This window comes from Arvicanthis niloticus, chromosome 4 (assembly GCF_011762505.2).
Source record: "Arvicanthis niloticus isolate mArvNil1 chromosome 4, mArvNil1.pat.X, whole genome shotgun sequence".
Classification (NCBI taxonomy): Eukaryota; Metazoa; Chordata; class Mammalia; order Rodentia; family Muridae; genus Arvicanthis; species Arvicanthis niloticus.
This window is the reverse complement of record NC_047661.1, coordinates 25574367-25693945: the sequence shown is the minus strand read 5'-3', so window position 1 is coordinate 25693945 and position 119579 is coordinate 25574367. Positions and strand designations below refer to the sequence as shown.

Sequence of the window (119579 nt, the reverse complement as noted above, 5' to 3'; positions counted from 1 at the left end):
CCTGATTCTACCCCACAGACAACGAAATGCTTCTTGAGTAAAACATACACTTAACATTTCGCCACCTTTTTCACTTTTTACTTTTTCACTGGGTATTGATGTTTTCAAACTAGGTGTCGTTGTAGCACAAGTTGGATCTCGAGGCTAGCCGTGAGCTTTTCTTTTCTGCTTGCTTTTGAGACAGCGTACCACTCTAGTCCAGGCTGCCCTGAAAACATCGACTTAGACCAGTCTGGTTCTGAACTGAAAGGAATGCGCCTGCCTCAGCCTTTCAAATGTTGGGATGACGCCGGGTGGTGGTGGCGCACGCCTTTAATCCCAGCACTTGGGAGGCAGAGGCAGGTGGATTTCTGAGTTCGAGGCTAGCCTGGTCTACAGAGTGAGTTCCAGAACAGCCAGGGCTACACAGAGAAACCCTGTCTCGAAAAACCAAAAAAAAAAAAAAAAAAAAAAAAAAAAGTTGGGATAAGTTGGGATGACTACAGCACCTTTTTTTTTGCCTTTTTTTTTTTTTTTTTGTATGATTCTTCTAGAGTCCCTAGGGCTGGTATTAAAGCATAAGGACCACACCCAGTTAGCTTTGTACATTCAATCTCCGTCTAGATTTCTTTTTTTAGATCTGCCTGCCTCTGCCTCCCAAATGCTGTGATTAAAGAAGTGCACTGGCTCACCCAGCACGGATTATTCTATTTTTAATTACAGGAATGCAAGTACGTGTGTGCATTTGTATGCACAAGTGTGCAGGTGTCCTGGATCACCAGAGATATTGGATCTTCCTTGAGCTGGAGATACAGGCTGGTATTGGGAAGCCAGAGTGGCGAGCGCTTGTAATCTTCAAGCCATCTCCTCCGCCCTTTAGCTTTGAACAATTGACAGAGTGAAAAAAAGAAATACAGAGGAGAGGACATGACTGCTCCTAGGTGGAGGAGTCCAGAGTGGACATGACAAGACTGAGACTGAGCTGGGGCATGTGGAGAGAAGGGGATGGGATGGAAGAGGGGAAAGAAAGGGACAAACTTCATCAGCAAGGAGGCCAAAGGTACAAAAGGGACATGCAACCAAAATGGCTGCATATATAGGGAGGGGGGGAAGGCTGAGGCAGCCTGGAGGATCCTGTAACTAGTTAGGACTGAAAGCCAACAGGAGAACCTAGCTGCCAGGTCCCCTTTGATATGTTAAATAGGCACCTCAGCCATTTGCCCCAGGGTTTGAGATTTAATGTGGCTCTTGACTCCACCTCCCAAGTGCTGGGTTTAAAGGAGGTGCGCCACCACTCCCACTTTATTACCCAGGCCTTAATCTGGGGAAATAGCACTTAATGACAGCTTAACTAGATTCCCAATATTTCTTCCCAGTTATGAGTAGTAACATAGTACAGATACATTTTGGTAAGCCTAGCAAGGCCTTTCTTTTTAGCATTGAAATTTGATCTGAGGTGATACTGGCCGCACATGCTTCTGGTTACTGAAGTTGTATTCTGCAAGGTCATCATAGAGCTATTCCTACCGGTGGAAAGGTTGTCTCCAACTCCAGCCACCTCACGCCATCCCCAGCGATGTTAAATAGTGTACTCATCACCGTATACATTATATCGGCTATAAACAGTGAGGCTTTGCTGGTTTTCTACACAGAAATCTCCAGGTTACCTGACCCTAAGCAACCTCCTGTAACTGGCTGCCAGTCAATGAGGACTACGCTTCCATCTGTACAAAACAAAACTTTGGTTTTTGAGACAGCGTTTCTTTGTGTAGCCCTGTCCTGTAACTAGCTCTGTAGATTAAGCTGTCCTCAGACTGACGGAGATCCCCCTGCCTCTGCCACCTGAATGCTGGGAGTAAAGGAGCGCACCACCACTGCCTGGCTGCTAGCTGTTTTTGTAATCAGTTTTTGTTTTTGTTTTTTTCCAAGACCTGTTGGGAAATATTTAATTCTTGTATAGAATTGTGCCAACAAATACCAGTTAGTGGGATTCTGAACACATTGTATATATATATTTTTTTTTACCTTAGCTTATTGAAATACAAGAGTGAGCCTGGAGCAAAAGGAAATATGATAGTGTCTCTCTAAAATTCCATTTACTTGTGATGTTGTGGATATTTTTATATCCGTGTGTGTGTGTGTGTGTGTGTGTGTGTGTGTGTACACATGGGTACATGTATATGAAGGTCAGAGGAAGACTTCAGGGAGCATTCACCCATTTCTATTTATTATTTTGATGTAAATTCTCTTACTAGCTGGAACTCACCAACAAGGCTAGGCCAGCTGACCAGTGAGACTAAACCCCACCAGTGGGACCATGTTTGCTCTTTCTTTTTCTTTTTTTTTTTGGGGGGGGTATCAAACTCAAATCCTCACAAGTACTTTACTGACTGAGCTCTCACCTCAGTTCTGTGTTGTGTTTAAATGTCACAGACTTCTCAATTAAAAAAAAAAAAAGTTTCAGCTGGGTGTGACACACACACCTTTGATCCTAACACTTGGGAAGCAGAGGCAGGCAGATGTCTGTGTTTGAGGCCAGCCTTGTCTACAAAGTGAGTTCTAAGACAATCGGGACTATACAGAGAAACCCTGTCTGGAACAACTCTCTTCCCCCCCAAAAGAGAAAGACACACAGACTCCTTAAGTCAAGGTGAAGGGTGATGAAACAATGTTTCTAGGAATAGTATTGGCTTTGCCAGGAGAGAACTGAGCGCAGCTGTGGTCTCAGGACTCCAGAAAACAGTGGCAGGGTTTAAAGCCTTTATTGTAGTGCTTTGTTACTACTTGGCAGGAGTTGAGGTCTATTATCTATCTTTAAAGTACTTAGAACTCCTGCTTCCTCCTCCTGCTGTTGCTGCTGCTCCTCCTCTTCCTCCTCCTCCTTCTCTTCCCCCTCATCCTCCTTTTTTTTTTTTTTTTTTTTTTTTTTTTTTTTTTTTTTTTTTTTTTTTTTTTTCTCAAGATAGGGTTTCTCTGTGAGGCTCTGGCTGTTCTGGAACTCTGAAGACTAGCTTCGAAGTTAGAGATACCCTGCCTCTTGCTAGGAGGCTTGTGCCACTGCTGCCTGGCTATAACCCCTTCTTGTAAAGAGCCTCAATCTTTTTGTTGCTGTTCACTCTAGCCTTTTTCTGTTCATTTCATGTTTTGTTTTTGACGAGCAAGCAAGAAAACGTTTATTAAGTAGAGTAATATCTCCCTAAGTTGTCCTGTGTTTTATTTAGTTGCTTTGTATTTTTTGTTTGGTTTGTTTATTGTGATGGAGTCACATTAGGTAGCCCAATCTGCCCTGGAATTTGCTATGTAGCCTAGACTGACTTCAAATTTAAAATCTACCTGACTTAGCCTCCCAAGTTCTTCCTGGAGCTGTAAACATGTGCCACCCAACTTGGCAGTCCTCCTTCTCCTGACCTTGTACAAGAGAAGTCTAACCTCCCTAGATAGTAGCAGTGTGCAGTCTTGCCCTCTAGTATCTGCATATTCAAAAGGTCTGAAGATAGGGAAGTTCACAGTCCTCATTCCCCATGGCAGATTACCAAAGGTTATCAACAGATTTTTCTCTATACCTGTTCTTCTGTATGTCTTATCTTTGCCCTTTTAGCCACAGAGATAATAACCAGCAACCTTCAGAGTACTGTACTAGCTAGCCCCCGATTCTCTGAAGATAGTCCATGTCTCTGTAAATGGTCCTTTTAACAACTTCAAATTATGAACTTTGAGTATTCCTTCTGTTACCAGCATCCTAGCTGAGCCAGTTTGCCATTGCTAACCTCCATTTTGTTTCTTGACTTTTCCTTTACAGCTGGAATATAGCTTATATCAGATTCTTCCTGGTACAAAACCATGGAGGAGTCAGGCAAGGCGTCAGGCACTTGAAATCTCAGCTACTCAGTGGTGTGGGAGGATCACTTAAACTCAGGATTATGAGACCAGCATGGACAAATAGGGAGATAGATCTCTGTGTCCGGGGTGCCAAGTAAGCACTTTGCCATTTGTGCCCAATTTTTCTACTCAGAATAAATGAGTCCCTAGTCAACAATCTGTGAATAATTTGTCTTTGAATAGGGATTATCTGTCCCAGCCTAGAGGAACAAGTTATTTGGTTCGAAACTCTACTATGAAGTAAAATGGGTAGAGGATGAAGGAATGAGCTCTCCTATGAGTGTGAGAGGAAGCTTCCTAGCAAACAGCTCTCCTTCTTTGAGACAATCTCAGGAAAACCAGGCCGGCATTGAATTCTTTAAATACCTGGGGAAAGCTATGAACTCCTAATCATCTTGCCTGTAGTTCCCAAGTACTGGAATTACAGGCCTGTGTCACCACACTCAGTTAAAATCCTTTGGTGGAAGCCGGGCGGTAGTGGCGCACGCCTTTAATCCCAGCACTTGGGGGGCAGAGGCAGGCAGATTTCTGAGTTCAAGGCCAGCCTGGTCTATGGAGTGAGTTCCAGGACAGCCAGGGCTACACGGAGAAACCCTGTCTCGAAAAACCAAAAAAAAAAAAAAAACCTTGGTGAATGGCAACCACCTTCTAGTCCTTACAAGTTAAGAGACATGGTTGCCATTCCTTTCCCTCCTTCACCTTCCATACTAGTTCTGTTTGAGCCAAAGTTATCTTGTAAGTTTTAATTACTATGCCTAAGAGATCTGTCTTAGTTAGGGTTTTACTGCTGTCAACAGACACTATGACCAATGCAGGTCTTATAAAGGACAACATTTAATTGGGGCTGGCTTACAGGTTCAAAGGTTCAGTCCATTATCATCAAGGCCTGATCATGGCAGCATCCAGGCAGGCATGGTGCAGGTGGAGCTGAGAGTTCTGGCTTCCAGGCAGTTAGGAAGAGGGTCTTATTTCCCACACCCACAATGACACACCTACTCCAACAGGGCCATACCAGCCAAGCATACACACACACACACACATACACACACATACACACACACACACACACACACACACACACACACACACACAATCATAAGATCCAGAAAACAAAATATCTCTTATCCTGTAAATCCTTTGCCCAAGGACAGATAATTCCTGGAATGCTGGAGGCTATTGTTTATGGAACATAACAAGTTTGTTTGACCCAGCTATACCAGATATGCTTGATCACATGTAGGCAGGAGGTTATATAGGAAGGAAATACATCAGGGTGTCTGCCTGTCTCTGACTGGACACCCATCAAGTCCAGTCAGAGACAGGCAGACACCCTGATGTAATAAGGCAATATGGTGTCCTTATGGGTTGCCTTTTTAAGTAGTTTCTGGGCACCCAGGAATGGACTTGATCAGAGTCCATCATCCTGGCTAATATTTAGTTAAAGCTTGCTTCAAATTTGGCTTAAAATTGTGTAGTGGTTTTATTCTTGCCTGGTGAGATTAACAGTTCCTTCATCAACAAGAAGCAACAGCCAGCATCTTGTGTTCATCAGTGTTCCCGGCTCTTACTAATCCTACCAATTACTGGATCTTTTTACTGCTTCCTCCACACTGGATCACCCTTTCATAATCCTGCCACTGCCTGTTAATGGCTCTCCGCTTTCACTAAGGCTCATTTCATATTGTGAGGACTAGATGAGATAAATATAACATGTAGCAGGCATATTAAATTACTTGAGATTACTCCCTTAATGTAATGGGAATTAAAATCTGGAGAACATAAGGTTGTCTCTTGAGAATGGTCCTTTGGGCCTTGAGAAGTTATAAAACATAAAATCATTCTTAGACAACCTTGATGACTGGATTGTTCAAATAAGCCTTTGGAAGAAAAGTCCTGCTTAGAGTTTGCTACCAACCCTTCAGATGATTGAACCTGTTCTCTTCTCCAATCCCCCCGACTCTTTCAGGACATGTTTGCTTCTGTGAGAATATAAAAGGACCTCTACTATTACCAGGTTACCAAAAACCCAAGGTTCATGGTGTTTTCCTGGGTGCTAGAGATATTTCAATGACTTGCATTAAATAGAATTTGTGTTGAAGACCTACAAATCCAAGAAGAATATAAAATGGAACTCAAAAGATTTTTTTAACTTTCTGCAAAATAGCCACTTTTAAGGTAAGTGATCTTTTAAAAAAAAACAAAATATGGTGAATCATCCTTGCTTCCAAGTGCAGAAGTGTAGGCCTTCAGCCTTATCTATTAAAAAGGGTCCAGTACTATTTGCTATTCTCTCTAACCTACGAGACAGGGTCAGTGCTGATGCACATATTAGGCTATCTATCCCTGCATAATCACTGACAGAAAAAGCACCTTTACAGCTGGCAGTCTAGCACTAGGAGGTTGAGATAGGGGAAGTGTGTGCTTCAGGCCAATCTGGGTTACACAGTGAATCCTGTCTGGACAAGAGAAAGAGACCCTGTTTCAAAAACAAAACAAACAATAAACAAAACAAGGGTAAAGAGTTGCCTTAGTGATTAGGAACGCTTGTTACAGTGTTAGCACATACCTTTAATCCCAGCACTGGGGTGGCAAAGGCAGGCAGATCTCTGTGTTGGAGGCCTGAGTGAGTTCCAGAACAGCCAGGACTACACAAAGAAACCTTTTCAAGACAACAAAGACAGTCTTACTGTTTAGCTAAAGCTGGCCTTAAACTTGAAATTTTCTTGTTTCTACTTGACAGTAAAGGTACAAAAGAACTCTCCAAGCTTAAGTAGCTTTCAGTAGAACAATCTTACTGAAATAGGAATTTAGTATCCCAGAAGCTGTGTGTCTGGGCTTGAACTTCCAGTCTGTAATGGCAGAGCTAGAATTGATGGCTGTCTCTCTCCTTTCCATACTATTTGGTGTCTTCCTATCCCTCTGTCAAGTTTTTTGAAACAGGGTTGCATAACCCTAGATGTCTTGAACTATTGGTACTCCCACCACATCTGTGATGGTTTGTATATGCTTGGCCCAGGGATTGGCACTATTAGGAGGTGTGGCCTTATTGGAGTAGGTGTGACCTTGTTGGAGTAGGTGTGTCACTACGGGCATAGGCTTTAAGACCCTCATCCTAGCTGCCTGGAAGCCAGCCTTATTTTTGCAGCCTTCAGATGAAGATGTAGAACTCTCAGCTCCTCCGGCACCCTGCCTGCCTGGATGCTGCCATGCTCCCGCCTGGATGATAATGGACAGAAATTCTGAACCTGTAAGACAGCTCCAATTAAATGTTGTCCTTATAAGAGTTGCCTTGGTCATGGTGTCTGTTCACAGTTGTAAAACTACTAACTAAAACAACATCCCAAGTATTTTTTTTTCTTACAAACACAATTTTGGGTACTGGAAAGAAGGCTAGGCTGTTCAGAATGCTCACTACTCTTGCAGAGGACCAGAACTTGGTTCTCCACACCTATAGCAGATAGCTCACAACTACCTGGACACCCTGTTCTGACTTCCACTGGCACCTTAGATGCACATATACACATAAAGACACACATGCATAAAATAAGTCTTTAAAAATAATAATGTATAGGGCTGGAGAGAGAGTTCAGCAGTTAAGAACACTTGTTGCTCTTGCAGAGGACCTGGGTTTACTTTCCAGCGCACACATAGTGGTTCACAAATGTCTGTAACTACAGATCCAAGGGATCTATCTAATGTCCTCTTCTGAACTCTTTGGACACCAGGCACAAATGTGGTGCACATATAACATGCAGGGCAAAATACTTGTATACATAAAAAAATCTAAATTAAAAAAACTTTCAATAATATTTAATCTTTTAACAATATTCTAATAACTAGTAAGTCCAGAAAAGTAGACCCTTTTCTCTTTTCCCATTCTGAAGGAACCAATTTTATTTTTTAAGTTTATGGATATGGCTGTTTTACCTGCTTGAATGTATGTGTACATGTATGTATAGGCACTATGTGTCCACAGAGGGCATCAGATTCCCTGGAACAGGAATTATGAATGGTTGTAAGCCACCATGTGGATGCTGGGAATTGAACCTGGGTCCTTTATAAAAGCAATTGCTCTTAACTTCTGAACCATCTCTCCAGCCTAAAGGAACAAGTATTAATTGTTTTGAGTTAGGTTCTTCTTGTATATCCCAGGCTGACTCAAATTGATGAACCTCTTGTCTGTCTCATCGATCAGGGTTGATATTACATGAACCACTCACCCACCATTTCAGACTCTCTGGTGGCCTAATCTAGCTTACTATTAATTTCCCTATAGAGAAGGGTATGTATGGGTGAAATCTAGAGTTGAATCCATTTTTACATTTAAATTAATTAATTTTATTTATCATTTTGGGTGTGTGCGAGAAACATGTTTGTGGGTGTGCATGTGCCATATAGCACACGTGTAGATCCATGGACGACTTGAGGAGTCAGCTCTCTCCTTCTACCTTTATATGAATTCCAGAGATTAAACTCAGGTAGTCAGGTTTGCATGGCAAGCATGGTTACCTGCTGAGCCATTTTGAAGGCCCTTCCATGCTTGTTTGTGACACTTTGATCACACATTAGGTAGTTGTAGTTGTGCAGATATCTGGGTCTTCTATTCCATTGGACTATGTATTTCTGTGAAATGCTTTGCTGTTTTTGTTACTATCTCTGTAGTATACCATGAAGTGAGATTATAAGGTTTTACCTTATTGCTCTTTTTGCATACAATTACTTTGGCTACTGGGAGTGTTTTGTGAGTCCATATGGATTTTAGGATTTTTTTCTAATTCTATTCAAGATATTGGAATTTTTGTAGGAATTATGCTAAATCTGTAGCTTATAGATGCCTTTTTACTTTCTTAATTAGATTTATTCTTAGGTTTCATTTTTTTAATGAAAATATGAGTAGACTATATTTTCTTCTGGTTTCATTGTCAGAAAGTTCATTATTTATGAAAGAAAGGCTTTTCATTTAATGTGTGTGTGTGTGTGTGTGTGTGTGTATGCAGAGGCCAAAAGAGGATGTCAAGTCTTTAGCACACTCTGAATTATTCCTTTGAGTTTCCCACTAAAGAACCTGCTGGTGGCCAGCAAGCTCCAAAGAATTCCTGTCTTTTCTGCATCTAGTGCTAGAATTACAGGTATGTGCACAGCTGCAGCCAGCTTTTAACATGGTTGTTGGCATAGAAACCTGGGTCTGCGTGGTTGCACAGAAAGCATTCTAACCCATTGAGCCATCTCTCTAGCCCTTGAATGTAATTTTTGGTATGTAATGAAATGTGCTAACATTAGGAAGATCTACCATAACCCTGTGACCTACAAAGTCATTGATGGGAAAATGAGGAAAGGCTTATGACTTTCTTTTTTTGATGTAAATATTTTTGCCTTTATTATATTAATTTATTATTATTTTGTAATGCTGGGATCAAACTCAGAGCCTCACAAATGCTACCACTCTACCACTGAACTATGACTCTACCCCAACTTTTTATTATTGAATAGCCTTTGAGTGGGAGTAGCTGTATTACTGGATAGCTGCTTCCATCCCAAGGAGATGATGCATAGAAATGTAGAGATATTTGACAGAAAACATGTGAGGACTACATGGGTTACCTGGCTTGGGCACTGGCATACCATGACCCTGGCCAAATCCTGTTCACACCCTACAGCATAAACTAAGACTAGCTTTCTCCCCCCCTCAACACCGCCTCCACTCCTTTGGTGGGTACTGAACCCAGGCCTTGAACATGCTAGAAAAGCACTCTAAAGATGAAAAGAGGTATATTTTATGACATGTGAAAAATCATATGAAGTTCAAATTTCAGTTCCTCCTTTAAAAAAAAAAAAGATTTAAAATTTTCTTATTTTATGTACATTGATTGGTGTTTTCTCTGCATATATGTATGCGTGAGGATGACGGATACCCTGGAACTGGAGTTAGTTACAGACAGTTATGAACTCCATATGTGTTGTGGTAAGTACCAGACCCAAATAAGACTGGTCAAAGAAAACACAACTCAATAATTATGAATATATTCTGCAAGTCTAGCTTGGCCAGATTCACCACTTTACTACTCTATTCTCCAGCTATGAGACACTTATAACTTGAGGGTTTTCCAGACCCTGTGTCTGTCCTTCCACCTCCTGCTCCTCTGTTGTCCTTTGTAATCTTCTCTTCTCTCCCTGCTTTCTTCCCACCAACCTTTATTTCTCCACCTCCCCTTCTGCTCAATCACTGGCTCCAGCCTTTATTTTACAAATTAAGATGGGCAGAAGGTTCTAGAATTCACCTGTGTACTGATTCACTCCTCCTCCGCAGCCCTTCCCAGGAAAGGGGAATCAACATCAATCCAAGGCCAAGGCTATCCACAACACATATGGTGCTGAGAACTGAAGCTGGGTTCTCTGAACAGCATACTGTTTGTAACCTCTCAGACATCTCTCCAGCTCTCAGTCCCTTAAGTAAAACATTGCTGGAGCACAGCCATGTTTACTCACTTTTTTGTTGTTGTTTGTTTTGTTTTTTGAGACAGGGTTTCTCTGTGTAGCCCTGGCTGTCCTGGAACTTCACTCTGTAGACCAGGCTGGCCTCGAACTCAGAAATCCGCCTGCCTCTGCCTCCCAAGTGCTGGGATTAAAGGCGTGGGCCACCACCACCCGGCTCACTTCTGTTTTCTATGACTGCATTATTATGTACTAATTCAGTAGTCACAAGAAAATCGTGTGTGGTACTGTCATCACTTTATGTTATCATGACAAGTATGGAGAGCAATCAAGTGTAATTTTATAAACATACCACAAAGGGTCCAATATCATGAAGATCTCTGTGAGTAGAGGCCAACCAAGTTCCAGGCCAGGCAGAGCTATATAGTAAAATGAAATCATTTACCTTGGGATTTCATCAGATTATCAGGCACTAGCTATCCCTGCAGACATTCTCAGAGCAAAACTATGCAAGATGTCCTGGTGGAACAGCCTTGACACAGGAATATTTGCAAAAGATTTTGATGATAGGGAACAAAATTTTGAACACAATAAATTATCTCCTTTGGGAAAAAATTTGACTCTCAGTTCAGCATGGTGTACATCCCTTTAAGTTCCAAAGCTGTTGAGGCAGAAGCAGAGAGGCAAGGACAGAGGCAGAGGCAGGTAGATCTATGAGTTCAGGACCAGCCTGGTTTACATAGTGAGTTTCAGATTGGACAGGGCTCCATAGTGAATCATACCTTCTCTCAAAAGAGAATTATTAATGATTTTTTTGAGACAGTTTCTCTGTGTAGTCCTAACTCTCCTGAGTTCACTCTGTACACCAGGCTGCATACAACTCAGAGACCCACCTGCCTCTGCCTTCTGGGATAAAGGCATGTACATGCATGCAGATGCATATACACACCAATGGTACAGATATGGAGTCAGCCCAGCTGACTTTGAACTTTAGGTCCTCCTGCCTCAACTTATCCAGTGTTGGGATTACAGATCTAAGCAACCATATCCACTTTCAGTCCTTGGCAGCCTTTGTCCAGGATCCCATTCCTCCTAGCCAAAGGGAATCCTTGGTTAACTGACACCTTCAAGTTTTGTTTGCAATATGTTTACTATCTCTAATGTAATCACATCCGAGTTAAACACTGAGAGTCATGTGTCATGTGCTTCTTCTCCTGGCATCACATGGTGCAAAGCTGGCTCTGAAGAGATATTGATACTGTGTTAGAGCCTTCTTTACTGATTTCTGCCTTACCATATGGGTACCATATCTTAGAACAAACAAAATTAGCTCAAGTTTGGACACATGAATCAAATGGAACATGCTTCTGGTAGTTGGAATGATACCTCTTTGCAAAGAAAAAACACAAAGCAAATAATTTCTAAAATAGATTTTTATTAGGAAATATAAAATTTGGAAAATATTTTAAAAATTGTTATATTGTTAATATTATAATAGAGAAAGCACCAAATTAAAATACATTGATAAAATGATCTAATTACAACATTGGTAAATCATGAAGTCTAACTAAAAAACTACATCTTCAGGGTCTTTAGGGCTGAGTTGGAAACATAGAATAGCAGTTACATATAAGAATGCCCACTCTCACCGGGCGGTGGAGGTGCACGCCTTTGATCCCAGCACTTGGGAGGCAGAGGCAGGCGGATTTCTGAGTTCGAGGCCAGCCTGATCTACAAAGTGAGTTCGAGGACAGCCAGGACTACATAGAGAAACCCTGTCTTGAAAAACCAAATAAAATTGGGTCAGACTGGCCTATTGTTAGCTCCCTGCAACTCTGCTCCAAATGAATCTGTAGTATTATAGACCTAATCCACAAAGTGGCAGGAAAATAGCAGGCAGGACTTCTTTGAGAATATATTAATTAACATGTAATTAACATGTGCAATGTGTGTGTGTGTGTGTGTGTGTGTGTGTGTGTGTGTGTGTGTGTGTGTGTGTTGGGGATGGCAAAGTTTAGGGTGGGGGGCTGGAGAGTTCAATATAGGAGGCAGAGTGTAGAAACCAGGCAGGAGCTTAGGGATGGTGGGAGAATATGGTGGCCAGGTTCCATTTGATATGTTAGATGGGCATTTCAGCCATTTGTCCCAAGAGGTTGAAAATTTATGGTACTTAAGCTGCCATTTTGCAGAGTGGGTTTGAAGAAATGTGAGAAAGGGCATTTTCTTCTCTGAATTAATCAGTTTAGGCAGTTTTGTGAATGCTGTCTTGAAACAGCTACTTAAAAGAGGAAAATAAACTTTCATGTGACAGGTAGTCTTGATTGGTCTGGAATATATGATGTAGACTAAGCAGGCCTGAACTTTGTGGTTGATTGATCCTCTGCTTCACAAATGCAGGAATTTCAGGCATGTACTGCCAGTAACACCCAGTATAAGCCCTAGTTGTCCTGAAACTCCTTTGTAGACCAGGTTGGCCCTGAACTCTGCCTCCCAGTGCTAGGATTAAAAGGGGAGGTGTGCCACCACTCCTACCTCTACACCCAGTTTTTTTTTTGTTTGTTTGTTTGTTTTGTGGTTTTGTTTTGAAGACAGAGTTTCTCTGTGTAGCACTGGCTGTCCTGGAACCCATTCTGTAGACCAGGCTGGCCTCCAATTCAGAGATCACCTGCCTTTGCTGGGATTAAAGGCATGCACCACTACCACCACCATGGCCAGGTTTTACTCTTAAGGAATATTTTGTACTTGTAGTCAAAAAAAGTTCAAGTCTGAAAATAACAAAATTGCTGTAACTCTAATAGCCCTACATGTTACTTGAAAGTAGTGTCCAAGGGGCTGGAGAGATGGCTCAGTGGGCAAGAGCACTGACTGTTCTTCCAGAGGTCAATTCCTAGTACCCACATGGTGGCTCACAACTATAATGGGATCTAATGCCCTCTTTTGATATGTCTGAAGACAGCAACAGTGTACTCAGATATATAAAATAAATAAACCTTAAAAAAAAAGTAATGTTCAAGAAGCTACTACTCTATTATCAGTGTCTTCATAGTAAAATGTTTAAATAGCTGTTAGAAACTTTAGTGACAGAGACATTAGAGTGCCACAGCAACTTTTTAGAAACTGAAGGCATGTTACAATCCACATATCCTCACTAGACCAGCAAGACCTAATTTAAATTTAAGGACAATATAGATTTCAAAGTAAACATTTACCTTTTAAGCATTTTAGCTCAGAGCAGTTTAACATTAGCACCAAATATCTATCCATATAAATTCTATTTAAAAAGTTAGCAGTGTGCAGAACCTCAAGTTTTTCTGTACAATGGTTTAATTTCATATGTAGCTTTTAAATTCTGAATTAAGAGGTCAAAGCTGTTAATTCTGTCTGCAAGCAACTGAAGAACAGGTGTATAAAAAATATCTGACAACCCACCATCTAGTACAAAGTTCTTTTATTATTTGCATTTTTCAACATAAAACTCTCTTAAGTAGAGAAAACATGTACAAACCCCATTTCCTAAACACCTCCAGCTTTTCTTTTTGTTTGGCAGTGCTGGGGACTGGCCTCAGAGTCTACAAAGGCTGGGCAAGCATGGTCCCAACCCTGGCTCTTCAAGAGATCTGCTTGCCTATGTCTCCTACCTGCTAGGATTAAAAACATGAGCTACCATGCCAGGCATATTTTTTGAGACAGTCTTATGTAGCTCAGGCTGGTCTCAAATTTGCTATGAAAAAGAACGACTGGACTCCTGTCTCTGAGGTGCTGGGATTACAAGTGCACTACCACATAGGGTGCATGCAGCTTGACACTCAGGATGTTTCATAATTCAAAGCTAACACTGATTTAATATCTTAGGTATTCCTATGGCAATAAATTACCTGAACTTGAAAACTAGATTATAAACCCACTACACAGACAAAAAGGATAGACACGGGTTTTTTAAAATCAAGTTAATAACAAAACTGCCATAGAACAGTATACAATACATGTGATGTTACAATCTCAGTTTCAACAATTCTATTAAAAACCAATAGCTTCTATGTATTCTGAATCAATAAATTATTCACAATTAAAATGTTCATAAATAGTAACAATAGATGTTATATAAGTATATGATGTTATATAAGGTATATGAGATTTTTATAAGATTTACAAATACCTCAGGATTGTATGATTCAAGTACTGTTTTTACATTACTGAGACGTATCTACAGTTGGTAACTGACCCGTAACACTGGCAATACAGACTAATTTGGCAACAATCAGGCATGTAGTGCTGTCTGCTTGTTTTTCACATCATCACAGGGTGAACTCTTTTAGCAGGAAATAGAATGTTATACAATACATCGATCCAATTAGTTAGCATATTTGTGAAGGAAACGTTCAAAGGCATCGTAGATGGCTTGTCTAAAATGAAATGTAAAGAATCAGTCATTAACAAATATGGGGAAGGAAAGATAAGTATTATATTTCTAAAACTATCTCTGGCTAAAACTATCTGATCAAATGTGCTTCTGATATACTACATCCTTCATTCTCTAGAGGACAAAATAAGAGGACAATAAAGGAAAAAATACCTTAATGTAAGACATAAAGAATTATGTAGCCGGGTGGCGGTGGCACACGCCTTTAATCCCAGCACTTGGGAGGCAGAGGCAGGCGGATTTCTGAGTTCAAGGCCAGCCTGGTCTACAGAGTGAGTATCAGGACAGCCAGGGCTACACAGAGAAACCCTGTCTCGAAAACCCAAAAAAAAAAAAAAAAAAAAAAAAAAAAAGAGAATTATATATTTTTGTTTTATGTTCTAGTCCACTTACTTCCTTATATTTGGAATATAGTTGGAATAAGAAATATATGGAGGCCATATATTTCTTAAGGCAAAAAAATATCCCCCAATCAAGCAACAAACAAATATCTGGCTAGACAAATCATCTTACCTGAAGAGTCCTTGTTTAAAAAGATAAGCACTGATATGACCCCCTTCTAGATATCGGATTTCACAACCAGGCCAAATTTCTTGTAAGCTTCGAACTCCTGTTCGTGGAATATAGGCGTCCTCTTTGGCTTGGACCACTATAATGAGGCTTGGGTCAACTGGAACTAAGTATAGGATTTTGATGCATTAAAAAGTTGTTTGATTTTTGAATAAATACCTAAAATCATATTCCCAAAGAAAATGTACCATACCTGAGTCTGTAATCCTACCTACTTGGGAAGCCACAAGTTCAAGACCAATCTGAACAACTTAGACCCTGCCTCAGACCCTGGGGTGATGGCTTAGTAAAGTGCTTGTAACACAAGCATGGACACATGGATTTAGGTCCCCAGAACCCATGTTAAAAAGCTGAGCATAGGGCTTCACTTATATTCTCAGCCCTGGGGAAGTATTGACACTGGCCAAGGCAGTCTACTGGAATTATTAAGCTCTACTAGGGTGGAGAGTGACTGCAGAAGACACTTGTGTTGACTTCTGGTTTCCACGTGTAGGTGTACATACAGATCAACATACACACACAAAAAGAAAAAAAACAATATACCACTGTACCACAATATTCATCTAATAAAATAATTTAAAAAATTTTTCATATAATCTAGACTGGCCTCAAATTCACTTTGTAGCCAAGAGGATAGCCTCGACCTTCTGTGTGCTAGTGCTAAGATTACAGGCATTACCACCATTCCCCGTTTATGCACTGCTGGGGATTGAACCCAGACACTGTGCAAGCTATATCCCTAGCCCTAAGGTGAATATCCTAAAGATAGATAAAGAAACAAGAAAACAAACACAAGATTGCTGGAGAGATGACTCAAATGGTTGAGAGCACTGGCTGCTATTCCTGAGGACCTGCGTTCAATTCCAAGCTCCTACATAGTGGCTAACAATTGTTTGTAACTCCAGTTTCAGGGGATCTGACACCCTCTTCTGGCCTCCGTGGCACCAGGAATGTTTGTGATATATAGACATGTATGCAGGCAAAATACCCATCTATACATGAAGTGTATATAACGAATATTTATATACTCCAGATGTTCCCAGTTTCCTAGGCAATTAATACCTGAGAAGTTTGCTACGTGAGTGCATTCATCCATGACTCCTTTCATGAATATTAAAGATTCTTTTTGAAGATTGCTTCTTCTTTGTTCTTTGCTGAGCAGGTGAAATGACTGAGGGTTGTAACTTGCAAACCAACTTTTGTTAGTTGAGAGTGTTTGATTCAAACATTCCATCTTAGCTGTATCTTGCAACAGCTGTCCTTTTGAAGTATCACTGACAGATGTTTTACCAGAATTATGGCATTCGGCATGCTTTGGGGATACAACTTGGTCTGTCATATCTAAATTTAAAGTTCTGGAGACCAGATTCAGGTTAGTCAGCTTGTCTGCCTTGCTAGGGAAGTGTTTCATAAACTCGTGTCCCATTTTGAAAGAATCTGTCTGAATAGATGATAAGAAAAGCCATTTAATATATTTTAAAACTTTATGAAACATTTTAAAAACAGAAAAGGTAAAAAGTATCAGTAAGTAAAATATGGCACGGCGCAAAATAAAATAGCCTAGTCTTAGAAATTAATGAGCAGCTAGGGGTGGTGACACATACCTATGATTACAGCATTTAGGCTGAGGCAGGAGAACAGGGTGTACTAGGCTAGCCTGGGCTACCTAGTGAGAACCTGTCATAGAAAACCACCATGGCTGCCACCACCATCACTGCCACCACACACAGAGAGTAATAGAGGTATTTTTTTGTTCTCTTTTGTTCTTGCATAGGGTCCTACTACATAGGCTCCCTTCCATTCTTGATCCTCCTGCTTAAGCTTCCTAAGGTGTTGAGATCACAGGCATAGGCCACCACTTCTAGCTCTAAAGTCCCTCTCCTTTTAAGGCACACAGATGAACAATCTCATATGAATAAACCATGTATAAAGGGAAAATATGTATTCTGCTTATTATAAAAGGTTTCCCACAGTCACATTTAAAGATGGAAACAAACTGGTGATGGATAAGAGGATGTATGAAAGTGGAAGTGGTAATTATTGTTCAACAGGTAGGTTTTTACTTTGGGAAGATGAAAAGATTTTGAGATGGATGGTAGTGATGGCTCACAACTGTGAGTGTGCTCACTTCAATGACCAGGACCAGCAAAATGATTAAAATAACATTTTTTAAATGGTAAATTTCATGTAGGTAAACTTGCTGTCATCCTTACAGGGAGGGCCAAAGGAAAACCAGATGACAAATTTGAAGAGGATAAAGATAAATGGCACATTTCTGTTGAATGTTTCCTAATAAAGTCAAAGTTGCCAGGCAGTGTTGGTGCACTCCTTTAATCCCAGCACCGAGGAGGCGGAAGCAGGCAGATCTCTGAGTCTGAGGCCAGTTTGGTCTAAAGAGTTCCAGGACAGCTAGGGCTACACAGAAAAATGCTGTCTCAAAGATGCAAACCAAACAGTCAAAGCTACCTGCATCAGGTTTTACTGCCAAAAATTTCAAAATGCAGCTATAATCTGTTTTAATTCTAGACTTTCTGAAAGTTTTATGGGCATATCTGTACTATAATGTACATTTAAGCATAAGAAATAACTACTTGAAATCCTTTCTTTGCGATAGACTAACAATTAAAAAAATACAAAAAAATTCCCTGTGAAAGTTGCAAAAGTAAGTAGATTCAAAATTTATTGACTTATAAATACAACATAATTTAAATGAAAATAACATATACATAAAGACAGATCAAAAGAACAAATGACATCCTTGCAAGATTGCCTTGTAACTTAAGACAAATGGCCAATCAATTTTAAAATTTTATTTTGGAGACACACACTTGCTGGCCTAAAGCTTACTATGTCAAGCAGGCTAGCATCAAATAGATCCGCCTGCCTCTGCCTCCTAGTTCTGGGGTTGAAGATGTATACTGCCGGTAATTCCTGGCTCATATCACTTTTATTGAGAACTAGAATGAAGTAATTTTTAAAAGTATAATAGGAAAAAAATGAGCTGAATACATAAAGAAAATGTGGCATATTAAATTTTGTTTATCTGTAAATAGTTATGACATTTATAGAAAAATTGAAGGAACTAGAGATGATTTAGCAGAATTAGCTAGACTCAGGAAGACAAATACTGCATACTCTCTCTCTCTGTCTCTCTCTGTCTCTCTCTGTCTCTCTCTGTCTCTCTCTGTCTCTCTCTGTCTCTCTCTCTCTCTCTCTCTCTCTCTCTCTCACACACACACACATACACACACACACACACACACACACACACACACACAAACAAACAAAAACCAAAAGGAACAAAGACACATGAAAAGAGATAAGGCTAGGCAAGGCAGGGAGCAAATAGCAACACAAAGTATTATAACATGTATGAAAACATCACAATGAAATCCACTTATTTGTACAGTAGTAAAAATTATTATTTTTGTTTTTTTGAGACAGTGTTTCTCTATAAAACCCTGGCTGTACTAGAATTCATTGTGTAGACTTGTCTGGCCTCAGACTCAGGGACCTGCCTCTGCCTCCTGGTGCTGGGATTGAAGGTGTGTGCTCCTACATTTGGCTCACAAAAAAAATTATTAAAAAAAAATCCAAGATACACAAAGAACTCTCTCTCTCTCTCTCTCTCTCTCTCTCTCTCTCTCTCTCTCTCTCTCTCTCTCTCACACACACACACACACACACACACACACAAATGTTTGTGTATGTTAAAGAAATATAAAGCACATGGTCTTAGGCTTATAAACATATGGTCAACGTCACCAATAATGAGATAAGGCTATTCCAATTTTAGGGTCAGTTGGGTTTACTAGGCTCCCAAACCTCAGCACAGCTAACACCTTGTTAGAGCACCATTTTTACCTTAAAACTCAGCACACAGGGCCAAATACCTGCCAAAATGAACTGATAGGACACTTAAGAGTTCAAGCTCAGTAAACTAAGTACCCTGGAAGCTGCTACCCAAAAAAATTATTTTCTTTATATAACTTAATATATAGTCAACTTTTACTTCAATGTTACATGAACATTACAATACTCCAGCTGGGCATGGTGGCCCACACCTTTAATCCCAGCAGTTGGAAGAGAGAGGCAGCCAGATATCTGTGAGTTTCAGATCAGTTTGGTCTACAGACTGAGTTACAGAACCTATCTCAAAAAACAAAAGATCAAACCAAAACTTACCCCACAGTATTCAAGCATATGAATAATTTCTTCTTCATAAACGGTCTGTGTATAATACTGCTTTTCCAGTTCCCGCCAATTAATTGATTTACTCAATACACCCTGAAATAAAGAAAAAATCATGACATGGCTAGCTCAGTACTTTATTATTATTATTAATTGCTATATAAGAGTTAGTGCAATTGGGCTTGAGATTATTCACCTTTTGAAAGGCCTGTTTATACGAAGTGGAATCTGGGAATTTGATCAATAAGTAGCATTTACACTGATATAAAACTTTCCCTAAATGCTAAGAGTGGGCCATTGGAGTCATATTGTTTGTACACGTCTGTGCTCTGCTTACCACTGCAGTTCCTTCTGACTTCTGATACACTGGAGACAGGCATCTAACTCACTGACTACAGACTCTCAGCTCTGCCAGGCTCAGTGAAGAGCAGCATTTCACTATCTGTAACAATTGACAGCATGGTTTATTAAGCATAAACCATGAGATTCCACTCAGCAAGGGCCCTTGGAAGCCTGTATCAGGTTTGCCTCATGTGCTTTTTCCTTTTATTGATTTTTCTGTCATATCCTTTTGCTAAAGTTAGGCCACGTGTGTGTGTGTGTTCTGTTATTCCTTCTTGAAGTCACTAAACCTAGGGGTGACCCTAATATAACTATATTTAAGTCCATGTTATCAAGTATCAACCACAATCCAATTACCGTAGTGAAGACCCCAGACGCTGTGGACCAAGACAGGCATGGAATCAATGGCATGGGCTTGGGCCAGTTGGACACTGCTAAGGAGGCCATCTGTTAATTAGATAACAAAGTTTACAGAGTTTCTGCTCTTTAATGTGAAAAATACAAACTACTGAAAAGTACTTTGTATGGTGGAAAGTGGGTAAGACATGAACACAAGGGCTGTAACATAGAATGCCTCTATATTATAGATTCAACAACATATACATTTCCTTTTAGAAAACAAAAAACTAAAAAGCTTTATTTCAAAGTTTTAGAGGTAGCCTTGCTGTGTTCACAGACTGCTGCTGCTTCACATGTGTGCTAATCCCCCTCAGACTCTCAAGTTCTGGGATTACAAGCATGCACTTGCCACACCTGGCTTTGAGGAACATTTTAGATTTAAGTTTTTATAATTCAAATGATCATCTATAGCAAACTACACATACATTTTAAGTACATAAATCACACACACAAAATGCAAATGACAAACGTTACATAATCAATCAGAGCACACTGCAGGTACTAACTTCACTAAGTGTTTCATGGGGAACGAAGTGCAGCAAGCCATTAGGGTGTAGTACCATGGACATGTACTGAAAGTCAACACAATTTACAGGTGAAGTTGGGATTCAAAAATGGGTTTTGTGGGAAATTGTAAAGTTGTCTCCTTAACTAGGTGATGCACTAGAGACATTGGTGCCTGACCTTGCTAGAGCCCCGTGAAACAAGCTAGTGCATTCTGAGCAGGAGAAAGCAAAGACCAGACTCTAGCATTCAAGTAAAACAGAAAGGAGAAACTTAAAAGAAACCAGGCTAGGATGAGGATCAATGTCTCACTTAGCCCTCATCAGAGAGGCTTCTTGAAATAGTTGAGAACAGAGACCCACAACTGGACAATGGGAGTTGGAGGGGCATGGATCTCTGAGTCCAAGGGCAGCTGATCTACAGATTGAGTTCCAGGGTAGGTAGGGCTACAGAGCAACCTTGTCTCAACCTTGTCAGAAAAAAAAGGGGGTGAGGGGACTTTGGAGCACTCAGCCTTACATGGCATGTTTTCTTCTACCCTCTCCTCAATACTCAGGAGCCTGTGCAAAGGAAGAGGAATCAAAGAGGGGCTGGAAAGATTAAGAGCCAGAGGTAGTGGATGACTCTAGAGAAACAGTGTCTTCTAGACACACAGAACTGATAACATGAGCTCACAGAGACAGAAAGCATGAACAGGTTCAAACCAGATTGGCTGCCAGCCCTGAGAGGGAGAGGTTGAGGGGGATGGATGGGTGGGAGTGGTGTCCCCACCCCTAACCAACGGCTGACTACAATTGGTACCCACTTAAAAAGGAAACAAAGGAGTCTTCTCCAACTGAGTCTCACTGAGCATATTAACCACAGTTCAGGTAGGTCTCATACTCAGGAATAGATGGCCAACACAAAACAAACTCAATGGCAATTTTTGTAGACTTTTCATCTCACTCAGCTTTGTTTGGGCATTTTTGTTTCTTTTTGTTTTGTCTTATTGGCCATAAGACAATTGGTCCTTTGTTTCCAATTTTGTGGGTTTTTTTTTTTTTTTGGGGGGGGGAGGTGTGCATATTTCTTGTTTTTATTTGGTTTCATTTGTTTGTTTGTTTGTTGAGACAGGGATTCCTCTGTGTAGCTAGCCTTGGCTGTCCTGTCTTGGAACTCACTCTGTAGACCAGGCTGGCCTTGAACTCAGAAATCCTCCTGCCTCTGCTTCCTGGACTGCTGGTACCAAAGGTGTATGCCACCACTGCTAGATACTACCTAGCTTTTTGTTTCTTTCTTTTTTTTTTTTTTTTTTTGGTTTTTCAAGACAGGGGTTCTCTGTGTAGCCCTGGCTGTCCTAGAACTCACTCTGTAGACCAGGCTGGCCTCGAACTCAGAAATCCACCTGCATCTGCCTCCCAAGTGCCAGGATTAAAGGCGTGCGCCAACACCGCCTGGCGTAGTCAACTTTTAATAAAACATAAAATCCAAAATCTGAGCTATACCTGAAGTTGTACAATATACGCGTGTCTACATAGATTACACGAGATAATATTACTTCCTACTTTCACCAACATTAAATTCACGCTTCAAGTACAATTAAAATGACTCCTATTTATAAACATGATGGTAATGAAATAAAAGCTGCAAAGACTCACATGTCCTCCCATAGATATTCCAGTCATCCCAAGAGGTCCATAACCTTCCCTCTCCAGCCAGTGCAAGAGAGCTGCAGACTCAAGAATGAGAGCGCCTCCCATCACAAACAGGTCAGACACATTTTTTAAACTGGATCTTCTAGCCTCACAAAACAAAATAGAAAATAATTTATTTCATACATTTACATTTTTAAAAATTTATGTATTTATTTAAAGATCTATTTATTTTATTTATGAGTGCTCTATCTGCACATACAGATGAATATCAGAAGAGGACATCAGAATTCATTATCAATGGTTGTAAACTACCACTTGGTTGCTGGGAATTAAACTCAGGGCCTCTGGAAGAGCAGCTAGTGCTCTTAACTGCTGAGCCATCTCTCCAGCCCAAAATTTATCTTATGTGTATTGGTGTTTTGTCTGCATCCTCACCTGTGTGAGGATGTCAGACCTTGGAGTTACAGACAGTTATAAGCTACCATGTAGGTGCCAGGATTTGAACCTGGATTCTCTGGAAAAGTAGTCAGTGCTCTTAATTGCCGAGCCATTTCTCCAGCCCCTAAAGTTTATTCATTTTTTTTTTTTTTTAAGACAAGGTTTCTCTGTGTAGCCCCAGCTGTCCTAGAACTCACTTTGTAAACCAGGCTGGCCTTGAACTAGAGATCTGCTTGCCTCTGCCTCCTAAATGCTGGGATTAAAGGCATAAACCATCATGCCTGGCTAACATTTACATTTTTAATAAAGCTGGGCTATTCCTTTAATCCCAGCAGAGATTTGGTAGGATTAAAATCCTACCAAAAGGATTTGGGAGGCAGAGGTTGAGGCAGGTGGATCTCTGAGTTTGAGGCTAGCCTGGTCTACAAAATGAGTTCCAGGACAGCCAGGGCTATACAAAGAAACCCTGTCTCAAACAACTCCTCTTCCCCCTAACTCTTCTCCCCTCCCCCCGCAAAAAACCTAAGAAAGTGTTATGTATGGGTGTCTACTGGTCCATGTGCACATATATACACATCACAATATGTGTAGAAGTTAGAGGACAACTCTGTGGGTAGAATTAGTTTTTTCCACATTTATGTCGTTTCCACAAATTAAACTTAGGTTGTCAGGCTTGTGCAACAATTTTTTTTTTTAAACCAGTTTAGCCATTTTCACTGGCCCACAATTACATTTTATTTTATTTTTTTCTCCTGAGAGGAATGTAGCTTGGGCTAGCAGAGAATTCATATGTAGCTCTGAAATGTGAGATCTTCCTGCCTCTGCCTCCTAAGTGCTGAAATTTCAGATATGTGCTACCATGCCTGACTACAAAAACATGCTTTAATCGATTAGTTTATTTTTGAGACTGGGCCTTGCCATGCATACCAGACTGTCCTCAAATTCTTAGTGCTGGGATTACAGGTATGTAACAGGAAACCTGACTAAATTAATTTAAATCAAAACAAACATACCTGGAATTTTCTATTATTAATTTTCTGATACAAGGTCTATTATAACTCAGGATGACTGAACTTCTGACCCAGTAACCTTTGCTTTACAGGTGCTGCTGGCATTACAGGAAGGCTACTGTGCCCTCCATCAGGGGAGTTCTCATAAAGAGAAGCCTGCTTTCTGCAACTAGAGGCTTGGTAGATAGCAGATGTTAAACTGTGGGTGGCTGAAGTTCTGATTCCAAACTGGTCTCTTATCACAGAATTAATTTAAGAGGCACCAACTGAATAATCATTAAGTGAATTTGTGTACATTTTGACAAGATGTCATTGGAATGCTGAAGCAGGAGCAGGATTTAGGCCAGCCTGGGCTCCACAGTGAAACCGTTTAAGTAACACTAACAAGAACAAACTGTATGCTCTCCTTTTATCAAAATTGATCACATTCTATTTGAAAAGACCCCTTTCTTTGTTTTCTGTTCTTAAGCTAGTTTTTATATCTCATTACAAAATTAATTTTAGTCTTGCAGGGATTCTGAGGTTCTGCTCCATGTTGTTCCTTGGCTCTTTTCATAGAATATACTAGTGTGAGGTTCTGAGACAAGGGATGTTTATGGTGGACCTGTTTTCTTTTGTAATCTTTGTTTACTTACTTGGATGAAAACAGACTTTTAAGATGACTTTTTAAAGGATAGAAGCAGGACAAGATGGTTCATGGTTGTAATCCCATCACGTGGGAGGTTCACGTAGGCCAGTGTGGACAACTGAGTGAGGAATCTCATTCAGTTCCCATCTCCCTGGCCACAACCAAAGCAAGCAAGAGCAGTAGACTGATTTAAAGATGTAAACTGCAAGCCATTTGTACTCCTGTTGAATGCCCTGATGAAAAAAAGCCAACAAACTGGACCATCATCACTACTGGTTTTCAGGACTGTGGATCAAATGCTGACTCCAGCTCCATCTGCACCAGTACATTTCTTGAGTACATAATATAAGAAACAATGGTGGTTTTTGTTTGTTAGTTTGTCTTTTGATACAAGGTTTCTCTGTGTAACCTTGGCTGCCTATGAACTCAGAGATCCACCTGCCTCTGTCTCCTGATTTCTGGGATTAAAAGCATTAAACACCCAATAGGATGAATGTTTTTTATCCCTGTTCTATGAAGGAGGTAAGTGGAACTAAAGAGGCCAGGTTATAGAATTAGTAAATGACAAGTTATCATTCCAACCTCAGTCTGATTTTACTAATTCAGATTGCTTCTTGTTAGTCTAAATAAATTCATTCATTCATATTCTCTCTCTCTCTCTCTCTCTCTCTCTCTCTCTCTCTCTCTGACATGGTTTCTTTACATACCTTTTTCTGTCCTGAAACTAGCTCTGTAGGCCAGGCTGGCCACAGAGATCTGTCTGCCTCTGCTTCCTGAGTGATAGGATTAAAGGAGTGTGCCACCACTCCCCGGCAAACTCTGGTTTTTAAGCAATTTATAGATAAGGGAAAAATAGCACCTATATTTGATCACAGGGTTTGGCGCCAGACTGGAAATTCTTGAACTATCTAGCATGGACTTTAACTTTCACATTGTTTCACAGAGTTTGTCCTAACTTAGTCCTCACAGTAAACAAGGAATCCTGGGCACTGATTCAAAGCATATACTTCCTTCTGGAAAAACTGCTCCAACCTTCCTGTAATGGTCTTCAAAAGGCCATTCCACTGTTCTGTCAAGCCAGCTACTTGGGGATGGCAAGGAACACAATGAGTGGGTTCCATGATCACTGGCCCACTGTCACACTATGAAGTGAGTTCCTTGGTCAGATGCAATGCTGTGTGGAATACCATGATTGAATACGACATTGTCTAAGGAACAGATGGTAGTTATGTGCCCCAATATGGTATCATTCTCCTGGGTGACCAGCCAGCAACCTGTTGGTAGATTGACTACATTGGTCTTTCCTTCATGAAAAGGGCAAGGACTTTGTCCTTATTTGAATACTGTTGGGATTAAACAAATGAGACTTATCCTAAGTACTGCCATTTTGTTTTCAGACTCTATTTTGATCATAAGGTGAAATTAAGTTTAAGTTCCCAGGCTGTAGGGGAGCTTTCCAGATAGGTAGCTAACTTCCTCCTTATTCTTCTTTTGTTCCCAAAAACATGACTGTTCCTGAATGTGAAAGAACAAATGATTCTAATGGAAAATTGTAATCCTAGCACTTGGGAAACAGAGGCACACAGATCTGTCAGTAAGACGTCAGCCTGGACAGTCAAGGGGCTATACAGAGAAATGCTGTCTCAGAAAAACAAACAAAAAGAATCTAAATCTATATTCTTACTAAGTTTTACAAGTCAACTAAGGAAATGGTTAACTGAATACAACCAAAAATTTGTCCTAGAGATTGCAAAAATGAAGACAATGAAGGTGATATATACTTACACTTGGTCCTTGGGCTTCCTGCAGCCATTTAGGAAGATGGGTCAAAGAGAAAGTTTTAAAATAATTAAATATACTCATCTCAGAACACATTATTTAAGCAAAGCAGTTAAATTTGAATACAATACCCAAGTAACTACTCTCTTGTTACTTCAAAAGTTGCTTACAAGTCCTTACATTTTCAACTTAACTAGTTTTTAAAATTTACATAGTTTTACTGGGATATAATCACAAACCAAATAATTCACTTATTTGAAGTGTATAAATTAATACACTCAGTATACTTACAAGGTGGTACAATCTTCAATTTAGTTATAAAATAAAATTTATTGATATAATTTACATATCTAATTTAGAAATCTAGGAAATATAGAAAAACATTCAAACTACTTTCTATGTAGACATAGACTCTAACATTTTAAAAAATTATCCAGTATGGTTTTTTTTTTTAAGTTTTTGTTTTTCCATTCCACATGTTACATCATGCTTTCATACATGATTCTAAAGTTTTACTTAAACATAGAAAATAGTTAATATTTTGTAGTGAATATTTAATATTCTGTATAACTAAGAAATTATTCCCACTTGTAAGTGAGAAAACAGATATAAGGTAAGTGGCGGGGCTGTAGAGACGGCTCCGCCTTTAAGACCACTGTCTGCTCTTCCAGAAGTCTTGAGTTCAATTCCCAGCAACCACATGGTGGCTCACAACCATCTGTAATGGGATTTGATACTCTCTTCTGGTGTGTCTGAAGAGAGTAATAGTGTACTCACATACTAAATAAATCTAAAAAAAAAAAAAAAAAAGGTAAGGGGCAGGTCTGAGGTCTCAAGTGCAGAAGCAGTAAACAGCACAAGCATCTGTGCCCTCCAGCATCACGAGCCAGGCTACTCGGGAGTTTCTGTACAGTGCACATTTCTCTCTGATGACTTATATAAGTAATGCTACATAAGCATATTTCCAAGTGTGTTTTTGTTTTGTACTAAGTTCTTAGAATAAGTTTGCCAGGCTGAAAAAAAAATCACTGTCAAGAGATCCATGAGTTTACCTTTTTCCCTTATTTTCTCCTGTGTGGTGGAAGAGATTGAATCTGGGAACTCATATAAGCTAGGCCACTCTATCACTGGGCCACTTCTTTGCCCAGATCTGAGATGGCTCTGTATGAGTGTGTGTGTGTGTGACCTCAGACCAGCCTTATATCTGTTTTCTCACTTGTAAGTGGGAATTATTTCTTAGGTTATACAGAATATTAAATACTCAATACAAAATATTAACCATTTTTTAAAGTTTAACTAAAAGTTTAGAATCATGCATGAAAGCATTTATGATGTAAAAACAGGACATTAAACCATGTTGTCTCAGTGGTAGATCAAATACAGAAGGTCCTGGGTAAATCCCTGGCCCCAAAAGCAACTCAACCGTATGTCTCTGCTTTCCTAGTACTACTGGGGTTTTAGACAATTTCATGGGGTTCTGCAGACCTGAACCCAGGCTCTCAGATTCTGTGTGCAGGTACTTTACAGATTGACCTATTTCCCAGGCAGGTATGAGAAGTTTTAAGATACTGAGCTGAACTGACTTTTCAGTCATTTGTAGTATGTTTCTCTTTCACAGTAGCTTTCCTAATATTGTGCTTATTACTTAAGAAACATTGTGAAGTGTTGAACTGTATATTTCTTTTATTAGCAGAAATGTGCATCAGTTTCTTTTTTGTGTGTGAATAATCTGACATCATCTGAAAATTCAGTGTTGTTCTAAACCTCTACCTTTACTATAAATGCATTTCATTTCTTTAATAGCAAAAGTTTGACTTACTAAGTATAACATAAGAACCTTAAGAAATAGAAGTACAATTTATCATTATTATGAATAGGATTAAAATATTTATGTTAGTCTCACTATACATCTAATGCAGGCTCTAATTCACAACCTTTCTGCTTCAACCTTCTGAGCACCTGGGGTTACAGGAATTTACCACTGTACATGGCACACTTTTTTACTTTTTTTTTTCTTTTCTTTTCTTTTTTGAGATAGAGTAATTGTGGTTGTTTTGGAAATTGCTATGCCTCAAATTCACCTAGAAACTCCTGGGATAAAAGGCATGCACCAACTATTATTCTTAATTTATTTTTTCTTTTGTTTTGAGCCAGGATTTCTTGTAGCTTAGGTTGGCCTCAAACTGACTATGCATCCAAAGCTGGCCTTGAACTCTACTTTCATTACATTTCTTTTTAAAAGGCATAAACAAACTTTTCTTCTTTTTCATTCTTGCTTTTTAATAATTTTCTGAACTGATAACTCGATTTAACTAGTTTTGAAAAGTTAGTTACCATGGGGGCTGGCGAGATGGCTCAGTGGTTGAGAGCACCGGATGTTCTTCTTTTGAAGAGTAAATATATAAACAAAGAGAGAAAGAAATGTTTGAAGTATCACAAAAGGATATAATAAGGGTTTTCTAGCAACAACGAAGCCATTCTGGCCTCCTTAATCATAGGACGAGCCATAAGCATTCTGCGTCTCCAGTAATGCTGTAGAAAGAAGAGATGACATGTTAGGAATACTATAGACAAGTGCTGAGGGGAAGTGCTAAGAATTTTCTAGGTTTGAAGTCCTATGATGTCACAAGTCTTACGTGATCTCCTGTTCCAGCCAGATGAATGCACACAGGTCTATATCTGTTGTTCCATTCCTTAGGCACGATAAACTGGAACCTATATAAAAAAAAAAAGTTATTTTTTAAAAAGAAAATTAGCTACAAACTATACACACATATATCCATGTATATGTTTTTAATTATTTATGTTTAATTAATTCATGGAGAAGGTTTTGTCGGGCTGGAGAGATGGCTCAGTGGTTAAGAGCACTGGCTGCTTGCTCTTCTGGAGAAGGTCTTGTCATTATATAACTTAGGCTGGACTGAACTTACTATATAGGTAAGGCTGGCCTCAAACTTGTGGCCCTCCTACCTTAACATCCTGAGTACAGGGATTACAGGTGTGACTCATGCCCAGCTCTAAACTCTCATATGAAAAGCCATCATAATTAAGCTCTCTCTCTAGAAGGATGGACCATCGGATTTACATTTACTAACATTTATTTGTTTGTGTGTATATATGTATGTGTGGGTGGTGTGCCCAGGTGCAGGTCAGAGAACAACTTGTAGAAGTTCTTTTCCTCCACCACAGGAGTCCTAGAAATTGAACTCTGTCAGTCTTAACAAAGTGTCTCTATCTACTCAGCTATCTTACTGGCCTATATTTTAACTATCTGAAATAAACACTTAGAATTTTGACATTCAATTTGTAACTATGTGTCCAAAAGCTACAATATTATTATAAACCTAATTCTCTTAGGAGGAAAAAACATGAAAGCAGGAGGAAGACTTAGAAAGATTAGGGATTTGGTGAGACGGAGAAGGGAATGAGAATACTGAGAATAGAATGTTCCAAAGAATACTATATTCATGAATGAAACTATAAAAGAATTTTAAAAAATTAAACAGGGAAATTACCTATGATACCACAGATGGAGAAGAAACAACAAACAGCAGGTGTGTCAAACTTTTAGTATGTTTTGGACATAGATTTATTTCATGTGGCAGGATGTTACTGTCAGACAAAACTAGATGACTATTCTCTATAGAAACTGAACAGTGGGGTTGGGAATACAGTTAAGAAAGTACATAAACCAAGGAAAGCACCTGCTTGCCATGAGCAAGATTCTAGGTTCAATCCCAAGTTCCACAAAAAGTATATTTACATAATATAGACATATATACACATACATAAATATACATATATTTGTACACCCCTGCACACATACACTTTTTATAAAAGAAACTGGAGAGATAGAGCAGCAGTTAAAAGAACTTCCTGCTTTTCCAGAAGACCTGAGCTCAGTCCCAGCAAGCATACACATCAGATTGGGTAGATAGCTCACAAACACCAGGAACTCCATGACACCATGAATTTGATAAGATAAATTAGAACAAAAGCATAAAACACACACACACACACACACACACACAGAGACACACACGGTGACTGTCCTTGAACTCAATAAGCTACACTTGCCTCTGCCTCCCAAGTACTGGGATTAAAGGAATGCACTACAACCAGCCAACAAAATGATTTTTAAAATTCCATTAAGACAGTTGTATGACTTGGTAATTACAACAATTATTAAATTACATGCTTAAAATGAGTAGCTCATATATACATATATGAAATGTATCCATATCTGTATCCATATGTATGTATATATGTATACATATGCACACCCATATATCTTCAATCATGATAATTGAGCTATACAAATTCTGGAGTTACTGTAGTAGCCAAATAGACAAGAGATGTAAACAAGCACTATGACCTTATTTTTACCCATAAAGATCTGGGATGTAGATCAGTTGGTGGAGACTTGCCTCACTTGCAAAAGGCCCTGGGTTCAATCTCCAGCAAAACATAAAACTGGCCTTAGTACATTCCTGTAGGAAGCTGTGGTCAGCGGTGATATATGCACCATTCCAAGATGGCGCGGGCATCTTGTCCTCCCAGTAGTAAACAATTAACTGCGCAGGTGCAAAAAGGCAAAAGTGCGCCAAAAGTCACTGCCCATCCCGGGGTGTATTATGGGTAATGAGTGAACAGCCAATCAGAAGTGAATAAGTCACTCTAGGGTGTATTTAAGCTGTGCCTCTTCCTGTCTTTGGCCCTTCCACAGTCTTTCCGCTTCTGCTTATACAAGAAGTAAAGCCTCGTTTGTAGTAACTACCCGAATTCCGTCTCTCGTGTCTCTTCCGAGGGCGAAGGAGACACAAGAGGCGCGCGGAACAACTGGAGTCGAAACCCGAGAGTTTCAAGGCGATGAGGAGGCCCCCAAGTTTTGGGGCGGGTTAAAAGACTACAGGATCGAGGTACACCTCTGGAAGGTATGCCTGGGGTAGAAACCTTCGTTGCGAGCAGATATTCACCCATTGCCTCTGCTACAGTAGTTGGCCTCTTGCTTGTGTTTTCGCTGTTAGCTTATTTATGTTGTGAGGATTCAGCCGGCAGCACAGCTATTAGGGCAAGTCAAGAGGTTGCAAGAGAGGTCCGCTCTAGGCTATCAGAACCAGAGCGTGTTAGCCGGCATCAGGCCAAAGGGCCTGGGAGTCAGGCCAAAGAGCCTGGGGAGATAGAGTACTCAAAAGGAACAAGGGCTACTGCAGAGCTCATTAAGCTTATGGAACCTTCACCGGTGGTTGGAGAGAGAGTGGAGGACAAAAGGATCCTCCTTTATGACAGAATCTTTGGGGAACCAGAGCAAGGAATGCCAGTGATAGAAAAGATGATCTTTGAAAATGCCACAGCTGAATGCCGTACAGCCATTGTCCTTCGTAAGAACAAGAGGCTACAAGATTGGCTGAGGGCCTGCTGTGGCCCGGGGTGGGAAGCTGTTTGTGCTTATTCCACAGGTGAAAACAATTCAATTTGGGTCCCTACTTGGCTGGTGCAGATTGTGAAGAATGAAGCTAGGTTGCAAGATGACGACTCTGATTCTCCTGATACTGATGTTCGATTTGGGGATAAGTATACCACTATGGGCCATAGTTAGATCTTGGCCTGTTCCCAGGCCAGTACATTCAAATGCTGAAGTACTGCCTATTGTTTACAGCTATTGAGTGTTACTTGGTTGCCCTGTCCTCAGGGGCACTGGCCAGCAGCCTGAGTTATACAATGCTACAAGTTTTCCATTAAATTTTACACTTTGTTTTGTGGCAGCAAAACTTTACAGCATAATGGTAATCTACTTGGTGTTGATTTGAGAAAAAATAGAATGCCTACATCATTAAAGATTGGTTTTTTGATTTGCCTATGTTTATAGAGAAAAGATACAACACGTATCTTTTAAGGTTTACAGTTTAAATTTAAGGTTTAAAGTTAAGGTCAAAATCACACAATTCAGGACTAGCCAAGCCTCAGAGAACAGGCTGGAGGGAGGTTACATTTACATTTGAATTAAGACAATGCAGACTGAGCTACAGAAGCCCAGGTGCTAACATCCCTTTTGTTCTGAGTCTTTAGACCAGATCCTAGAAATGTGCTTACTGGAATTCGGAATTCGTCTCTTGTCTTCATTGTTTCTTGTGAGAAGAGGGATAAATCTAAAAACCAAAGACTTTATAACAGTCTGTGGGCGAAAAGTTATGATTATGCTGGAGAAATTAGAATTGTGTCTGCTTCCCTCCATGAGTATAGCTGTACCTGCTGATAAAATATGGTTCAAATTGTTCTAATTAATTCCTTTATATTCAAAGTTGTTAAAAATGAGATGGTTTGGATTCCTCTAATGTATGTAACAATTATTAGAGAATAAGGTTGGCTTTTATCTGATATATTCATTGGACTAAAAAAGATTGGTTATTAAATTAATCCAAAATAAAGTTCAAATTTAAGATTTATACAGCCTAACTTGCCTACTCCAGCTGCCATTTCAATAAATGCTTATAGAATTTTATAGATATAAAAGATGTTTTTTATACCATCCCTTTACATTTCTGGTAAAGGTGAAAGGTTTACAGGCAGTAAATTTATTCATAATTTTTAAGAGCCCATGAAGTGATATTTGTTAGAAATAATTGCTTCAGAAAATGGTTAATTGTTTTACATTTTATATATATAAATATTGTTGCTGCTTTAATACAAAAAATTAAGAGGTTAAATCTTTTGGTGTGTATTATTCATTGTGTGATACTTTATTAGTGGATTTCTCTAAAAAAGTTTTTTCTGCAATCCATTGCTCCAATATAACAAGCTTTAAAAATTTTTAGAGTACTTGTTACTCCAAAAAAGGGTTCAAAGACAGTGTCTTTCAATATTTGAGACAAGTTGGGGCTAGAGAAATGGCTCAGCCGTTAAAGGCTAGACTTTTAAAATATAAAGGCTGAACTCCCAGCAACCACATGGTGGCTCACAACCATTTGTGGTGGGGATCTAACGCCATCTTCTGACTTGTGAGTGTACATACAAAAAGAAAATGGTTTACTTTTAATCTTGATTTGCTCTTAGTGATTTTTAAAAGTTGTTAAGATATATTATTTGGCTAAAACCTCATCTTAAGCTTACCATAGGAGAATTTAAACCTCTGTTTGATGTTTTCAAAGGGATGCAAGTCCTAAATTAAATCATATGTGTATTTTCTTGGGTTTACCCTGCTTCAACACAATTAAATTATGTGTTGTAGCCACTGTTTAGAATGTTTAAAAGGGTGTATCTGCCTTTGTCTTGTTGAATGGTGTGCTTCATGAAGTGCAGAATGTTTTGGCTACACGATCTAATATCTCTAGCCATTTGAATAACATTAAAATTAATAAGGTGTTTAGGAATGCATCTACACAACCGGTGTCGGTGTGTGTGGACCCTCCATTTTTCTTTATGTTATCCAACTTTCAGAATAATTCTGATATCTTGGATTATAAGAATGTTACATGCCTTTTGGCACAATGCTGGAATGGATCACTAGACCTAGCCATGGTTAATCAAGTTACAGCAGCTACTGTTGTTAATCAAATCTCAGAAAAGACTTCTGAGGCTTTGACCATTTTACAGAAAGTGGATGCATATCAGGCATCCTGTTGGTCAATCAGAGAGTTGATTTGCTCCAAGCCCATGTAGAGCAGTTCACGGATGTGGTTCAAATAAGCTGCGTGTCAGCAACCCCACATCCAGGTATTACACCTCTGAGATTTGTGAATGATACATTTATTCAAAGCCATAATGTTTCTGCTTATTTAAAAGGAAATTGGACTAGGAAGTTGGACCAGGTGCAACAGCAATTGCAGATCTGGATCTTGAGCCTTGATGGAGTGTGGATGGACCCTGTTACCCCTGGCGATTTTACTTCTTGAATTTCTTCTGTCTTTTCCTTCTTTCTTAAAGGGTGGGGATAGGCCTGTTTGATGCAGCCCTATGTTGTGGATTAGTGTTCATGTATGGTTGGTCTATAAGCTCAGAGCCCAACAAAAACGTGACAAGGTCGCTAGCGCCCAAGCACGCGCAGCCTTGAGCAAGGATCTCCCCCTGAAATTTGACTATCTAGGCTAAGAAAGTAGCCGATGACTGAGACCCTCAGTCGATGCACCCCAAGGGTTCAGCCCATTGCACTGGGTCGATGAGAGGCCTAAGTCCAGCCAGCCCTTGCCTAAATAACTGTGGTACCTGAATAGTAGGTTGACAGCCCTTGCACTCCTGAGAGCTATACTCCATTGCATAGGGACGGGTGTCAATTCCTCTTTACATCCCCTTAGCCCTTGCACCCAGAGGACTTGTTTCCATTGCACCTGGTAGGGTAAGGGAGAATCTTCGGGCTGTAAGCTCTTGATCGCTTATTCCCCCAAGATGGAGTTTGCTTGATCAGGCTTGAGTTCAAATCTTGATTGGTGCTGCGCTTAACAGACAAAAGGCTGTTCCATATTAATAATTTAAACAGGGGGAGATGTAGGAAGCTGTGGTCAGCGGTGATATATGCACCATTCCAAGATGGCGCGGGCATCTTGTCCTCCCAGTAGTAAACAATTAACTGCGCAGGTGCAAAAAGGCAAAAGTGCGCCAAAAGTCACTGCCCATCCCGGGGTGTATTATGGGTAATGAGTGAACAGCCAATCAGAAGTGAATAAGTCACTCTAGGGTGTATTTAAGCTGTGCCTCTTCCTGTCTTTGGCCCTTCCGCAGTCTTTCCGCTTCTGCTTATACAAGAAGTAAAGCCTCGTTTGTAGTAACTACCCGAATTCCGTCTCTCGTGTCTCTTCCGCGGGCGAAGGAGACACAAGAGGTGCACGGAACACATTCCTGTAATCTCAACACTCAGGATTTAGAGGCAGGAGGATTAGAAGTCCAAAGCTATAGCAAGTTTGAGGCCAGCCTGGGTGGGATAGGTGAAACTATCTTTAAAAAAAAAAGCCAGGTGTGGTATTCATTCAATTGTGATCTCAATCTCAATGCTCGGGAAGAACTGGCTTGCTGCCTGCTAGTCTAGTCTAATCTGTGAGCTCACTTGAGATCCTATTTTAAGAAAAAAGGTAGATAATTCCTGCAAAACAACATAGGAGCTTGACCTACAGCTACCAACTACCTTCATGTGGATCCACATACATAACCCTCCATCAATACACACACACACACACACGATGAGTTAAGCTGAAAAATTATAATGTCCTAGAAGTTTGATGAGATGGTCGCAGCAGGTGGAAGTGCTTGCTCTCAAGCCAGATTGGTGCACTTGAGTTCTGCATCCCACATTGTAAGAGAGAACCATCATCTTCACGTTTTCATCTTACCTCTACATGTATACACATCCATTCACAAATATTTTTTTAAAAGAGCCCTAGAAGAATAGGATAGAAAGCTTTTTATTTGTTCTACTCTTTTTAAATTTAAAACATATTTTGGATTATGCTTTACTCCACTTACTTGTTTGCTTGTTTAAAATCTGGTCTCACTATGTAGCCTAGGTTGGACTGGAGCTTGTCATCCTCTTTCCTCTAACTCCAGAGTTTTGGGATTTAAGTCAGTGCAGTAGTGCATGCTCGTAACCCTAGTTCTTAAAAGAGACAGGAGGATGACAAGTTCAAAGCTAGCCTGGTCCACAGAGTAAGTTTTACACTGTTGAGGCCCACACTCTGCCTCAACATTTTGGAGCTAACATATTTGCCTTTGAAATAACACTTTAAAACTCAAAAGTACTACTTTCAGCTAATAGTAGCCTTTTCAGCTAGTCATTAAGAAAAGCAGTGACCCATGGGTAGCAATGTTAAAGTCAAACAACTCACTGAGATTTAAAGACAATATTTACAGGTTACTGGCATAAAGTGTCTTACTCTCAACTAGGGTGTGTGTGTGTGTGTGTGTGTGTTAATTATAATGGCATGTGCAGAGATGAAGTGTGAAAACAGACATGAGTACAAAGGTATAAGACAAAAGAAGTCAAGTAAAAGGAAGTCGTAGTAAGAAGTGGTGGAGACGGGCATTGTGCCACTGGGTCTAGAATCTCATAATTTGGAAAGCTAAGGCAGGAAGACCAGGAGTTCAAGTCTAGCCTGAGCTATATATGGAGACTTTATCTCATGGAAAAAATCAAAACAACCACAAAAAAAAAAAAAATCAGAAAAGGAAAAAAAAGAGATAAAAGAGTCCTTCTGTGAGGCTACAGATGCAATGTTCTAAGTACACGAATTAACCGACCACACATTTAGTTGCTACTGCCCTTCTTTCTGCCCTATCACTTCATACACTTATGAAACTTAGGATATGGAAAGTTATTGTGTTTATATTCTATTATATAACTGCAAAAGGCCATATAACTTAGTATTTATAAAAGCTCAGCACTTGCCGGGCGGTGGTGGTGCACGCCTTTAATCCCAGAGCTTGGGAGGCAGAGGCAGGAGGATTTCTGAGTTCAAGGCCAGCCTGGTCTACCAAGTGAGTTCCAGGACAGCCAAGGCTACACAGAGAAACCCTGCCCCGAAAAACAAAACAAAACAAAACAAAACAAAACAAAAAAAAAAAAAAAAAAAGCTCAGCACTTGGAATTCCACCTACACCATTTCTAGATTTAAGACCTTACACAAGTCACTTAATTTTTCTGTATCTCAGTTTCCTCATCTGTAAAGTAAGATAATAATGCTACATATTAAATGAGATGGTAAATTTTTTTTCTTTTCAGAAAATCATTTCTCCTGATATAGTCAGTGTGCCCAGCACCTCTTTGGACACACTATGTCTGATACGTGAACAAATAAGCAGGAACACATACATATACACTAAAATAATTTCATAAAGGAAGAAATAAAATAAAACATATTAATTTAGTTAGACATGGTATTTCCTGGTTGTTGTTTGTTCTTGAAACAGGGTCTTTCTGTGTAATCTTGGCTAGTCTAGAAGTCACTATACAGACCAGGCTGGCCTCTCCTCTTGAGTATTAAAGGTGTGAGACACTACATCTGGACCCAGTGGTGTTTTGAAAGTTAACAGGAAAGCTTAGGAGGGAAGCCCTACCTTCTGTCATGTGAAATGAGTAGTGATTTTTCCTTTGCCTTAAAACTCTTTCTGATCCTGCATGATCCTTTGGAAAATGAAGCTTTAAACCTGTCATTGCACTGTCTGATTTCCTGAGTGGGCTTAAGCAATTAGGCAGGAGGGTGCTGAAGTAGCAGCGCGTGGCTTTGGTGAGGCATTCCACATGCTTTTATGAAGGACTCCCTGCACAGAGAAATAGATGTGACACGTCCTTCTCCTTCCCTCTAGTAACAGCTTCCCTTCAACAGCATCTTCTCTTCATTACTGCCAGCCTTTTCAGCCAGTCATTAAGAAAAGAAGTCATCATGGGCAGCAATGTCAAAGTCAAACTACTCACTGAGATTTGAAGGCATGACTCTAATAGCATAGCCCCGTGCAGTAAACACATAGGGAGACTGGCAGAATCATCTATCCCCCGTGTTTCATGAAGAGCACTAGCTCCTGCAGAGTTTCTATAGGCTAGGAGAATGTTCACACTATTACTTTTCACCTTGCTACAATGAGTAGAAGATTGGTAGGTAGCACATTAGTAATGTAAGAATGGCTTAAAAACATGTTTACATTAAAGACCACATATGAATTCATATTTATTATTGTTAAAACCATCAGAATAAAGATATGCTATTAATCTTCTTAATGTGTTTTACTGCCATTCATTAAGATTTACTTTAAAATAATATAAAACATGGCTGGAGAGTTGGCTCAACGGTTAGTAACACTTGTTGCTTTTGCAGAGGACCCAGGTTCAATTCCCAGCACCTACATGGTAGCTCGAAACCATCCATAATGCTAGTTTCAAGGGATGTGCCTCTCTTCTAAGTTCTGCATATTCATGGTACACACACATGCAGGCAAAGCACTCATGCATATAAATATACACACACACAAACACACATATGTATATGAGACAGTATTTTTAATATCTAATTGTATACATGGTAACTCTAGGTTATAGGCACATGCCTATAATGCAGAACTTGGGAGGCAGGATCACAAGTTCAAAGCCAGTCTCAACTACAAAGTGAGGTTTTATTTGTTTTGTTGTTAGACAGGCTGACCTATCTCTCCAGTGATGGGATTAAAAGTTTAGGTCACGGTGTCTGAGACAAAGATGGTAATTGTGGTTTTTAAGATTTTTTTTTTTTTAAATTTTATGTGTATATCTGTGCATGTGTGCTTGGTTCTCTTGGAGAGCAACAGAAGACACCAGATGCTCAGGTAGATCTCTGAATTTGAGGCCAGCCTGGTATACAACATGGGTTCCAAGACAGCTAGGGCTATACAGAGAAAGCCTGTTTCCAAAAAAACAAAAAGAAAACAGAGGCAAAAAATAGAGGATGTCTCAAACAAAGCAAAACAAAACTAAAAACAAACAAAAATCCCCCAACAAATCCAGAAATTCCATGAAAATAGACAGGTAAAAAAATATATGGAAGGATGTTAGGTTGCTTAAATGAACAAAATATGCCGTTTAAGTGCCTTGAAAATTTAGGAAATTATGGTAGAGCCACAGAAGGGAATACCTATCAGCTATTAACACAATGACAGGCTACCTTCATTGATTAGTTAGGCTAAAATAAAAATAAACAGTCTTATATGTGAATACCAAGGAAAAAAGATGATGACAGATGTAACATAGCAATGATCACTTTATGTAGCAATTATTAATACTTTTCTCTTATTTTATTATTCCTTAATACAATGATATAAGTTACTATGCCCACCCTGTCCCCAAGCAGATCAGTAAAGAACAGAAAACCGAACATCAATGTGCATCATTTGGGAATTTCTACTCATCAAAATAAATGATGCTTTAAGATTATAGCACTGCAAGCCAGCACCTAGGAGGCTAGGGCAAGAGGCTCGACAGTTTTGAAGCTAGCCTGGAACATCTAGTGACTGTATCTCTAGAACTTTTTTTTTTTTTTTTTTTTTTTTTTTTTTTTTTTTTTTTTTTAGTTTTTTAGTTTTTCAAGACAGGGTTTCTCTGTGTAGCCCAGACTGAGTTCCAGGATAGCCAGGGCTACACAGAGACACTCTGCAGACCAGGCTGTCAAGCACTCTTTAAAAACAAATAATAAATGCTATTGCAGAGTTAAATTTGGTTATTTCCCTATTACTGTTCTTTTTATCAATAAGAAAGAACTTCCTTGCCAGGCAATGGTGGCGCACGCCTTTAATCCCAGCACTTGGGAGGCAGAGGCAGGTGGATTTCTGAGTTCGAGGCCAGCCTGGTCTACAGAGTGAGTTCCAGGACAGCCAGGGCTACACAGAGAAACCCTGTATCGAAAAACCAAAAAAGAAAGAAAGAAAGAACTTCCTTAACTCATAATAAATGTTGAAATGATATTATTTCTTAGACTGAATTTCTCCTTCCTTCAAGCCATGTTAAGCACGTCCTTTAACCACGTTTCCCCTTTTCTTTAAGCTAATACCTTTACAATTGTTTCGCTAAGGCTGAGAAGCTACAAGAGGACACAGATCCAGGGAGTACAAGTATAGTATGTAGAAACAGCAATTCCTTTACCATATATTCCATTAATAGATAGTCTAAAGAACTACATGTTTATTTAGCTCTTTTATAGTCATTGAATACAATTTTCGTTCCTCCTGTCATTTAGCCCTTTTAACAGCCATGTGGGATAAAGTGTTATCATCTTTATTTTACAGTATATGGTTCAGAGAAATACCTGGCCCTAAGGTCACTGGATTAATAAGTAGTAGAGCCAGGGTTCAGTTCAGATCTGTTTAATGCCAAAGTCCTTGGTTTTTGCTTTATTTATACAACACTACTTGCATTTTATTTTAATTTTATTAAAAGAAAAAAATTAAACCAAAACCTAATACCAAAAACCAAATCAAACAAACAAACAGACAGGTCTGAGAAAACAGGTAAGGAGTTCAGAACACTGGCTGCTCTTCTAAAGGACCCAAGTTCAATTCTCAGAACCCACATAGTGAGACACAGATATCTATAACTCCAGTCCCAGATCTGGCACATTCTTTTGGCCTCCTGAGTACCAGCACATACATGATGCAGACATACCTGCAGATAAAATATCTACACATATAAAATAAATAAATAAATAAGTGAATAAAATTTAAAATAATAATTATCTTAGAGCAAGAAAAAAAAACTGACTACTATAAGTAAATACCATAGGTTCCGTTTTGTTCTGTTTTTCTTTTTTTGGCTTTTGAGACAGGATTTTTCTGCGTATCCTTGGCTACCCTAGAGCCCCACCATCATAGAAATTTAAAAATGAAATTTTAGTGTGTGTGTGTGTGTGTGTGTGTGTGTGTGTGTGTGCACATGAGGAAATCAGAGGACAGCTTGTGGGAATTCTATCCTTCTATCATTCAAGTCCTGGAAATTGTCAGCAGGTATGGTCTTTACCCAGTAAGCTATCTCACTACCTCTCAAAGTGAAAATTTAAAAGGCAAACTCTACTTAGAAATGAGCAGAGCTGGCATATGACTAAAATTCTTCGGAAACATTTCTATGTGACTGTGCATGTCTGAACTTATATGAAAATGGTGTTGACTTCTTAAGCTTTCACCTCATCTTGACATCAGTAACTACAATCAGTCTCCTAGTGTGAACATTTAGGGTATTATTCACATACTGCACGCATAAGCAGTACTTACATGCACTCAAGGATCTTTGAACAGTGCTGCCAGACACAACTCACTCAGCTTGCTTGCCAAGCAGACCCTTACCTTGCAATAACAGATTCAACTGGCATGATACCAGGCACATAATGGGCCATGGGAGAGACAAAGTGTCCATCTAGGATCCTACAGTCTGATTGTTCTTCAACCTAGAAGAAAAGAAAACAGAGGTGTACACACAGTAGACTAAGATACAGGTCTATCATGGACGTCTTTTCTGATAAAATTCTACCCCACCAATCACTAATATTCTCTTATTTCTTGCACCTGAGCATCATTTTTACCTACAACAACTGAGCTACATCCTCAGAACCAAAACTTTTTCATTGCTTACTATGTTTCCTTTTTGCCCCATTTTTTAACCAAAAGATAACTTTTATTCAAGACTATCTATAGTTTCATATTTATTTAATAACTATGTAACTGAAATATTTCAAGCTTTGTCTTTCAAACTCCTTCATTCATATTTACCTAACAGGGAATATCCATTGTGCCTTTTTAAAGACAGCTTCATAAATACTTGTTTTCCTTCTATGCTATAGTATAGTTGGGAAATAATAAATTTAATTCACACACTGGCAGGCAAAAATCTCAAAATAAAATACAAGTTAAAAGAATTCAGTACCATTCAACAGGGCTAGGAGTACAGCTTAGTACAGAGCATGTGGCAAGTGGGTAGACCCTGTATTCAACTCTAGGTACCACAAAAACAAAAAACAATCAAAAGCATTCAACTATATAAAAGCAATTAAAAGTACAATTTGGAAGCAGCAATAATTTGGTGCCATCTAAGCTACTATCAAGTATTCAGAGTGGTTTGATATCACCTTCATTATGTGATATCATATTGATGCATTATGTAAGGACAAAGGGGATTTTTTTCCCCTGTAGTAAAGGGAATTTGTAAGCACCTGTGGTAACACATGTTTAGAATCACTTCAGTTTTGAAGCTGAGGCAGGAGGCTCAGGAGTTCAAAGCTAGCTTGGGTTACATAGCAAGACCTGTCTCAAAAAAAAAAAAAAAAAAAAAAAAAAAAAAAAGCAACAATAAAAAAGGCAATCTGCTAATATCCAACACCTAAGCTTACTTCTCAAAAAAATTATTTTTTAGTATAAAAAATCCTATTTCAAGTCAAAGGTTAAAATTAAAATAGCAGAAAGGTATCACATATTTTCACTATAATAAAACAAAAAACAACCAAACAAAACAAAAAACCATCCATGTCAGTGGTTTCAGGTGTTCAAATTCAGTATTTTGTATCTGTGAATTAGGATTAGTAAACTGTTTTTCTTCCATACAGCAGGCATTCTATCAATGATCTATATATGCCTTGGCCCCACCATTAAAAAAAAATAGGGGCCTGGAGAGATGGCTCAGTGGTTAAAAGCACACAGTGCTCTTCCTGAGGACCTGAATTTGAGGCCTAGCACCCACATTAGGTGGCTTACAAAGGTCTGTAACCCCAGCTCCAGGGGAATCTCACACCTCTGACCTCTGTGGGCACTCGCATTCATGTGTAAATACAACCCCTACACATACACACAATTAAAAATAATAAAAAATAAATCTTAAAAAAAAAAAACCCAAAAACCATGATGGGTGTTTGGGGCATGCTTTAATCTCACAGGTGGATCTCTGAGACTGAAGCCAGCCTGGTCTACAGAGTAAACTCCAGGATAGCCAGGGCTATACAGAGACACTCTGACAAAAACCAAAACACCCTTCCGGTCTGGGACGGAGCACTGAACAGATCCCTGGTGGCAGCTCTGCCCCAATCTTACAGAACCCAGAGGAAGCAGGCCTCCCAGGAGCTCTAACCTGGGCAGTATCTTAGGTAAGCAGACAGCAATGCCTAACCTAAACAGGGAGTAACTGGGACCCACTAGGATCCAGGAAGTCACTCCTAGCCCAGAGCACTGGTTCCTTTGGGTCTGGGCCCAAGCACTGAAAAACCAAAACACCAAAAACCAAACAAACAAGAAAAAAAATGAAACAAACAAATCAACAAAACTAACAAACCAACAAAACAAACAAACAAACAAAAAATCCCAGCAGGAGCTGGAGAGGTTCAGGGTTAAGTGGTGCGCTAGCTGCTCTTCCAGAGGACACAGGTTCAAGGAGCTCACAACTGTCTGTGATCCAGTTACATGTGATTTCATTCCCTCTCACAGATTTACAAGCAGGCAAAACGCCAGTGCACATAAACAAATAAAACAAGACACTTCACCCAAAAAAACCCCAATTAACTAACCAATACCAAACACAAACCATAAACAAAACCGATTGTGCAAAGTATCTATTTAATAAGCGCCCCCATCAAAAGATTAAAATGCTATTTTTACCACCCATTGTGCCACCAAGCTTTGCTTATCAGATTCCAATCAGCCTATATATTTTTGCATCAGTAGAATACTATGTCAGTACAGGTTTGTAACACTCATTTCTCTCTCTCTCTCTCTTTTTGTTTTTCGAGACAGGGTTTCTCTGTGTAGCCCTGGCTGTCCTGGAACTCACTCTGTAGACCAGGCAGGCCTCGTACATTAATCTCTTTGTCATTCTTCCTTTTCAGAGTATCCCTGATCTGATTGTACCTTCCTGTATTTTCCCAAAATAGAGATGCCTACGCATCTTTTGTCTTCATGTGTGTGTATGCACCTCAGACTTGCCTGAATTCACTGTATAGTCAAGGATGTTTTTCAACTTCTAATCCTTTGCCTCCACTTCTAGAATTACAGATGTGTGCCACCACCACAGGTTTAATGCAATGCTGGGTGTTAAACCTCAGGCTTTATGTAAATTAGGCAAACACCATATCCACAGATCTATATTCTCAGCTCCCCAAATTCTACACTGATTAATTGGCTGAGATAAGTACAAGTGCTGGTGAGAATCTGATCAAATTGGGACTCTTGTACAATGCTGGTGGGGATATAAAATGGTGCAGATATTCTATGAAATAGTCTGGGGTTTTGCTAGGTTAGATATAGAGCTACCATATGAACCAACAATAAACTCACAGATATAGTAAACAGAACTACTTCATATAGAATGTTCATGTAACATTTATACTTGAATGTCCACAGTACTTTATTCATAATAGCCCCCAAATAGTAGAAGCAACTCAAATGTCTATGAATTTATAAGTAGATAAGAAATTATATGGTTACAGAAAAGGTTACTGATGAATGGTAAAACATGGACAAGCCTTATAAACATACTAAGAGGGGCAAGAGAGGGCAAATGCACTTGTGGTACCAGATTGGCACCCCAACTTCAATTCCCAGAACTTACGTAAAGGTGGAAGGATAGAACCATGTCTACAATGTTGTCCTCTAATCTCTTATTTGACATGCGTGAGATGCCATGTGTGCCCACCCAGATGGACCATGTACACAACATAATAATGAAAATTAATAAACTGAAAAATACTTTCTAAGCCAAATACCAGAGATCACATACTGCATAATTCTATTTATAAGGAATGTCCTAAATATGAGACTCCATAGATACAGAAAGCAAATTAGTAACCGTCAGCAAGTGGGGATAGAAGCTGTGGGAAATCATAGCTAGAGTGATAATGTGTCTTTGGGTCAATGAAAATGTTATGGAGTAAAATGGTTTTAAAAAAGTGATAGCTAGGACTTCCGGTCTGGACCTGAGCACTAAGTGGGATGACCAACGGCAGCTCTGCACCCAACCTCACAAAACCTAGATGAAACGGGGATACCAGGAGCTCTAACCCAGGCAGTATCTAAGGTAAGGATTCAGCAATGCACTCCCCAAACAGGGAGTAACCGGGACACACAGGGACCCAGGAATTCACTCCTGGCCAGGAGCACTGGTACCTTCCAGTCTGGGCCTGAGCGCTCAGCAGATCCCTGGAGATAGCTCTGCACCCAATCTCACAGAACCCAGAGGAAACGGGGTTTTCAGGGGTTCTCTAACCTGGGCAGTGTCTTGGGTAAGGAGGCAGCAACACTCACACCAAATAGAAAGAAACTGAGACTCACTGGGACCCAGGAATTCACTCCTGGGCCAGAGTACCGGTTCCTTCCTGTTTGGGCCCGAGCACAGAGCAGATCCCAGGAGACAGCTCTGTACCCAAACTCCCAAAACCCAGAGGTGGCAGGGCGCCCAGGAGTTCTAACCTGGGCAGTATCTCAGGTCAGGAGACAGCAATATTCTACCCAAACAGGGAGTAACCAGGACCCGCAGGGACCCAGGAATTCACTCCTGGCCTAGAGCACTGGTTCCTTCCTGTTTCCGCCTGAGCACTGAGCAGAGCTTGGAACTCAGCTCTACCCCAGCAGCAACACTCATCCCAAACAGTTCTGACACAACCAAGATAATAGGAAAAACAAGGCTCCTGTCAGAGACAGCTCAGGTAGCACCAAGGAGATCCAGATGGGGAAAGGCAAGCGCAAGAACACAAGCATCAGCAACCAAGGGTACTCGGCTTCATCAGAACCTAGTTCTCCCACATTAGAAAGTCCTGAATTCCCCATATCACCAGGAAAGCAAGAGTCAGATCTAAAATCACTTCTAATGACGATGATAGAGAACTTTAAGAAGAACATAGATAACACCCTCAAAGAAATTGAGGAGAACACAGATAAACAGGTGAAAGCCCTTAAGGAGGAAACACAAAAAACCCTTAAAGAATTACAAGAGAACACAACCAAACAGGTGAAGGAATTGAACAAAACTATCCAGGACATAAAAATGGAAGTAGAGACAATCAAGAAATTACAAAGGGAGACTACCAGGGATATAGAAAACCTGGGAAAGAAATCAGGAGTCATAGATGCAAGCATCACCAATAGAATACAAGAGATAGAAGAGAGAATCTCTGGTGCAGAAGATACCATAGGAAATATTAACTCAACTGTCAAAGAAAATACAAAATGCAAAAAATTCTTAACACAAAACATCCAGGAAATTCAGGACACAATGAGAAGACCAAACCTATTATCCTTAGGTTTGGATGAGAGTGAAGATTCCCAACTTAAAAGGCCAATAAATATCTTCAACAAAATTATAGAAGAAAACTTCCCTAATCTAAAGAATGAATTGTCCATAATCATACAAGAAGCCTACAGAACGCCAAATAGACTAGACCAGAAAAGAAAAACCTCCCGTCACATAATAATCAAAACACAAAATGCACAAAACAAAGAAAGAATTTTAAAAGCAGTAAGGGAAAAAGGCCAAGTAACATATAAAAGTAGACCTATCAGAATTACACCAGACTTCTCACCAGAGACTCTAAAAGCTAGAAGCTCCTGGACAGATGTCATACAGACCCTAAGAGAACATAAATGCCAGCCCAGGATACTATACCCAGCAAAACTCTCGATTACCATAGATGGAGAAACTAAGATATTTCATGACAAAACCAAATTTACACAATATCTTTCCACAAACCCAGCATTACAAAGAATAATAGCAGGAAAGCTCCAATACAAGGAGGGAAATTATACCCCAGAAAGAGCAAGAAAGTAAGCCTCTTCCAACAAACCCAAAAGAAGATAGCCACACAAACAATGCCTCCACTGTTAACAAAAATAACAGGAAGCAACAATCACTGTTCCTTAATATCTCTTAACATCAATGGACTCAATTCCCCAATAAAAAGACATAGGTTAACGGGCTGGATACGCAAACAGGACCCAGCATTTTGCTGCATACAGGAAACCCACCTCAGTGATAAAGACAGACACTACCTTAGAGTAAAAGGCTGGAAAACAATTTTTCAAGCAAATGGTCCTAAGAAACAAGCTGGAGTAGCCATTCTAATATCGAATAAAATCAACTTTCAACTTAAAGCTATCAAAAAAGATAAGAAAGGACATTTCATACTCGTTAAAGGAAAAGTCAACCAACATGAACTCTCAATACTGAACATCTATGCGCCAAATACAAGAGCACCCACTTTCATAAAAGAAACCTTACTAAAGCTCAAAGCACACATTGCACCTTACACAATAATAGTGGGAGACTTCAACACCCCACTCTCAGCAATGGACAGATCAAGGAAACAGAAACTAAACAGCGATATAGTGAAACTAATAGAAGTTATGAACCAAATGGACTTAACAGACATTTATAGAACATTTTACCATAAAACAAAAGAATATACCTTTTTTTCGGCACCTCATGGTACCTTCTCCAAAATAGACCATATAATTGTTCACAAAACAGGCCTCAACAGATATAAAAAAATCGAAATAATCCCCTGCATCCTATCAGATCACCATGGTCTAAGGCTGGTTTACAATAATGACAAAGTCAAGGGAAAGCCCACACTCACATGGAAATTGAACAATACTTTACTCAATGATAATGTGGTCAGGGAAGAAATAAGGAAAGAAATTAAAGACTTTTTAAAATTTAATGAAAATGAAGACACATCATACCAAAACCTACGGGACACAATGAAAGCAGTGCTAAGAGGAAAACTCATAGCTCTAAGTGCTTACAAAAAGAAACTGGAGAGGGCATACGCGAGCAGTTTGACAGCACACCTGAAAGCTCTAGAACAAAAAGAAGCAAATACACCCAAGGGAGTTGACGGGAGGAAATAATTAAACTCATGGCTGAAATCAACCAAATAGAAACAAAAAGGACTATACAAAGAATCAATAAAACCAGGAGCTGGTTCTTTGAGAAAATCAACAAGATAGATAAACCCTTAGCCAGACTAATCAGAGGGCAGAGAGACAGTATTCAAATTAATAAAATCAGAACTGAAAAGGGGAACATAACAACAGAACCCAAGGAAATCCAAAAAATCATCAGATCCTACTACAAAGGCCTATACTCAACAAAATTGGATAATCTGGATGAAATGGACAATTTTCTAGACAAGTATCAGTTACCAATGTTAAATCAGGAGGAGATAAACCATCTAAACAATCCCATAACCCTGAAAGAAATAGAAGCCGTTATTAAAAGTCTACCCACCAAAAAAAGTCCAGGACCAGATGGTTTCAGTGCAGAATTCTATCAGACCTTCAAGGAAGACCTAATACCAATTCTTTTCAAACTATTCCACAAAGTAGAAACAGAAGGAACACTACCCAATTCATTCTATGAAGCCACAATCACGCTCATACCTAAACCTCACAAAGACCCAACAAAGAAAGAGAACTTCAGACCAATCTCCCTAATGAATATTGATGCAAAAATAATAAAATTCTCGAGAACAGAATCCAAGAACACATTAAAACAATTATCCATCATGATCAAGTAGGCTTTATTCCAGGAATGCAGGGTTGATTCAATATATGGAAGTCCATCAATGTAATCCACTATATTAATAAACTCAAAGAAAAAAACCACATGATCATCCCACTAGATGCTGAGAAAGCATTTGACAAAATTCAACATCCCTTCATGATAAATGTTTTGGAAAGATCAGGAATTCAAGGTCCATATCTAAACATTGTGAAAGCAATATACAGAAAACCAGTAGCCAACATCAAACTAAATGGAGAGAAACTTGAAGCAATTCCACTAAATTCATGGACTAGACAAGGCTGCCCACTCTCCCCCTACCTATTTCAGTAGCCTTCCTCTATTCAAAAGATAAACTGGCTGAGAAAGAAATTATGGAAGTGACGCCCTTCACTATAGTCACAAATAATATAAAATACCTTGGTGTGAATCTAACCAAGCAAGTAAAAGACCTGTATGACAAAAACTTCAAGCCCCTGAAGAAAGAAATCAAAGAAGATCTCAGAAGATGGAAAGACCTCCCATGCTCATGGACTGGCAGGATTAATATAGTAAAAATGGCCATCTTGCCAAAAGCAATCTACAGATTTAATGCAATCCCCATCAAAATTCCTATTCAATTCTTCAAAGAGATAGAAAGAGCAATTCTAAAATTTAGTTGGAATAACAAAAAACCCAGGATAGCGAAAGCTACTCTCAACAATAAAAGAACTTCTGGGGGAATTACCATCCCTGATTTCAAGCTATACTACAGAGCAATAGTGTTAAAAACTGCATGGTATTGGAACAGAGACAGGCAGGAAGATCAATGGAATAGAATTGAAGACCCAGAAATGAACCCACACACCTATGGTCACTTGATCTTCGACAAAGGAGCTAAAACCATCCAGTGGAAAAAAAGACAGCATTTTCAACAAATGGTGCTGGCTCAACTGGAGGTCAACATGTAGAAGAATGCAAATTGATCCATATTTATCTCCTTGTACAAAGCACAACTCCAAGTGGAGCAAGGACCTCCACATAAAACCAGCTACACTGAAACTAATAGAAGCGAAAATGGGGAAAAGCCTCAAACACATGGGCATAGGGGACAAGTTCCTGAATGGCTTGCATTCTAAGATCAAGAATTGACAAATGGGACCTCATAAAACTGCAAAGCTTCTGTAAAGCAAAGGACACCGTCAATAGGACAAAGCGGCAACCAACAGAGTGGGAAAAGATCATTACCAATCCTACAACTGATAGAGGGCTAATATCCAAGGTATACAAAGAACTGAAGAAATTAGACTCTAGACTATCAAATAACCCTATTAAAAAATGGGGTACAGAGCTGAAGAAAGAATTCTCAACTGAGGAATCTCAAATGGTTGAGAAGTGCCTAAAGAAGTGTTCAACATCCCTAGTTATCAGGGAAATACAAATGAAAACAACACTGAGATTCCACCTCACACCAGTCAGAATGGCTAAGATTGAAAACACAGGTGACAGCAGATGCTGGCGAGGATGTGGAGAAAGAGGAACACTCCTCCATTGTTGGTGGGATTGTAAGCTGGTACAACCACTATGGAAATCAGTCTGGCAGTACCTCAGAAAATTGAACATAGTATTACCTGAGGATCCAGCTATACCCCAAAATACCTGGGCATATATGCAAAAGATGTTTCAACATACAACAGGGACACATGCTCCACTATGTTCATAGCAGCCTTATTTATAATAGCCAGAAGCTAGAAAGACCCCAGATGTCCTTCAACAGAGGAATGGATACAGAAAATGTGGTATATTTATACAATGGAGTACTACTCAGCTATTAAAAACAATGAGTTCATGAAATTCTTAGGCAAATGGATGGAGCTTGAGAATATCATCCTGAGTGAGGTAACCCAATCACAAAAGAACATACATGGCATGCACTAACTGATAAGTGGATATTAGCCCAAAAGCTCACAATACCTAAGACACAATGCATAGACACATGTGGGTGCTTTGGTTTTAGTTTATAAGGAGTAGCAAAATACTCAACCAGAGCTCCCAGGGGCTAAACCTCCAGCCTGAGAACAGAAAGGGAGGGACTCATGGCTCCACTTGTATAGGTAACTGAGGGTGGCCTCATTAGGCAACAGTGGAAGTGGAGGGCCATGGTCCCCGAAAGTTTGGATTCCTAGTGTTGGGGATGTGAGAGCAGGGAGGCGGGATTGGGAGAATGATGGGAGCACACCCTCATAAAAATTGGAAGAGGGGGTATGAGGTAAAGGGTTTTGGGGGAGAAAGGAAGAGGAGATAACAATGAAAGGTAAATAACATAAAATATCTGATTAAAAAAATAACAGATAATGGGTCTGGCAAAAAAAAAAAAAAAAAAGATAGTTTATTTACTTCAAACGATTTTCAAAACTTTCCAGGAGATGCTCATTGGTTAAGATCTTAGTTTAAGCTCTTCACAAAAGAATTTATGTCTCTGTTTAATATTCTTAAGAGAGATGCAAATCTTAATTTCCCTCAACAATTAATTGACAAAAGAGGAGTTATTTTACAAAAAGGTAGAAGAAGCTCTCACTAATTGATATATTATATATTGATATATTATATAGATTAATTAATTGTTGGCTGTGTCCTTTGATCAAAGAGATTATTAATAAAGAACTATATTTCTTTAAATAGTGTCTTTATGACTCTCTGGGGTGGAAGGAGCAAGCCTTGTTTACTCTTAACTTTCTAAAACTGAAAGCTTACGGCAAATATGCCGTTGATTGCCTTTGGCATTGCTGAGACCAATAAAAACTATGCCACAACTATGTGGAAGGACCCTCTTATCCTTAAATGGAATGGCTAGGACCCAGTTCCTATATCGGGCCGAGAACTGATATGACTGTTTGATACCATAAAAGGCACAACTAAATGGCCGCCAAAAAGATTAATGAATTAAATAGATACCTCCACAAAACCAGGCCCAATTATAAATAAAATGATTAACAATTGACATCCAGGGAAGAGAAATTTCCCTGAGAATTCCTTTCTTTTTTCTCTTCCAGGTAAAAATTAATTGCTCGTGATGTCTGCTATTAGGAGTTCTAATCCTGATGCTGGCCTCTGAACTTATACTACTCAGACCTCCGATAGGCCTTTGACAAGGACATCAAACAGCTATAGATTGACATCACTAATCTGAAGAAATCCCTCGTTTCGCTGTCTGATGTGATTCCCCAAAATTGCAAATGACTTTATTGGACCTGATTTTCTCTTTTACAGTAGAAAAGACTGTGTACAGCTCTAGACTGTGTACAGCCCTTAAAGAAGAATGCTGCTTTTACATAGACAAAACAGGGATGATTAAAGAGAGCATGAAAAGGTCAGAGAAGGTCTTGAGAAAAGACAGAGACAGAAAGAGAAAAATGAGAGCTGGTACAAGAATTGGTCTTCAACCTCTCCATGATTGTTAACCCTACTTCCTTCCATCTTGGGATAATTAATTGGGTTATTTTTGCTTATTTCCTTTGGTCCCAGGGCCTTAAATAGGCTAACTTTGTGAAACAACAGATAGATAATCTGATAGCAAAATCTATTCAGATATATTATCATATGTTAACTATGGAGGACCACGAGACTCTAGATGAGGATGTTACTCTACCTAGGGTGTTCCCAAGTCCCATCTCCACCCAACCTAAAAGAGGGGACTTCTGCCCCTAGACCAAGCAGAGAGGGGCTACCCAGAACCCCCTCTGTCTGGCGATCTGAATTCTTGCTTAGGCTTCGAGGCTAAGCACTGCAAGGGAATATAAATAAAAGTTAAACATATGTTTCTGGGTTCCCCCAGGGGCAAGTCTGACTGCATAGGGGTTGATGTCAAAAGTATTCCCCTCTCCAGGAAAAAGACATCGGGACAGGTATGGCCCTCATGCCTCACTGAACAACAGGAGGACTGGAGCCATTACAAGGTCCCCTTTAATTACTGAAGGTCAGGCGTCTATCCCCACCTTGGTAAGATTAGAATCACCACAGCCCTTCTATACTTGGAGAAGGGAGGAGATGTCAGGGGCAGCCCTGCTTATACACTGAAGGCCTAAAATCAGCCATAAGCCTAAAATCAGCAATAGGCCTGACTTACCTGCCTGCTAACAAAAAGTCTTGGGTCTTCATGGAAAAACACTGAAATAGAGGACTATAAACTATTGTAAACAGGCAGCTTTTGTAGAAATCTACCAGCCTGAGTAGTCATAGACCTTGTAAATAGGCAGCCTTTGCCAGATAGTACCAAATTAGATAAGGACAAGTGAATCATAGGCAGAGTCATAGTGACCTGACCCCTGAACCTTCACCCAGCTGATACCCTGTTCTGAAAGATATCTGTACTCCCCCTGAACACCTATGCTCCTGTGTCATCCCCTTCCCCACATCTTGCATTTTTGTGTTTATAGCCCCCATGTTAAAAAGTAAAAATTATGATTTAAAAAAAAAAAAAAAAACATAGTGTACCCCTGGTTCCGCTGACTTAGCTCCTGACAATCTATTTTCTTGTTCTCAGAAATACTTTGAATTATAAAATGTTATCGTGGTTTTTGTTAGCATGCTGAGTAAAATAATTTTTTATTGATCTCATTTTAAACTTCAAAGTTTGTAGTGAATTAAAATGTCCTTTAACATAATTATGGGTCATATTTGTTTTCATATTGTAAAATGCTAGTTAATCTGTTGGACATTTTAAAAAACTGGATTCCTTTTTGAGAATTTCATATATGAACACTGTATTTGCATAGTTTTCCCCTTTCTCTCCTTCCTCCCACTTTTCCCAACCCCCCCATGCTTTTTAAATGCATTTTATTATTTAATTATTGTTTACATATGTATACATGTATGAATATATATGTTTATACAAATATTGATAAATAAAGTGATAAAAAAAGTGATAGCTAATGTTTATATACTTAGGCAAGAAATTTAAAACATTCCATTGTATAATTTATATAATTTAAAATGTTAAAGCCTGAGGGTGGGTGTGTGTCCTCAAATTGTTAAGGGTATCATCTGTGGCTGTGCAGAAACAGGATCAGGAGGTAGAGACTAGCAGAGATGAAAGAAGACTTGATCTGTACTTGGCACACTCTGCTTATTTAAAAGCCTCTATTCTTGGTCTGGTTGGTTACTTGTGCATGTATTTCTTTACTGTGTGTTTGGGTGTTTGTCCACCTAAGTATGTGAGCATGCTTACCCATGTATGTGTGGTGACCAGAAGTCATCACAGGTTGTCTTCCTCTATTGCTCTTCTGGTGTTTTGTTTTGTTTTGTTTTTTTGAGCCAGAATCTTTCTAGGAAGCCCTAGCTATCCTAAACTCCTTATGCAGAATGGCTGGTTTTGAACTCACAGGGATCTGGCTGTTTCTGACTCCTTACTGTTCAGATTAAAGATAGTTCCTCTCATGCCAGGCTGCTCTATTTTTTGCAATGAAGCCTCTCACTGAACCTGGAGCTTGCAGTCTCTACTAGATCAGCAGGCCCCAAGATTCCTCTGTCCTTGTTTCTCCAGTGCTAGTGTTAAAGGTACCCACTTCTCTAGTTGGCCTGTATGTGGATCCTGGGAATCTGGACCCAGGTCCTCATGCTTGTGCAATGAGCATGTCCATACTGGGCCATCTCCTCAGCCTATAAAACCCTACTCCTTTTTTTCTTTTTTTTTTGTTTTTTGAGATAGGGTCTCTCTGTTGAAGTCTTAGCTGCCCTCACAGACATCCTACTGCTTCTGCCTCCCAGGAGACACACCTAGCTAAAAGCATACATATATGTACATACAAACACATACACACATGCACATGTATATTTAAAAGTGTACATATGTGTACACATATATATGTTCATATATGTGTGTATATATGGTATATATAGGTACATATATATGTGTATGTGCATATATATTTATGTGCATATATATGTGTGTATGTGTGTTGTTTTTTGGTTTCTTGAGGCAGTGTTTCTCACAGAGATCTGCCTGCCTTTGGCTCCTGAATGCTGAGATCAAAGGCATATGCTACTACCACCTGGCCCAAAGACCTATAATTTTTAAAAGAAAAAAAAATAAAAGGCCATCTTTTTATAAACAGAATATTTTATAAAGAGAAAAATATTCACCAAAATCATAAAGAAATTCTTAAAATCTAGACCAAATGTAACATTCTAGCTGTGGAAAAGGTTTTTCTGGTTGTCTGGGTTTTTCTGAGGTTTTTTGGGGGGGAAAAACTTTTGATGAAGGAAATCTAAATATATCCAGTATATTCAATATGTAAAAGATGCAAGTTATATTTACTTCAGCTGAAGGTCAGGGATGGATTGTGAAAATCACCCATCTAGTTCCCCTCTATAATATTTCAAAGTGCTCAATTATAGGAACTTACATTTTACATAAAAGCAGCTGATTGCTTAGGAAACAAAACGATTTCAAACATATTCTTGTCTCCCTAAGTCCAGAGTACCTTCTAGCCTTCTCTGAGCACTGTGTTCTATCACAGCTCCCTGGTACTGCCTAAGAGCTGCTTTTGCAAATATGAGTAATGTGCTCATCCTCCAAGTAGATTGCTTTCTTTTAATACTTACTAGTCTTCTTTAATATTCTTCTTTAATGTTGAATAATTGAACCCTCAGGAGCCTAAGGATACAAAATGAAACTCAGAAAAACACAGCCTAAATACTATGAATTCAGGCAAATGCTAAACATATTCCCGACTACTTACGAATAAAACTAAAATGTGGTTGGGACAGAACAGCACTCTTGAAATATGCATCCATGCTACAGTGCACTGTCTGAGAATGACTGTTGTACTTCAATACTTGGTCCTTGCATACCTTATCGATGTGTACCGGATAGTCACTTGAAACCAGGTTCTGGCACCTTTCTCGATTTCCAATCATCTTTCTGAATTCAAAGAGTCTGTTAGGAGACATTTTTTTTTTAAACAAAAAAATAAACCTTTTATGTTAGCTATTAGACCTACTATGTTATGAGTGATGTACAGTGATTAAAATTAGCAAATTCAATTAAGAGGACTTGTTCAATTTTTTTATCATTGATAGAAAAGGATACTTTTTTGTCTCTCTTTTATAGGAACTGGAAAACTTCTCTTAAAAATATGAGAAACAAAATTGTTTAGAATAAACACATTTAAGATTCAGAATGAAATGGGTCAATCCTGAAAATAATTTTTCTTAGGTCCAGGTTTTGCCATTAGCTCCAGTGTATTCCAGTTTCACAGTCATTGAAAATTCAAGTTACCTAAGAAAATCAATGCCTGGAAACCACACACTACTTCAATCAGTGTAGTAATGAATGATGCTAAAAAACTAGTTTGCGCCCAAGTCATGATGCTATATGCTAAAGTATACAAAAATAACTAGGAGGAAAAAAGAAAAACATTTTATGAAGTTCAATGTTTAATTTCATCAATAAATCACTCTAGATTTGAAGCTATATTATAACTAAAATAAAAATTTAAATGTGTATTAAAACAAGAAATTAAAAATACGTATTCAAGGGCTGAAGGGATGGTTTAGTAACTAAGAGCACTTTTTGCTCTTGCAGAAGACCCAGGTTGGTTCCCAGCACCGAAGTGGTGATTCACAATCATTCACAACTCCAGTTCCAGGGGATCCTATTACCCCTCTGACCTCCACAAGCACAAGGCACACAGGTAGTACACAAACACTTCACATGCAGGCAAGTACTCATACGCATAAATAAACAGCCAAGCATTCATGAAATACACACACACACACACACACACACACACACACACGCACATGCACGCACGCATGCACACACGTGCACACACACACACAAAAACTACCTTTTGAGATCTTCTGGCCTTCCCCATCCTCTGATGAAAAGTTTTGTGAGGAGAAGTCTCCGGTATAAAATATCTAACTTGCTTACACCCATGAGTGCCAAACAGCATCTAGAAGTAAAATTTAAAATTACATTAAAATATTTTTACTTGCCATCAAGGCAGCAGGTCAACTTTCTAACCATTTATTTGAATACCAGGCAAAATTAAAGATGGAAGAGTAAATCACTAAATCTGTCCCTGTAAAAATATAGTAGGAGATTTAGAAGAACTGGGATAGAAAGTAGAGAAATAAAGAGCTTAAAGCCTTAATAAACAATAAATTCTTTATCTTAAGTACAGGGACTGCCTTAAGTACCTAGTCTGTTAGAAAGCAAGATTAAGGAATGATAACCACATAGTACTGTAGTATTAGCCAGGCACTATTTAATTTACAACACAACTACATGTTCTTATTTAAGCTATACAAGGACTCTTGAAAAAAGATTATCTGAGTTATACAGAGAAAACTGAGGCACAGAGAAAAAGAGTTATTTATCTTAGGTCATATCGCTAGTAGGGGAGAGAACCAAACTTCAACTTCAGGAATAACAAAATGCTCAAGATCTAGCAGGTTCACCATACTCTTTTTAACTGTGAACACACATAACTAGTGCTTCTTATTGGATACTATTTAGTTCTCAAATATTTCTTTTTCTTTTTCCTTTTTTTCCTTTTTACTTTTTTCAAGACAGGGTTTCTCTGTGCAGCCCTAGCTGTCCTGGAATTCACTCTGCAGACTGACCAGGCTGGCCTCAAATTCAGAGATTCACCTGCTTCTGCCTCCTGAGTACTGAGATTAAATGTGTGTGCCACCATCGCCCAACTTATTTCTCAAATATTTCTAAGAAAATATCTAGCTCAACCTTTCCCAATTACAAGGTGTAGTTCTGGGCTTGAGATATAGCTGAGGCAGAATTCTTGCTTAACAGGCATGAAATCCCAGGTTCAAACCCCAATACTATAAAAATGAAAGATACAGTTCAGATATATATGGATAAAACATGATTCAGATTAAAGTTTAACTGTACAAATATATGAAATATGAAAAACTACATTTCTATCAATTAACTTTAATACTTATTTCTTCAAAAATTTTGAGTGACTTTTACCTAGCCTTTGCTTTTTGATATATTAAAAAGTTCAATTTAATGTTTTTCTTCCTTAGGGGAAGGGTCTCAAGCAGTACAGTCTGGTCTTCAACTTACTATGTAACTGAAGTTACCCTGAACTCCTGATCCTCTATCTCTGCCTCCCAAGCTCTGGGTTATAGGAATGAACCACTACACCCAGCTTTGCTTTGTTCTGTTCTAATATCTAGCTCTGTAGTCCAAGGCTGTTGGTAGCTCAGGGTTAGCTTCAAATTTTTGGCATTCCTTTTGCTTAAGCTCTCCAAATGTTAGAATTTCAGGTATGCAACATTCCTGGATGCCTTCAAGTTTTTCTTTATATAGTATACAGTGTAACCCACAATCAACTGGACTGGCACTTTACCTTCTTCATAGGATTGGACCAGCAAAGCAAGCTGTTCACACTGTTACACAATTCTCATAACCAGGAATATTTACTAGATACTGTTACCCCTTAGGTTAGCACAAAAACTATCAAGCCCACAGCTGTGCATTAAGCCTACTTCTACCCACATCTTTCCAGTGATAGCCTGAGGTGTATAGTTGCAGTTGTCTGAACCACAATCTTACAATCAGAATTACTTTTGTGAAGACCTCATTAGTCAAGCAAACATAACACTGCTGGCAGCAAGCAAGCTGTTGTAACTAATGAATTTTTGTTTCAAAACAACCTATCTGTACTTCCTTTTGCCTTAAAAGTTTTCATTTGTAACTTGATATGCCATGTTTGGTTAATAGAGAGGAAGGCATGACCCGGGACAGACAGACTACATTCGGGATATAATATGTGAGAGAAGAACAAATTTAACAAGTTTTCACTTGTCTCAGTCTCCTTAGTTGTATCTATCACAGTACACTCATCTGGGTTGTAATCACCTGTATAATCCCAAATAAACACACATCTTTAAAGAGTGTCTCTGTTGTAAAACAGAAAGAAGCAACACTTCTAATGTGAAATTGTTCATTTGTATTTCCTGTAAAATGCTTCCAGCTAGTTGTATTAAACAGACATTCATGGTAATACCTTGAACTTCGCTTTGGAAAATCTGGGTTGTACTTAAAAATCTCATTTAAGTATTCAGTTGAAATCCATTTTCTTTTGCAAAATCCACCAAATCTTCCAACCACTATTTATAATATATTTTGCTTTCCCAGTCTTATGAACACAGACAACTGGGTCAATTTTAGCATTCTTAGGACACTCAAGTACTTGATAAAGGCCAAGGTGGCTTTGTGACGCAGCTGGAGCTGGGAGAAAGCTGAGGCGCGCGCGCGAGCTCTACCAGCCCTCTTCCGCCGCGGCCGTGGGAATGGACACATCTGCCCACGTGCGGAAAGCCAGCAGGCCATGACAACGAACACCACCACCACCACAACCGCAACCGTGGCACGATCAGTCTCCTCCTTTACTGACCCTCATCGCTTCTCCTCTCACAGCCACCTTACAACGATGGCCTCGGCCAGTCAAGGGCACTTTGATGCTTATGAGGCACTGGATCTTACAGAATTTGCCAAAAAACAGCCTTGGTGGCGCAAGCTTTTCGGGCAGGAAAGTCGGTCTTCAGGTGAAAAGTACAGCGTGGCAACCCAGCTCCTTATTGGAGGCGTCACTGGCTGGTGCACTGGCTTCATATTCCAGAAGGTTGGAAAGCTGGCTGCCACAGCAGTGGGAGGGGGCTTTTTTCTCCTCCAGCTTGCAAACCATACTGGTTACATAAAAGTTGACTGGAGTCGAGTAGAGAAAGACATGAAAAAAGCTAAGGAGCAGCTGACGATTCGGAAGAGCGCCCAAATACCAACTGAAGTCAAGAGCAAAGCTGAGGAGGTGGTGTGCTTTGTAAAGAAGAATGTTTTAGTAACTGGAGGATTTTTTGGAGGCTTTCTGCTCGGTATGGCATCCTAAGGGGTATCGCTTCACTTCCACTGTTCACCAGCCTCAACACTCCATCGTAGGAAAATCCAGACTCTTCCTCTTCAGGCCCTCCTCTCTGTTGTAAATCTGAACCGTTTCCACAGCCATCTTGCCCATGCAAATTTACACAGGCCCTCCCATGGGCTTGACAAGCAAAGGGGGAAGCATGCTCTCCATCTGGAGGCCAACAAGAATGGTCCTTTTCCTGTGTGTAAAATCTGCCCTAAAACATCTTTAAGATCTGTCCCTAACAGTTGAGCTGGAAGAGCGACGCACAATTACCTTTCTATGCTCTTCATGGAAAGGAACTGAATATATCTGACTTTGAACACGGGAAGAAAGAAAACACAGTTTTGGGAGTACCATGCACTAGCCAGCTATTTTAGGGGAACAGTCTCCTTACAGAATTTTACAAGTAAATTGATTGATGCTTTTTTCCCCTCTTGACAGCTACTCCAGTAAACTATAATAGTTATCTTAGTTAAGAACTCAGAAGTATGACACTTCAAAAAGGGCCATAACTTAAATACTAGGACCTATTTTTTGGGTGCTTTTTGTGGAGGGGGTAGTTGGGGTGTGCCCAGGGCTTTGCTCTTACTAGGCAAGGGCTACTCCTGAGCTATATTTTCAGTTTTTTGGGTACTTTTTATTTTGAGAGAAGATCTTACTAATTGCTCTAGCTGGCCTAGTACTTGACATCCTCATGTATCAGTTTCCTGAAGAGGTGGGATTACAGGCCCAAGTCACCAGGAACAGCTGCCCCAGGACCTTAAAGAACTGAAGAACACACCTCTGAGTCTACTTTGCCCTTTCTCAATCTTCTCATTTGCCTTTTCCTCCAGGAATAGGTTGCAAGAACCTATCTAGCTTGGTTTCCTGCATCAGGGCCTCATCTTCTTCAATCAAATGTCGGCTGGGTGAAATTTTCATCTAGAAGCTTCAGTGGAGAAGAACCTGCTTTCGGGCTCTTAGGTTTGGGGTACAATTTATATACTTGCAACTACAAGATTTATTCATATTTGGTCCTTTGTCAGCAGATGACAAACTTAGCTCTGGGAGGCTATCCACAGTTCTTCATCTCACACTGACTTTGTTCTCTCCATACAAGTCAAAAAACGGAGGACTTCTTTTCTTCATGGCCAGGTGGAGAGAGAGAGTATGCCCCGGGAGTCTAAGACCTCTGCAGAAAGGGCAAGTGTGTGAGTGCAATCAATGTTTCCATTCTCTGTTGATCAGAAAGAAAAATCATGGGTCCAGCCCAAACTCAACACTGTGAGCACCAGAAAACAATGATCTTAAAGAACAACCTTGGAAACTGTATGCTACATGGGAAGAAGAAACTAACTGTACTTCTCAGCCTTTGAATATAGGTTTACACCTTTATTACCAGGATTAAATCTTCTTCATATTTCCACCAGTAGGGGAAAAAAGAACCCATACAAATTCAAAATAACAAAAAACCACACTAAAACCACAGACTCCACAGACCTGGGGAACCACTTGTTTATAAGCCAACTGACTCTTTGCAGTTTGTTTAAATCATGTTTATATTCTTCCATTTACTTAAAACTGTTACTTAAAAATAACACTCCCTTGGAGAGTAAATTTGCCAGTTAGTACTTTGTATTTCAGTTATTAAACAAATGGTAAACAGAAATTGGCTTTTATGGTTTTCTTTTTGAAACAGGTTCTCATGTAATTCAGGCTGACCTCCAACTTCTAATCATTATCCCCACCTCATGCAACTGGAAGATTTTCTTAAATGTTATCATCCATTATCTCCACTATATACATATTCTACTAAAACAATTATTAAAATCATTTAAACCAGTGTATTCTTTACCCAATTAAATCTAGGGCTGGTGAGAAGGCTCAGTAGTTGAAAGCACTGGCCACCCATACCTGATACTTCTTTGATCCCCAGGATGTTTGGAAGGAGAAAACTGACTTCTTTAAGTTGTCCTCTGGCCTCCACTTGCACACCACATTCAAGTTAAAAATAATGTTCTATACTCCCAATGAACTCAGGTCTTTGGATATTTGGAGTAGGATGGAGATAAATTTTAAGGAAATATAATTCTAAATGATGAATAGTTACTACGGTTTGGATCTGAAAGGTCCTCTGGGTGTGCTAAAGACTTGGTGTTAGTTTATAGGGAGGTGGTGCAACATTATAAAGTGGTTTAGTTCCTGGGTATGTGTGCTTGAGGTATATCAAGAGCCTGGGTCCCTCTCTTCTCTTTGTCCTTTTATTTCCCCCCTTCCCAGTCCATGACTGGAAAGGAGCTTCTCTGCCACACGTTCCATGACATGATGTTCTTCCTTGCTACAGGTCTAAGAGCAAAGCCAACAAATGAACACTAACTCTGAAATCAAGAGCCCAGACAACCTTTCTGTGGTAATTTGAATGAAAATGGCCCCATAGGCTCATATATTTGAATACTTGGTTCCTAGTTGGTAGAACTATTTGGGAAGATTAGGAGGCATTCAGAGCCTTGGAGGTGCGTCTCTAGGGGTGGGCTTTGAGGTTCCAAAAACCTACACTATTCCCAGTTAGTTTTCTTTGTCTCATAACTGTTGATTAGGATGTGAGCTCTTAGGTACTGCTTCAGCACCATACCTGCCTGCTGCCACATTCTCACCATAATGATTACTGACTCACCTTCTGAAACTATACTCCCCAAATAAACTTCCAGAAGTTGCCTTGGTTATGGTGTTTCTATTGCAATAGAAGGATAAACTAAAACCTAAACTGTTTTTTCAGTTTAGGTTGGTTTTTTTTTTTTTTTTTTTTTTTTTTTTGAGGTATTTTGTCACAGAGACAGGGAGCTAACATTGATTTAAATTATTTTACTACTTAGAACTTTCTGTAATGGTTCATATACTTATTACTCATGTTTTTGTATATACTTATTAAATTTCAGAACAGTTTCATGCTACTGTAATAAAGGTCCTGTCTTTCTGTAGTATCACACACTAGGATCTACACCCTTTGGAATATCCACATATTATGTTGATACTAAGTCAATTCTATGTGAGAAAACAAACAAAACCCAAATAATCTTCAACAAGAAACAGTATGCTAATCAATCATAATTTTATGTCTGTCTATTTTATTTTTTGTTTTTTCAGACAAGTTCTTTCTACATAGCCCTGGCTGTCCTGGAACTCACTATGTAGACCAGGTTAGACTCAAATTCACAGAGATCTATCTTTGGCCCATGTATGCTAGGATTAAAGGCAAATGCCAACAGAGCACCTTTTAAAAGTTACATTAATTTCTGCATGTGTATTAAAGTACCTAATGACAATGAAATTTCAATTATTTTGCAATGAACAATATTCATTACATACCAAATTGTTCAATCCTTTGTTTTTCAACTCAACACTATAAAATTTCACACATCACTTTATTTTTCTATGTAAGAGACCACTTTAAGCCTAGAGGCAGCATATTTCCTTGCTATATTTACCTACTAGCAAGCAATTCACAGATAAAGATCAGAAAACAAAGCAAACACACATAGAGATTATGTATTTGGTTTTGAAATTTGGTATTATATAGCTATTCTTAAATTCCATTTCAGTCTCAGAACAGTATAAAATGAATTTCTGAATCTCCAAATGATATAGTTCTTTTTTTTTTTGGTGTGTGTGTTTGTATATGTGTGTATGCTGCATGTATATAGGTTTACATGCCAGTTACATACATCACTCAGATGGTGGGGGGTTATAGACACATGTATCAGTGACCAGCCTTCAAAAGTGTTGGTGACTTCAACTCAGATCCTCCTGCTTGTGTAAAAAGTGCTCTTAGCCACTGAATCATTTCCACATCCTCTAAAAAAAATCTTTCTAGGCAAAGCTGGCTATGTTTAGGATATCAAGAACTACGAATCTTCTAAGTTGGGATAAAGACAACATCAGTTTACATTAAAGTGGCATCTGGAGTTATTCCAGGTACTAAAAGCCCTCAGGTCAAGCAAGACACCAGCGAGATCCTGCAGAAGTAGCAGCCACTTTTGAAGTACCAAGCAAAATGGACACAACAGCCATGTATATTTTTAAATAGCAAGTGTACAGGGGAGAAACAAAGTGGAACAAAAATAGAAGTATGAGCACAGTGCCAAGGAATAGAATGTCTTTCCTAGAAATGAGCTTTATTGCTAATATGGCACTCATAGTCTACTAATATTACTCCATCTAGTACTTTTTAACCTCCTATTACTTTGATATCTAAGTATTTAAATAAACATTACTTTTTCTTCCTAGACCTTTTTGTTTTGAGACTGGGGTTCTCTGTGTAGCCCTGGCTTGCCTCCAAGTCAGAGAGAGTAGACTACTTCTGCTTCCCAAGTGTGCCACCACTGCCTGGCTCTTCCTAGACTTTTATGTGTGGGATCTCAAAGGCGTAAGTAAATTTCAAAATTGTCATCCTGGTGAGAAATTCATTTCTGCAAGCTGTCCTCTGATCTCCTCACATGCTCTGTAGCACATGTGTACTGCAAAATAAATTTTAAAAAACATTTTTTTAATATACCACGTACATTAACTCCCTTGTACCCCTCCCAAAGAGACCTAATTTTCATTTTAAAAAAAATGTATGGGTATTTGCCTGCATGTATGTATGTGCCTAGTGTTTATTGAGGTCTAAAAGGGGCATCAGATCCCTTAGAATTAGATGACAAGTTACCATGTGAGTGCTGGAAATTGAATTCTGATCTTCTGCAAGAGCCATAAGTGCTTTTAACCTCTGGATCATCTCTCCAGCCCATTTTACACTTTAAAATCACACACACACACACACACACACACACACACACACACACACCAGCTATCCTTAGGTAACTGATTTAGTTACTTTTATACTGAAGAAGAATAGAAAAATAAGAGTAAGTGTTTGGGAGGGATGCAGCTATCTATTCTGGACAATCATTCAAGAAGACCCAATAAGGGGTTGGGTATTTAGCTCAGCTGATAACTTTCCTGTTGAGCACTTGAAAGGTTTAGTTCAATCCCTAGCATCACCAAGATAGAAAAGGAAGTGGAGTCAGGGGACAAATACCCAACAAGTCCCACATTGTTGAGTAAAACATTCAGAAAGGTTTAATATCTTCAATTTTTGCTTTTTTTTCTTGGTGGACTACTTAAAACCAAACAAAAATACAAAACCAAACAAAAAACACTGTTGTCCTCCCCATGTTTGCTTCAATTGATACTTATTTCTCTTCTGAGAAATAAGAGTTTATTTAGACTTTAGGAGTTGTCTATATACTTACTGAATGTGTTTTTGTTGTCTGAAGTCATCACTTGGACACAGTAATGGAAAGACCTGAGTTTCTCCACTAGCTGTGTGACCTTGAGTGAGCTACCTCAACTGGAAAATGGAAAACTATACTTGGCCTAATACAGAGCAACCAATTATTTCATTTAAATAAACACTAAATGCTTGTTTTGCTATTGGTAAATATGAGAAGATATTATTGATATTCTGTTTACAGGAAACCTGGTGGTAAACAGCACAGGCTTTGCTGTCAGCGGAGTCCTGCTTCTTGAATTCAAGCCACTGTTTGTTAGCTCTGTAAGCTCTCAGCCATCTACTTATTCTCTCTGCCTGTCACGTCTTTGTCTACATGTGTCAATGCCTCTCCTTTTTAGAAAATCATTGTAGGGATGAAATGAGGGGACCGAATAAGATTTCTTTCAACATACATCACATTCTGCTTGATGGAATGCTAGTTAAAATTTTCTTCCTCTATTATATATCCGCCACAAATTGTGCCATTGCCCAGGGATTAGAAAACTACTTTAAAAAAAGTAAAAAAGTACTTTATTTTCTACCCATCTCTAGTCTTGGAACCAATTCCAAGACTAGAATCTGCTTGTTTCTGTTACTATAGATAAATCTGCAGGACTGAATACTACAAAGTATCTAATAATCAAGACTAGATTCGGAAGATAATTAACAGAAGACATTTCAAGTTTATCAGTTCTCTAGTAGAGTATGCCTGATTGGCTACACATGAGATGATCACAAATGAAAGATCAAAGGTGAGGTGATGGTAATATCACACAACAGAGCTCATGAGGCAGGAGAAACGCTATGCGATAATACGAATTCAAGAATTAAGACCGGGTCCCAACTCTTGAGAGATTCCAGGTAACTTATCTCTACCTCAGGTCATGATTAAGTTAGACACGTGCCTGCTGTACACGTCCCAGGATAGAAGCAATCCAACGAAATCACATGATAATGTTATCTAGAGTTAAGAAAACATTATGAGACACACAATGATTTCTGGCACCAATTAGCTGACAAGCCCAACGGCAGGGAGAGCGACTAGGAAGTAAACAACATTTGAGTCTGTTGAGTGTTTACGTTCCTGACGCTGAAAGCAACGGGTTGAAGCTTAGCAGGCTTTGCTGAGGGGCTGTTTTTGCAAAGTTGAGGCTCGAGGGCCCGGAACCAGAGAGGTAGCAGCAGCTGGTTGCCACCTCAGCCCCGATCCTCAGTCCCCTCAGGTGCGGAGCCAGCGGGACACCAGCGGCTGGCTGCCATCAGCCCCAGCCCCAGCCTCCTCAGGTGCGGAGCCAGCGGGACAATAGTGGGTAGCTGCCATCAGTCTCATCCCTCAGTCCCTTCAGGTGAGGTCAGCAGGGTTGGGGCACAGGGATCCCCAACGTCCTCCCTCGGACCAGGACACTGCTGCATTCATGCCTCCTTGCACGTACGCAGAAGCCAAAGGCACCGGTTGTTACTTACAGGCCGCTCGCGGACGCACACCTGAAGGGGAGCTCGCTAAGCCTCTGGGCACCACCGCTCTACACGCTCTAGGGATCGGACTCAGTTCGGACTGCCAAGAGGTGATTCTCCTCACCTACCGAACAAGGGTAGAGCTGCCAGCCAGGCCCGCGAGGAGGACGAACTAGGGGCGGAGCGCCCGCGGGACACGCCCCCAGCAGCGGGCTGTGGCCTTGCTCCACCCCTTCCGGCCTGCTTTCTGGTCACCGCCACCGCCTCATGCGCGTCCCTTCACACTTCCCCTAGAGAGCCGGTCCGCTTCCGGCCTCACGGCGCGCACGCGCACTTGCACGAGTGTTTTGACAGCTCCGGCCGAGGAGAAGGAGCAGGTGTCGCGAGAGCGGGCAGCGCGCCGCCTAGTGAGGGCTGTCATTATGGCGAACCTGGGAAGCGAGGCCGAGCGGGAGCCCCTCCTGAGCCCCAGCTCACCCGGAAGCAGGTGAGCAGGCCGGTGGGATTGGCTGGGTACTGCGTGTCTACGGTCCGGGCCGAAACCCGACTGCACATGCGCGTTCCCAGCAACGCCTTCGGAGCCACTCAGGACTGGCTCCCGGCTAATCGCGTTTACTTGGGAATACTGGAGAATCTTGGAACTTGAAGAACTTGAGTACCCAGCAAGCTGGGGAGGGGGATGCTTCACATAGGAGTCATAGGTCACGGCAGCTTCACATTGTAGCCTGTGTGCTGTGTGTCTAAAGCATCTGCCTGAATCCTATCATGATAATTCCTTCCTGCTTGAGAGCTTTGTTTTCTTCACTTTCTGTTCTTCTTTTGTTTTGTATAAAGAAACCTAAGCAGCCTCTTTTCAGCAGACACTGCATTTTGTTGACTCTATATAGCTGACCACTTCACAAAAGCCCCAAATGATGGTTTTACCCGACACTCGAGGGTACTGACCTTTTCCTAACCTGCCTAATAACGTCTTCACATTTTGCAAATAAACCCATTTAAAATGACTCATACTTTGCTCAGTATAACAGGTACAAAATACAGACTAATTTTTAAGCGTTTCATTAGTATTTTCATCCTTGTAATTCTCATTTTGATCCTAATTTTTGAGCACTGATTTAGAAAAGTTCGGGTTTGTCTTACGGTGCCAATATGTAGTTTTACCTTTAGGAAACAAGGAAAAATAAGTATTATTTTATCGAGTCTTTTATTTGAAGCACAGTGTGTGTTGAGGGGGAAAGCGTGGCATATGTATCATGCTTTGTATAGAAGTCAGAGGAAAACTTGTAGTACTGGGTTCTCTCCACCTACCGTGTAGATTCTCAGGTGTGGGGGCAAGCACCCTGACCACTGAACCGTCTCCACTGCTGTTCTCTTTATATTTTGAGACTGGGTCCACTGAAACCTGGGCTGGCCTCAACCTCAGTATGTAGCCAAGTATAATGAGAATTCCTGCCCCTCCTGCCATCACATTCAAGTGCTGGGATGACAAGGATGTGTACACCATACACAACAACACATAATAACTATACTAAGTAATTATTTTCTCTTTTATCTATCTTCAACACCAATCCTTTATTTTGACCACAGTGAAACCTCTTGGTCTTTGATTTACTAGGTAGAGAATATGTATTATAATGTTATGTTATTTGATTTTATCTTGAGGTGATTAAAATTAGTAGCAGTGTTAAAATTTGTTTTAAAAGAGCTGTATCCCTGTGATGGTTTGTATATGATTTGGGGCAAGGAATGGCATTAGTAGGAAGTGTGGCCTTGTTGAAGTAGGTGTGTCATTATGGTTGTAGCTTTAAGACCCTCACCCTAGCTGCCTGGAAGTCAGTATTCTGCTAGCAGCCTTCACATGAAGATGTAGAACTTTTAGCTCCTCCTGTATTATGCCTTCCTGGAGGTTGCCATGTTTCTACCTTGATAATAGACTGAAGCACTGAACCTGTAAGCCAGACCCAATTAAATGTCTTTTTAAGAGTTGCCTTGGTCATGGTGTCTGTTAACAGCAGTGAAACCCTAACTAAGACGGTCCCCAGGCCTGTGGAGGCCTTTGAAGCTGTTGGCTTCTGCCCTAGTTTTTTTTTTTTTTTTTTTTTTTCCTGTGCTGCTGTCTTTTTGGAGTTCATACAGTCCTAGAGTGGTCCTGCCTATTCCACTCCTAGAAGACCATCCCTTGTCACCTTTTTGAAATCTGTCAGCAACCCTTGTTTATGTTACCTGCAACTACTGTCAATGACTTCTTTTCTTCCAGGCTTATTGCTTGCTGTGACCCCTAAAAACAGTTATTTATACTTAATGGAATTTTGTGCTTACGAGGTACAGGCTCTGACAGGGCTAGAGCTCTGCCTGTTAGTCAAGTCTATACATCTGTGACATTTCCTAGCATTCTTTTTGCTGCTTGCTTCTTTTCTGTTATATTTCATGTTTTCTTAAAAGACCATGGGATCCTTGAGTCATAGATGTACTTAACCATATAAATATGAGTTTATGATTGTATATGTTGTAATATAGTCAAATAAGATTACCTAAGTATATTTTCTCTTAGTTTTCTCTCCCTTTTAAATAAATGATTGTGTTAGAATTTATCTATAATCAGGTGTTCCTGTCCGTAAAGAGTTTATTAGATTGAGGTTTTGTATTTAGCATTTTAAAAATTAAAAGGAAATAGTTTCAGAACAATTCAATATACTGCCTTTAAAATCATAAGTTGATAACCTAGTTATGACTAGCTATAGGGTTTGCTCACTTTTACTTTACTGTACAAAGTTCAGTTTAGTTAGCCAGCAACCCTTTGAAGCTAACAAGATTGCTTAATCATGATTTATTGATCTAATTGGCTTAGATTCTTCTTTTTTTGAGTGTCTAGTGTTCTCAACTGACTTACTTTATGAATTTTATTTAAGAGAACAGGGGCTGACCACTTTTCTGAAATTGTCCCATTGGTAGATAGGTTAGGTTTGTTAGTTCAGGCCAAAAGGCAAAGTCATGGACAGTATAGATAGAAGAGAAAATCTACAAATCATACTTAATGAGTGCATTGTTTAGCGAGTAGGTTGGTCTGTTGATGAGAACATTGATCTTTGAAGTTAGTCTTTTGTCATCTGGTAACAAATATTCACCTGCAAACTGGTTTTAGCTTTCGAGCTAAAGACAGATGATGTCAGGATTTGACCTACAGATTATAGTTAGCTAGCCTTATCTTAGGGTTTTCTGAAATGCTATGGACACTTCAAATTCTTATTTCAATATTAGTAAATAAAATATCCAATAAAAAAGCATAAAAAATAAATAAATGTTATCGATATATTCAGACAAAAAAAGGGAATATTCTTGTATAGCACATGACCAAAGCCAATAATTTGCATATAACAATAGAGGGAATGATGTAATTATATTACAATTTTTTAAATGTATAAAAAGTAGTTGTAAATAGGTAATTATTGAAAAAATTTGATACTAAGATAATTTTTAGTTGTTAGGGGAAAGGACAAATATTGAAAATTTATTTAAAATATGTATAATATTTAACATAGAACATAAGGCATTACTAAAATCTAATAACTGTATATAACATTTTAAATGTTTTTTATGAAAAAAAAAGAAATATTACTGCATCACCTGTCCTTTCATGTCTGCACTACCTCCCCTCACTTCCTTCCTCCTTCTTCCTCTTTCCTCCCTCCCTCCCTCTCTCTGTCCTTCCCACCCTCCCTTCCTTTTTTCCTTCCTTTCAAGTAAGTTCTCATTTTGAAGCTTAGGCTGGCTCACAACTCAGTCTGGTAAAGGCTGAACTTGAACTTAGGGTCTTCCTGCTTCCCCTCCCAAGTAATGCAATAACAGTAACAGGAAAGTGCTAGTATGTTTGTCTTACAGTGCACACCTTTCAGTTCTGTCTTTTCTATTTCTCCAGTTATATTCATACTGCTTTCTCGGGACGCCCACCCTTTTTGCTCTCCAGTTCTGAGTCTGGCTGTAGTGAGTCCAGAGCTTAACTTTGAAAGTGCAGTGCTGCTCTGTCCCAGACTATTTGCAAGAAAGCCCACGAAATCAAAAATTTATTTATTCATATTAAGTTTTACCCAGGTACTCAGTTCATACCAGTATATTACCTACTTTTCCTGGATTTTAAGTCATAGATTTGTTAAACATTCTGCTATTTGGAGCTGTGGTTTTCAAAATATTAGACCATCACAGTTGTACTTGAAAGAGAATTCCAGCAGGAAAATGAATGCCAGGATATAACAGAAATAGTAGCTAGATAATAGTAAAAGTTAAGCAAACCCCCTTGGAAATAAGTACAACAGTTCTTTTGCTTGCTTGCTTGCTTGTTTGTTTTAGGTTTTGTTTGTTTGTCTGTTTAGACCGGGTCTCACTGTGTAGCCCTGGCTGGCCTGGAAGTGCTATGTAGACAAGGTTACCTTCAAACTCACAGAGGTCTTGCTGTCTCTGCCTCCTGAGTGCTGGGATGAAAGGCATATGTGCCATGAAACCCAGCTTCAGTATTTCTTCTTACACCCCTGTAAAGCAGAAGTCTGTAAAACTCAGTCTCAGCCATCTAACATGTTTGTGTCATCAAAATAAAAAAGGTACAAGAAATGTAGTAAATCAACAGCCATATGCTGCTATTCCTTCGAAATTAAAAAAAGAGCATAATAAAAATTTATTACTTCAAAAGATTTCAAATACATGGGAAGATTGAAATAGTTTAATAATACCTAATACCTTTCCAATTACTCTTTCCACACCAATCAGATGCCTTTTTACACAGTATCTTTTGCCAAACTAAAGTAAGTCTCAGGTATTATGAGTATGTTATCACAGTCTGCCTTTTTCCAAAAACAAATCCATTCCTTATACAACTCCATGAATATAACTAGAAACACCAATTAAAGAGTGTTATACAATTTACACTCTATGGTCATTGTTTTTCTAATAGTTCTAATAATGTAATGAACACACATACATACTCATACAAGCCACACACTGTTCATATGTTGGTTCTATCTTGTTTTAAACTCTAGTTTAGAAGAACTGTCCCAGCACTTGGGAGGCAGAGGCAGGTGAATCTCTGTAAGTTTGAGGTGAGCCTAGGTAACATTAAATTCCAGGAGAGCAGGGCTACATAGAGAGATCCCATATCACAAAACAAAGCAAACTTTTCCTGGGTCTATCTCTGCTCATGTTACAATTGACTATGACTACTAGGTCTGGGTCAGTGTACCTAAAGGTTATCTCACAATCTAGATCCATGGACTTTCTTAGTCACAAGACTGTCTCATAATAATACCGAGAAATGCTAGTGTATTCCATCAGAAGTGTCAGACTGAATGCAGTACACAGATACATATGAAAGCAAAACATTCATGCACATAAAGGTAAAATTAAAAAGTAACAGAAAATTTCAAAAATAAATGGAGTCAAAGTCTTGCTGTATTTCCCAGACTGATGTGGAGCTTGCCATCTTCTCTGCATCTTGCCCAGTTTTCTTTCCAGAGTGTCTTGGAGCCCAGTCTGGCCTTGAAGTTACTATGTAGCATGAGAGATGATCTTTAATTCCTAATCCCCTTGCCTAGTGTTGAGACACCACACCTGTTATGCCTCAGTTTCTTTTCCTTTCTTTCTTTTTTTGAGACAGGGTTTCTCTGTGTAGCCCTGGCTGTCCTGGAACTCACTCTGTAGACCAGGCTGGCCTCGAACTCAGAAATCTGCCTGCCTCTGCCTCCCAAGTGCTGGGATTAAAGGCGTGCGCCACCACCGCATATAACATGTAACTGCCTTTTGGCTAGGAAAGATTTTTCTTTTTTTGATCTAGGGTCTCACTATGTAGCTATGGCTGTCCTGAAACTCTCTCTATAGCCCAGGCTGGCTTCAAACTCACAGAGATCCACCTGTCTCTGGTTTCTGAGTGCTAGGACTAAAGGCATGTGCCACCACCACCCTGATCCTTCTTATAAAGTGATCATGTGTTTAATTTCTAATCATCAGACATTAATAATGGGTCTCTAAAAGTATAATACTAACAAAGTATTAAATTGATACAAAAGTCCATACTCCGAGATTCAATGATGCATGCTTTTCCCAGTATGTAATTAACTGCAATGGTATACATTAAATTCAAGTATGTTGATTTTGTAATACAATGAATCTTGAGTTTATCTTTTTTGGGTATTTTATATCACAATTAAAAGGTCTGTGTGTAGGTCACTATATTATATATATAATTATATATATATATTATATATATTATATATATAATCACACAGTGATTTAAGCACTTAGAATGTATGTAATGGGGGCTGGAAAGATGGCTCAGTGGATGTGGGAGCTTGCTTCCGTGCTTGATGACCTTAACTTTGATTCTTGGATCTACTGGGTAGAGAGAACTGACTCTGACTTTATCCTTTGACCTCCACATGCATGCTGCAGCACTTAAGCACATATGTAATAAATAAAAATGAGTAAATATAATAAAAATGGAACACATATCAGTAATGAATATCCTTGGCATAGTAGATCTAAACATGTTTCTTCTTCCCTGCCATTTCTTGTTTGTTTATTTGAGATATGGTTTCTCTGCATAGCCCTGGCTGTCCTGGAACTTGATCTAGGCTGCCCTAGACCTCACAGATCCACCTGCCTCTTCCTCCAGAGTGCTGGGGTCAAAAGACACGTGCTGCTCCCAGCTTCTTTCAGCCATTTCTAAGCATATTACATTTGAAAAATGAAAGCTTTTCAATGATGATTAAATCTGACAACATCACAGTCTGTTTTATAAAATACTCTGGGACCAAGACATCATGGTGAGGGCAGAGGATTTAGACTCTGTGGCCAGCCTGAGCTTCATAGGACTGTCTCTCAACAAACAACAGTGACAACAAAACAAATCAACCAAGCCCTTTCTCCAAAAGAAAATACTCTTGGAACATAATTGGACATTTTTTTCTGTTAAGTGTTTCTGAGTTTGTAGAAAGAGTAGTACCCACATTTGCCAACTCTTCTTGGTACTTGTGTAGTCATTTAATAAACATAAACACTCAGGTATCACCTAACAGAGGTAGGATGTCAGTTATATACTTACTTTTAGTCCAGGCTATAAGTTTATTCAGAAGACAAAACCCAGTCTGCTGTATCACCATAAGCTCTTTGGTCCACAAGTAGAACTTATTTGGCAATTCATGTCAGAGCAAAGGGCAGTGTTCCTGGAAGCTCCAGGCTAGCACTGTCTTAGGTTACATCATTCCAGTCAGAACAGCTCACAGGAAAAGTAATATGCTTCCATCAAGAAAGAATGCCAGAAACATGAGAGTAAATATAGAATACTAGATCTTTACTGTATTTGCTCATTCATTTGTGTGTGTGTAGGCACGTATGTGCTGTGGTGTACCTGTAGAGGTCTCTATTTCTACTATATGGGTTGTAGGAAGGGAATTCAGGTCATTCATTGGGCAGGAACCTTTGCCCATCTCAGGATCCTTATAGTAATTAATTTTCAGTATGTCCCATTTGTGGGAGATCTGATTCTTTCTTTTTTTAAATAAATCATTTTTATTTATGTATTTCTATTTATTATTTATTTCATATATGTGAGTTTGCTGTCTTCAGACACACAGAAAAGGGCATCGGATCCCCATTACAGATGGTTGTGAGCCACCATGTGGTTGCTGGGAATTGAACTCAAGACCTTTGGAAGAGCAGTCAGTGCTCCTAACCTATGAGCCATCCCCCTCCAGCCCCAAGAGAGATCTATTTTTTGTAGCTAGTTTGTGAAACTTTTCTTGAGAAAGTTTGTTCATTCATCCTGTTAGATTAACACATTTCTCTTGCATGTAGCAGTAGAAAAGGAAAGCCAGGATCACGGCTCAGTGGTTAAAATGCGTTATGTGCAACGGAAGGACGAGAGTTTAGATCCCTAGAAACCATGTAAATGTCATGTGGTTATGATGGCCTATCTGTAAGTCCAGCATTGAAAGTAAGAGACAGGGGTCCCAGAGCACCCTGGTTGGCCAGACTGGCCATATCTGCCATCAGGCCAGCATATGCACATGTATACCATATAAACATGAAAACTTAAAAAAATAGTAAAATAATTGCTTTGAAAAATGTTTTACCTTTTTTCTATTTAGACATAATATTTTTATTTATTCATTCACTTATTTTTTATTGGATATTATATTTACATTTCAGATTTTACCCCCTTACCCCATCCCCACCACCACCTAGGAACCCCCTATCCCATCCCCCCTTCTCCTGCTTCTATGAGGATGTGCCCCACCTACCCCCCACTCCCACCTCCCCACCCTCGAATTCCCCCCTCCCACTCGGTGTTCAGCCTTCATGGGACCAAGGATCTCCTCTCCCACCTATGCCCAACAAGGCCATCCTCCCCTACGTATATAGTTGGAGGCATGGGTCCCTTGCTATGTGTTCCAAGGCTGGTAGTTTAGACCCTGGGGAGCTCTGGTTGGTTGGTATCGTTGCTTTCCTCATGGGGCCACAAACCCTTTCACCTCCTTCAGTCTTCTAACTCCTCCATTGGGAACTCTTTGATCAGATCAATGGTTAGCTGTGAGCATCTGCATCTGAATATGTCAGAATCTGGTAGACCTCTAAGGAGACAGCTATTATCAGGCTTCTGTCAGCATGCACTTCCTGACATCCACATCAGCATCTACCTTTGGTGACTGCACATGGGATGGATACCCAGGTGGAATGGTCTCCAGACGACCCCTCCTTCAGTTTCTGTCCCATACTTTGTCTCCATATTTATTCCCTTGAGTATTTTGTTACCCCTAAGTAGGACTGAGGCATCCACACTTGGTCATCCTTCTTCATGAGCTTCATGTGGTCTGTGAGTTGAATCTTGACTATTTCAGGCTTTTGGGCTAATATCCACTTATCAGTGAGTAAATACCATGTGTGTTCTTCTGTGATTGGGTTACCTCACTCAGGATGATATTTTCTAGTTCCATCCATTTACCTAAGAATTTCTCGAATTCACCATTTTTAATAGCTGAGTAATACTCCATTGTGTAAATGTACCACATTTTTTGTATCCATTCCTCTGTTGAAGGACATCTGGGTTCTTTCCAGCTTCTGGCTGTCATAAATAAGGCTGCTATGAACATAGTGGAGCATCTTCTGGGTATATGCCCAGGAGTGGTATAGCTGGATCCTCAGGTAATGCTATGCCCAATTTTCTAAGGAACCACCAGACTGATTTCCAGAGTGGTTGTACCAGCTTGCAATCCCAACAATGGAGGAGTGACTTTTTAAAGGTATCTTGTATCTTCTAAATGACTGTGTATACTGGTGCATTAATACAGTCCTACAATCCAGTGAAATTTAAAATGCCCTTTCAGAGGTTAATTAGTATAACCTTAGCCAATGTTTTTTGTTTGTTTGTTTGTTTGTTTTTGAGACAGGGTTTTCTATGTAGCCTTGGCTGTCCTGGAACTCAATTGTAGACCAGGCTAGTCTCCAACTCAGAGATCTGCCTGCTTCTGCTTCCTGAGTGCTGGGATCAAAGGCGTGTGTCACCCCTGTGTGGCCCTTAACTTTCATATATTTAGAGAAGATAAAGTAAATTTCTTAATGCATAAATACCTGCTCCTAGTGATCAGGAGGAGATCCAGACCTTGTGCATTAGCTGAAATGCATGGGATTTTCTAGTTCCTGGATCTTTGGAGGAGATGGTACATGTGCATGTTGCTGTAATTCACTGAAGTCAGGTGGTGGAATCCCCACCCGCAGTTAATATTTTGGATTTGGAGTTCTGAGATTAGAGACTCTCAACCCTGTTAACCCTTTTCTTCTTTCCACCTAGAGAACAGGGTGTGATAGAAACCCAAGAGCATTACAAGAGTAGATGGAAGTCTGTGAGGATTCTCTACCTTACCATGTTCCTCAGCAGTGTGGGTAAGTGCCAGAAGCTACACAGTTCTACAGTTCAGAGTAAAATGCTTTAGATTTGAGTAATTTTAAGATTTGTTACTTATCTTTTTTTTTTTTTTTTTTTTTTTTTTTTGAGATAGGTTTTTCTGTATAGCCCTGGCTGCCCTGGCCTCAGGGCTGGCTTGCTCGCTTTCTCTCTCTCTCTCTCTCTCTCTCTCTCTCTCTCTCTCTCTCTCTCTCTCTCTCTCTCTCCCTCCCTCCCTCCCTCCCTCCCTCTCTCTTGTGCTGGGATTAAATGCATGCCCAGTTTGCCTATTTAGAAAAGGCCTTACCATGTATCCCAGTCTGGCCTAAACTCAGGGTTCTGCTGTCTGGGCCTCCTTAGTGTTGGGATTACAGGTGTGTACCGTCATACCAGACTGATTTGATTTACTTCCCTTGAGATAGTGTTCCGATTCCCTCAGCTTCCTTGCAGTGAATTGCTCTTTGAAACAGTACAGAAGACTTCCCTCTGATACAGTGGCCTTTCTTCCACTCATGTGTGCTATGAATACTCAACAGAGCTTTCAGTAATTTCCACTATGGTAAAGATAGAGAAGAGAGACAAATTATTTGCCCTTGCTAGATCAAGCAGAGTCGGGGACTATAATTACCTTGTTGTTTCTTCTTGTTGTTTTATTATTATAGCTTATTATCCTTCTGATAATTAACATTTCATTGCTTGATAAATTAAGCATTGTGTATATAAATTTTCAGGTTCAGAATATTTTAAAAATCTTTGCTATATTTCTAAAAGCTATGTCTCTAATAGTGACTACATCATTATAAAACAAATAAACATGTCCACCTCTTTGCAGGTTTTTCTATTGTGATAATGTCCATCTGGCCATATCTTCAAAAGGTTTGTGCATTTCAGTCTTTTTTTTTTTGAACTTGTGAAAAGGATAGGCAGTATAGCTATCTCTTGATATTCCTGGGAGATTGGTTTTTAGGTCCCCCCAAAGTGTAACAGAATGTATGGATGTGCAAGTCCGTTACATAAAGTGATGTAGTAGAGGTAACTCTAATGTTATTAAGTGTTGTCTAAAGAGTGTCTTTAGTATTCTGTAGTTTGATCTGTCTTAGAATAACTTAAAATAATAGTTCCTTAATGGCAGTATAAGTTGGTCATATGCTTTATTGTAAAAACAGAAACATTTAAAGCAGAAAGGGTGCTGTGCCAAGAAATAGACAGCTGCTTGGAGAGTAGCAGACAGAGTGAAAGTGTGATTACCTACTTACTCAGCTATATTCACGTTTTGTCACTACCTCCCTAGGGAAGAGCAGCTCAAGCAAACAAGTGGATTCTTAAAATGTACAGATGATGTTTCTAAGGAATAATTTCATGATTTTCCTGTGGAATTAATTTGGGTTTTCAGGAAAACTTGTGAAAAGGATAGGCAATATAGCTATCTCTTGATATTCCTGGGAGATTGGTTTTTAGGTCCCCCCAAAGTGTACCAGAATGTATGGGTGTGCAAGTCCATTACATAAAGTGATGAAGTATTTGCATATAATATGTGCACATTCAGATATATGCTGTACTCATCTCTAGATTACATATGATGCCTAGCACAGTGCCCATTATATAGTGGCTAAACTGCTCTGTCCTAGAACAGTGACAAGAAAAGAGAGTCTGTTCAGTTCACTTTTGTCCTTCATGTGTGAAGGTCAGGGCTTACACTGTCCTCTCCTGCACCTGGAATTCTTAGCCTCTTTGTGCTAACTTTTGTCTTAACACTGATTACTTAGCCTTAAGTTCTCCTTATCTTTATCAGCTCACTCTTTGCTTACTGATTTCCAGAGATCTATGTTTGTTAGGCTTTGGCTTTTAGCAGATAAGTAGACAGCAGTGTGTTTAACTCACTTCAGTGACACAGGCTCTGCAGTGCTCACATCACCCCAGCTCCTTTCTAGCTCCCCTCCCTCCCTCCCTCCCTCCCTCCCTCCCTCCCTCCCTCCCTCCCTCCCTCCCTCCTGTCCTTCCTTCCTTCCTTCCTTCCTTCCTTCCTTCCTTCCTTCCTTCCTTCCTTCCTTCCTTCCTTCCTTCCTGTGTTTGCCTTCCTCTCTCCTCCCCTTTCTCCTTTCTATCTTTTGTTCACCCTTCACACCTCTGCACCTCTCATGTTCTCCAGAAAGCTTTCTCTGGTTGTCACCACCCAGTTTGGGCCAGAAAACCTGTGTATAGTTGCTCCTCCTCATCCTTGAAGCTGCATCCAAAAATTAAAGAAACCATGGTTTGGAAATATCACTCCCTAAACTGTACTGTATGGCAGCTCTGTGTACAGAATTTGCATTGTAGTGTGCATTATAAGTGATCAGAGATGACTTACACCTGTACAGGTATGTGTAGTTGGTTTGCAAACATGTTCTGTGTGAAGGGCTTGTGTATGCACTCATTCTGGTGTCCTCTGGCGTCTTGGAGTCAATTCTGAGGACACAAAGGGATGACACCACTTCATCTCTGTACCCTTAGTACTTACCATATAGTATGATGTTCGATATACAGTGATGAGCTCCCCCATGACTGTTGCCTGTTCAGGAGATCTCCACAGAAATACTAACCCACAAAGGTTCTGGTAAGAATGTAGGTGGTTCAGCCACTCTACAATACAGCCTGGATATTTGTCACAAGCTAAATATAGTTTTACTAAGTGAACTAGCAGCCATGTTCCCAGGTACTTAGTTCCCAGTGTCTGAGACTTACATGCATGTACAAATCTGCCTTAGACTGTTTGTGACTACCAGAAGTCAAAGACTGCTGTTGTATAATGATTCTCAAAGTATTTACTTCTCTCTGCAGATTGATCAGACAGCTGATGCAAGTTTTTTGGGCTGGGTTATTGCTTCATATAGTCTTGGCCAAATGGTAGCTTCACCTCTATTTGGCTTATGGTCTAATTATAGGCCAAGAAAAGAACCTCTTATCATCTCCATCTCTATTTCGGTGGCAGCCAATTGCCTATATGCATATGTCCACGTGCCAGCTGCTCATAATAAGTACTACATGTTGATTGCTCGTGGAATGGTGGGATTTGGAGCAGGTAAATGCGTGCATGTGTATTTGTGTGTGTTAGGTCACATTCTTCCTACTGTTAATAGCCATGTCTACCCTGTGTCATCCCTTCTCAGTCTCACATCCCTGGTTCAGCAAACTCTGCCTGGCCATGTTCCTCCTATTACGTGCGTATTCACTGCTATTCACCCTCAGGGCACACATTAAGTCTATGTGTAGTGTGGAGCCTTCTCAGGCTTCTTGAATGCATCCTTTTCTATTTTTGGCCTTTGCTTGCCATATTGTATTGGTTCTGTCTTTCCCCACCAGTTATAGTAAGGTTTTGTTTTGTTTTGTTTTGCACTAGAAGTATAGAAGTAGTAAATGATATTTTAAATATTCTGTTCTGTGGTTCCTAGCAGAGTCTTTACTATAAAATAAATGATCAATACATTTTGAAATCTTTTCTTTTATTATGTATGTCTGAAAATTTGCAAGTGTTGAGTATCCTCAGAGGCCAGCAGATGGCACTGAATTTCCTGGAGCTGGAGTTCCAAGTGCTTGTGAGGTGTCCCAAGTGGGTGCTAGGAACTGAGCTCAAGTGTGCTACAAGAGAGCAGTGTGAGTGCCTAACCACTGAGCCCTCTCCAGCCAAAGTTGTTTCACTTAAATTCTTAGTGCAGGTTTTCTGTTTCTGTATTATATATCTATGAAATTTGGGACACATTTCCTTATAGCATAGCAGTCTGCCGTTAGTGTGCAGCTCCCTGTTTGATAAGAAGATCTTGGCACTGTATGTCAGTTTACATTATCTAGAACTGTGTCTATAGTCCTATGGGTGGCTTGTTTTGTTTCAATTCTTGTTTTGTTGGTGGTTGGTTTTGAGACAAGGTCTCACTATATACCTAAGGCTGGCCTAGAATTCTGTTCGGTCCAGGCTGACCTCTGTCTCCCAGTTGCTGGGATTACAGATGTGCACCCCCTAGCCTAGCTGCATTGTTTCTGTATCAGGGACAATACTGTGTTTCATTAGTTATATGTTTGTTCAATCAAAATCTCACACATTTTGTTTGGTGGCACAGAAGGGACCGTGATATTCATTAGTATTTCTTGCTCTGTGTAAAGCCGGGTCAGGTAAGCATTAGAGCTGAAGGCTGATTCTTTCCCTTTATTCTTTCTTTAGGAAATGTAGCTGTTGTCCGATCATACATTGCTGGTGCTACTTCCCTTCAGGAAAGAACAAATGCCATGGCTAATACGAGCACATGCCAAGCCCTGGGCTTTATTCTGGGTCCAGGTAGGTGGTTTTTATGTGACTTCTTAAATTTGAATCAGGATAACCTTTGAGGTTCAATTTTTTTTTTTTGTTTTTTGAGACAGGGTTTTTCTGTGTAGCCCTGGCTGTCCTGGAACTCACTCTGTAGACCAGGCTGGCCTCAAACTCAGAAACCCGCCTGCCTCTGCCTCCCAAGTGCTGGGATTAAAGGCGTGGGCCACCACTGCCCAGTGAGGTTCAAATTTAAATGTAATCTACATGTAAGACTTTGTGGCTAAAGGGAAAAAAAAGAGAAACTTTAAAAAGGAGGGAGGGAGCCAAGGAAGTAAGAGGGGTTAATTTGAGCAAAGTACAGTGATACAGATACATAAAATATAACAAAACATTTTGTATGTTAACTAAAAATCATTATAATTGTAAAAAAGATAAAGCACTAATCTCCTCAAATTGTGTGTGTGTGTGTGTGTGTGTGAGTGATTCTGACAGAACTCGAGGTTTTGTGCATGCTAGGCAGTCTTTCCACCACTATAGAATTAGCTATAGAATTAGCAGGGAGGGACAGTAGTATCTTTAATACACTACTATTTGCCTCAATACCAGAGCACTTAAGTGTTGTTTGCCCATTTTACAGATGAACACGATCTCTATCTCATGGTATAGAAAGTCTGTCTAGAATCTCCAAAGTAGGTGGGAAGTCTGGGTCTCAGAACTGATGTTGTTCTGGTTGCTTTGAACTCAGTGCTGTTGTAAGGACAGCATCTGCTTTTGTCCTTAGCTGAAGTTAGATCCCAGTTACTGTCAGGGCCCATGGAAAATTGTCTCAAATAAGTCTCACCACAGATTTAATATTAAGTGATAGTAAGTATATATAACTTAAAGACTGCCTACACAGTAATATTAAAAATATTTGACTTGGAAAAATGTTATGTTTCTTTCTTGTAATGAAGGTGATTAACGTTCTAATTAGTTTAGCCAACAGGATTGCTCAGTGGGTCTTTACCGTTGCACTCACTGCCAAACTTGGTGGACTGAGCTTGCTTCCTTGGGACCACACTGTGGAAGGACAGATCAGACTTTAACTGTTCTCTGACCTTAACAGGCGCACCCTGGCAAGTGCAAGCCTCCCACCCGGCATGCACATACGAACACAAATCAGTACAATTTAAAATTTATAATTTACTTACTGAATAAATTGTAGCTTAACCTTCATATAGAGTATGAAGCTTTCTTTCTTCCTCCCCCACAAAAATGAAGACCACATTATAGATCCATGAAATATCATAACTCTAATTATGAAAAATTGTATATGCTAATAAAACTGAAAGTGAAGAGATGATGAGTTGGTTTGTTATAATGTGTCAACACATACATCTGTCCCGTCTTTAATACTGTCTCCCCGAGGAGCCGAGCCGCCTTAGATGTTTTTCCTACTTACTCCATCCTGCCTGAAATGTTAATGCCACATATTTACCACATATAATAATATATGTGCATATATATACATATGTATGTCAGTGATTTATATAAGAAAAGAATAAATTGTCTCCACTAACCAAGAGCCAGTTTTTTTTCACTCCAGTTGAGATTCCTTAGTACATATGGTAGCTCCTATGTTCTAGCAGTCTGTGGTAAGCATCTTTTACAGTTTCTAGCTTTTGGCTCCCGTGTCAAAACATACTTATGTGCATATTTATTTATTAGTTTTTCAGACTTGCTTTGCACTCATTGGAGAAAAGGGTGTGACATGGGACATCATCAAACTGCAGATCAACATGTACACAGCACCAGTTTTACTTGCAGCCTTCCTGGGAATTCTAAACATTATTCTGATTCTTTTTATATTGAGGTAAGTACATAGAAATGATAAACTATGTTTGTAGATTTTAAAAGTTAACAAGCCCTGTTATTACTGAAGGATAGTTATTCCTATGAAGTCTTTTTGTGTGTGTAGTACTGGGGATTGAACCTTGGCCCTCATGCATGCTAAACAAGCCCTCTACCACCACTCTGTAGCCCCCAGGCCCTAGTCCCCTTTATAAAGATTTACTTTTCTGTTTTGTAAGTATTTGCCTACATGTATATATGTGCACCACGTGCATGCAGTGCCTTCAGGTCACCTGGAACTGGAGTGGCACAGTCAGGCTTCAGGAACCAAACCTGGGTCCTCTGCAAGAGCAGCAAGTGCTTTTAGCTGCCGACGCTCCTCTCTAGCCATTTTTACTTTTTATTTTAATAGAGTGTCCTGCTAAGTTTCCTAATGCTGTGAGTACCAGGCCGACCTTCCATGTGCAATCTCCTGCATTAGCCTCCAGGTAGCTGAGATTACAGGCCCAAGCTGTGAGGGCTGGCCCTGTGAGTTCTTTATGTTTTGCTCTCTATAGATGGGTTCAGTTTTTGGTCAGCTAAAGCATGTTATGTTGGCAATCTCAGTAATAAGACAGATTAGGAACAAACACAATTAGGAAGATCTAGTCTTGATTTACTAACTATAAGTTTCTCAGAATGTAGATGGTATTTCATTTTCTAAACCTAGTATCATTACTTTATATTTCTTGTTTTTAGTTTTTAGAGAATGTCTTAACTGTGTGGCCAAGGCTGCTTGAGAACTTAGGTTTCTCCTGTGTTAGCCTCTGAAGTGTTGGGATTATAGGTGTATGATACCAAATGTGGCATTGTTACATTATATTTTCTTAGAGTGCTTCTTTCAATTTTCCGAAACCACTTATAGCTAATTTTTAAAACACTGAAAATTTCAAATATGTACTAAGGTAAATCATGTATATGTCTGAATAAATTTTGAAAAAGTCTTATATGATAATATGTGGTCTTCCTGATCAGGAGAATAAGGCCGGATAATTACTCGATCCCAGGTGTTTGATAGCTGGGCAACAGGGCCTTTCCTCACCAAGGCTCACACTGGAGATACAGCTCAAGGCTGTGGCTTATTTGTGTACATGTGTAAGGCCCTATGCTTCATGCCCAGTACTGAAAAAAAAAGATGTTTCGGTTTATTGGTTATATTTATTAGTAAATCATTAATAACCCTATTTCTCAGAAGCCAATAAGAGAAACTATGTCTGACTATGGAAAAGATAGGGTATTGATAAGCACACTGCTTCTGAACTAAAGTCTTGTTAATACTTGTGCTGTTCTTTTAAAGAGAGCATCGTGTGGATGACTTGGGACGTCAGTGTAAGAGTGTGAATTTTCAAGAAGGTACTGTTAGCCTGTGTGGCACCACCTGAGTATCCTGATTCTGTTTGCTTGGTATTCACATGGCTTTTGCCCCTCAGCGCAATACAGTGGGTGTCTGGGGAATATTTTCAAAGGTAAAAGAAATATACATTAATTTACTTAAACAAATCTATACCTTTCTGTTATGTGGTGTTTATGACTGGCAAGACTAAAGCCATTGCTAAAGATCACTTGTCTTTTTCAAAGAGCTGGTGTCCTAAAACCCTTGTATTCCTTGCCATGCTTCTGGTAATTCTGGTACAACTTCTGTCTCAAGCAGTTTTTGTTGTTGTTTTGAAACAGTGTCTCATTATGTAGCTCAGGCTGACCTTGAAAATGACATGCTTGGGACCAAGGCTGGCCTCTGACTTGAGATCTTCCGCCTCAGTACTGAGGTCACAGTTGTACTACCAGCAGTTCCAGCATTTCCCAGTACCTTAATCACAACAGTAGACATTCTATTACTTTGTAAATGTGCATTTTCATCGTTTATTTTGTGTTGTGTTGTGTATGCATGTGTATGTGTGCAGATGCGTTTGCCCGTGTGGGTGTACACAGAGGTCAGAGGTCTACATTAGATATTTATTTGCCTTGTTTGCTCTTCACCTTATCTTCTGAGTCAGAGTCCCTCACTGACCTAAGCTTGCCATTTTGAATAGAATGGTTTGTTAGTGAGCCCACAAAGTCCACTGGTCTCTGTCGCCAGTGCTGGGTTAGTGGTTCGCACCACCACCACACCTGTCTCTGTCACCAGTGCTAGGTTTGCACCAGCACACCTGAGTTTCCTGTGGACCTGAACTCAGATCTTCATGCTTGCACAGCAGATACTTCACCAGTCTTCCCAACCCAGTTCTTTATACTTTTTTTTTTTTTTTTGCTTGTTTAGAAGTTCCCAATCTGGTGAGTCAGAATATTTTACTTAGTAAATTGTTATTTAAGTACTGGTTATGGCATTCAGCCATATGAAAGAATGCAAGCTGGTGCTTCTCAGTGACTTTATAAGATAACACAAAACCAAAGTGTAATTTTACTAAATATGTGCATATAAAATCATCATAATGTTTCAATAAATATCTTGATAAAATGAAAGTGGTAAAAACTCATTTGATTTTTTTTTTTAAATTTAAAGCTAGTCAAGTTTGAAGAGCTTTTTATTGAGTGGGATTGTAATTTCTAATTACATAAAATTGAGGGTGGGGTAGAGCGATGGCTCAGCAGTTAACAGAACTTACTGCTCTTGCAGAGGACCTGGGTTCAGTTCCCAGCACCCACGCGGTAGCTCAAAACTGTCTGTAACTCCAGTTCCAGGGGCTCTGAAGCTCTCTGAACCTCTGTAAGCACTGAATATATACTTATGTGCAGACAAAAGACTGATATACATACAAATCAATTAATTTAAAAGTTGGATCGATATATTGAAGTAGTCTTTTTTTAAAATCCTTGTAATTGGGGCACTTAGTCAACTTCCTCGGCCTGTGATACATTCCAATATTCCTACAGCATCCAGCGCTGAGGCTGCAGGAAACTAACCGCTATGTTGGAAATTTTACTCTGACTTGAGCAGCATTTGTATTTGACTCGAAGTCAACACAGGCTCTGGGTAGTGACTAAGAATTAGAAAGGTGTTCCCCAGGTAGGACGAGGGTCAGAAGAGCTAAGGACCGCTTCTGTGAAAGGATCCTGCTGAAGGTGACTATTACTCTTGGTGTGACTAGAAAGAAAGGTCAGAAGTGACTCCTATAAATACTACAGACCATTTCTAAACCTCCATTCTCCTGAGGTAGAAAGGCAGGCACCGTCACAGAAACTTACATTTGCTTTCTATGGCTTTTCCTGAAGAAAGCCATACCATGCTTCTCCTGTGCCAACACACACACACATACGCACAAACACACGCACACAGCTTGTCCACCCCTGTGTCATTTACGCCATCTGCACTGAGTAACAACATGAGGAATGGATGTCCTTGGAGTTATATGACTGTGTGTGTAACTTTGAAGCTGTGTCAGGAATCGTGAATTCACGATTTAATCGCATAGTTCAAGGTGAGAAATTGTGCTTTGCCCTCTAACGCCACTGCCATGCAAAGATACAAATGATTTTTATTTTTCAGATAGGTTTTGTCATATGCTCAGGCTGGCCTTCAACTCATGATTCTGCTGCTTAAGCCTCCTGAGTACAGGGACAACAATGTATATATATCACCAACCCTCGCATTATCATAACTTTTAATTAATATATTCTTAGACAGTTTAATATATGTACATAACATATATTGACTACCCTCACTCCCACCCATCTCTGATCTGCCTGCCACCCCTGCTCACTCCCCTCTTCCCCACAAGTCTAACATAACTTTTTTAATGACAGGGAAGTAAAATTAAACATTTTTAAATTGTGTTTATTTTGTGTATATGACACTCTGTACTTTGGGAGTCTACTCTTACCACATAGGTCTAGGGGATCAAACTCCAGATCTTGGTGGAAGGACCTTTTGCCATTAAGCCATCTTGCTAGTCCCAAAAGAAAGACTTTTACTAGCACTAATTTCATATAGTGTTGAAATTAAAATTCCACTGAAATGAACCAAAGAACTGGGAACTCGTTTAATGAAATACTGGTAGAACTTAATAAAATCGTTGTAAGTTTAAATTTTAGATTAAGTAGAAAAATTGGTACCTGGAACTGAAAACAAATGCATTTTTCATGAAGTCTATAAATGCATACTTGGATTTGGAGACACCGATTGGAGAGACATAAGCTAGCCTGCGTAATTCTTGCAGACAGTGGACTCCAGCGTGCTTCCTGAGGAGTAGCCAGATTACTGTAAATACCATTGAAGACTGCTTACTCTCTGCGCCCTGTTCCATTACCCACCCCAACCCCACCCACCACCCTCTGCTGGCCCCATCCGGCCCTGGCATCCCAAGTCCTGTGATTACAGGTGTGAGCCGGCTAAGAATTACCATCATGTGAAAGTTAGATATGTAGCTAATTCTACTTTTCTCCTGTTATTAGAAAATGCAGATGAACTTCAGATTCCTGAAGGAAGTATTGATCAAGTTGCTGTTGTGGCTACCAATATTGTCTTTTTTGTGGTTCTGTTTATCTTTGCTGTTTATGAAACGTAAGTTTTATTCTATCTTTACTTAAATCAGATTACTTACTTACTAATCCATGTTTTTTAATGCACTCTTAATTATGCACAGATTTTGTTTTTTAAAAATGTATCCAGGCAATGGTGGTGCAAACATTTGATTTCAGCACTCAGGAAGCAGAGGCAGGTAGATCTCTTGAGTTTATGGCCAGTCTGGGTTACAGAGTGAGTTTCAGGACATCTAGGGCTACACATCTAGGGCTACACAGAGAAACTCTGGAAAAAACAAAAACCATCCAAACAAACAAAAATTATGTAAAGCACAGTTTTTTAGAATAAGATTTTTGTTTCCTTCCTTCCTCTCCTTTTTTTTTTTTTTTTTTTTGAGACAGGGTGTAAGTCTTGATGAAGACTAGGCTAGCATTGAACTTACAGAGATCCGTCTCTGCCTCTCAAGTTCTGGGATTAAACGGATGTGCCAGCATAACCAATTTAAAGATGTATGTAGACTATCATAATTAATATTTAGTCTGGCAATATTAGCTACATTTAATCCTTGATCAAGAATTATAGAATTTGCCGGGCAGTGGTGGCGCACGCCTTTAATCCTGGCACTTGGGAGGCAGAGGCAGGCAGATTTCTGAGTTCGAGGCCAGCCTGGTCTACAGAGTGAGTTCCAGGACAGCTAAAAGCCTATACAGAGAAACCCTGTCTCAAAAAACCAAAAAAAAAAAAAAAAAAAAAAAAAAAAAAAAGTAAAGAATTATAGAATTTATAACTCATTCATCCTTTTTAAAAATCACGTGATCCTTTCAAGAGAGAAAAGTATATGTATAAAACTAGATAGTGTAAATAATTCAGTGTAAAATGCATTACACACACACACATATATATACACACACACCCTGCAAAAGGCACTTTATGTTTTTTTCAGCCAGGAAGGGGAAGAATATATTACATTTGCATAAGCTATAATGTTACCATTTGATGATTTGTTTTTTTTCCATACACTGTCATATTTTTGTGTTAATACATATAGATTTGCTTGGCATATGTATTTTCAAAACTATTCATCTACATGGAAATCATAATTCATTTCAGGGAAAGTTTTTCATGTAAAATACACAGCACATAAAATTTACATTAACCTTTCCCCCTAATACCGGGGATTGAAGTTAGGGCCCCAGCATGCTAGGCAAATTTTTACTGCTGCTCAGTATTTTGAGACAAATTCTCACTAAGTTGTCCAACCTGGCCTTGAACCCACTCTGTATCCCAGACAGGCATTAAATTTGGGGTCCTCCTATCCAGCCTCCTATAATTGGGCTTATAGACCTGTACAACCTGGCCCAGTATTTTAACTGGTTTAAACATTTTTTTTTAGATTTATTTTTATTTTTTAAAATATGTGTTTTGCCTGCATGTATATATGCACACCATGTGTGTGCATGATGCCAATGGAGGTCAAAAGAGAGCATCAGTTCCCTGAAAATGGAATTGCAGATGGGTATGAATCACCATGTAGTGCTTAGAACCAAACCTGGTCCTCTGTAGAGCACCAAGTTCTCTTAACCTCTGAGCCATCTTTCCAAACCTTTGAACTATTTTTGAAAAGTTGAATACAGTGGCATTAAGTATGGTCACAACTTGGTGAACCTGTGACAAGAACCTTGCTTGACATCCTCCCAAACAAGCTGTTTACCCTTCACAGTCATCTGTGTCTTTCCCAGCTCCTAATGACCTGTAGAAGGTACCTCATAGAAGTTACATCGTGCAGCATTTTGGTTTTACACATCTCATTTCATTGAATGTGAGGTGTTTCGGGTTCTTCATGTCACAGTGTATCAGATTTTCCTAACTTCTTACAGCAGGTGCCAGCTCCTTTAGTTTCCTGTTCATGTGCTGATGAGAGCTTTGTTGGCACCATGCAGCAGGTGTTGAGTGATGCTACTGTGCAAGTGTCTGCTTGAGTTCTGGTCTTTTGTTCTTGGGTTCTGCACCTGAGAGGAATGGCTAGGTACATGTGAACGGTGTAGCCCTTGGAGAAACCATGCATCTGCTCTCTATATCAGCTCATCTGAATTCAAAGGTTAAAATACTATATTGTTCTGTGTAATAAAATATTTAAAATATAAGTTGTTTTGTTGTAAGCCAACAGAGGATGGTATAATATAGAGATAGACTTGGCAAGGAAGGAGAAAGCCATATGAAGGCAGAGGTGATTATAGGGAGGGAAAGAAACACAGTTAAGTACTACTGATAGAAAGTAAACTCTAATGATAGTGTAACAGTGCGACATTGCTGGTGACATGTACACTTTTAATAACCAGGGGAAAAATCTAGAAAGTACACTCCCAGCAAAACTGAGAGACATTTCTGATTTTGAAAAAGTTGTCAATATAAAATTTCCCTTTGTACAAGCTCCTTACAGGGAATAGTGGTCCTTGTGTAGACATAATGTCCCACAGAGAAGATAGTCAGTTATCCAGAATCCCATCCTTAAAGCTAAAAGCACCACAAGAATAAAGATCAGTTTTGACTATAGTGTAGCTATGAGTCATTGCTGGGAGGGTAGGGTTGTAGTTGACTTATGTTGTCTTCTGTTTGCAAGCCTTCTTCAGTCTAACCGTGTTCCTTATTTAAATGGCCGCATATTCTTAAGGGTATTATTATTAATGTTTACATTAATAATTCTTAGTTAACAACTGCCTTTTAAACACGCATGACCTTCTCTTCTTAGAATCCTCACTCCATTGACGATGGACATGTATGCCTGGACCCAGGAGCAGGCTGTGCTCTATGATGGAATAATCCTTATTGCTTTTGGAGTTGAGGCAGTTCTTGTTTTCATGGGGGTGAAATTACTTTCCAAAAAGTAAGTTATATATTTTTACTTTACCTTAAATCTTCTTTGGAAAAAAAAAGATAACATGAAGCAAAGCTAGTAAAGCAATTTTCAAGTTTTTTCTCATGTGTTTGTTTTGTTTTTCCTTTTTTTTTTTTTTTTTTTTTGCTAAGATGGGGTCTTAGTATATAGCCTTGGCTAGCCTGGAATTCACTGACTAGATCTATAGACCTGACTAGCCTGGAATTCATAGGTCTGCCTACTTCTGCCTTTTGAGTATAGGGATTAAGGGCATACACTACCATGCTTCGCTGTATTATAGTTCTTCAAAGTTTGCAAAACGATGTAAACTCTACTGAGAATTATTTTTATATTTTTATATTCAATCACATCACGTTGGAAAAGCAAAATGCCTTACCAAGTAAATAACTGTATACTAATCTATTGTTATATCATTTTTAATGTATATTACTAAAAGTGTTTTTCATAAAACATTGTCTTGCTAGATTGAATGAATAAATTTGGAAAATTCTGGTTATTAAAGGTTCTATTGATGGCTAAGACAAGAGGACCATGAGTCCCTACATGCTACATATTGAGACTGTGTCTCAAAGAACAGACTGAATTTACATAGATTGTATGTGTGTGTATGTGTGTTTTGTTTGTGTTATTGAGGCAGGGTTTTTTTTTTTTTTTTTTTTTTTTTTTTTTTGGTTTTTCGAGACAGGGTTTCTCTGTGTAGCCCTGGCTGTCCTGGAACACACTCTGTAGACCAGGCTGCCCTCGAACTCAGAAATCCGCCTGCCTCTGCCTCCCAAGTGCCGGGATTAAAGGCGTGCGCCACCACCACCTGCGAGGCAGGGTCTTATATATACCCTGGGTAACCTTGAATTCCTGATGCTCCTGCCTGCCTCTATTGCCCAGGCACTGGGATTATAGGATTTTAGAACTTCTAATCAGGTCTTCAGCTTATAAACAACATATTTTCACTGTACCAAATATAATTATCATTTCTCAAAGTTATTTGACCACATAACTTTTTGTGTATGTGGTGCTGGGAGTTGAACTTAGGGCCTTATATGAATATACTAGGCAAATGTTTCCCGCTATATTCCCAGCCCCTAAGTAACTTTTTTAAAAGAACAATTTTATGAAAGTAACTATTAGAAACCCAGTATGTGAGGAATACAGGAATGCATGTATAAATTGAGTTCTGTCATGTAGTTTATTTTTCTCTCTGGGTGCTGGGAATTGAACCCCGGCATCATGCATGCTAGGCAAGCAGTCTACCACTGAGCCATATATCCCCGGCATGTCTTACAGGTGAAGGAACACCAGTTGTTAGCTCATGAACAGCTTTAATGTATATTCTTAAACTATTGGTTGAAAATGAGCATAAGCATAAATAGGTATGATTATTTTTGATGCTGGCTGAGTCTCTTTCCCCTAAGTTACAGACAAGCTCTACTTTCTATAGAAGATAAATACGTTTATCTTCTAGAGTTTCATCCCCTAATCTGAAATCAGCAGTTTATAGATAAGTCTATTTGTTTTCTAAGACAGGGTCTCACTATGAAACTCAGGCTGGCCTTAACTCCCTACCACTTTCTGCCCTATTATCTGGATGCTGGGGCTAGTGTACACATCTATGCCTGGTGCTGGTTGCTTTTAATGAGGTATTTTATGTAGCGTTACAGTAATTTATAAATATAATCTGCATAACAATGTCACTTAAATTTTTTAGTTATAGTAATGAAATTGTGTATTCACATTTCATTTCAAAATCAGAGTTTCTGTTTCACAGGATTGGCGAACGTGCTATTCTCCTGGGAGGATTCATGGTCATATGGGTCGGCTTCTTTATCCTGTTACCCTGGGGAAATCAGTTTCCCAAAATACAGTGGGAAGGTATAGTGACTTCAATTCTTCCTTTCTTTTCTTTTCTTTTGTTTTCTTTTCTTTTCTTTTTTTTTTTTCGAGACAGGGTTTCTCTGTGTAGCCTTGGCTGTCCTGGAACTCACTCTGTAGACCAGGCTGGCCTCGAACTCAGAAATCCGCCTGTCTCTGCCTCCCAAGTGCTGGGATTAAAGGCGTACACCAACACTGACTTCAATTCTTTAGCACCAGCCCCTGCATTCTTTAGAACTAGCAAGTGATACCTTGTCTTATTTTTATCTTACAGATTTACACAACAGCTCAACCCCTAATGCTACATTTGGGGAAATTATTATTGATCTTTGGAATTCTCCAAGAGAAGATCACAGTCAACAGCCAACTGGGTGTCCAATTGAACAGGCCTGGTGCCTATACACCCCAGTGATTCATCTGGCCCAGTTCCTGACAGCTGCTGTGCTGGTTGGAATAGGTTATCCAGCCTGCAATGTCATGTCCTATACATTGTACTCAAAAGTTCTGGGACCCAAACCTCAGGTAACTCAGCACTGCAACTGTGTGAATTAAGTCTCCACATTTCCTTTTGCTATAGTTCTGTTCCTACACAAGCTGGCTTAGCAGACTTTGGGGTGTGTGTGTATGGAATTTTAGACAGGCTCAGGGACTAGAGCTCACTCACATCCCATGCAGGTCTGAACTTAGGTTCTACCTCTGTCTCCATCCCTCCACAAATTTGTACTGTGTTTCTTAAGAATTATCTGGTGAAAGATTAACATTGCTGAATCAGAACTCAGATGTCAAAATAATTTTCATTGAAAAAAAATCTCTGAACTTTTAAATTTCTAAAACTCATTCTTAAAGTAGACAGAAGAAAACCAAAATTGGCAGCCAAATTGGATTTAGACAATTACAAAGAATGAAAACATAATAGTCTTATACGGTTGTGCTACACTAAGAACTATCTGTATATATTTTAACTGTTTGTTTTGTGGTGCTAGGATTGGATCCAAGGCTTTGTACATGTTAGGCTAGTGCTTTACCACTGAGCTAAAGCCCTGCTTCAAAATTAATTTCTAAGTAGGAATATCAGGGGACGAGCTGGGCATGATTATACACTGTAGGGGACCACTCTGCCAAATGTTGGAACCTGCACTGCCCCAAGGTTTGGGGGCTAAATTGTCCTGGCTCGTACTGCTGCTCTGGTCCGTGGGTCAGGGTTCAGCCAGAGAGAGAGAGAGAGTGAGGACAGACACAAAGAATGGAGACCAGACAGTGTGATTCAGTCCTGTTTATTCTCAAGTCTCTCTTCTCTCTTTCCAAGTTTCTTGTTCCTAGTCCAAGTCCCAAGTCTTGAGTTCCTAGTCCCTAGTTCCTAGTCCCTAGGGCCTCCAAGTTCCAAGTTTCCAGTTCTCTCCTCTGTCTGCCTCTCCCCTTTTATAAGCCTCACTTCTTAAGTCACACCTTTAAGTCACACACACCCAAGGGAAAATCCTGGGTATATAAAACAAGATGTTATCAGAGTGTGCTCAGTTGTTGTAGGCTGTTGAAGAAAACAAGTCTCTTGTCAGGGTATATGGCTCAAGATGGCTGCAAGGATGATAACCGCCTTCGGTGGGCTCCCCACAATACACATCTTAGCACTCAGGAGGCTGAGACTGGAAAATCACTGCAAGTTCAAGGCCAACCTGGTTTACATAGTGAGGTCCAGGACAGCCAGGGCTATGTAGTGAGATTTAGTCTCAAAAATAAACAACATAAAGACACACACACACACACACACACAATTCATAGGCTGGAAGTATAGCTCAATAGTACAGTCTTTATCCAAGAATGAGTGACATCCTAGGTTTGATCCCTAGCACGTGCACACACACATGCTCACACACCTAGTAATTTCTGTATTCATTATATAAAATTAAAAATATATAGATGCAATGTGAATAAGTTTTGATAGAGGACATAACAATTAAGTGTTTTAATGAAGTCAGGCCCCATTTCCAGCCTCTTCTTTATGACTGTGTAATGGGTTTATGCAATGAAGGGGTCTATCATTGACTCTTTAAGATTTACTTAAAGTGAAATGCTTTACTTCATTTTATATATAATCAGATAATCATATTGTTTACTTATTTTCTGTATGTTTCAAAGTCTTTTTAATGGCAGTTATTTATGTATTTTTAAAGACTTATTTATTTTATGTATATGAGTACACTGTAGTTGTCTTTAGACACACCAGAAGAGGGCATCAGATCCCATTACGGATGGTTGTGAGCCACCATGTGGTTCCTAGGAATTGAACTCAGGACCTCTGGAAGAGCAGCCGCTGAGCCATCTCTACAGCCCCCTAATGGCAGATATTTAAATGGCTCCAAATTACCTTACTGTTTAAAAATTATACTGAGCTGCCTGACGCATGCTTATAATTCCAGCATTTCTGAGGCAGAAGCAGGAAGATCTCAAATTTCAGACCAGCCAATTTTACCTGGTGACTCTTAGGCAAACCTAGACCATAGAGTAAGATCATCTTTAAAAGGCAAACTATGGGAGTGGAGACATGGCTCAGTGTGCTTACTGCTCTTCTAGAGAAGTAGAGTTGAAGTCCTAGCAGCCACATCAGGTGGCTTGTGTGACCTGTGACTCCAGCTGAAAGGGATCTAATACCTTCTTCAGAACACGACTACCTGTATACACACACACACACACACACACACACACACACACACACACACACACACACACACACACACACACACGGGAGGGGGGAGTAGTTAGGTAGGTCGGTCTACTACCAGCACTCCCTGGCCCAGAACTCAGAGTGTAGGCTAGGCTGGTTGCTGTCTGGGGAACCCAAGGGTTCTGCTTGTCTCTGAACTTGCCAGCTCTGGGATTCCAAGCACATGCTACCATGCCTCATTTTTGTTGTTGTTCTAAGTATTTGTATTGAGCATCCACACAATGCATGTTTATCATATTTATCCTATTCCCACCCAGACCTCCCAGATCCACCTCCACACACTCAGCTTCATTTCAATTTTGGGGATTGAACTCAGGCATTTGAACTTAAGAGAAACACTACCAATTCATTGAACTACTTCTTCAGCCCAGATCAGTTGAGACAGGGTCCTGTCATGCAGCCTGAACTGGTGATCCTCCTGCCTGTACTCCCCATATGCCAGGCTGCAGACCTATTAGCACCATACCATTTATTTGCTGTATTCAGAGACATTCCAAAGAGGAGAGGAGGTAATTGATTGTAAGTTTTTGTTTTGCAATAACTAAACCCGAATTAATCTGTTGTCTTTCCCACCACAGGGTATATACATGGGCTGGTTAACCACTTCTGGAAGTGCAGCACGGATTCTTGGGCCTGTGTTCATCAGCCATGTGTACACTTACTTGGGCCCACGATGGGCAGTCAGCCTTGTGTGTGGAATAGTGGTGCTCACCATCTTGCTAATAGGAGCCGTTTATAAAAGACTCATTGCCTTTTCTGTCAGATATGGGAGGATCCAGGAGTAAGCTAGCAGAGTCTATGCTGAATACTTGCTGCCTACTGTCTTCAACTCAACATTGAAAAGCTTGACTTTGAATGGTAGGATGTGTAAAAACATTCTGGGTCATAATCTCCTTATCAAAGGTGAACTATTTTTCTTATCATACCTTCCTGGAGTCCCATGAACTCAACAGTGGTCTGTAGGTATGAAACTATGCTCAATGTGAACTACAGGGCTCTGTCTAAAGCAATGGACTGTGTAGTGGAACAGGACAAAGTTCTGTATTAACCACAGTACATTTAGTTTAAACAATGTCTTTTTTTTTTTTTAAAACCCAGGCAGTGGTGAAGCACACCTTTAATCCTAGCACTTGGGAGGCAGAGGCAGGAGTATTTGTGAGTTCAAAGCCAGCCTACAGAGTGAGTTCCAGGACAGCCAGGGCTATACAAAGAAACCCTGTTTTGAAAAACCAAAAACCAAACCAAACCAAACCAACTCCCCCCCCACCCCCCCAAAAAAAAACAAAACCAAAAACCCAATATTTCATTTTTTAAAACTAAACAGAAATATTTTTTCATTAAAGTTTTTTTTAATAAAAATGCATTATTCAGCTTCCTAATGAAATAAAACTGAACCTTAAATTTACAGCCTGCCCACAACCTAAAGATTAGGCTTTAGTTTTTCTTTCCTGCCCAGGGTGAATCTATTCTATTACCTCCTCCTCAAAACTTGTAATCCACATATTGAAACTTTTTCTATTTTGATTTAGAATGACTCTAACCTATGAGCAAGAGTAATGCTAACGTCTGAGGAGAAAAAGGTTAAAGAGACAAGGTGGTCTTTACTACCCTTAGAAGGGCTACCTTCTTTTAAGTGCTAGTAAATTCATATTAAAAACGTAAGTTAAATGTGTTTTTTAAAAATATGGTATTAATAGCAAGTGGATTCTTAAAATTACTTTTTTCAAGTCCTTTAAACTCTAGTGCAAACTGACCTTTTAATGCCCCTTGTCAGTTTGGACAGAACAGCTGTTTGCAATCTGTCTGTAGACCCATTCACAGCAGCAGAACTGCAGTTGGACCATGGATGCTCTGATAGTCTCATATGGTCGGGTGGAGACTTGGAGCAGCATGGCAAAAGGTGACTAATCAAACTACACAGTTTCTACCTCTGTATGAATGGAACACTGGAATGTGTATGGGAATCTCTGCAGAACATGCGAAGTGTTTTCCTGTTTTGTTACCATGGTTTCAAATCTGAGTGTGAACACCATACTCTCCACCTTATACTGTATGAGGTCTTCTGAAGCTATCAGCACTAAATGATGGCAGGCAGCATTTTGCTTCAGTTTCTGTTTTATCAGGCCCTGGACTTCCTCTTACCTGTTGTTCTGTATTTCCTTTCATCTTTTGGGTCAGTGCTGACCTTAAATTCCACCTTTGTGTGGTATGCCCAGAGACAAAACAATGATAACCTGTGAGAATGAGAGCACTCCAATGTTTCTGTATAATGCACAGTAGTTTCTCACAGCAAGCTTAGAGCTGAAGATCAGATCCTGATCTGTGATATGTATGAATAAAGTATACATGTCACTTGTCTTCAGAGGCTACCTCATGACCACTGCACTTTCTCAGAACATGAAAATTGACCTGAACACTAACAGTTGCTTAATTGTGAGGAGCCATTTCCACTTGTGACTCAGATTTACAAAAATATTTGGAAAAAAAATTGAAGTGCACTAAGTGAAGCCTTTTTCTTAGTATTAAGTGTTCCCAGCAAGAACATGACAGACATTTCCCAGCCCTAGAATTCCAATACTGCAATTCAGAAAACTACAACCTAGCAAAACGACCACACCTTTTTTACTGAGGCACTTGCTTCCTGGGAGATTAGACTAACATCACCTCATCAACAAAGAGAGTGCAGTGAGAGGTATAGGGAGAGCTGGGAGATACAAACTGTTACTAGTGTATATTAAAGAAGGAGTGAGAAAAGAGTAAAAAGGGGAGATGGTTTTATTTTTGAAAATCTAGCAAAGGATTATTTTCTTATTTTGAATGTACTGTCACCTCATAAAGCATATCTAGTCATTATGATCCTCTATTTAAAACAAGCTCTTTTCTCGTATGAAAGTGAAATAAACTTGTGATTTTTAATTTAATGAAGATAAACTGCTATACTATTTGGATCTGACTACCATTTACTGTTGAAGATTTATTTGTAACTTTATTACATTTAAGTATTCATTTCAAATAAAACAAGACTGTACGAATGTTTAATCTGTCATTTTCAGTACATATGTAGGGGACCTGAATACATGCCTATTCCCATGTACCTGTTGAGATATGTGTGGTAACTGCTAAGTTCACATTCCATCAGGAACCTCAGACACTCAGGTAGCTGGTACAGATACTTATGGTTGGCTACAAGAAGGGTGATAGACAAGGAGGCAGAGGCAAGTGGATCTTTGTACGTTCAAGGCCAGCCTGGTCTACAGAGTCTTAGGACAGCCAAAGCTACACAAAAGAAACCCTGTCTTGAAGAAACCAACCAACCAAAGACATAAACAAGTATAGAGTCCAGAGGAACCCAACAAGAAGAAAAGCATTAGGAAATTTCTCTTAAGAGAAGGATTGCCGGGCGGTGGTGGCACACGCCTTTAATCCCAGCACTTGGGAGGCAGAGGCAGGCGGATTTCTGAGTTCGAGGCTAGCCTGGTCTACAGAGTGAGTTCCAGGACAGCCAGGACTACACAGAGAAACCCTGTCTTGAAAAACCAAAAAAAAAAAAAAAAAAAAAAAAAGAGAAGGATTTGTCAGAACTTGGTGTAAGAGCATGACTGAACTTCGAAAGTACACTGAGGCAGAAGGCAGGGCTTGCAAACAACCTAGAGGTAAGACATTTTGGGAGGTTTCTCAGAACTTCAGTCAGGTCCAAAGTGGCTGAGTAGAGTGACTGAAAAGTCCTATTAATTCAATCTGGATTCTTCAATAAATTCAGGGTCCTCATTATAAAGGAAATATGAACTGTATATCACAATACATTTCCGAATTCCAGCATAAGTGAAATGATAAGCCTCAGTGACGATGTCTAACACTTATAAGATTAAAACTCAAGTTTTAATGTGGTTTGGAAGTTTAGTGTGCTTACTGCTCTTGTAGTAGACTCAGAACCAATACGGTGTCTTACAACTGCCTGTACCTCAGATCCAGGGTGGTATCTGATGTCTTCTGACCATAATAGGTAAAATAATGTTTCTTACAAAAGGCGCCTATATGGGCAGAGTAGGAGGAGCTGCTAACAAAGTTCTTCCCTCTTGATCAATCCCCATCTGAGCAAGACAGAGAGGCCTGTGCAGGTTAATAGCCTTGCTCTGCCCAGATGGATGTTTCGTCTGAGTACCCAGCAGCCAGTCTCTTTATCACCCAATCCCCTTCAGGTCCCATGTCTCTTCTCTCCTGGGTGAGGCAGAAACTTTTAGTAGAGGGAAGATGAAAAAGACAGCCTATAGGTTAAATCAATAAAAGCCCGGCCTCAAAAGAGGGTGTGGGGTCTTCCTAAACAGCAAACAAAATTTAAGAATGAATTTATAGTAACTTACCTAATATTTAAAACAAGTATTTAACCAATAAACCAAGTTAAGGAAAACTTACCACGGTGTTTATTTTATAAAATGTATTTGTAGAAATCTTATCAGACACAAGTGCTATAAAAATAAATATAAAATATACACGTTTACATATTGCTTATACATAATTTACATATTCAAAATTTCAAAACTATAGCATGTTTTGTCCATGATTCTCAATGTCTTATTAGTAAAGAAAATAACAAAAACAAATAAGCCAGACACAATACAATACAAACATAGGAGCACAAAGTTTAAAGGATTGCATGCTTGGAGCAAAATTAGATGTCCTAGCTTTATGACTATATTTGGTAACTAAAATTTTATTGTTTTCTTAGTATATTTTTTATGGTGTTGATTAAAATTCTGTTTAGTAGAAAGGCTTTCTGAAGTTAAAGTAAATTAAACAAAATCACTTACTTGAAAGCCAACCAAAAAGTCATTTATTAAATATAGACATCTGTGACTTAAATTACTGAAAACTAGGAGTTGGATTAGAAAACATCAGAAGGATGGAAGAAAGACACTGCAATTTCTGTTTGATGTATTCAGGTAATTTTTCATTTTCTCCATACCTAAGCAGAAAAACAGACAGAACTTCCATTACTTAGACATTAATACTCAAAAGCACATTTCCCAATAATTCTTTAATGACAAGAGATACATCAAGAAAACAATAAATACACTCACTAGGATTCTAAATCAACTGAAGCATGACCACTTTGTTTCTTTCAAAAACACAACACTTTTGTTTGATAGTTGTGTAGAAGCACAGTTTTGTTTTTTAAACCAACACTTTGATCTGTCATTAGTTGAGTACTCGGAGACAGCACTTGTATATTGGGAGGACTAGTATGGTTTGCCTTCAAAACTGTCAGTGCTGGGTTGTACGATTCAGTTACAGAGGGCTTACATAGCATCCATAAAGCCTGAAGTTCAATGCTTAGCATAAATAAAAACCAAATTGTTAACAAGGCTTTTAAAAGAAACTATTTTTACCTGGGGAAAAATAACCAAGTTTAGTTAATTTAGACTTTTCTGGAGACAGGGTCTCATATAAATCCAGGTTGGATGGTTATGTAGCCAAGGAAAATGTCAGACTCCTGTTACCCGTGTATGTGCACTACCACATGCAGCCAGAGGGTAATGCTAAGTGTCTTTTTCGGTCACTTTCCACCTCTTAGTTTCAGACAGTGTTTTCAGTGAAGCTGGAGGTCACCTATTTGACTAGATTGGGTAGCCAGTGAGCCAAGGAGCCTCTTGACTCCAGTTGCCTAGTATGGTACACACTGCCTTGCCTTTTTCATGGGTGCTCGGGGCCCTGAACAAATGTCCTCCTGCTTGCAAAGCAAGTACTTAAGCAACTGTGCCATCTCTTCAGTCCTCCAAGTCCTTTTGTGTTTATTTTTTGAGATAGAGTCTCACTGTATAGCCCTTAGCTGGCCTAAAAGTCTTTATGTAGATCAGGCTGGCTTTGAACTCACAAAAATCTACCTAAAGTGCTGGAATTAAAAGTATATACTACCATACCTGGTCCCTCCATGTTCTTTTAAGTAAATAATTTATTTTACTTTCATAAGACCATTCTGAAAAGAGTTAACCTAATTAGGTCATTAAATAATAAGGGTTACAAAGAAATCCTATCACTTGAGTTGATTATGGGTATATTATTCACGTAGATAATCACAACATTTATATTAAAGGCCATGAACAGTTAAAAATAATGAACTGTAATAATGAGTGTAAGTAAATTATTAAAATATTATGTTTATTAAGTCATTTATTTCAAGTACAAAGAAAGCAAAATGAGAGCAAGCATTGAATCCAGCCCGTGCTGTAAGAGCTTACCTAGTTGTCTGACCATCTGGTGATGTGTAACTGATGGAAGACACTCCTGCCTGGACAACCAACTGTGACCCATCATTAAACTGAACCCACACAGCTCCGCTAGTTAGCTAGAAAAGCAAGAAGCATAGAAAATGACTACACAGAAGATAATTTGATGTTTTTTAAGAGCTCACTTAAAAAGTGTTCTATACAGTTTTTCTTTATTCATTCATTTAGTGTTTGGGGTTTCCCTACATCTTTGAAAAAAATGTCTCTGTATATAGAACTAACTGGTCTTGAACTCCCAGAGTTCTACCTGCCTTCCCTTAAAAGTTGTAAGATTAAAGGCACACATCACACTCATAGTTATTTTATTTTTCATGTGTATGGGTATTTTTCTTGTACATTTTACTTCTGTACAACTTGCTCACAACACCTGAAGAGGGCATCGGATCCTCTAGACTGGAATTACAGACTATGTAGGAATTGCTCTTAATCATGGAGCCATCTCCAGCTCCACATTTTGATAGGGTCTCACTCACTACACAGCCCATACTGGCACTGCCTTAACTCCTCCTACTTCTGCTTCCTAATTACCAGGATTCTAGCCCTATGTGATCACTTCCAGACCCAATACAGCCTTAAAAAAACTGTTGCCGGTATCTACCAAGTGGAATTTGTAAAGATCTTAGTATTGGAAACATTCATGTTCCCCCCTTCCTCTTCAGATCATTCGTCTAGTGGTTAAGCCATCATAATATTAAAATGACTCTCAATAAATTTAGTTACTTAAAATTATCCACTGAATTAGGGTTTTGTTTTCCCCCCATTAAAGTATTTTTCCCAAGATGGGTCTAAGAAAGGATAAAAGCTCCCCTGTGGTATCTGCACTGAAACTTACCTTTGTGCTACTAGAAATGGAGAAGCATGTGGTAGGTAAGAAAACATCATGACCACCAGACAGACACTCCTGTATTTACGCCAGACCAGTTACACATGCTGCAGGACTTTGCAAATCAATCTACCATAAAGGATTGTGATTTTACTGTCGCAGCTAGCATCAGGGATAAACTCAACATTGTATGTAAGAAACAGGACTGCACAGCAGGTTGTCTTAAACAAATGTCACCAAGCACCACAAAATACTAGAGTGAAATTCACTTAATTGTAAAGTAAAAATACACATGCCAAAAGTCTCATTCTTCACACCCTCTGAGGACACACACATTGTAAAGGTATAAACACAGACATAAAACTATAAATTAGAATTCAATGCTGATTTCATTTCTACCATTTCAAATGCCTTAGACATCATTCTCTATTCTGCACAACCCTTATCATGACATGATCCACACCTCATATCAACATCAGAAGCCTTCTGATATATACCAATTAGAAAAGCTAAAACTTTTGGGACACACACACACACACACACCACACACACACACTTTCTTCCTGGAGAAGAAAAGTTGTTAAAATAATTTATATTATCGGGGTAATAGTTTAATCAAGAGGTTTGCAGTGAGAAAATTACTTTCTTAGAAATATCTCACCTGTGTAGCCCAACCAACATTTTTCACAAAAACAGATTTCAAAAGCTGTGCTGATTTAGGAAGACTTGAAGAGATGCTTGTTCCCGTGGCAGTCGCTGTGTGGCCAAGTCCTTCAACTGTCACAGGCTTTAAACCGTAATGGAGAGAAGACAGTCCTTAGCACATTCTTAAGCCACTTTATTATTAAAAGTACAAGATTGCTTCATGATTTTTAGTTTTCTCAAAACAAAAATTCTAAAAATACCAACCTCATTACTCAAAAATGAAAAGGCCAAATCATGTCTTTTGTTTTCATTTTAAGTAAGTTTCTTTCCTCTAAGTTATTTTTTGTAGCCAAAGTTGGCGAATGTGCATATTCATGAGTATACATACATACACTAGTTTCTTGCTCACTGTATTCCTGTGTATTTACATAGAGTCTTTGCTGGTTATGACCATGAGGCAGCTGATAACATGTGCAAGGACCTTTAGTTTATTCAGGCAGACTCATGGCAAAGTACCTCAGTGAGGCTGAAACAATAAGTGAGGTTTTATTGTTCTGGGTGGTGCTGGAATCGAACCTACGGACCTTAAGCACGTATTTTCCAACTGAGACGTATCCCCACCCTACAGCTTCACTCTATAAAAAAACACCAGGCACACCATTCAGGGTCTAAAGCATGTGATGATACATTACTTACAGAAGGATTGAGGACTGGTGCCTGTGTTGGGAAAGCCGCAGTATTCATGCTCAATCTGCTCGATGATGCCTGCTCTCCCTTTGAGTAGCTTGGATCCACAGGAGGTGCTGATAAGGCTTTAGGTGAACTAGTATTACCAGGTTTTCTGAAGAAAAGAGAAATATCCTGATATAGTTCCTCTAAAGCTTTTCAATATACAAAGAACTAAGTAAGCACTTATTTACTTGCGTGTGTGTGTGTGTTTGAAACAGGAACTCACTACACAGATTCACTTGTTTCTGCCAATGCAGTGTTGAAATAAAAGGTGTGGGCCATCAGGCTTGGCTACTAAAATTTTTAAATTTAAATTTTATTATGTACGTCTGTGTGAATGGTGTGGGAATATAGGCACGTATATGTTCCAGAGTGTTTCTGGAGGTCAGAAAATGAAATTTGGAGTAAGTTCTCTCCTTCAATCTTTATGTAGGTTTCAGAGATCAAGCTTAGGTCAGTAGCAAGCATTTTAACCATCAAGCCATCTCACTAGCTCTTATAGCTGTTTTGAGATAGAGTAGCCTCCAATTCTTCCTGCCTCGATCTTGTATGTGCCAGGATTATGGGGTGTCACCATGTTACAATTCTAAACATCATTTACAAGGAAATGATTTCAGTCTTAAACAGTTTAGCATTTTAGCCATTATTAGGAATTTTCAGCTCTTACCTTCCTATAATTATTGGGAAGAATGAAGAGCCCCTGCTTCCTTTTTCCTCTTCAGAGATTACAGACTCCAGTGCCAAGCAAATACGGTGACCCTATCACAAAGAAGATTGCCTCCTGTCAACAGTTCATTGCTTTAACAGGTGATTGTTAACTAGATCAGGAACAGGTACATACCTCATTAGCATGATCCATATATATTTTTACTTCCTCTTTCAGGCTGGTAACTTCATTTCCATTTTTTAAAGAGTAAGATATCCCAGTTTTCTCAATTATGTGAATTAAATCTTCTGTTTTATGTATTTTGGTCCCTGAAAATTAAGTAGAAAACCATTTGCTATCAGTTCTTTTATTATTCCTATATTAGTACACAATGGTTGACAGATTATTTACATTCATTTATTGTTCATTGGTAAAATGGTACTCGATATTCCACAAGTGTAAGCCATCGTTTCCCTTCCCAGCATATATCTGACCGGACTCCACACAAAGGCATGGTACTTATACAGAGTAGCAGGGACAGCTGTAATCATGTGCTGCATGCATATGTGGGAACCCTTCATGGAGAGAAACAGGTAAAGCCAAATCAACTTTACAGAATGCTCTATGAGACTGTCTGGTAAACCCTATCTTTTGCCAAATTTTAGCCATCAAAAGTTGCGTGTGGGTTTCAAGTAAGATATGGGATATTGCTTTTCATGCAGTTTATACCACAGACTGATGAGAAGCTGAGTAGAGAACAAGGAGTAGATCATACAGGTTTTACCGATGAGCTCCCAGGTACAACAGTAACTTCGGATCACACATAGTACACTCACCATCATAAAACCAAACTTCGAAATCAGCACCAGGAGAGTTTTCCATCAAAATACATTTAGCATATCTTGTAAAATAAGTGATTTTGGGAGTTTTAGATCTTACAAGCTGAATGAATCTGGAAGCATACTGATATTTCCGCCAGTATTTTTCTAAAGAGAAAAAATATACCTAATATTAAGGAAGAAAGAGTCAACTAAACATACAGTTGCACCTATGTTCGATTCTCTAGTAATGTTAAGACAGGCTTCCTTCTTTCTGAAAGTTATTTCAACTAAGATGTGCTATTCAGTAGTTATTTTTCTAATTCAGAGCTTCTATGTCTAGGCGTCAGTTACTAACACTTATAATTTATTTTCATTTCAAATTTGAAAAACTAGACACTTTATAGTAAAAATTTTGATGATTCTAGATAGATCAATAATTAAACAGGAACAGAGGCTATAGTTCTGATGTTACTGATATTACTTCCAAGCTAGTTTTTACTTAAGAGGTTCATGGTAGTAGCATACCATAAACAGCAGAGTAATAAGATACACTAGATCTTCCCAGATACTAAGTACATGAATTTGACTGGTAGCCCAACTGAAACCAAGGTAGTTACAACTTACTGACTATATCCAACAAACAGAATATATGTGTATGTAAACCTATGGTCTCAATCCATCTCTGCTTATGTACATACCTGGTAAATTGTCAAAGCTGTACCTACTGATGTTGTCAGTAGGCAAGGGTGGTCTATCAGCAAGAGGAAAGCCTTTTCCATCATTTGGGTAATAAACAGTGATCTGATTAAAAAAAATTAAAACTTCTAATTATAGCCATTAAGTATTATTGTTTGTTGCCAAAAAGTATACAAGATTCTGTTAAACATGAAACATTAATTTTAAGGGTAATATTAAAATAGTTTCTAAAAGTAATAAAGTATTTTAAACTAAAAATTTAATTTTATTACTAGTAATAATTATTTTTCAGTTTATAAATCCCAAAGATAGATTAAATATCATATTGTAAAAAGAACTGAATACCAAATATTTAAAGCCACACCTGAAGTTACAAGTTAATAAAGTTACAAGTTAATAAAATCGTACACTACCATAGTCCCATCACTAGATATCTGAAGAACTTCTTTCACATGTCCTTCAGATGTACACTCTTTCAGAAGCTCCACACACACCTCCTCTGAATCAAGGATGCTCACCTAGAGAAACAGAAAAATTAACAAAATGTTTGTTAGAACACTTCTGGTACATAATATTTAAAAGGGAAAAGTACTCAACCATAGCAGAAATAACAAAATCCAACTGCTGCTTCACGCAGTCTAGAACAGATATACCTAGGTGCAGCTGTCAGCCAGAAGGCATACAGGTGAGTGTAATCAAGTGTGAAATGCTAACCAATGAGCAAAAAGCAAGCAGAAGGTAGGGTGGGGAACAAGGATGCAGAAGACAATGGGAGCCAAACAAAGACAAGACTGGATGATATGGGAACCAAAGAACAAGTAGGATCAAGAATCAATCACAAAGAAATTATTTCATCTTCACATATGCTCATTAAATTCTAAACAGAGACGTGTGTATATATATTGCTTCTTGTTTTTTTAAAAGGCTGTATTTTCTAGCTTACTCTTGACTTGAAATGAAATTAAATGTAGAAACTGAAGCTAAATCAAAGGGTTAATATTAAATATCAATTCACCAGCTATAAATATAAATAAAGTATTTAATACAGTATATAGCCAATATTATTTTAAAAATATTTTCATTTAATGATTTTTTAAAATGTAATTTAGGGTCTGTCTAGAGATGTGGCTCAGTGGTTAAGAGCACTTACTGCTCTTACAGAGGCCCTTGGTTCAGTTCCCTTGGTTCAGTTATGGTGGCTCATAACTGAGTGTAACTGCAAGACCAAGGAAGTTAATGTTCTTTTCTGACCTCCCTGGATACCAGATGGGCATGCAGTACCTATACATATATGCAAGTAAAACAGACACAAAATCAAAATAAATAAAAAGTATCGTTGATATAAGAGATCTAAACTTATCAGAATCAACTTCCATTCTTATAAAGCTAGAGTACACACCTGAATTCACAGCATTCATGAGGCAGAGGCAGAAGGACACTTTCAAGGCAGTTCTGGATTACCTACTAAAAACTGTTTTAAACACACACAAAACCCAAATATTACCTCTTTAAAAACAGAGAGAAACTATGCTATTTTCCATGAATGTTCAATTTCTCCCCCTTACATTGCTTATAGAGTACCTCAAATTCCAGAAATATCATAAAAAAATCAAAAAAGTCACACTAAAGAATTTTATTCTAAAGAAAACATCAAATAGTAACTTAGAAAAATAACTGACATACCACAGCCTTTTTGGTTTTCTGTCTGATTGGTTTTAATCTGTGAGCAATCAAAGGAGATGTAATGCTTCTTAAGGTAGGTTTCTGGTAACCCAATGTCGACTCCATACTTCTATTCTTGCTTTGTTCAGAATGAGGATGTAAGACTGGCTCTTGTGGCATGATCTCAGGTTTATGGTGATGTGCAGTCATGTATTTCATGGTTCTCATCTGCTTTACAGGATGAACATTAGCAGAAATATCAGCATTCTTGCCGGCTCTTGTATCAGTCCAAGCATTTCTTAACGTGTCCTGCAAATCTGGATAGTCCTGGAAATCTCTGTTTGGGCTAACGGTGTTGTGTTCATTAGTTTCTCCTAAATGAGCTAAAACATACATTTAAAAAAGCAGATTAGTAAACTGTAGCATAATGTGCTGGTTATAATAGCATTTGGAGGGACAGAGTTTGAAGACGGGGTCTTTCTATGTAGCCCTTGCTGTCCTGGAACTTACTATGTAGATAATGCTGGTTTTGAACACCAGAAGAGATGGACTGCCTCCACCTCCCAGATGCTGGGATTAAAGGCATGTGCAGCATTGCCCAGTTCTACAATAGCACTTTTTTAAACAACAGAAAAAGTCAGTTATAAACATTCATGTATTGTATTTCAAAGTCTATTTATTTAAATCAGTAAATTGTAGCTGCTCTTGCTAAACGGGGGAAATATGTAATTATCTCGAGATGACAGATGTGCAAATTTCTTCCACAATAACTAGTTTACTATATATAACATTATTTACTATATATAACATTATTATATACCTTATAAAGAACCTATTAAGAAAATAAGCCCTTAACTTCTTAAATAAGGACAAAAGTAGTTAAAGGAACATTTAAAGGGAGGTTGAAGAAAAACTTTTAGTATTTTTATGGCTATACTAGTATGAAATCAAATTTTCAATCAAAGCAAAAAATAGTTACTCATTCTAAGGCAAGTCAATGTTCATCAAAAGTGGTTCTGACAAGAATTCCCAGTCTATGGAAGAAAAAAAATATATAAATCTTGTTTAAGCCAAGGATTGTTTATCCCATCCCCACTTACAAAATAAGCAAAAAAAAAAAAAAAAAAAAAAAAAAAAAAAAAAACAAAACAAAAAAAAACCCTATCTTTAAGTATCCATAATAATTAATACTACAAATGTATTTGTACCTATATATAAATAATTTAATCACATGAAACCTTCTAGGGTAATTATCTTATTCCTTTTTTTGAGACAGGGTCTCACTTATGCTGCCCAGCTGGTGTTGAAATCATGAAATCATGATCCCTATACCTCAGCCTCCCAAGTGGTCTAATTAAAGGCATGGGCCACCACAGCCTGCTGCTATTATTTTTTTCAAAGGCCTGAAATGATCAGTTATATAGAACTCTATTTTTCAGTATTAAACTCTCAGAATTTCAATCACAATTTATTCTTAAACACCTTGTAAAGCTTCTTGTCCTCACATTCTCATTATAAGGGGAAATATATTGTATCAAGCAAAATTCTTCTGGAGAATGACTAAATTACTTATATAAAGGGGTTTTTCCATCTCAGAAAAGCCTATATTACCAAATAAAAATAACCTGTAAACAAATAAGTACAAGAATGCAAGACTAATTAATATATATAGGACCGTTTTGTAGTAAAAAAAAAAAACCAACCAAGTATATAAGGTCAGATTAATTTACTTTTAGACTTGTGAAACCCAAACATATCTCTTGAGAAGGAAAACAGACTCCTTAACAAGACATAACAGCTCTGCCTAATGAGAGCCACACCTCAACACTCCACAGACAACACAGAGAGTTTGGTGAAAGATGATCTCCTCCTCCAGATGCTGCCTTCTAATTCTCTTTCCCCACCATTATTTTTCACCCACCTTCTGTGTTAGTCATTAATGAGGGACACTTAATCTCCACATTACTAATAATGGCCTAGGGACACCCACTTAAAATGTTTAAGTTTCAATATGAGAAACAATTGGCAGACTAGAATTTTCACATCAGCTTCTTACAGGTAAAGTTAAGCATCTTTTGATGACTTTATGTGCACCAATAACAGCTGATTTTGACATAGGCATCAGCATCTAGCCTAAGCTGGGCCTACTTAAGAATCCTGGCTCTTCTGCCTAATCACAGAGGAGCTGTGCAAACCAAGTTCTGCGTACAATTTGCTCATGTATAAATAGCTTTCTTCATATTTATAATGAAAACTTAAGAAACTGATCATATATATATTAGATATTAAGGAATAGAAAGTTTAAATATTCCAAATCTCAAGCAATGGTTTTCTTAGATAGAAGTAGAAAACTGCAATGTTTGTGGGTTCCAGGTCATTACATTTTAAATACTCCATTAAAAACTCACCATTCACTTGCAGATTCCCAAACCACTGCTGCACCATTTCCATCTGAGGTGTCTGGTCTGCAAATGGAAAAGGAACTTTTCCTAGACAATGATGATTGGAACTAAAGAGGAGGAAAAAAAATCCCATATATTATTGGAAGGGTTAGGGACCCAGGACTGGTTACATACATACATACATACAAACATACATACATATATATTCTGAATATGCATTCAGAGAATATATATATTCTGTAATATGCATTCTATGTCAGAGAATTCCTAGTCCCTAAACATTTTAAGGCAGAAACCTTAGAAGAGATTTAAATACCTGACATTTTAGAATAACTATAAAAAACAGTATTTGTATAAGCATCTCTAAATCTCCAATACCAAAATGCCATGGTATTGGCATGCTATAATGGCATCACTGTATGTCTACTATCCTTTTATAAGCATATAATTCAAACATTAAAAGATCACACACAAAACTACAACTAGGCAATAAAATTACTGTTCATATCAGAAACAGTATCGCAGCTCCTCCTCACTCAGCCCCAGCCTCCTTCTATGTGCAGCTACTGTTCGTCCTTTAATGATCAAACCTGTTCAGTAAGTTTGAAAGGTTACCCTTAAGATCCACAACTATTGGCTGTCTTGTGTTTAATGATGTTAAAACATTGACATTGCTGTTGGTGGGTGAATACCTGTGTTTATTTTCATCTAGTGATCTTCTGGGCTTTGAAAGCATTTCTACTGAGTGACACCGTTCTATTGAGTATGTTTTTGCTCGAGACTGATTAGAGGGGCTGGATCTATCAGAAGAATGAGCTCTGCGCAGGTATCGAGAATGTGGTCTTTCTTCTGCATCTTCAATTACTCTTCCCCGTCCCCTAGTTTCTTGTTCTGGATTTCCCCATTGAGTACAAAAGTTAGTTCCATCTCCTGAAGAAAAGTCACTTGAATTTTTATTTTTTTGAAATACAGTAATTTTATTTGGAAGTGGTTGACCAACCAAAAGTCTTCTTCTGTCAAGTAGGCTACCACTCAAACTGGTACCAGAAGAAGCTGTAATTGTTGTGGAAAGTGTGGCATGCCCACTATCCATCGAATCCTCTACAGTCCCTAAATCTTTACTCTTTGTTGAAGGATTTTGTGACATAAAAGGATGGTCCAACACAGAAGACAGACTTAACCGATCTGCAGGGTTTCTACGAAGTAACTGGTGGATAAGGTCCTGGGCCTCTCTTGACAAAAAAGCTGGCATTTCATAATCTGCCAATACTACTTTGTTCAATGTGTTCTTGACCGTATCAGTGTCAAAAGGTGGTCTTCCAATAAGTAATGTATAAAACATACAGCCCAATGACCAAATATCAGATTCAAGTCCATGTGCGCTTCGAGTTGCAATTTCTGGTGAAATATAATTAGGAGTCCCACACAGTGTATAGTGCTTTTCATGTGGCATATTCAATTGCGTTGCTAGTCCAAAGTCAGCAATTTTTATGTTCATATTCCGGGTAAGTAGAATGTTGGAGAGTGTGAGGTCCCTGTGTAATATGCCATGAGAATGAAGATACAACATTCCTGTGATTATCTGGTGCATGAAGTGCCTAGCTGTGAAGATGGAAAAAAAGAGAACTTAACAATTCAAAACTTCTGGGAAATCTAGTGTTTAGAATACATGATAAAACCTAGTATACATGCCAGAGTATTAAAATCCTAGCTTGCAGATTAGATTTACCAACTAAAACACCACTCTATCAATATAATGGTATCTAATTCCCCTTAAGAAAACAGGCACTCCGTTTAATCTTTGCTTTTTCCAGCTTATGAGCTAAGAGAACCCAAATTTTATACTAGTTGAAAGTGTTTTTAATTAGGTAACTAGATATTCACAACAAAACATTTTTTAAAATTGTACAAACAATTCATTATTACCTGTAAAACAAAAAGTATGTCTTTAATGCTTCCCAAATTCTGCCTCAAAGTATTTAGCATAAACATTTCTTTTTGACCTGTGCAGTATACATGTGTATACTTACTTATGTATGAGTAGATATGTGTGCATGGTGGCCAGAGGTTGATATAATTACTCAACCTTCCTCAGTTACTTTCCATCTTCCAGACTGAAGCAAGTCTCTTGAATGCAGGACTCGGTTATTCCAGTAGTCTAGCTAAGCGAGCTACTTGGGGGAATCTTATTTCTAGTCCCTGAGTACCAAGTACAATTAACAGGTTTCCACATCCACTCAAGCCTTTCCTTGAGTGTTTGGGACCAAAACCCAGTTCTCACACTTGCATGGCAAGAACTTTACACACAGCCTCCACTGAAAACATTTTTTATATGCTTCGTATATGTTTCTGCATAACTACATATAAAGCTACAACTATGTAATGCTTTTAAAATACTAAAACAAATGGTATCAAAGTAGTTACTTTTCCTTCTTTAGCATATTTCAGTTATTTCTATAACAATATATCAGAGATTTTAAAAAAAATTTTACTTAATTGCCATTGTACATTTGTGTAATTTCTGATGTTTCAAGATTTCAAAAAATATAAACATTCTTGTGCTTCCTTTTTGTGTTATACGTGAGTTTCTCTGTGACACACACACAGACTAAGTCATAAGACATAAAAATATATTAGTTTCATACCTTGGTAAGTTAGCCTTTATGTGGAAATGGCCCTTCATTATTTTGGTTAGGACCCTCATGACCACTATTGAATCTATGCATTCATGTTCAGTAGCTATTTGAGCTTAGTAAATAGTCTGCTCATATCGTTTAGTTTCTTATTTGATTATCCTTTCCCTTTGATATCCTTTCTTATTTGATTATCCTATTTAACAACTTTAATTTTTCAACATGAGTTTTCTTTAGTTATATGCACTACACACAAATTTGTCAAAGGAAAATAGAGACCCAGGTCTTGGTGCGTATGAGATTTCAACATGCTACACTGAATTACAGTCCCAGCCTTATCAGTCATACATTTTGCAGATATGTTCTTTTCATCTTTTTCTTAAACCAATTTATTGGTGTGAGGGGAGTGTATCTTTGGTTATATATAAGTTTTTAAGTTTAGTTCAGTCTAACAGATAATTTTTTATATTGTCTTAATAAAATGTTTATAAAAAATTACAAAACCAACCATCTATATGTATGGAACCCACCCCCTCTAGTTTATATTATTTCCTCAGAATAAACTATTAACAATGAAATTTAAGGGAAAAGTTATCAATGTTTCTACAATTTAGTATGTGTTAACTACTGTTGTCCAACAGATTTAAATGTATAAAAAGATCTATCAGGCCAGTGTGACAGTTAAGCAGGTAAAGGTGCTTGTAGCCAAGTTTGACAACCTGAGTTTGATTCTAGAGCCCACCGGATACAAAGAAACGGCCAACTCCCTAGAGCTAACCTCTGACCATAACACACAAGATACAAATGAATGATGGGTATTAAAACCAAAACCAAAAGCTTATCAGCACCCCATATGCCTTAGCTCTAGCTGCAGTATCAGTTGTAGTTTGGGAGAAAAAACAACCCCAAAACAGAGCTTAACTGATTTAAGAAAATGGGGGGACAAATTGAAATTCATTTTGTATTTCACAGAAAAATATTATGAATGAAAAAAAGCTTTGTTGCTATGTTCACTTAAAAATCTGCATTGTAAAGATATATTCTCTAGGGAGTCTGAATCACTCTATACTTTTAGAAGTTGAGTAATAAGCTAATAAGAAATAAACAATAAGCATAGTTCTCTGCATTTCAGACCGTTCATATATAGTAAATGTTCTCAATGTTTATTTGGAAATGTTAGTCAAAAACATCCTAAGTAGTTTTCCAGATTTGAAAGGATTTACTATAAATTGTTACTAATGATTTAATTTAAATTTGTTTTTAGAGAACAGAAAGGCTTACAAATTTATCTACTTTTGTAATACCTGATTTATTAATAACAGCTTTTGTGGGGACTCTCCTTTTTTAGTTTAAAATAGTTTTATCTGTGGCTGGAGAGATAACGCAGCTGTTTAAAAAAACAAAACCATACTGTTCTTGCAAAGGACCCAAACTCTATTCCCAGAATCCACGTTAACCCTCCAAGGACAGGGGCACCTACCTACACTACATGCACATACTCATATACAGAGGCACACTCATACATGTGCCTTAAAAACAGAACATTGCTGAAGCTGAAAGAATGGCTCAGTGGCTAAGAGTCCTAGCTGATGGCCCAGAAGACCTGGATTCCCAACACCCACATGGTGCCTCACAATCTGCTTCCAGGGGATCTAATGCCTTCCTCTGGACTTCCTGAGCACCAGGCACAATACAGAGTACAGACAGGCAAGCAGGTGAAAACTCAATAAATGCAAAAAAGGATAAAATTAAATATGTATTACTAAGCTGGGTGTAGTGGTTTACACTTTTAATCCCAGGACTCAGGGGGCAGGTGACTCTCTGTGAGTTTGAGGCCAGCCTCATCTATACAGCGAATTCTACTACAGTCAGTGCTAAAAAGTAGAGTCCTTGCCTCAACAATACAAAATTTTTATAAATACTATAAAATAGCATAGTTTTTCAAAACCACACATTGAAGCACCAAGTTTTACCAAACAGAAAAAAGAGAGAGACAAATTTCATACCCCAACCCCCAAAAGACACCCACCTTCACTTTCTGAGAAAGGCTTCATTCTGTTCTTTAGATACCTGTTCATTTCTCCATTGTGGCACATTTCTAATACCAGATATACATAATTGTTATCTTCAAAGTAATTATAGAGCTAAAACAGAAACGGGTGCAGTCAATTACACAAACATCCAGCTTTCCTTAACTACTTCAATACATCTTGTATCTTACCTCCAAGACAGAGGGGTGTTTCAACTGGCAATGTATTTTCACCTCATTTTGGACTCTCTGTACCATTCCAGCTTTGTACATGGCTTTCTTATCTATCTAAAAACAAGAGGCCAGATTTATTTGATTTTTATGGTTCTGTGGCTTGATCTAGAGTCCAGTGCATACTAGAGAAAAGCAATCTATCACCCGGCTACACCCCTAAGCCCAGACAAAAGCTCAAACAAAAATCTATAATTGTAAGAAGTCTTTTTTATATAGTTTTTTAAAGTCAATTTACTTTTATCTATGCTCTGCCCTTGCACCTAGCCGTGTACTTTCTCAGTATGTCCAATGCATTCCCAAGTACTTCCAATATGTGATAGCAGAGGTTGGCCTTAGATTTAAGATTTTCCTTTTTCCAACTCTTCAGAGCTCAGATTATAGGCTGACCATAATGGCATTCTTGGAATGTTACAGCCACACATGAGCATATTATTATTACAAATAAATTGCTGACTTCTTCCCATTACCTTAAGTATTCTTAGCAATAAAATGTACTGGTCTCCTGAACACTAGTAAAGTATAAAAACTTCACTGAATCAAGGTTAAGAGTCTCTCAAATGTCCTTAAATTCAGATGCTGCACTGAATTAACAGCACCGTCTTTTGGTTATGCCACAGATTATGCAGCCTATTACACATGCACACATGTGGCAGGGTGGCAAAGTGCAGTCTGTAGTGAAGGGTGGAACATCTTAAATAGTACGCCTCTATTGCTCTCTAGTACCTTGCAAAGTAATGAAGAAACAATAACTAATACATTCTTACCATTTTGATTGCAACTTCCAAACCAGTGTGTATGGACTCAGCTCTGTAAACACCAGCAAATGATCCTTTACCGAGTAGATTTCCAACCTTAAAGTCCTTAAAAAATGAAAGATTACAAGTGAGGAATCGCAGAACTAGAAAGTAAGAAAATTGGGTAGGGGCTGGAATGTAAAATGGGCCACAGGGAAAAAAAGAGACATAGTTCAAGCTGCTGCCACACCTCGATGATGCAGGTGTCTGCGGTGGAAGGCATCTTGATGCTCTGAGAGACTTTCTGAGCTTCCGCCCGGACGGAGGCTAAGGACTCTAATAAGCTGGTTAGCTCGGGAGCCTCCTCCGGTCCATCAGGCTCCCGCCGCAGCTCCCGCCACGGTAACCGCCGTCCCCGGGGAGGGGGCAGGCGGAGCGCGGCTTTGGAGGCGGGAGTGCGGACCCGACGCCAGGGGCCCTGGCCAGGGCGGGGCCCACAGCTGGAGACACACCTGCTGGGTACCAGGCGCTCCCCTCCGGGCGGGGCTCCAAGGGGCGGGCCGCTTCGCGGGTCCCTCTGCAATCCGCCCCGCCGCCGCGGCTTCCCCGCTCTACAGGGGTCACTGAGCACTCGTGAGCGCCTCAGCCGGACTGCACCTCAGCCTGAGCCCGCTCGCCAGTCTTGTCTCCCGTGTGTTTGTATCGAGCCCTAGCGGATCTTCCCTCAACACTGCGCTCGGTTCACCTCAGCTCAGTCGGCCCCCGAATACCAGAGTCCGCTTCACTCGGACCTTCCCTCAGCTCCCCGCCCGCCCGCCCGCCCGCCTGCCTCACCTCGATCCTCTCCCCGATGCACGCCGCCATGTTCCCGAGCCGCTTGCGCCCCGGGGTCGGCAGTCTCGTAGTCCCTCCGAGACAGCGCTCCGAGAAGCCAGCAGGTCTTGGCGCCCATCAGGATGCCTTCTCTATGCCGCCGCTGGCGACGCCGCCAACGCCACCGAAAGGTATCCCCGGTACCTCCGGAGGCCTGGGCGGCGCCTCGGTGCTCCCATTTTGAAAAATTCCCGCCCGTCTCCGAACGAGCCAGCCTGGCGGTGACGTCAGCACACTGGGCACTTCTGAGAGGCTGGGACCGACGCGCATGCGTAGCAGGAGCTTCCGCGCTCTAGGCCGGAAGTGGGTCCAAGTAAGATGGAAAGCGGTCAGTGTGAGACTGACCAAAACGCGGACGCTAACAATGGATGTTTGTAGTTGGTAGGTTACGTTTTGTCCTGAAGAACGACAGTTTCAGAGCCCGGAGCAGGGCGCAATCCCAGAGGGCCTCCTAGCACGCGCCGGGCTTTGGCTTTCCCCACACAAATCTTTTAAATAACTGTTTATAGACTTGACCTAGAGAGAACTAGGTCCATTACCTTCCTTAGAACAGCCCTCCCGCCCCCCACCATGTACATTTTTGTGGTATTTTCCTTTTTACAACTATTAATGTGTGGTGCTTTAAGATGAACTGAATAGGAAAAATACTGACTGTGCTTTAAAGTAAAATAAGGCGTCGGGATGTACTTGAGTGGTAAGATGCTGTCCAAGCACGCACATGACCTTGGGTTCCAATTCCTTCCTTACCAGCAACCATTGTGTGTCAAAGCTGGACACAGCGACACACACTGAGTTCCAGGGTAACCTGGGCTGCCAATTTCACAAATTTTGTGCCATATGTGAGTGACTTAAGCTAAGTCATTTTCTTTTAAAAATGTTTTGAAGAGTAGTTGTAAGGATCTTTACAAGCAAAGAGGTAATTACAAATTAGTAAACCAGCAGGGGCTTGCTTTTTTTTTTTTTTTTAGCTTAATTTTCCTGAGAGTTTTAAATCAGATGTAACGAAATTCAAAGTAATGAGTAGTTTTTTGAAGGCCCCCAATAGTGTGCTATCTCTCAGTCTGTTTGTGTTTTATCTCCTTTAAATAGAAGTCCTAATAGTGTTACAATCCAGGTCTAGATGGCTATCCCCAAATGCCAGGACTCCAGGACAGGAAATGAGGCAAGGAAAGATTCATTTGGAAAGACAGCAGACCAAAAATGATGGCACTTGGGGGAGCAGGGGCCCTGGCAACAAAGATGAGTCATCTTACTTAGGGCCTGTGTCTCAAAGGGCAATTTATAGTCAGGATAGGAGCTAGGCTTTGTGGGCACTTTAGAAAGGTTCTATGCTAAGTGAGGTCCTCATTTAGGACCATTTTGTCTTCCGCTGTAATATCCTTGAGATAATTAAATTAAGGCCAATCTCCACACATTTAGATGAACACATTGTTATCCTGCAAGCTAAGCATCATTTCATAAGTACATGACCCATGCTTTTCAAGTTACTGTGAACATCTCAGGGGTTGGGCATACAGTGATTGAGAACTTGCTGCTGTGGGAGAGGGCCATAGTTATCAGTACTCACTGCTGTCAACTAGCCTCCTGATCTAAGTCCAGGGACTCTGCACTGTCTTCTGGCTTCTGCTGACTGACATGGCACTCACGCATACAAACCTATATTCACGTTATAAAAGTAAGATTTTAAAACAAGTTGATCTCATTGTATGCTAGACTTTCTCAAAGATGCTTGAAAACAAATATGCTTGTCCTATGGAGCTTGCACTTTTGTGTGAAGAGATACTTTATAACTAACATGTAATTTACATACACATAGGAATGACTGCACATCAAAAACAAAAACCTGGAATTTAATGGGTTCATTTGTAGCTTAAGGAATGTTTACATTTATAGAAGCACTCTCAATTTTCAATATGATTTAATTTTAATTTCAAGCACATTGGCATATAGAATTTCTTTTGCAGTGTCTTAATACGCAAATAAAATTTTGACACAGGGTCATGCTATGTACCTCAGGCTGGCCATGAATTCCAGGTGTAGATTTTAGATTTGTGCCACCATATCTAGTTTCATAGATGAATTGGACTGTCGCTTAAAAGTCTTACAGCCATCTTTGGTATTCCTGGGCTTTACTTTGTGGCCTCAGTGTTTTTGTAAATATTTCACATGTATTTAAAGTTTGTCAAAATCCATTAATACTCTATGACTACTGATATAAATCCATGACATCCAGTTACTTTTATATATTTGCCTTCTGATATTACTTCATTGCCAGTTACTTTCTATGTTCTGAGACTTGTGTCAGAACTGATATATTTCTGGTGAATTATCTATAATCAAAGCACAACTTCTTTATGTTCTAAATGTTTCATTTATACTACTCATATTTAAAGAAACATTTTTTTAACCATAGAATCACTTTTTATCTAAGCCTTTCACTTACCTTTTGGTATGTTCTTAGCATAACTTTTTCTCTATTATATCATTTTTTGGTCTTTCTGTAAGCCACAAATACTCTTCAAACTGGCAAATATATGACACCTATTAAAGTAGTTATCAGTGTTCAGGTTTTTATTTGCTTACTAAGTCAAGGTCTCTGTAGCTCTGACTTTGTACTTACTTGCAATGGATACCCTCCCTCTCTTTCACTAGTACCCACCTGGCTACTAGACTTTATAATGTGATTTTAATGTAATGTTTTCTTCTTCTTTTAGCAATATAGTACAATTTGGTTTAAGTTATCTTCTATTAATTTAATATTCTTGTCATCTCTAATCACTAAGGAAATCAGTTTTATCCTGCTTTGTTGACAGATTAAACAGGTGGCCAAAGCATCACTGTGGAAAGCATGCTCACACTGCTGACATCATGCTGCCTGTGACATTTCTGGTCTGAGTGAACCATCTTGAATCTATTTCTTTATCCAAAGGGGGAAATCTTGAAGATAAATTTATTAAAGACACACATAAAACAGTCCCTTCTTACCTCTAAAACATTCTTTCCTCTTATATTACATATTTTTTTTTTTAAAAAAAAACTTTCAGATTTTCAACTCATGAGCAGCTAAACTATAGCTCAACCATCTAAGACTTTAAAATATGTACATTTCATTGAGACTTTGAGACTGGGTTTCTCTGTGTAGCTCTGACTGTCCTGGAACTTGCTCAGTAATCCAGGTTGAAGAGATCCACCTGTCTCTGCCTCTGGAGTGCTGGGATTAAAGGAGTACACCACCACCATTCCTCTGTGACTGAGATAATTTGGAAATTTAAAGTAGATGGTATGTTTTTCTAGATTGAGGGTACATAGCCTTTTATTTTTACAAGCTATCTTAATCCTCCCAGAAGATTAATATTACATATATTATGCTTATTTTTAACAGGAACAGCAATTTTTTTTGTTTATTAATATGTTCCTTATCAGGAAAACACACACACACACACAGACACACACAGACACACACACACATTATTAGGAACAGCAGTTACTTTTGTACCTGGAACTGGCCTTGAGACACAGAGTGGATCGTCCTTCCTCTACCTTCCAGGTACTGGGATTAAAGATGTACACTACCACACCTAGCTTTGAGATGTGGTCTCTCACTAAACCTGTAGCTTACCAAATGGTAATCAAGTTCTAGAGATCTCTGAGTCCATTTCCTCAGTGCCACTAACCCTAGTTTTGTGTCATTTTTTTAAGTGGGGGCTCTGAATCCACACGCTTGCACTTGCATTTTAATGAGACATCCCCCAGGCCCAGCAGTTCCTTTTTATTTTGCATGTATGTGTGTATGCACATTCATGCCAGTCAGGACAATTTTGTACAGTTGGTATCACCTCTTCCATCATGAGATCTAGGGAGTAGACTCAGATTCTCAGGCTTGCATAGTAAGTGCTTTTATTGGTTGAACCACCTTGCCAGCTCCAGGGGCAGCAAGTCATAAACAGAGGACCTGGGCAGAAATTCTTCTCAACCTGAGAAGTTCCAAAGCGTTTCTTCACTCTCAAGCTTTTGTCCATTAACACATCTAAAACTCAAAAACTACCATATGAATCTTCAGAATCAGGTGTCTGAAAATTAACAAAAAACCCATTGTTATGCAAATTCCTTATTTAAAAAGATTTGGTGACCTGTCATCAGTGTCTCTCATACAACACTTAAACATTAAAACTCAGGTGTGCAAAACTCATGGTTCAAGGAGCAGGTAGAATATGTATTTATTATTATTACATGACTTCTTGACAATGTGGACTGACTGACATCCAAAACTGAATTGCATCTATTATCAATTGTTAATTTGTTTGCTAGTATGAAGGTGTAATTTATGTATACAGGAAATGTTTTATATGCTTTTATCATTCCACATGCAAGCATTTTGTGTATATATTTGTGAACCAGTCAAATTCCAAAATGATACTTATAGAATATTAACATTGAAAGCCATTCTATGTCTGTTCATGTCTGTCAAAATTATTTTATAAACATGTCACATTTGATTATAGTTTTCTGCACTGCATTGCAA

General features: G+C 39.2%; 4 protein-coding genes across 10 annotated transcripts; 2 read left to right on the top strand and 2 right to left on the bottom strand.

The window, feature by feature from the left end:
* Positions 1–14588: 14588 nt before the first annotated feature.
* On the bottom strand, positions 14589–65990 carry Abhd18 (abhydrolase domain containing 18). 2 transcript variants are annotated; one of them, XM_034500189.2, is made up of 13 exons: positions 65846–65990; positions 56005–56112; positions 55007–55091; positions 40987–41087; positions 28842–28920; positions 28653–28737; positions 26212–26239; positions 22354–22492; positions 20171–20260; positions 19466–19567; positions 16343–16721; positions 15224–15386; positions 14589–14693 (listed from the first exon to the last, which is right to left on the bottom strand). In XM_034500189.2, the coding sequence occupies exons 2-13, from the start codon at positions 56094–56096 to the stop codon at positions 14642–14644; spliced, it is 1395 nt and encodes a 464-aa protein (XP_034356080.1). In that variant the 5' UTR covers positions 56097–56112; positions 65846–65990; the 3' UTR covers positions 14589–14641. The 2 variants fall into 2 exon arrangements, with proteins under 2 accessions (XP_034356080.1, XP_076788445.1); XM_076932330.1 differs by lacking the exons at positions 28842–28920; positions 40987–41087; positions 55007–55091; positions 56005–56112; positions 65846–65990 and having other exon boundaries at positions 26212–26229; positions 28540–28654.
* LOC117706963 (FUN14 domain-containing protein 2-like) lies at positions 58373–60730 on the top strand. Of its 2 annotated transcripts, XM_076932331.1 has the most exons (2): positions 58373–59059; positions 59925–60730. In XM_076932331.1, exons 1-2 carry the CDS (start codon positions 58519–58521, stop codon positions 60014–60016), a joined length of 633 nt encoding a protein of 210 aa, XP_076788446.1. In that variant the 5' UTR covers positions 58373–58518; the 3' UTR covers positions 60017–60730. The 2 variants fall into 2 exon arrangements, with proteins under 2 accessions (XP_076788446.1, XP_034356082.1); XM_034500191.2 differs by having other exon boundaries at positions 58376–60724.
* A 71-nt stretch (positions 65991–66061) lies between the features above and the next one.
* Positions 66062–96885, top strand: Mfsd8 (major facilitator superfamily domain containing 8). Of its 3 annotated transcripts, none has more exons than XM_034500188.2 (12): positions 66062–66323; positions 75666–75757; positions 76591–76634; positions 78576–78816; positions 79951–80064; positions 81745–81889; positions 83204–83259; positions 86296–86404; positions 89115–89249; positions 91024–91127; positions 91402–91649; positions 94425–96885. In XM_034500188.2, exons 1-12 carry the CDS (start codon positions 66259–66261, stop codon positions 94629–94631), a joined length of 1560 nt encoding a protein of 519 aa, XP_034356079.1. In that variant the 5' UTR covers positions 66062–66258; the 3' UTR covers positions 94632–96885. The 3 variants fall into 3 exon arrangements, with proteins under 3 accessions (XP_034356079.1, XP_076788444.1, XP_076788442.1); XM_076932327.1 differs by having other exon boundaries at positions 66179–66323; positions 78727–78816; positions 94425–94774; XM_076932329.1 differs by lacking the exons at positions 76591–76634; positions 78576–78816 and having other exon boundaries at positions 66118–66323; positions 94425–94774.
* A 1769-nt stretch (positions 96886–98654) lies between these two features.
* Plk4 (polo like kinase 4) lies at positions 98655–115294 on the bottom strand. 3 transcript variants are annotated; one of them, XM_034500265.2, is made up of 16 exons: positions 115019–115294; positions 114215–114310; positions 113409–113504; positions 113217–113331; positions 109247–110156; positions 108561–108661; positions 106174–106535; positions 104904–105008; positions 104493–104595; positions 103810–103959; positions 103169–103302; positions 102995–103086; positions 102295–102439; positions 101615–101740; positions 100083–100189; positions 98655–98809 (listed from the first exon to the last, which is right to left on the bottom strand). In XM_034500265.2, the coding sequence occupies exons 1-16, from the start codon at positions 115046–115048 to the stop codon at positions 98707–98709; spliced, it is 2775 nt and encodes a 924-aa protein (XP_034356156.1). In that variant the 5' UTR covers positions 115049–115294; the 3' UTR covers positions 98655–98706. The 3 variants fall into 3 exon arrangements, with proteins under 3 accessions (XP_034356156.1, XP_076788441.1, XP_076788440.1); XM_076932326.1 differs by lacking the exon at positions 115019–115294 and adding an exon at positions 114435–114596; XM_076932325.1 differs by lacking the exons at positions 113217–113331; positions 114215–114310; positions 115019–115294.
* Positions 115295–119579: the final 4285 nt, after the last annotated feature.

Bases quoted from the DNA above. Each gene is read 5' to 3' on its own strand.
- Mfsd8 (XM_034500188.2), top strand. From the start codon at position 66,259: ATGGCGAACCTGGGAAGCGAGGCCGAGCGGGAGCCCCTCCTGAGCCCC. The intron at 75,758-76,590 runs GTAAGTGCCAGA...ACCTCTTTGCAG, and splicing joins CATGTTCCTCAGCAGTGTGG to GTTTTTCTATTGTGATAATG. The intron at 81,890-83,203 runs GTAAGTACATAG...GTTCTTTTAAAG, and splicing joins CTGATTCTTTTTATATTGAG to AGAGCATCGTGTGGATGACT.
- Plk4 (XM_076932326.1), bottom strand. From the start codon at position 114,467: ATGCCTTCCACCGCAGACACCTGCATCATCGAG. The intron at 103,303-103,809 runs GTGAGTGTACTA...CTTAATTTTCAG, and splicing joins CGAAGTTTGGTTTTATGATG to GGACCAAAATACATAAAACA. The intron at 103,087-103,168 runs GTATGTACCTGT...TCTTTGTGATAG, and splicing joins ATATGGATCATGCTAATGAG to GGTCACCGTATTTGCTTGGC.
- Abhd18 (XM_034500189.2), bottom strand. From the start codon at position 56,096: ATGGGTGTAAGCAAGTTAGATATTTTATACCGGAGACTTCTCCTCACA. The intron at 28,921-40,986 runs GTAAGGGTCTGC...TTTTTTATATAG, and splicing joins GTTGAATCTGTTATTGCAAG to GTTCCAGTTTATCGTGCCTA. The intron at 19,568-20,170 runs GTAATTGGATTG...TCTTTATTTCAG, and splicing joins CGTCTGGGGTCTTCACTACG to GGTGTATTGAGTAAATCAAT.
- LOC117706963 (XM_076932331.1), top strand. From the start codon at position 58,519: ATGACAACGAACACCACCACCACCACAACCGCAACCGTGGCACGATCA. The intron at 59,060-59,924 runs GTATGGCATCCT...CTTTTCCTCCAG, and splicing joins TTTTGGAGGCTTTCTGCTCG to GAATAGGTTGCAAGAACCTA.